This window comes from Lutzomyia longipalpis, chromosome 3 (assembly GCF_024334085.1).
Source record: "Lutzomyia longipalpis isolate SR_M1_2022 chromosome 3, ASM2433408v1".
Classification (NCBI taxonomy): domain Eukaryota; kingdom Metazoa; phylum Arthropoda; class Insecta; order Diptera; family Psychodidae; genus Lutzomyia; species Lutzomyia longipalpis.
In genome coordinates this window covers 6,271,879-6,416,057 of record NC_074709.1, presented here as the reverse complement: position 1 = coordinate 6,416,057, position 144,179 = coordinate 6,271,879, and the positions used below count along the sequence as shown (strand labels likewise).

General features: G+C 34.5%; 2 protein-coding genes across 5 annotated transcripts; one reads left to right on the top strand and one right to left on the bottom strand.

The window, feature by feature from the left end:
- Window positions 1-29,328: 29,328 nt before the first annotated feature.
- LOC129791656 (uncharacterized) lies at window positions 29,329-113,391 on the bottom strand. Of its 3 annotated transcripts, none has more exons than XM_055829915.1 (14): window positions 113,185-113,391; window positions 104,611-106,225; window positions 98,188-98,495; window positions 85,002-85,173; window positions 81,185-81,320; window positions 78,955-79,098; window positions 70,792-70,992; window positions 61,433-61,501; window positions 46,426-46,535; window positions 43,425-43,639; window positions 42,891-43,029; window positions 39,990-40,095; window positions 36,326-36,482; window positions 29,329-34,524 (listed from the first exon to the last, which is right to left on the bottom strand). In XM_055829915.1, exons 2-14 carry the CDS (start codon window positions 105,870-105,872, stop codon window positions 33,605-33,607), a joined length of 3,939 nt encoding a protein of 1,312 aa, XP_055685890.1. In that variant the 5' UTR covers window positions 105,873-106,225; window positions 113,185-113,391; the 3' UTR covers window positions 29,329-33,604. The 3 variants fall into 3 exon arrangements, with proteins under 3 accessions (XP_055685890.1, XP_055685892.1, XP_055685891.1); XM_055829917.1 differs by having other exon boundaries at window positions 29,329-34,521; XM_055829916.1 differs by having other exon boundaries at window positions 113,263-113,391.
- Window positions 49,256-57,247, top strand: LOC129791675 (sodium/potassium-transporting ATPase subunit beta-2-like). Of its 2 annotated transcripts, none has more exons than XM_055829957.1 (6): window positions 49,256-49,609; window positions 54,521-54,661; window positions 54,786-54,905; window positions 56,221-56,513; window positions 56,589-56,757; window positions 56,828-57,247. In XM_055829957.1, the coding sequence occupies exons 1-6, from the start codon at window positions 49,465-49,467 to the stop codon at window positions 56,929-56,931; spliced, it is 972 nt and encodes a 323-aa protein (XP_055685932.1). In that variant the 5' UTR covers window positions 49,256-49,464; the 3' UTR covers window positions 56,932-57,247. The 2 variants fall into 2 exon arrangements, with proteins under 2 accessions (XP_055685932.1, XP_055685931.1); XM_055829956.1 differs by lacking the exon at window positions 49,256-49,609 and adding an exon at window positions 52,324-52,931.
- Window positions 113,392-144,179: the final 30,788 nt, after the last annotated feature.

The window sequence follows — 144,179 nt, the reverse complement described above, 5'->3', positions numbered from 1 at the left end:
TATTCAGTAAATTTCCCTCTCTGGAACTTTGTGACAGGTGAAAATATGATTACACGGACTTTCACATGAGCCAATGTTGACCGGTGTGCAGTGTACGGGGTGAGAAGAGACATGGGAACAAATTGAACTCTATTATTTGTCCAATAAGTCCATGGAAATCCCCTCAAACTCACTACCTCAATTATCTTGTGGGATTTCCCACAGAGCTTTTCAAAAGCTCCTCAATGACAATGCATGTTTAAATAAATTTTCTCCAATGTTTTCATGATTTTTTTTGTTAAAAAATATTTCATCCCAACCAATCTCTCTCACATTGTCAGAAATTACAGAGAGCTTAAGGGCTTTCGACGTAAAACACAAAACTCCCAAACAAGGGGTGCATGTTGTTTTAATATTCCCAACATGATAATTTGTAATTTTCACATATGCACCAGCTAAAAAAAAAGAAGCATTTATGAGGATTTTTTATGAATCAACTACACATGTGTTGCATTAAAAATCAAATTGAATTTTTATTTTGTTCACAAAACGGAGTGGAGGAAATGCTGTGCAATAATTTACACCAACTCTTGCTTTCACCTTCTTTCAATTCAATTAGATTTGTGAATTTAATTTTATTCCGTTGAAATTGAACCATCAATTGAAACGAATTGAATATGAGAGCTTATCTTAGCTGAAAGCTCTCATATAATTACTTTTATCTCGACCCATCTCTCTCCATCTGGAATGAAAGTTTTACCTCTTTTTTTTCGGAGAGCCGGGAGAACAACTTCTCATTAATTTAGTCAAACTTTGCACACTGTGCTAAAGTTTTCAATTCTCCCGGAAATTCCATCGAAATTCGCACACGAGAAGTTTCTTGTTCTCTATAGCCAAATGCAGGTCTTCAAGATGATTGTATTGCACTTTTAATAAAACACTTTTCAATTGTTGGGGCACTTCTTTTAAAGTTCACAGTAGTAACGGGGTGGTATTTTAGTATACCTACTATCGCCATACTCTGATGATAATCTTCCCGTGCTGAGCATCGCCATGCCAAATGCAGGGGCGTAGTCTTTGAAATTAATTCAAAGAGGTGTTAAAAATAATACAAAAAGAAATTAAAAGGACGTAAAAATAGATTTAAGAAAAAGGACTAAAGAATTGAGCTCTATATTTCTTCTAATATTTGAGACATCTTTTCTATCTTTTGGCATTTTTTTCTAACAAATGAGACTTTAGGAGGACAGAACTCCTTCCGGAAGCGTCGGCAGGAAACTAGCGTCTTAATCCAGCCGAATTAAAAGAATTATCTCCGGAGCTTTCGACGCAGTTTGCGAGTCTTCCTCAGCGGCTGTGAAGGAAATTTATTCTATGAGGTTTTACATAGTTTTACAATTTTTCCTTATTCAGTAAAGTTTAATTTTACTGAGTAAGGCTAACGCTGACCTTTCAAATCTAAAAGAGCATCAATTAACTTATTAACAATACCCTAAACAGTTCACAAATTTTCACCTACTTTTCATCTACTTTCTTCACAGTTTCCCTTAAATTTCAACATTTACAACTTTTTACTGGACTTTTTTTCTCTCTATACTTTCTAACGTTTAATAGCAAGGAGTGTTTATCTGAATAAAAATATTCGGATTATTCGAATGATTCGCCAAAGAAAACAGAACATTTAGAAACGAACGTTTCTTTTTTAGTCTTAAATCGGTATAGAGACAGAGGAGCAAAAGACTAAAACGGGGAAATCATCTAAACGGATGGAACCCGTAATAAAATTAATAATAATAAAAGCCTAAAAACTGCTAAATTCTAGTGGAAGAGGTAAAATTCAATTTAGTACTTTAAAGCCTTTTTAGTACTTTTAATTATTGAAGTTAGTACATTTTCGATTTGAACTTACTATTGCTTCGGCTTGAATTTAGTACTTTTCAAAATTCAATCTTAATAAGCAAATTCAATAATTAAAAGTACTAATTTTAATCCTAAAAAGTACTAAAAAAGTAAATTCTAACCCAGAAAGTAGTAAATTCAAGCTGAAGAAGTACTAAATTCTAGCTGAAAATGAGAATTCAGATCCTCGGAAATATTTTGATTATTCTTTAATCTTCAAATTATTCGCCAAAATAGTCCAAATATTCGGCAGATAAAAACTCCTTGTTTAATAGTTTTTTACTAAATTCTTTTTTATGATTGATAGTTCTTTTTAGCTGTAATTCCTTTTCATTAATTTTTTAATATCATTTTTAAGATAAAATAATATCTCTTAACATCCAATGAAAAACTTTAACTGACTAAAGTTTAAAAGTGTTTAAGCACCCAAACATCCTTCCTGACTACGCCACTTGTCACTTTTACAAGGGTTGGAGGGTGCGATGCAGAAAAAAGGGTGATAGAAGAAGGAGAAATGTGTATACGATGAAAGTTTCCCCATAAAATTGTTCAAAAAGGTATGAGGGGAAGGGAGGAACATTTATTTGAAAGAAACCGATATTTTTTGCACCCCGACGCGTCAGATAAACACGAAGAAATCGTCGTGTGATGTTCAAAAGTTGTGTGAAGAGGTTCACCTGTGCGGGGGTGGTAGGATGGTGGAAAGGGTGGTTGTCGTGGGAAAAGCGCCGTACCGTAGTAAGGAGGAAAAAGTCTCGGGGAAAGTGTGGGATGAAATGAGGAAGAGCTGAGTCGCCGTGGGATAATCTAGCACAGATGATACACCTGATAATGCGTCTAAAATACTCGCTTAAGACGTGACCATCAAATCAAGATTGATGCTGAAGTGCGAGACACCTTCGTGCCATGCTGTTGCAGAGGAGAAGGAATTGTGGAAACATTTCTCAATTTTTCCCACCAACTGACGCCCTTCCAACCCTCCCAAAATGAACGTGAAGAAAGTGTAAAAGATGCCACAGAACTTTAAAGAAATACCCCGAGAGGGGGGAGCTAAGGGTGTTCTCTGAGGAATCTCATTATCTATTTTTTTTTCTTGAGAAATTTTCCTACAGCAGCTGCTTGAGTTGTGGATGGTGGGATGTGAGACAGAGTAAGTGACACACTTCACACAAAACAGCCCCAAAATGGCACTATGTGAATGCCATAAGTCTCTCTTGTTCCCCGCACAAGAAGCACCCCCGCAAAATGAGGACTCAACTGGGGAGAATTAACCCAGCAGTTCAATCTTCTCTCTTGTACACCATTCCCCCTCACCAGCGCCCAACTTGACGCATAAACACGCAATTTAATTTAAATTTATGCTAAACACTTTATCCCAATTACTTATCATTCCTTCGCCGGAAGTTTTTTCACCCACATCGCACACCCCCAACCCAAATTCGGGCAAAAAAAATTCTAATTCCAATCCGACAGAAGTAATTTCAAATTGGCTCGATTCTGCATGTTACAACTAATTTATTGGTGGCGAGGGAAATATTTTGGGTTCTTTTTTGTATATTACTTCTGTTCTTGTTTAATTAAAATCCACACTGATTCCCCATGCGGAGTGGGGTCACAATTTATTGTGAAGATATCGTTTTTGGAAGGACATGATTCCAAATTCCATTCGATTTGCATCCCTAAATAGGGAAAAGGGAGGATGGGAAAATTACGGGGAAGACCTATTTTGACAAAGAAATGCGAGAGATTTTATTGTCAAGCTTTTGGGAATTTTCTCTGGGAACAGATACATGCTGAAAATAATGAAAAAAAAAACTTTAATAAAAAAAAATATTTCAATTATCTGATATTGAGGAAATTGTTTTTCACTAAAAAATAATTTTTTTTAGCTCTTCTTGATCCTTAAAATCAGACACTTGGATGTTACTTTTGCTCATTATAATTTACAAATTTTCCGTTACAGTGGTGCTCCACATAACGTCTTCATATTAGAACTTTCTAAGACTGCATGAAAAGGACAAATTGAAACTTTCAGAAAATATTTCTCCCTCAGAACGATTTCTTTTGTCTAATTTACGTAAATTTAACACAATTCAATCTGTGTAAAAAAATATTCAATGAAAATCGAAGAAATAGAATGTTTTACGTTTCAATCAATATGATCCAAAGAACACGAAAGGGTTAAACTAACCTATAACTTTTTTTTAAATGATTTTTAAGAATTTCCTCATTTCTTCATTTTTAAAAGTTTTCCACATTAGGGTTGATTCTGTTGAAAATCTATTTTATTTTCTTATAGTTATAAAATTTTCAGTATTCTATGAAAATTCTTATAAGGCTTTTTCAGTTTATTTTTTTTTAATTGTGTTTCTTAACGAAAAATATTTTTCTGGGGCTCTTTAAAAATTCTTTGGCTGTTTTATGGAACAATATATTCTTTGTTTTTCTTCGTTTAGCTTTTACGAAACTAGGATAAAACAATTTAACCCTTTTATGTTCTTTGGGTCATACGCTGATGCAAACGTGAAACATATATTTTTTTTTTCAGAAATGCGTTGAATTTACGTAAATGAGATCGATTAGATCAGAGAAGAAGTTCTGACTGAAAAATGTTCCTAAAGAACATCCGTAAAGCAGATATCGTGATGGGAATTCAAATGTTTCATCAATGTTTCTATGTTTCACATGAACGTCAAAGGGTTAAAAACATTAACTGTCAAAATCTCCCACAAACTTTCAAGTTGTAAGTAAAGAAAAAAAAAGATTTTTGACAGAATCAACTCAATTGTCTTAAAGTGAAAATGAAGAAAAAGAAAGAAAACGTTATGCGGGACTCCACTGTATTTCATGCAGACCTTTTGTAATTCGCTCAGTCTTCTCACATGATTCGAGCTATTTAATTAGAAAATATATATATATATATAAATGTTAGAGGGAGAGCATCTTGAGAAAAAGGCAATTTGCTACGTCTTCAATATTTTATTTAGCAAATACAATTTCCATTGTGAATATTTCATTATATCTGCTTTGGCAAAAGTGAAAATACCCAATTTAGATTGAAAGTATATATCTTAAATTCTCACTCACTCTCTATCGTGAATAATTTAATAACATATTTCCTTTTCTGTAAGGGAGCACTTTGAAACATTTTCGCCATATTATTAATGACTATTTTCACTCTCTCCATACAATTCAATTTGGACTTGTATACATTTTAGATTTGGCACGTGCAAATAAATTCAATTGGAGAGACTTTTTTTTTGTCGTACATTTGCCGAGACAATGACACATTTTGCTTGGAAAATATATCTTTTTGTCTTGCTACGTGAGAATTTTCCACTCAGGAAAAGGTATAATTTTTCTTGGCACCTCTCTCGTGCCCAAAAGGAAACCCCTTTTGGTGTGGAATTTGCAATGAGCGAGACATTATTTCGGCAAAAGCATACCTACTTCCAAAATGAATACGGGAAACTTTTATGTGTGGAATTTTTATGTGTTTTCGCAGGAAGAAAATTTCCCCAAAACAACAACAGCATAAGAATGATCATTCAGTGCGATGGGAATGAAATGAATGTATAAGCAAACTCTATAGGAATGCTTCTTCCTGGGAGAAGAACACCCAATTTTCACGTGGAAAATCGCTCAAAAAAATGATTTTTCCGGAGCGAAGGCACAGGATTCTCCCATGAATCCCTCAACTATTGCTCACGCCGTACAATCTTGGCAGGAAAATTTCCGTATATGGCTCTTCCGTGAGGAAATGCACACAATTGCAGATTTTTTTAAGAGGTGCTTCCCGCACTATGGAAGGAAGACAGAAAAAAGTGAGAACGTATCAGCAGTTTTGTATCGATCGGAAAGTAAGAAGTACTGCATTTGCAACATGATTTTCTCATTTCACCCTTCAAATGGTTAATAAAAAGAACCATCAACTGGGAGATATGTAATTTTGTGTTATTTTACGATGCACATATGGGCAATGGGTGGGTTGGGTATATATAAAGCACATATTAAATTTGCATTTTCAACCCCACACCTCCCACGCAACTCACACCAATGCAAACACAGATGCACATTTAGTAAAGTTTATACGCAATTCTCATTGGATACTTCTCACTAAATTAATTTTATAGCATTTGCATGTTCTATGTGGATTCAAAGCATATTCTTTAAAGAGTTTTTATGCAAAAAAATATGCTAAAATCTACAAGTTGAGATGACCTCGTAAACAAATAAATGAGTACTCACTTTATGGATGATTTATGTAGACAGTAGAGCTTTCATGAAATATATAAAATTTAATTAATTCAACGTCTTTTTCAATTTTCACTTTGAGTAAATATTGAAATATTCTTAAAAGAAAGTCAGAAACAGGAAGAAAAAACCAAAAATCTCCATTTCCAACGTCTCAGGAAAGTTCTAAAAATAAAGAAAAAATTCTTTTTATATAAAACTAATAATTTTAAATTAATTTTCAGAGCAGAACCAAGAAAAACCGAAGCTTTAAATTCCAATTTAGATTGTTGATTTGAATATGATATCTCAGATGATTCTCTTTGAAGGATTCATCTGCAAATAACCCCAAATATAATTCGAATTCTGACCACATAAATGTGGCAAATCCCCAGCATTTGCACCAAGCCACCATGGTACGTGATGGGGATCTAATCTATCAAAGCATATCATCATATTTATTGCACTATGGCATATCTGAATTCGGTCGAGGGAAACATATATTTTAAATGCAATTATCGCACATTAATCATTTATTATAAATGGCATAGACAAGTTTGGGGCATATGCAACAGTATTGGCTAATCAATTATAATTTATTGACATGCCCCACTTTACTCCTTCGCATTTTGAAAATTATCCTTCTCCAAATAAATCATTCCCTTTTCAACTTTGCACTCTGTGTGCCCATTAAAATGGAAAATTTCTCTCTATATAGAGCATCTGACATGGACACAAACATCTTCCACCAACTTTTTGGGTGAAATTAAATGAAAAACAAAGCAGGGAGAAAGTTGGGAAAATTGATTTGTTTCCTTATTACTCACAACGAGGGAGCTTTGCTGCGAAGAATCAATGGCATGAGGGATGGGAGGGAGCTATCAAAAAAATGTTTCAAGAACCCCCTGGCTCCGCAAGAAAAGGAATTTATCGGAGAATCCAACGTCACAGAGTGTCACCATTGGATCAGACATAATTGAAATAACTTTGTCGGAATAAAATTCCTCGCATTGGCATCCTCATGGAGCCAATCCTCGTCTTATGGCTTAATTGCAAAAGTCAAAATGTCATAAAATTAAATAATACAATAAAAAAGCTCCGCATGGGGGGTGTTTAGAGTTGTTTTCACTGGAAAAATTTTAAAAGATTTCCGTTAAAAATGAGTTTTTAGTTTTTTCAGTTAGAAAAAGAAATATAATCGAAAGAATGTACAAGAAGATGAAAAAACCATTAAGGATGTCAATCAGAAAAGTTATTGCAAAAGGCAATTAAAAGTAAAATTCATTTCAAATATCCTTTCAAATGCATTTAGTGATTAGAGAGGGTAGAACAGCCTCGGGAGAAATGAAAATTTGCAAGAAAATCAGGTGAATGTGGGAAGAATTGCATAATTTTGTACGTTGGACGTTTTTTAACGGAATTTACGATATCAAAAGATTTATTTCATTATTTTAAGGGGATTTTAAATATTTTTTTTAACAGATTTCTAACAAAAAATCACTGAATAATTGGCTTGCCTAGGATTATCAGCTATTTGAATTAGATGGTAACTGTTGGAATCAAATCTTTTGAACAGAAAATTCTGCTTTTGATCAGAAAGAATAATTCGTTTTAGTCAGAAAAATATTCAAATTCGAAGTGGAATGCTCCATTTTGTCAGAAAAATCTGTTATTTTGATCAGAAAAAAAAGACATTCGATCAGGATAATAAGCTATAAATGTTCAATCGTTAATTATCCGTTAAGTATGGAACATACCTCTTCGAATTGGAACATTCTGACAGAAATGGAATATTCCTGATTCAAAGCAGAATTTTCTGATCAAAAGATGGAACCCTAACTATTGGTGGAAACTTTGGAACTAAAATTCTCCTTTTATTCCTGAGTTTTCATCCATTTTCGTAGAATCTTTTTAAGAGAGGAAATCCCCCCAAAAAAACATTCTAAGACTTTTCTATTTTTGTTAAGCTTTTTGAGCTTTTATCTCTGATGTATTTTTGTGCACAGATTGTGTTCAAAATTAAATTCCAAATCATTGAGAAATATAGAAGGAAAAATACACAACTGTCTATTTTTGTCAAAGCCAGAAAATATTGACAAGTGTGAGTTTAATTAAAAATCATATTGGGTAACAGAAGGCACCAACATTGCGTTGAAAAGGCAAATAAAATGTTGTCAATAAAAAAGAGCCACCTAAACAAATTTAATTTTGGAATATATACGCCAAGTATTGAGCTTTTTTTACATCATTTTCCTTATTTTTATGAAAAACTTTTTTATAAAAAAGTCCCTGCCTTGGTCACGCGGAATAAGGTAGAAAGAAGGAATGACTTTAATGTTAAGCTCTGTGTCTGTGCGAGAGTATCCTCGCGGGGTTTTGGGGTTTTTGATTTATTCCGAAAGGAGTAATTCATTCAATACCGCAGGCAATGAGGACGTCAATAAAATTTGTAATGAGTTACCGGGAATGAATACAAAGCCTTTCCCGGTATAGGCGCAGAGTTTAATCATTAAAGAGGTAATGAAACTCTATGAATATTTCCCATAAATTCGATGATTACCTATCTTAATGCCTATCAGTGCCTCTCCAATTTTCACTCAATAGATCACAATTCAATCCACAGATGAATCATCACATGCAATTTCTCCGGTACTTAATGATCAATTGAACTTGCAATGCAATTTGCAAGTTAATGTCCCTAATTCCAGTGATAGCCATCAACATGGAGCTTTACTTTGCATACAAGTCTTCTAAGAAACGTTATTCATGAAAGTGATTAAACACAATACTTGAGGAATTAGTTGCTAAGATTTTCTCAAGTATATAGGAACCTTATTGTTGATGGCTTTGAGTGGAAAATTAAATTAATCATTTGATGAAGATATACCTTCATCCTCTTTGTAGGGGTGCCAGGACTTCAATTACTCCCTCCCTTCCCTGAGAATCCTTCAGGAAATATTCATTTAAATTGTTTGTTGGCCAAATAAGCTCAATTCTCCGAACGAAATTTTACCACAAAGCCATTGAGCTTTCGGGGAGCTTTAAGCGCTCCGTGAGAAATGCATGGCAATGTGCTGTAAATTACATCTTGAATTTTATTGTGGTTTAATACACCAGGATTAGAGATAAACCATGGCGCCATTTCGAACTCATCTCTCGGGCTACCATTAAAAGAGCAGTTTTGTCAAGAGAGACAATAAATTAAAAGCCCCACAAAGCTTCACCCCAAGATTGCATACAGAGGGCTAGGTCAGTGATATATGTGCGACTGTATCCCTCCATATGCGCTGTGATGCAACACAAGAGATAACCGAGAGCTTTTCAATCGTCAAAAGCTCCCTCGGTATGAGCTCCAGCAAGAATAAATTCCCCAAACTGAAACCCAACTTGACTGATCAATCAATCACTTTTTGCAAAGCCACGCACTTTTTTTTTATTTTGCTACTCCTCCACGCTTCTGAGCATGAATTCTCCGAATGTTTGTTTTGCTGTGTACTCGCGATAAATAATAATAGATTTTGCATTACATAACCATGAAAACATATCAAATACAACATTTTTTCCACGATGTGGCTTAGCAGGGTTTCAAAGGCTTCCATATAAAGCGTTTTCCTGCTCTATGCAACATGATTAAAATGTCCTAATGGAATTTTTGTTTTATATGTTGTCGTATATTTTTCAACTTCCACTCGTGACTTTTTTCAAAAGCTTCTTTCGAAGCTTTAGACCAAGTTTTTGGTGATTTATTTAATCCAAAGCTCACGTAGAGTCATAGAGGAATTTTGCGCAAAAAAGAAGGTAAAATGAGGGAAGCTTAAGAATGTCCTATATTTTTTTCAAATTAAATAAAGTTAATTTTTTAGGGGTAGTTTCTTTAAAATAAATAATGAAATTATGCCAAATATTAGGTCTTATTCAGCGACCAGGAAATCCTTGAAACTCGCTTGAAATCTTGAAGTTTCAGTACAAAATTAAAAGATTTAAAGGGTTTCTTGATCGCTAAATAAGGCCCATTACATCAAGAGTTTCATAGAAATGTTATTAAATGAAGATTTATTTTAAAATTCTAATGAATTTATGTTAAAAATAAACCATTTAAATCAAATAGTAAAAAATAATTCCACCCTTAAAATCATCCCTTAAGTCTGTAGAAAATAGAATAAATATTAAATGGTGAGAGGGAAATGTTGTGCGCTTTTTATTTGCCCCCATTATTTGACATACAGAGATTTTCCAAGGGGATGCTTCAAAAGCAAATTCATATTATTTTCTTGCTTCGTTAATATTTTAAAAAGTTCCTGTGAATTCCCTCGGTGGTGTATTTATGTAGTTGGCAATGTGAGTATATCAAGATTAATAATTGATTAAAACCCCTCAAAATATAAACCGAAAAATGGTGCAGAAGTAGGTGAAAAGAGGATGGAAATTTAAGCTTAAATGGCGATGTTTGTCTCCTCCGTAAAAGCTCCAGGGGAATTTTTTGTGCGTAAATTATTCCCTCTAAAATTTCCCCAAGAGTACCAATCGAGTGGATAAAATCATTCCAGATGACTACCTCCCGTGGGGCATCCCCAACGCGACTAATAATGAAATGGGAAAGACATTGGGCCGCGCGGAAGTGTCATCATCGTCAATGAGATGAGTTTTTCGGGGGGTTGCAGGTACTTTGGTGAAAATGAACTTCAATGTGTGAGTACTTTTAGTGAATGGATTGACGCGCGGGGGTGGCGGGTGGGAGCTTTGGTGTTGTGATTGCAACGTAAACTGGGAAGTTAATAAATTAAAAGTCACTCTCCTGTCTCACCCATTTCCCACCCATGCCTCAATCTCCCACCAACAATCTTCCCGTACACACACAGAGTACTGCCGAAGCGTCACGCTGAGTCCTTTATGAGGGAACTTTCATGAAAGCTATCTCGTGTTTTCAATAAAGTTTCCCCCAGAGCGCCCGGTGGAAAACTTAAAGCACCTTCCCCACTCCCCAAGCCTCCTCTCACTCTCATAGGGGATGTTTTGTGTGCGGAAGAGATATTCAGGAAATGACTTACGAACATCCACACAGTGTAAAAGTGAACATCGCATTATTTACTTAACGACGACATGTAATGGAGAAATCCCGCTCTAAGCGGCCAAAGCCCTTTTTTGTGGGCATAAAGTGCCCGCGATGTTCTCTGACCTGCATTTTTGATGGGGTGGTGGGTTATTTGTCACACTCAACACTGCAGAGGCATGAAAGTGTATCGAAGTGCATGCAGAGCTATATATTGGGGAGCCAAAGTGAAAAGAGTGGAAAAAAAAACGAGAAGAGTTCCAACGAAAGAGTTTCTGCATGACTGAATTGACTTCCGGTATGGGAAATAGAAAAAAAAAAGCTCATGGAAGAAAGCTCATCATTTTTCTCCTTTTCCACACAGGACGGAATGAGGTAGACTGGAAAATATTTACACTTCCCTCAAATTGGTCTCTTTCGAATATTCAAGATACACTGAAAAATAGTCAGAGTTAATATTTTCTTTAAGGAAATATGTCCAAAGAAATCTCTTTAGGGAAAATATTCTTATGGTTACTGAAAGGAAAAATTCAGAAAAGTTTAGTGAAAATTCCCTACCGATGTAAAATGCCAAGAGAAGCAAAGGAGATTGTTGACAAGGGTTCGAATAATTGACAATCTTAATACTGAAGAAGGCGTGGTGAAATGCCGAAAGCTTTGGGAAAAGATTCATTTCTTTTAAACCCGCATCCCTTATTGACGCCCCCGGAAGGAGAGAAATACTCCTACAAAAACATTCTGCAAAGGTTCCATCAAGAATTTATCAATAAGGTAATAGTTTTCGTTGTAATAATTGTAATAGTAATTGTAATAGTTTTCTTATTTTATTAAATTTTTCTTTGCTTTGAATAATAAGTACCAGGTTGTTGAATAAACTTAATAATTGCAAGTTTAATTCCATCCAGCGACGTTTTGATTTATTATTTTTCTTCAAGAAAGCATAAATCTAAGAAAGAAAAATCATCTAAATTCATTCTCAGAATATTTCTATTGTAATAAAAATCATTGTGTCATGAAAGGGTTCAGAAAAGAATATTTAATGAATCCAGGTCTGATTTTTTATGGGTTTTCCGGCATTTTCCGCATTAAATAGCTCCCAAAAGACCTTTAATACATCCCCGACTTGTCTTTATTTCCATTTATTCACAGACTAGCATCGTAATATATACCCACAATAACATACATTGGCTGCATGTCGTCATCTCGGAAAAAGTTGGCAAAACGAACGAAAATCTGAAAGTCTGAAATTTCTCACATATTCCTCGGAAATTTGTGTGACTTTTTATGACCCTCCCCATCCCCCCGAGGGTTGGTGCGAAATACACATGACACCAAACGCCACCGGAGAATGCGCTCTGAGGGGCTGTTAAAGCTCACCCCCACTGCTGCCCATTGATCAGAATGATGATCATTTTACAGCTGGGAATCGACATGCATGTTTATGGCCCCACAAAAAACATACAAATACACTATAGGCCCGGAAATTCCTCGAGGGAGGCTCAACATTTTCCCTGTTTGAAGTATAAAAGTCGGTCGTTTTAATTTTTCACGACACCATTCGACAATGCCAAAAGGAATTACAACGAATTTCGGGCTTTCACTGCTGTGAGGAAGTGTGCCGAGCAGGAGGGAGGGCTGAGTAATTATTTCATGAGTGCAAATATTCTTTGCCGTCAATTGTCTAGCAGTAATTTGGAATTTTATGGGGTTAAGAATTAAATTTTTATGGAGAATTCTTTTCTTCTTTTAGCTTTCAATTCATTTCTAGAGCTTTGAAAGTATTACAAGGATTTTAGCTCTCAGGAGACGAAAATTAATGGCTAAAAGTCATGCATATAATAACAGTTTATTGGGTTTAATTATTTGAGGAGAAATGGTGGTTATTTGTAGGTTTATATTTTCTATTTTGGTGAAAATACTTAAAAACAAAAATACACACAAAAGAGATTTTTTTGAGTCTTCACTCTGAAAATTTAATGAAGATTTTGTCTTCTTCCTAATTTGAGACGGAATTGAAGTTTTTCTGAAATTTATCGAATTCTTTTAATGCGAAATTATCCTCAATAGAGTTTCCTTTAATATTTTTTTATAGAAAGGAAAGGGAAAATAATGTGGTTCAATTTTTTCGAATTGAAAATTATTATTTATTAATAATAATTAATAATAGCAAGGATATGCTCCTAAAGGATATCATGCAACTTATACTATAGTGATAAAGTTCTTAAAAGTCGAAAATTTGGAAGCAATAGAAGCTTTTTTAAACTTTGAGAGCTTTTCTTTTATTTCGCAAAAAATCTGTTAAAATGTTGTAGAATTTTTCACTTTTTTTTGCATATTTCCCTGATAAAGTATCAATAATTTCCTAATTAGTTCATAAACAATTTAATCATTTATATTCGAATTATTCAAAGCTATTCCAGCTGTTTCAAATTTAACGGATTTTCTCGCAAGAGCTATCCGTAAATGGAGCTACTTCCGTAGATTGAACAATCAATTTGACGAATTAAGTTGAGACAATGAATTTAATTAATTTAATCAGAATCACTCACAAAACTAATTCATGAATTGTATGAGAACATTCTTTCACAATTACGCTTATGTTTGAAACTTTTCTAATTGATTTGCGAACCGAAGACAATCCAATTAATTTCAACACTCGAGAATCAATTAAAACTGCTTCCAAGAATCATTTGATTTCACATTCCTTTCCCCTGGCAGCCAGCCTCCCTCCTGCTTCGTTACACGGAAAGTAAATTTATTTCATTTTATCAACACTTGCGTGGTGGGATTTGCAAGAAAATGGGGGATGTGTGACGACGTGGTGAACATTATTCCTGCTGTGGATGTGCGGAAGATGTGATAATCCCGAATGGTTCGAGGCGTGAAATTTATGACAGGATGCAAGGAGACTTTCATCTAACGTAGCTGACTGAGGAAGTTCGCTGACTCCTACTGGATCACGCGCAAAATCTCTTGTAATTATATCCAAACGCCTCCGGTGGGTAATTTGCCGGGGCGGCAGGAGGAAGCAACGAGGGATGCGGCAATCCGGAGATAATACACATTATCATCCATCTGTCCATCTTGCCTGGGCAATGTGTATGCCGCCCAGATGCTGTAATTAGCTTTGGCACACAAAATTCAGTTCCAACTTGGTTAAGGGAGGGGGGTGTCGTAACATCTTGCAATGTATGTTCCACCAGGAATTACACGAGAGAAAAGCTCATAATTTACTGGGCCGTGTTATTTGCAACAATGTCCAAAAGTTGGGGATCTCACTGAGATGGAGTTAAGAGTTAGTGCCTAACTGAGGGAAGGGGGTGGATTCTCACTTCCCCACACACATTTAACCAAATAAAACTTATTGCGATACTTTCTCTATTTGAGGTGTTTTCCTTGCCCATATTGGCATTTTCTTCCCGCATTGCAGCAGAGCTTTCTTCTGTGAATTATTTGCAAGAAAAAATTGAATCATTTCTCAACATGTAGTTGGTTAAAAAAAACAAATTTATGTGAGGGAAATTCATCGGAAAAGTGGTTCCGTAGAGGCAAAAAAGACGTAACTTTTTTGCAATCAGCGACGTTTAGAATAATTTAATAATAATTAATAATAAGATCTGTCTTCAACTTACAATAAATAGAAAAAATAAAAATTAATGAACAAAATATAATAACACAAATGAAGAGAAAATAATGAAAAAAAAACTCTTCCAAAATTGTTAAGAAGTTTAGAATAATTTATATTCATCCTCAGGATCTAGAAATTTTCAAATTTTACACAGTTTAATTAAAAGATTTTTAAAATATTTCTTTCAGAGTTTTTTTTTGCCCCTTCCCGACTGCTTTTCCGACGAATTTCCCTCTCATAAATCATCAAGATCGTTAAATAAACTTTATTAACAAATTGAGCAAAAGTTTACCAAAAAAAAACATTTTATTTTGCATTATTTAAAGTAAAAAAGACTTAGGGGAACGTGGCCCAATTCGGACCTCTTAATGCCTTATTTCAGTCAGCTACATATTACTTAAAGCTGATTAAACTTTAAATGTAGAAAGTTTTAGGAGTTATAAGAACATTTATTGAGCTTTAAAATGCTACCAAAGGAGTTCATGCAGTTGATATGGGCCAAGTATCTAATTCGAAAAAACAGAGAAAGCAATTTTGACCCACCCAGTCTTCTAGGAAATAAAAAAAGGATAAGGAATCGGTAAAAATATTCAACATTTTCAACTTGAATCATAAAGAAAAACAGCCAATAAATTTTCGTAAAAGAATCAAAAAAATTGGCGGCCATTTGCCATTCTGTCCTTTTTAATGCTGCAAACTTTGAAAAGGTTCATTTTGTCCCTTTCGATGCTTCATGCTTTGGAGCATATACTTAATGCATTGAAAGGGACAAACTGGCTAATTTTTTTGATTTTTTTTACAAAACTTTATTGGCTTTTTTTTCTTTTTCTTTGTGATCTCAGTGGAAAATGGTGAATATTTTTAGCGATTCTTTATCCTTTTTTGATTCCCTATAAGACTGGGTGGGTCAAAATTGTTTTCTCTGTTTTCTCGATTAAGGTACTTGACCCATATCAACTGCATGAACTCCTTTATGAATATTGCTATTTATTTTATACAATTTTTTTCTCATTCTGCGCGGACCTTTGGAGGTCCGAATTGGGCCACGTTTCTCTACCAAAAGTTGTTTTATTTTTAACAAACCCTTCATTATAACAATTTAATATTCAATTCAAACCACAAAATTTTGCAATTTGAATGCAGCAACGTGTGGTGGTGTGCTCTAAAATTAAAACTTTTCAGTGGTTTTCACATAATTTCCCGTGAATTTTATTTTATTGTAATTGAACATTATATAAAATTAATGCTCTAATGAACTTGAACTACCATTTGGGCTCGAAGCTGAATTTTCCCTTTTGTGGCTTCAGGTGTTGTTAAAATTTAATTAATTGTTCTATGATTTATAATGTGGTGATGCTCTTTTGTGTTTTGTCAAATATCCCTTTCATTTTTTCATCATTCACTCACTCTCTGCCGATGCCACATCAAAGAACAAACAATGTGGTATGATGGTGGTTTTTGGGAAATTGAATATAAATAAAGCCACAGAGTGCAAATTTGATATAAAAGAGTTGTTCCTACTATTAGAATATTGTTGATTAGATATGGGCACACACGTGTATAAATTTTTGGTAAAATATTAATTAATGTTGCGTGAATTTTCACTCTGTTACTCCATAAATTTTCCACCTTTCACCCCCCCAAATTGTACTCTGGGGCAATGTAAAGGGCTTTCAGGAAAAAAAAACTTAAACTTCTGGTTAATAGAGCTGAATGAATGAAAGTAATTTGATGATGTTGTGTATGAAAGGAAGATACTTACCTCGTCAACATAGTGGGAGTCAATGAAGAGGGGAAAGTTCAAAGCATCCATTAGGGATTCATTGAGGAAATTAATTGATTTTTCCATGGAAAACTTCAAAGACCATGATGCAGCCATTGGAGACTCATCAATGCACCTAATTATGTACATATCGGACGTCCTTTTGCTCTCTACAAAAGCTCCAAAGACAAGAAAAAAAAATAGTAAAAGGAATTTTCTCATAAATTTTGCATAAACTATTGCATTTTAAAATTAATTTCCACACACCAAAAACATCAACAATCAGGCGTTTTGTGTGTTGCACCCAGAAAACCTTTTATTTGCGTTTGCTGTGGCATAGCTAAATTAATGTGGGAAGTATACGTATCAGTGTTGAAGCTAAAGTGGCAAGCTCATCATATAAATCACATGGCAGTGATGGAAAATTTTCACATAAAAGCAAATGAGAAAGGTAAATTTGACGAATTTATATGCTACAAATATACCCGGGAGAATATTCAAATGAATTTCATTTGTGAGATCTACTTCTATAGATATTCATAATTTTCTGACATTCTCTATATAATATTAAACCTCCCCTTTACCACCCCCCTTGCACACAATGAAGTATTACTTGGTGAGACTTTCCTCGGTGTGTGGATATTGAATTAAAAGCAATTTCAGCACATGAGGAGAATTCATTTATGCTTGGATCTGACACATGAAGAGGAGAAAACTATTCAATTCATATATATTTGTGGAAATTCTCCTATATATTTATATGATGTAAAAGGGAACTTTTATAGCTCAACACTCATTGGCAGGATTTCCTTTAACGGGCAACATTATCAAATTGCTGCAATTAAAACTTTATGAGTTTGTTTGATATTCTCGCATGAAAAGGATTTTCCCTTTTGATAGGAATTTATCTTTGTTCAATAAATCCCGAATTTATACCTGGAATGCATTTTAAATGATGTGCAATAGATGACATTGCTGATGCATTCATGTCACACACAGAGCTTTCAAATGGAACGTTATAAAAGAAAAAGCATTATGGATAAAATTTATTCAATTGAAAGAAAATTTTTAATCTCTAACGTTCTATGGGGTTTAAAAAGGATTTTGTCTTCTTTTTTCAAATCAAAAAAACTGTTGAGATATAAAGTTTTGTTCATTGCATAGTGATTGGAAAAACGTTCAGAAAATTTTACTAATTTTCCTTCAAAAAAGAAGCTTTTTGAAAAATGAAGAAACTTTTCAAATTTAATTGGAAGTTTTCAAGGAAAACGTAACGTTTTTTTCCCAAAACTTGCAAAGTTTTATTTAACAAAAACAAAGCCAATGGATTTTCTATTAAATGAATTTAAATCAATAATTTAAATTTAGGTCAAACAGTAATTTCTAATCTATAAAATTCTCATTTAGTGAGAAGAAAATTAAAAATGAAACCCACTGCATTTTCTTTTCCTCCAAAGAAAAAAATCTTATCTTAATTAATTAAATTTGAATTTAAACTTAAATCCATCTAAATGTTGGTCTTCCCTTTAATTACATTAAATGCTTCCGCAATGCAAAAGGAAGTGTATAAGGAGGAAAATGTTGATATAATGGAGCTTTAAGAAAAAAGGATTTCCCAGGGATTTTTATCATTTTCTCCTCACGTTTCTCTCTTAAAATTTCTCCTTTATTTCCTTTGTCTTCGGAAAATCCCTCTTTTTCCTTCCATTTTTTTCTACCCAATTGTTCTATGCGGTGCTCTGTGACGATGGACCCGTGAAATGGTGAGACCGTGCAGCATTCTGTTGGGGTAAAAAAAAGTGAAATTAATTGCGTCCCTTTAGTGCGGGGGATGCCAATTTATTTTTCCGGGAAAAACCCCTCAATAATGCCTCAGTGAGCCACTTAATGATTTGCTAAATAATGAATATTGATTGAGTTTTGTATAAGCGCTGAAAGCACTTCTTGACGAAAAGAATAAAAAGTCTCTGTGAAAAATTAAGAAAAAGTATGCAAAAATCGAGAAGAAAAGTGGAGAATGGGGATGCCTAAAAAATGTTTTTATTATTTTTCATCCATTTCCCTGCAATTTTTTACCCCAAAGTGCTGCCACGTGAAAATCATCATCCATTTGAACTTCCTCACAGGTATTTCATCACAACCAACATAACTTCAAGCGTGTTATTTTTATGCTAATATAAGCCTTTTATTTCTCTGCAAAATGCATAATTACATTTTCCCCATTTCCACACTGAAAAACCCCCCGCGCGCGCCCACAGCTTTTCTAAATATAACTACATCACGTCCATCATTGTTGACTCCACACCACATACCCCACGCCCTGTAAAAGGGATGTTATATGAATAAATTTGACGAAAGGTGGAGAAAAAAAAACCAACAACAGAACTCACTGAAATATCCGCGCTGCAACAGTGCGGTTTGTTTTGCGAGTGTTGTTTGTAAATTGGCTAAAATTCTTGGGAAAATGGAATATGAATTTGATTGTGTTCGACAGGGGGTGCTCCATACGGGGGATGATGTGATGAGAAATGAAAGAGACTAGACGGATAAAAACTGTCTGACGAATGCTATCGGAAAATAAAGATATTCGTGATTGGATTGAAATTTTCAGCAGTTGGGATACTTTGGCAGATATAGAAAATCCAAGATTTTGTATGTTACTGAAGCTTAAGAAAACTTAATCTTAGACATCTTAGTCTAAACTTGGGCCTAGTCTAAAATATTGAATTTTAGCTTAGAAGCTTAAAGCTTGCATTAGAGAACTCAGGCTTAGCTTAATAAATTTAGATCCAATTTAAGAAACTAAGGCCTAGATTAAAAATACAAGTCTAGCTTAAAAAAAAGTAGTCTATGATCCTAAAGCCTGGATTAAAGAACTTAGGTCTAGATTAGAAAACTAGCCCAAGTCTAGCCTATTAAGTTAGATAATAACATTCTAGATGAAATAACTACGATCTAGTTTGATAAACTAATAGTGTAAAAAACTTAAGCCTAGATTTAAAAAAATTTGATCTTTTTTTAATAAACTTAAATCTAGATTAATAAAAAAAATTAAAAAGGTAAAGGAACTTTAAGCCAATTTGATAAACTAAAGTCTATTTTGAAAACCTTAACCCTAAATTAAATAACTTGGGCCTAATTTAATAAACTTAATTCTACCCTAAGAAACTAAAGCCTAGGTTAAGAAACTTAGGTAGGTATAGCTTATCGAGATACAATCTTGCTATAATTTCCATTGAAAAAAATTAAAAATGAAAACGAAAATAGACAATCATTTTATTAATCATTAAAGGATCGAATTCACTTAATTTTCTAAATTTATTAAAAACATTTTCTGACTTTAATAATTTAAATAATTTCGAGTAAAACATTTCTAGATTTAATTAATCCCATCAAAATCTCTCAACGGTCTCAAAAGAAATCACAAAAAGTACAAACCTTTCGAGTATAACTCCATCATTATCCTTTTTTTGATTTTTTCCCTTCATTGTGAATTTATTTCAACAGTTTTTTACATTTGAGAGAAGTTACTTTTCAAAATATTTTTCTTGTTCATCTACAAGTCGTTCATGACACGTGCACGAAAACATGAGAAATTTTCATCTCTTTTCATAAGGGAAGGGGGGGGGGGAAACCCAATAAAAAATTTTCCCTTTTTAAGGTATTTGTCTGTAAAGGTACGTGAAGCCACTTAAAGTTCTCAAACATTCGTCTCTGAAAGATTCTCGTAAAAAAAGGCATTGCATAACATTTCCCTTTCCCCTCCAGTTAAAGGTGGGAAAAAGAAAGAAATCTATTTTTGTGCAATTGTATCAGTTGCGCAATATATACAATTTTATACGGCGTGGTCTTCTCGGAGTCAAAATGCAACATTGAGGAGACATAACAATATTTTTGCAGAAATAACTCAAGAGACGATAATCCGTCGCGTCTGAGGAAGCACCTGCGTGGGAGATGTGCCAATTCCAGATTTTGCCGTCTGTCACTGTAGGAGCATGATATATCCATTCCGACGGAATCCATTTATGCACAATAACGCCGCAGAGATTCTTCCATTTGATGGAGCACCCCGCGTAAAGTTGGTTTGGGGGAGGGGGATGGATCTCCTTGCCACGGAAGGAGCAAAACGATGATGTATCGATTGCTGAGCAATCCTGTAAATTGCCGCCGCCAGCAAAATGCAAAGTGGTTGCGAAAATTTTCACTACGACAAGGCAATAGCATGAAATCAAATTTATACCCTCCTCGCGAAAAAGGAGCGCACACAATACACTTTATATTGTTGTGCAATTCAATTTATTACACTCGATAAATCCAAGCCTGTGCCTCTCATTCCATACTCCTTCCCTTATGGAGGCTGTTCTCCGTCACTACCGCGAAAGCTCTATAAGCTACACGCCCTTTGATCCTCGTTGACTTTTGGATTGTGCAAAAGGTATAATTTCATTTTATACCGCATTGCCCATGAAAAAAGGATTTTCTCAAAAGTTCGAGGAAGATGGGAAAAAAATTCATAAATACAATTTTAACCAATTCACCTCCAGCAGATGTTTATTTTCTTTATGCTACCAACCACCATATTGTGGCTCAATATTAAATTATATAATACACATTTAATTTATTGCAAAGCTCCCCCGAAAAATTTTCTCCCACATTTGCTACACTCATGTTTCCTGATTTTATCCTTCTCTGTGCGCCATCATTGCGATTTAATGCCATCATAATGTGGTTTATTTGTATGTGGAAACTCATATTGGGGTGGTGTGGAGCATTGGGTTGGAAAGTTTCCCACATAAAGTGGTGTTGGATGCTGAATTTTCTTTTTAAGTCATAAGAAATAAATATATTTCAAATTTATGCAAAGAATTTGTAGCTTTTTTGTGGAATTAATTTAACGAAAAAAAAGTAATTTTATGCTGAATCTTCATGGAATTAACAGTATCAGATTTAAGTTTATGGGCAGTTCAGATATTTTTAAAGAACTTTAAAAAAATCTGGGATAAAATAATAACACATTGCATGAATAACTAATTTTAGGAATGAGTTCAAAATTAAACTTGTAGACAAGATTTACAATTTTTTCCTTCAAAATTAAACGTTTGGAAAGAATCATAAAACGTCAGACAAAGAACGTTAGGACAGAAACGTCAAATTTTATAATAAATGTCAATTAACGAATAAAAAAATCAATCAATCAGATAAGTCAAAAAAAATTGTAATGCAGCCTAACGTTATAAAGGAAGTTTCAACTATTAGAAAATAGAGCTAGGAAAAAATCGTCCAGATTTTTAATAAGCATCAACTGTTAGAAAAAATTATTTGAAATAAAATTTCAGGAGCTAAAGGAAATGTTAAACGTTAGGAAAGGAACTTTAGAACATTAGCGTCAAATTTTATAATTAATGAGGAATGAGTAGGGAAGGGCGGGGCTAATAAAGTCACTTAAGGGTTTAGAAAAGTCTAAAATATCATATTTCCTAGCTAGATAGAACAAAATGATCTGAGAAAGAGTTATAGGGCAGTAAATCTCCTAAAGAAATGAGCTATACATTTCGCTTTATCTATTTGGGAAATATGATATTTTGAGCTTTTTCTAAACCCTTAAGTGACTTTTTTAACCCCGGTCTCCCCTATCTGCTAAATGTCTTGATTATTTTATCGAATCATCCAAATATTGACGAATATACTCAAAATCTTGACAAATAATTCAAATCTTGACGAATAATCCGAATTTTTTAAAAGAATAATCCAAAGGAAATTTAAGGAAAATTCCATAAAATAAATAACAAAATTCAAGAAGAGAAAATCACATTTGTGGACCATTCTCCCCTAAAATAGAAGAGAATTCCAACACAAACTGGCATATAGAGCTTCAGTTGGCCCTATCACCAATTCAATCTGTATACCTACAGATAGCAGGTGAGTAAGCACAAAAGCTCAATATAAGCACAAAAGCTCAGTAGTGTCCTTTTATTATAAAAATACAATAAATTTTTTTTATTAAAAATCCAAATGAAAATTTCCATTGCTCCACCAGCTATTCACACAAGCAGATGGTTCGGAATTTTTTTTATTGAAATTTTATAGTTTCGCATACACATAATTCCTTATGTTGCTTTTATAGTTTTCAGCAAATTCACCATGAGCGTCCACATTGAAAGTCCATGAATGGGAATTTATTGGAGGGGCCCAAAGCACCATCTGTTTGCTATTATTTCCTGGGCGATGGAACAACACCTGGATCAAAAGTCAGGACTATTCATGCAAACTATTCTGAAGAGCTGATGGAAGGAGGATGAGAGAAAAAAAAATATTTGCCCCGAAGCATGAATTGTATTTTATAACACAAAGTGGGTGGAATTATTTAGAGAATGTATTCACCTCAGGGGTGAGAAATCACCCCTCATCCACTGTTTTTGAACCCGGAGGAGATTTTTCCTTTATTTACGGACCATGAGATCCTCCATCTATTCAGCATTTGCAATCTCTAAAGCTCTCTTTCCTTATACCTCTGTTCCTGAGAAGTGCAGCTACCCACTCAAATAAGTCCTCCCGTCTGAGAAAGACAAATAAAATGCACTTTCTTCTGTTGAAGGAGACAAAGACCAATGCAGAGCTATATGAATGAATAATTCCTTTCTATTCTCGCACCTGTGAGATTCTCAATTAGCCCCAGCAAAGATTCCTTCGAAGAGGAGCTTCAAACAGTTTGGGTTGGAGGGTCTATTTGCAGTCTTGGTATTTCATTTATTGAAAGGACTTTTCCACTATCACCCAAACATCTCATGAATGCTTCACTTCAATTACAAACTCGGGAATTCCTCAAGGAACCATACCTCTTATTCTTGAAATTATTTATCATCTTCAGCACCTCCATGCCTATGTACAGAAGTTCTACAAATTAATTTTGCAATATCAAGGGAAAATTTATTCTTGGAATTCTAACTAAAATTGTCATGGCTCCTGGCGAGTAAAGTAAGATAGATTCTACTTTAAATTGTGACTCTATTATGGATTGGAAGAATCTATTAATCCTTTAAGTATTTAGGCATTAGAGCTTGACGTTCCTTCTTAGAAAATGAGGTAAAGGTGAAATTTTTTTAAACATAGAAATTATTCATAATTAATTAAATTATGAAATTAATCATTAAATCATAGAAATTAAAGAAGAGAAAAGTTCAAAAAAAAATTTCATTTTTACCTCATTGTCTAAGAAGTAACGTCAAGTTCTAATGCCTAAATACTTAAAGGATTAACAGATTCTTTACAATCCCTAATAGAATCATAATTTAAAGTAAAATTAGTTTATTTTACTTTATTCGTCAGGAGCTATGACAGTTTCAGTTAGAACTACAAGAATAAATTTTCCTTTATTCAATCAGATTTTCCTGAAATCTTAACGAATAATTCAAATCTTGACGATTAATCTGAATCTGGACAAAAAGTATTCGATTCTTGGCTAAGAATCTTTCGAAGATTTCAGTCTTGACGAATAATTCGAAATTTCTAGACGAATAATCCGAATTTTGACAAAAAAAATCTAAATCTCGACGAATAAATCGAAATTTTTTAGACGAAGAATTAGAATCTCGATGAAGAAAAATAAATAAAGCCCTTTTGAAGCTTTTTAAGTTCCTAAAATATCTATGAAAAAAACAAACTTGAATTAATCCCACCCCAGAGACAATTTTCTTAAACAATAAAAGAACCTTTGAACACCTTCCTTTGTCACACACAAACGGCGCTTTAATGTGAAACTCGGTACTTGAACGTTTTAGTATGCACGATATATAAGTACCTATCTTTAACTACAATCCTTTCGCTTCTTAAGCTCAATTCTTATGTCTTTCCCATCATTCCCTGTGTGCAATAACATAAAGCATGTCATGCACGAGATAGTTTTCCCCGCAGCATGTGAGTTTCATTTTATTGCATTCTGTCCATTAAATGGAAGGAAAATCTTCTTAAAGTTTTTTTTTCTTATCCAGTCCATCTCATGTTTTTAATAAATCCTCTTTTATTGCTTGTCTGCATGAAAAGTTCTGCAGTGCGCCGTAAATTGGTCTCTAATGTCATATCATATAGCACGCTGTCTTTTCATGAATACCCTCCGCCTTTGACATTATTTATGTCCAACATTTGGCAATTCTCATATAAGATCCTTCTCTTCGTTTCAATGAGATTTCTTTTGGCCACTTGTTGCACAGAAAGACGGTTTTTTGTTGTTGGTCCTCCATTGCATTGGGAAGGCATCAAAAGCAACAGCTTTCTGTTAAATATTTCAAAAAAAAAAAAAATAGTGGCTGGCGAATTCCCATTTGAATTTCCAAAAAAAGCTTAAAGCCTTTGTGCTGTAAATGCAAAGTGCTTTGACAATAGACGAATTTTCTGTTTACAATAAAAATTTAAATAAATTAATTTTCCATCAAATATTGAATTGATTTTTTTGAGTTGCCCAGTAAAAAAATTGCCCCATATTCAGTCAATTTATGTCCGCATTATTGATCAAATATTAATCAATCTGATAGATACACAAAAATTGTTCAATTACTGATCAAAATTGATTGGGAAAATTGTTTAATTGTTGATCAATATCATTGGTAGGCAATAATTTCGCATTTGCTGATTAATTTTATTGATTTTCAATAATTGCTCAATTATTAATCAATCATTAAAAATCACTTAAAAACCTTTTTTATTTTATGAGTGATCAGATATTAGGGTTTTATTTTTTAATTTTTTATTCTGCTACAGTTATTGAAAATATACGAAAAGGACAATAGATTGCTCGAAAATCAAATGATTGACTGAGTATTGTGGAAAGTAGAATGATTGATTAATTATTGAGCATTAATTGTTTGATTGATAAAGAATTGAGCATAAGTTGACTGATTGATTAAAAATTTAAGAACAATATCTGGTCAATAGTCAATCAATGATCTAAAAATGTTTGAATCAAAATTGACTCATAGACACAGTTTAAATTGATCAGTAATTGAGCATAAATTGTCCAACAGGTTGATTAAAAATTTTAACAGCAATATTTGATCAATAGAGGATCAATTCCTGATCAATAAATGAATGATTTAAAATTGTCACAATATCTATCAAATTAAAGAAATGTAGGCCCGCACAGAGAATCAATTATTGAGCAATAAAATTTGACTTGGGATGAATCAATAACTAATCAATGAACACCTGACTCATTTTATCTATCAATCATTAATCAATATTTTATCAATCTTATTGATTTAATCATATTTAAGCACTATGTTGACTCAATCAATTTGTTTACTTGGTCAATATGAAAAAAAATCCTTTAAAAAACTTTCTGTGTACCTCCACTCCGCCTTGCTTGATGTATAGCCACCAAAGAGAATTTGGTGTAGGCTGAGCATATATTCAGGGTATGGGGGTTTCGTTGTCATTCCATTTGAAAATTTTATTGTAAACACACAGTCAGAATAAATAACAATATTTTCGGGAGGAATATACACGGAGAATTATTTCAGTTTGTTCCACCCCCATTTCCCTGAAAGTCACAATAAAGTAGCGTGTGCGGCTGCTGTGCGAAGAATAGACAAAAAGTCCCCAATAATAATCACAAATTTGAATTTACACCGCGTGGAAAAAGCTCCCTTGTGGGAGGATTGGATGGGAGGCGTAGGAGGAAAGGATTATTAATTTCATGGCGTCGCTTCTGGAATTTCAAATCGGACACAATAATGCCCATGAGGTACAACAATATATACACACAGAGGTGGATTTACACAGAATGGATGGTTGGAGGGAATTTTTGAATTTAATTTCAGTGCACAAACCTCTGAGGAAATTCCTTTTCAGCAGTTTGCATTATTAGACTTTTTGTGTGTGTGTGCTTTTTCCAACCGGGGCGGAGGAATTTTAATCTTGTACACAATTATATGTGATGCCTTTGTGGGTGGATGCTGCCACAACAGATGGCCGGTGATATGCCAATGCATAAAAGGACGCAATGAAAAGAATTTCTAGGACACACACACACGTGGAAAATGGGAGATGCTTTTCCCAAATAAGGGTTGATGGTTGCTATAAAAGAAAAGGGCACGGGGTTGAAGGTAGAAATTGAAAAGTCTTCCTCTCGTGGTAAATTAGCTTCCTCCCCCCATCCATTCGTACAGATTGAAAGCATTTCTGAGTCAGAGATTGTGTCACATCCTTCCTCGTGCGGAACTCATCACGGAATCCCATTCACCTCAAATTTAGCTTTTAGAGCCACAACAAAGGGAAAACATGATTTGTTTGCATGAATTCATTTTCGTATGGGGCGAACTGTTTTCATTTCCAATCTCCACTTGTTTTGCAACAAGGCATAAAGGACGATGGGTTTGGGGAATAAACATTTTTTTCCTCCTCCGACGAAGGCAAATCTCCTTGTTCCTCCATCCCAACTCCCATGATTCGTGATTTTATCGACTTAATTCTATCGATGCTTCTGTGGGGGTGTGTTCAATCAATGTCACTCTCCACCACTCATCGTCTGGGATGTCCTGAGAGCCTTCAGAGCATGCTGCAAAAAAAAATCCTTTGGACGCAACAGGGAGGAATCCTGCCCATTGTAATTTGTTATCTCTCACCCCAACGAAACGATAGTCGGTTGTGCAAAAAGTCCAACGTCCCGCATGAATTTAAATTTGGGACAACTTTATCGCAGCAAAGTCTGTTTGAAAAGATTTGTTTGTACATGGAAGATATTACGATGTAACGACAAGATAAAGAAAATAAATGGAACTTTTGATTTTTCTCTCTCTCCTCTTCTTTAAAATTTATTTGTTAAAACTAAGGGATGAAGTTGTAAAGGAACTTTTTCTAGGATATTTTTTTTACATCTCTCTCATATTTTCTGACTGAAAAATGATCTTTCCTAATTAAAGTAATTGGGTCAAGATTAAAAAAATTAGGCTTGAAACTAACTTAGGCCTAGCTTAAGAAATTGAACTTGAAATAATACAACAGCATCCAAAATTTAAAAAAAAAAAAAAAACAAAAAAAAACAATGAAACCAATTTAAGCTTAAAATTGTGTTAACGTTATTTTAAAAAACAATTAAGATAAAAACTTCAGTTTAGCTTGAAAAATTTTTACGCCTTGTTTAAAGACCTAAAATGCCTGATTTTGGAAAATTTAAGACTAGAACAAAACATTGTAAAATTGCATTGTAAAACCGGCTAAGTCGACCGACTTAGCCGTTTTTACAATGTATCCCTCGAAAATAATCTAAAAAAACAAGGCCTAGCTTAAGATATAAAGCCAACTTTAAGAAAATAAAATCCAGTCCACAATAAAATACTCGGGGAAATCATCTGAATTGATGGAACCCGTATTAATAAAAAAAAAAATACTGAGGTTAAAAGTCGGACCTAGAAAGCTTAAGTCTGAGCTTAAAAACTTAAGCAAGCCTTAAAAACCAAATTATAGTTTTTTTTGCTTTAAAAAACTTAAAGTTCTCTTAATAAAACACCTTTAAGCTCGACCTAAGGCCTTGTTTAAAAAACAACTTCAGTTTAGCTTAAAAAAGATTTTAGGATAAGCTTGAAAACTTTAAGCCAGATTTAGGAAAACTTAAGCAAAGAAAGAATTTGGGCTTATATAAAAAAAAATTTCTGATCCAAAAAACTAATACTTTTGTAACTTAATGAGAAAAAAAGGCTGTCTTAAGAAACTTAAGCTGTACTTTGAAAGAATTTTATCTTATGGAAACTTTAGAAGAAATTGAGAAAATAAAAACTCCAAATTTATTTCCCATTACTCACCTGTCTTTTCTTTTCTCCTTAAATGAGTAGATATTTCTCTCGTTTCCTTTAATTCTTGACTTGTGTGTGTGTGTGTGTTAAATAAAGTATCAACCACAGAGTTTATAAAACAAGTTAAAGTCTTAGGGGTGCTTCATTAAATCGCTTATCAACCTTCAAAAACATTTAATGCCAAACCAAGATGAGTTGAAGCAGAATGAATCAATCAGGGGGTTGGGAATAACCCCCGAAAATTGCTGCTGATCGAAGGGTGGATGATTGTAAATGACTGTAATCATTCTTCACGATCCCCACGGAACTGTTAGCAGGGGACTTAGTGGGTGAGAGGGGTTGCAAAAGGCATGATTAATTGGTTGTAAATTAAATGAAGGATTTAATGAAATTCTCTCTGTCAATATTTGGGGGTACAGAGAGGGACCTTCTAAATACCATCATTGCCATCGATCTGCATCTTAGGGGTGGGTGGAGTGTTGACGAAATGTCAAAGTTTGACTCTTTTGTGAATTATAAATCACACTGGAGGAGGAATTTGGGAAAGAAGAAAAACTTGCGTGCTTTGGTGAATATTTTCTTTGGTCTTTACGAAACTTCTTCACCATTTCCGGGGGTACTTCAATGACGGATTGCGCGTGATTTCAGACTGAGAGAGAGATTTTATTATCCATCCCACCTTAATGTGATGACCGAGATTGGGAATTTCACTTCGTAGCACGTCAATTGATTTTTGATGGTGGAACGATTAACACGATTTCCTCCCGTTTATCCGAAACATCATTACCACGAGGCGTGTGTTGCCTTTTTTTTCTTCCTTTCTCCCTTCACAGGACCTTCCCATCTGCTGGCGATGTTTTTTCAACCATGAGTTTGCCCCGATATAATTACATTCCAATGAACTCCACGTCCGTGACCCTTTTATGCAATTTTCAACTCAAACACCACCATTTCCCTCGCAATGATCTTTTTGCGGAAAATCAAACACAAAATATTCAGCATATTTCATTTTCTTTTTATTCAATCACCTCCCACTACCCCCCACAGTAAAACTTTTCGTTTACACATAAAATCAAATGACTTTTGTATCGTTTTACACTCAATCGCTGAAAGTTTCTTTTCGTCCTTCACGAAAAACTATTACAATTCTACTTTTGTAGCAATTATCGTAAATTTCACAATAGTTTTTCCTTTGCACAAACATTTTCCATCTTTAACGCGAAAGTTTCCATTTTCCTTTTCTTTTTTTTTCAATGAGTGTTGTGTATTATCCTGTTCCACAATAAATGCTTCCAATAACCCATAATCGATAAGAAAATAGAAAGCAAAAAAAGGAAATGCACAGATGTGACCCAGAAGAAATCGGACTAGTAGGGAGCTTTTGTGAGCTTTTCTTTAGAGAATTTTATTTAACAAAAGAAAAACTTTACATCACTCCTAAAAATACTTCAGTTAAATTTTAAGAAAAAAAGGAACGTAGATTATATTCTGTTAAATAACTTTCATTTAAATACTTTAGTTAAAATGTAATTTTGAGAGATTTAATTGATTGATTAAATTCTATGAAAACTGCAAAAATCACATAGATTAAATACCTAAAAAATGATTGACAATTTCACAAATTGAAACTGTGAAAATGTATTAATTTCAATCAGTGAAAATATTGACAAGTTTTCGTAAATTAAATCATTGAAAGTGTCAACAAGCTTTCGCATATTTAATCTGTACAATTGATGATCCCAACTTTTGCGCATTTAGTTTGTCAAATAATATCTATCAATTCAATCAGTTTGAATTATTTTTCATATATTCAATTAGTGAAATATTATGTCCCTAATGCTTTCGCTGTTTGAAGTTTTAAACTGATTTTTTTATGTTATTTGACAGAAGTACTTACTTCAGTGAAATTTATCAAACAGAAGTACTTTATTAGTTTAACTGATTCTATTTCTTTCACTAATTCAATCAGTCAAACTGTTTCTTAAAGCTTCCGGTGTTTATCAGAGAAAATTCCCGGGATGAAAGCTCTGGCTTAAATTGCTGCCATTTCCCCTAACGAACACCGGAAGCTTTGAGAAATAAATCTTTAACGTCAGAAAAGAAAATAAAATAGTTCAAATAACCTTCATTCGCGAATTTTCACGTTTCAAACTACCCAATTGCTTTCACCAATTAAATCAGCAAAAAAAAACTTTCACAGATCGTACCCTGTTAAAGTAGCTTTCATCGAATGAATCTGTTAAAATTACATTTTGACTGAAGTAAATAAGCGAAAGTTATTGATAAAATACAATCAGTGTTTTTTCATGTATTTCTGCTGAAGTACTTTTAATTGTGAATTTTTAAGTTTTCTATAAGAATATTCAACAATTTACAATTTTACTACAAAAAATTTTTCTAAAGGACTTCCTCCTTTTCTTGCCTACATAGTCCGATTTCTTTTGACTCCCAAATGGCTGTTCCATTTCTATTTCAATGTCTCCAATGCCTTCGCAATCTCGCCGTCATAACACCCATCAGATATGTTAAGCTTTTTTTTCTCTTTATTGTACAACATAACCTTCCTCCTTTCCTTTCTCCTCGCTCTCTTTGCTAAATATTAACAATAACTTGGAACTACTCAATAAAGAGCTATTTTATTTGATTTCGTTTTCTTCGAATCCTTAATACTTTGTGTGTGTGTTGTGTGTTTCCCTTAATTGGTACAATTTTTTTTCTTTCTTAACTCCTATGAGAAAATCCCCACATATGGCCTTTGGGCCAATAAATTTACATTCTTCACCTAATTACCCCCGAAAATTTATGCGCTCTGCGAAGGGGTGACAAAGTATATTTCACTGACTTGTTTTGCCATTTAGATGGGGCTCGTAGTCAAGAGGCAAAAAAGGACAAGGCAATTCAATGAACTTTAATCACCACCCCCACCGTTGTTTTCATTCATTTGGAAAAAGAAATATTTACAATTTTATTTGTTATTGTTTTACCCTTAGAAACTAACCTCTTTCTTTAATCTTAAATCATTAAATCCTTATCTATGGCCTCAATTAATTTTTCTTTCTACTATTTACAAAATTTATTTATCAATTTTCTATACTATTAAATCTATAAAGAATTTTATTTATTTATTTTTATTAATAATATTTACATCTAGGAAAAACCATTTTTTACTATTTTTTGTGTATATTTCCATTTTTATCGTGGAAAATACAATCACAGGAATTATTTCTGAATAAATCGAATCTCATCCTCTTTCCTTGTTTCATTTTATTTCATTTTAAAGTTTTAATGATCGGAATTTTTTATTGGAAAATTTTAAGAAATTTTAAAGCGAAACTTTTGTAAAGATTTTCGGGAAAAGCCAAAATATCCCAAAGAATCAATTTTAATTTTCATCTTGCGGATGGAAAGTTTTCTTAACAATTTCCATTGGAGAGATGTACAAAGTCTGCCATCAAAACCAATAAATTTAACTTTCTGCAAAGTTATTCAATCATCATTCTGATTGAGAATGAATCTCGTACCGAAACTTGGTGCACGTATTTTGGGATACTTTAGCTCCACCCCCCAGTAAAATCTCATCCCCCTTCCTGGATCCAGTATGGATTTTGTTGTGAGTTTGTTTTTTTTTTATTTAAATTTTAATGCGAAGAAACCGAAAAATTTCTGTTTTCGACAATTTCGGAACAGTCCTGATTGCCATTTTGAAACTCTCCAACTTTAGCATTGCAATTCCGGGCAATTACCGCAGTGTGTGCAAGCCCAGCACGAGGTCCGAACCTATTATTACATCATTCCTAATGATGGTTACACTCTCAGAGAATGTGACACGACCTCCTACTTCCCGAGAGCCATTCAAACCATTTGAAATTTGCGTCATTTGCATGCTTTCCTATGCTTAAATTTTATTGATATGCACTCCGCATTATAATGCTGATGGTGCCAACAAAACACTCGTTTCTAATGTAAACATTTTACCACAGTGCCTGCCCGAGGAATAAGGACACTGCTTCATCTTTAAAGAAATTTATTTAATTTTAACTAATTCAAAAAAAAAATCAAAAAATTGATTTTTGAGATTCTTAGAGTGAAGATATTTGTTTAAATAATTTTCATTTTATTATTCTGTTTATTTTAACGTTTTCTTTTTTTCTTTTGAAGGAGTTTATTCTATCAGCTATGAGTCATGACTTGGTGGAAAGAAAATAAGACATAACCAAACAAATAAAAAAGGATATTAGCTTGGAAAAATTGAAAAATATTTGCCCAAAAATGCGCCATTGATGTTTTCTTTCTAACTCCATCAGCATATGACCCAATGAACGTAAAAAGGTTAAGACGATTACTTCCCTGAATAAGAGAAATAGCTCAAAGGAAAATACATAAACTCCTTTGTTAAAATAAAGGGAAAATTAGAGGGTAATAAAATAATTCTTCTTTGTGGAAAATTGCGGGAAATTGTTGTTAAAACTTCCTTTAACCAATACTAAATATCGTTGATTTCTCATATTGCTGAATAAGTTCTCAATAATTAAGTGAAATGTTTTGTGATTTAAAAAGGACTTTTTACACAAAATTTTGAAGAAACTTCTATTTTTGAAAGTTCTCTTTGAAATATTCATTAAAAAGCACGATTAAAAGCTCACAAGAAGCGGAAGATTCTCATGAAAAGTCCATTGAAAATGATTTTCAAAAGTTAAACATGAAAGTTTTACTGCTTTTCGTTGTTTTTCTATTCTTTTGTCATTTGAGATTACTTCAGAAAATTCACTTTGAAGAGCTTTTATCATACTTTTCAACTTATTCAAATGAAGTTTTATAATTTCAGAGAATTTTCATTAAATATTTTGCAAAAGATCTTTCCGTTGAAAGACTTTGTTGAATCATAAATATCTCAATTTTAGTTTGAAAAAGCTTTTAAAAGTTTCAGGAAAATCTCGATTTTTTTTCAAAACTTTTACGACAAATTATTAATCCTTAAAAAAGATATATCTAAAATGTTTTTGAAAATAATTTAAAAGAAAGGATAGAAATTGAAGAAACTTACCAAAAAGTTGAAAATTATTTTAACTATCGGTCACTTGAGCTTTAAGTATAGCCTAAGAAAATGTTGTAATATCCGTGTCAGGTACTGTTGTGCACACACTGTACGTCGTCAATGGTCTCCCAAGAGGCGATTTGCTTAACATTTCCTCGGTGATTGCCTGGCTCGTGCCCAAGAGAATGCCCATGTGGGGTGGTATGTCCACACAGCTTCCACATTTAAATTTGCCTCACACTGAAACTTCCTTTGTAAACTTGGACCTGTCGTTGAGATCGAGAATGAGCTTTGAGGAATCGTTGGATTTGGCGCGTTTGCCACCCCTTTCGGAGTCCGAGGACGCCACATCGTCCTCATTGTGTTGCGTTTCCGTCATGTCCTCATCACTGTTGTCCCCACGAACCTCGTTGGCTTCTTCGGTGCGACACACGGACTCCCCATCGCCACCCTCGGATGCGCTACGGCGGTGTTTGGCGCTGTTTGTCGAGCTCCCGGAACAATTACTCACGCCTTCGCGACACTTGCAGCAAGCTTCCACGCTCCTCTCACAGCCACAATTTTGTGCATCATCTGCCACGGGAACGTGCTCCGAATCCACCACATCGGCTACCCCCTGCCTGTCTGGAGCACCCTGCCGCAGTGTGGGTGATTCTGTGACACTATCAGAGCTGCACATGCACTCCAGATGCAGCTCTGCAAAGTCCAGATCACAGCTCTTTGTGTCCACGTCGATGCTGAGACTCTCCATGCCATTTATATTCGGCCTCTTGGGGGGTTTGGGATTGGGTGGACCAGATGCGAGAGTGTGGCACTTTTCCAGGCATTTCCGCAGCTTCTTCAGCGTCTCGCGGTTCTCATCGTCCGTTATGACAATCCTCGCCCCGCCATTGCTCTCGTGGTACCAATGACTCTCCTCCGTGCTCAGCGTATTGGTGGCCTTGTCCACGTGCGTGGCATCAGGGGTTTTTGGCGCATGGCCAGGTGGACGCAGTGTGGGTGGGTGGGTGCACCTCAGTGACTCCAGGAGGGTGGCTATTGTCGCTACAGCCACCCCCCGCGGTGGTGCTCGCTCCTGGACACGCTGAAGCTCACTACAGAGGTGCTTGATCTCCTCTATTGCCTCCTGCTCCGTCAATCGACCTTCATGCGCTGCTAAAAGGAAATTCGATACATTGTATACAAAGAAATCAACCCCCGCATCACAAATCCCCATCCACATTCCTCCCCCCACACACTAAATCCCGCCACGTGCTGGCAACGAAAGCTCAACAAAATGCAAATTTAACTCTATTTGGAACATGCGTGAAAGGAAATACAATCTTCCTTCGGGGATTATCATTTCCACCCATTCCCCATTGGGGTTGTTTCATTTTTTTTTGACGATAAAAAGGGTTGGGGATTGATTTGCAAATTTTTATTGTATAGAAAAGGGCAAAAAAATGTTTCAAAGATATCAGTTTTCTTTTTAAAAATGGCGAATTTGTGAGCTTTTCCGAGCTTTGATGATCTCATCTTTCTCGTGTTAAAAATCCGAATTAATCAGGAGGAGTAGCCAAGAAGAATGTTTAGGTGTATTAACACACAAAAAGTTCAGGAATTTCAGGGTTTTCACAAGATTAAATTCAGACTAAAATACTTTAAGAATAAATCAAAAAAGTATTTTCAAACGATTCAAAATATCAAAGATTAAAAAAAAACTGTCAAAGATAGACGAAAACGTTAAAAGATAAAAAAAATAAATTTTAATGATTACAAAAACATAAAACGTTAGAAATGTCAAACTTAACGAAAAAAAATGTTAGAAGAGAAATGTCAAACTTAACGAAAAAATTTCAAATGTTAGAAGAGAAATATCAAACTTAACGAAAAATTCAAACGTTAGAAGAGAAATGTCAAACTTAACTAAAAAAACTTAAAACTCAAACGGTAGAAGAGAAATGTCAAACGTAACGAAAAATGTCAAAAGGTAAGAAGAGAAATGTCAAACTTTACGAAAAAATCTAACGTTAAAAAGGAAATGTCAAACTTAACGAAAAAATGTCAAACGTCAGAAAAACTTTAACTGTTTGAAAAAAAGGTCGTGTCAATTGAAAGATATTTATTCGAATTAAGTCCATTTTCAACGTTATTAAAATATTTATTAAAAAAATGAAATCAGCCCTGACTACGCCCCTGGTACTAATATTTAGTCTTTTCAAAAATCAACAAAAATTTGCAATACAGATTCATTACAATCTCTTAAATCCAGGCTTAAGATTTAAACGAAAATTTTAAGCTTTACGCAAAGCTGTGTTTTAGAATATTTTTAACTGAAAAAAATCACGTCAAACTTCATTCATTCTTCATCATTTAAAATTGCAGTGGTACTGTGAACCAATGAAAGCTCTTTGGTTTATTCAAGTCACGTTTTTTGGCAAATTTTCATTATTTTCAAGTCCAAAAATTTAATTAGACCACCCCCTCTAGAATAAATATGAATAATTCCCCCTGAAACCATGAAAATTTTATTAATTTTTTTTGTACTCATATGAAATGCAGCAATAAATAAAAGAATTTCTGTTGCAAATAAAATTTTCCGGGTTATTGAGTAAAATGCTCGCATATTAACTCCCGCAGTTTAATTAATGCAATGGACTGTGCAATTTGCAAAATTATTTCGATGTGAATCACAAACCGCATTTTTTGTTGTTTTATTGACAATAATTTTTTTTAATGAATATTTCTGCCAATTGGGGTGTTGCAGAGCGATTTTAAATATAATTCGATTGAACCTCGAGATATGTTCTCTCGTGCAAAAAAAAAAGCTCAGTGATGTGTAATGAGAGGTCGAATGGCTTTTTATTTATTTTTTCGTGCAGCAATGTTGGGGTTAACGTGGGGTCAATGTGGGGAGGGGATTAATCAACGAGACTGTGCGAAGGAGGGGAGGGGGTGGTTGATTGTGTGAACTTACCACCGTGGAATGCTAGCTGGGCCGTTGATGACGTTGCTGTGCTGGCGTTGGCGAGGGTCCTCCCTTGGGAGCGACAAATAAATTTCGCACCTGACGGCTTTGCTCCCAGCCCAATTGAATCCTCGGGCTTGCCACCGCCACGGAACACGAGATACACCTGTCACGGAGATATTTATATACCATTAGTTGGGGATAGTGGGCAGGAAAACCTGGACTGTGTGTGTGTGTGTGTGGGTACTCGTGACATTAACACCCCAGCGCGAAAGGTTGGGCGGTATCTGGGGTGTGCTAATACACGTCAAGAAGCTTCCGCCCCTAATTATGCTGCTGTACCCACCCCCCTCCCACTCATGGCATATTTTTGGCGACGAGGCAATTTGTGGCACAACTGAGTGCCGTTGATGTCTTACTCGAAGGAAAGTTTTTGCACACTTTCCATCAACAACATGAAAAGTCTCCGCACACAATACCGTCTCGTGGAATTAATTCAACACAGTGTGTGACTAAAGTGGAAAGACATTTGCTCGCATGTTTCGTCTCATCGTGTTAACATTATTCCCAAAGAATGGCAAAAGGAACTTTTGCTCATAGAAAAGTGAATCTCCATTCAAGGATTTTTGTTGATTTCTACATGAGCAAGACTTGATGTGCAAAAGAGGCAGAAGATGAGATTGAATTGACGAAAACTTTGCTACCTACTTTCTAGTTTCTACACGACATGCTTTTTATGCTTAATATTCTTGATGAAGGTTTCATTTTAACAATGATTTCTCACAACAAAAGATATTTTATGTTGAAATATAATTGAGAATAAAATTACTAAAAGAATGAAAGTTTTCTATTCTACAATGGAAAATTTTTTCGTTTAAAACAAATTTTTTGCTGACATTTAGAATATGAAACCCCTTCATCAGACCTTCAAATCTTTTTGAAAAAATATCGTTACATTTTAGAAATTCAAAATCTTGATAAAACTAAACAAAGTTTCGACGAATTTTAGTTAGTTAACCCTTTCGTTATCTTTGAGTCATATGCAGACGCAAAAATGAAACATTTTATCTTCTTAAATTTTTATGAATTTTATTGTTTTTTTCAAATTATTGGGTAGATTCTGATAACAATCTTTTCTTTTCTAAAACCTTAAAAGTTTGTTGTAAGATTTCGGTAGATGCAGTTTTTAAATCATTTTATTGTCCTTCTATAAAAGAAAAACAAAGAATAAGTTGTTCCAGAAAACAGTCAAAAAGAACTTTAAAGAACGCTAGAAAAGTAATTTTCTTTCAGACACCCGTTTAAAAAAAGAAATAAAATGTCAAAATTTTAAAAGATTTTTTGTACTCTGGGAAAAATCTTATAACTGACGAATTGTAAGAAAAGAAAAGAAAATATTTGTAGATATCTAGAATCTACTCCTATAAATGCATTAAATTCACGCAGAAGAAGCCATAGAAAACTATATGCCTGAGAAATGTCCGATGAGAGCATCCATTGAATAAAATATTGTGATAAAAAAGCGCATGTTTCAGTAATTCTTTGATTCACGTAGACGCGAAAGTGTTAAACGTTGCAGAGAGCGTTAAAGAAACTTTACCCGGCTTTTTTTCTTTGTGAATCTTATGCTTTTTGAATCTCCAAAAGATACTTCAGATCAAAATTGTTCCACGAATGAGAAAAATTTTCATATACCGATGAATAAACTCCTTTTACAGTCATTAAAACGTTTAGAAAATTTTCTTTATTTTTCAACTATTTTTTTCCTTGTAATAAATTCTTAGAATTCTAGTTATTTACTAAACAATTTTCAGGTCACACTTGGCGAAAATTTGAGAAATTTCCCGGGAAAATATAGATACCTTAAAATGGGTTTAACCCTCCTGGCTATTCAATGCCTTAAAACTCAGCATAAAAACAAATAAATTTGAATTCTTTACAAGCTCCAAGAACGAATTTTTCCCAGAATTTTCCATACAATTGATTTTGTAAAAATTCTCAAAATATTTTGTCCAAGAAAATTTTTCCTTTTAGCATTTTTCTTTTTCAATTTCAAAATAATTTGCATTTAATTAAATTTTTCATGAGACACAACGCTCTAGTACATGAATTGAAATTTCCCTCTCGATGAATTTCTAAATATTTCATTGTAAAAAAATTTATTTAATAATGCAAGAGAGAAGAAATTAACAAAAAAAATTCACTATTGATGTTCATTTGAGTTATTTCTTTATGAAGCATTTTCCATGCTTTCCCTGCAGCTTTTTTTGCAGTGAAAATCTTTTCAATTCTGCAGAAGACTTTTATACGCATTTTCACTCAGATTGACTCTATCCTATATACTACACAGTGAATACATTAAATGGAAAATGACCATGGGAGGTGTGTAAGGGAATAAATGCTTTGCTAGTTCCCTTTAGAAAAAGAAAAAAAGAACTTTCCTCTGCAACTTTTCCATATGGACTTTGTCTTGAGTGTGCAGGGGGTTAAAAGTTGTTGGGTCTTTGTTACACAAAGCTTGGTAAATTGAAACTTGGGCGACAACACCAACATGAGCTTTGAATAATATGAAGCCAAATACGAAGCAATAAGGTCGATTTGGCATCTTTACTCCGATATCGATCAATGACCCTGTCTATACCTTTTTTTCTGCCGCCTTGAGCTGTGTAATTTGTGACCAAATATACCTCTGCAGCCGTCTGACGTGGGTGTAGTAGCCAAAAATAAAAGCTCCCCAACTGAAACGATGTGCTAATAAATATTGGCTGTGATTCATCTTCCGAGACTTTTCTAATTAATTCAATTCACTCCGCTCTGGGAGTGTTAGAAGTGAAACTTTTTCCCCTAAATTTGCACGAAATATACTCCCTCGTGACACTTTATTTCCTTCCAAAGGGTGTGTGTATCTATGTATATACAGCTAGAGAATCATGTCTCAATTTGAGGTGAATTTGCAAACTTCTCAACAATCTTTGATTCTGATTTATGATTTTGCATTTGTGCACACACTGGCTCAACATACTCAACATATCCTTCAGGATATAAAGAAATTTTTCCTTCAGGATATGTTGAGGAGAGGAAGCCACCTACACCCCCTGAATTCCCTGCAAGGACCTCCCAGGAAGGTTCTTCTGTGCGAAAAAAAAGAAATGTGAGTATTTGTTGGGGCGGACAGTGATTTATGCTTTGAAATCCAAAGACCCCATATCCGTAAAACTCACGATATCGTGAGAGAAACACTATTTTTGTACAATCTTCCGAAACTTCCCACCCACATTTCCAGCCGACAAATGAATTCGCGGCGCAAAGAGAAAATCCTCCCAGTTCACGATTAAAGGAATCAAACGACGTAGGTGGGATACCATGTGCGGCGTATTAGCCAGTCCACAGTATCCGATTTATAGGCTCCCACCACCCACATTTGCCCTCTTTTGGGCATTTCAGCAAAGAGAGAGAGAGGAGAAAAAAAAACGAAATATTTAATACAAAACGCCGGAAGTTGGTTGGCACGAGGGTGGTGCTCATTGGGGGGTACTCCAACGCTTAACTTGCGGCCTTTGTTCCCTCATCCACGGATACTTTTTTCTCCATTTTTACCCCACATAGGGAAGATTAGAGTGTGTGATTGTATTGATTTTACGATTTTAAGGAAGAAAATCTCCTTTGGACTTACCTTACTGCCAAATATTAGTGCCAACAGTAGCGTGACGGTAAGCTGAGTGTGACAGAAAAATATTATGAAGAGTAAATCAGGATTAGCTGGTGATTGTAGGAACAACCTGAAATAAATAAGCCAGATTCAGAAAAAAATAATAATACATATTGGGGCTGAAAAACATCAAGGGGTTCAGCATTAGGGGAAATGAGGGTGGTATTGGGATGAGAATTGGCTTGAGCAAGTTGCCCTTCATTGTGACATAATCCTTCTTTAATATGTTAAAAGGACTTGATAAATTCTTACAAATTTCTCTCAAATTGAAGAAATTGGATCGTCTTATAAAATGTTAAAATTTCTTTAAAAAATCAGTATCATAATAACATAGAAAATGAAAAATGTCAGTGAAATATTTTTAATTTACAATTTCTTTTTACATTTTCGAACCTAAAATTTCAACCACTGCACGAAAGACAGAACATTTTTATTGTATATGAACATAGATTCTAATTAATAAACAAAATTCAGCCTAATTCAGCGACCAAGAAACCCTCAAAATCTTTGAATTTTGTGCTGAAATTTCAAGATTTCAAGCGAATTTCAAGGGTTTCTTGGTCGCTGAATATATCTCATTACCTTATATTTCTATGTTTAAACTTTCTATGTAAAGTTATAGTATATTCGATGTCTTTATATGATAGAAATGTGAGTATGAAGAATACTTTAATCTATTACAAAAATTAAAATTAGAAAGTTTGTAAAAAATAGAAACATAAAACATAGATTGAAAACATAGAAAAGTATAAACATAGACAAAAAATAGAAAATTATTAAACAAAAATTACTTTAAATAATACTGTCAAAATTCCTAATTTTAGAGAAAAAAATTAATAGTTCATCGCTTCTATGTTTTTTTATATTTTTATAATGTACAATTTTCTACCAATACACAGCCCCTTGTGCAAAATAGCGATTTATGATGAAACTTTTTTTTTCTTCCAACATAGTATCTCCCAAATTTCCTCGTTGTGAGGCAAAAATAAGGGCAAAAAATCCCCTTTTCCCAAAAGCCCCCTTGAAAGCTGTTTTGTATTTTTTCCGTGATCAGAAAATCTAATTTGACGAGGCAAAGCTGGGCTTTATTAAATTTCCGTTTTTTTTTTGGGAAAAAGCTCACGCGGAAGGACTTTTCCTCATCAGCTTGGACAGTTTGGGTGGAAAGTCAATTAAAATGATCCCTCAAGTTGTCAATTGCGAGGCAAAGTATTATCTCACACTGAATATCTCTCCAGCACTTCCGAATGTTGTTCTTCCGGGTGGGAAAGAGGAACAGAGAGAGAGAGAGATTAGTGGATTGTTGATGGGAAAAGTTGCCCTTTCTTGCATCACCGAACAATATATGCCAAACTATTCTCTGGTAAGTTTGTGATAAACTTATGCGGTAGGAAGTTTGTGGGGGAAAGTCGTGAAATTTTCCACAAAAACCCCTTTTGGGGGCAAAGTCCTTTCCGGGGAGATGAGTCAATAAATAATTTGTTTCTAATGGGTGGGAAGGTTTTTTTTTCTTCATCAAGACAATGGATTAAAAATTTTCCTTTCTCGTGCGGGAGTTTTTTTTTTCAGCAGCAGCAGCGTAGAGAATTTAAGTGCTTCGTGCTAAATTTAGATTCTATGCATTCCGCACCCTTTGTGCAAAAAAGCTATTATATTCCCATTGAAAATTCCAAAGTCCTCGAGGCAGAGTCAACTCATTTAACTTCAACCACGAGTGTCGCATTATTTAAGTCAATAGACTCCTTCTTTCTTTGCTACGACACCTACGCCACTCACTAAAAATAAATGTACATTGCAGACTTCACACAGATTGCGACGTAGTCTACCACAAGTAGCAAAGTTTAATGACTTATTTTTGACTCAAAAGGATTTCTCGCTAAAAGTCCTCGAGCTCCGTGAAAATTGTCTATTTTCCAACCACTTAAGTGGACAGATGAGTGATCTAAAGTGCGACCAACAAGCCAAGAGCTTTAATAAAATTATAATTAACATTTTTTTTTCGTGATAAAAGCAATGAAAAATTGCATTGTTGCATTTTTGTCCCAATTTTCCTACATTAAAAAAAAAGTTGAACAGCTAAAATCCAAAAGCTCTGTCCTCTCGAAATTTTTAAATCAATTTACAAGCTGAGTTATGCTTTGCACGTTGAGATGAATAAAATGGAAATTGCACTAAATTGCACTCGATATGCTCAAATATTTTCATCCTCTAATTGCAAATGCACCATCCTGGCCCCAAAAAAAGCCCCATTTGCTTTCACCCAATTACCTAAAAAATACCCCGAAGAGTCCAATTCGTGCACTTCAATTAGAGTTATTGAGGGATATTTTTTCCCTGTGTGTGTTCAATTCTTTTATTCAATTTCCAAAGCAATATATTTTAGTATTTTGCAAAAAAACGAAAAACACAAAATATAAATTTTCCAAGAATGAAAAATGAATTTTTGATTTTTCTCCCAAATTTTTGTTTTAGTTTTAGCCAATTTACGAAAGAATATTAAATGGTGAATTTTTACGTGGAATTTATAATAATTTCAAGCACATAAATCTTCCAGGAAGCAAGCATATGGGTGTACGAAAACCTTCAAAGAAATACAAGTAAAACAATAAAAGTTTTATGAAAGCTCGCTTCCGGGAAACTTTTACCTATAAATGATAAAATATGCAATAAATTCCCGCTACAAAGAAATCCCCCCTGGAGGAATTTCCGGGAGAGATATTGTTTAGTAAAGTCATTGAGAAGATTTATTGGCTTTGTTGATTTAGTGAAAAAAATTCTTCGTGATGGAAAATAGAAGAAGCCGCGGGAGAGGGGCGGGGGGGGGGGAGACATAAAGAGGGAGAGAGTGAAAATTCATTTACTTACATGGAAACATTGAGAAAGCATGTGAGGAGGAATTCGTTGTAAATTGCCATCGAAATGAATCGGCTTTCATTAAATTCCGACGGGGCCTTCCTCACCATGATACACAGTCGAACACCCCAGGCGAGAAAGAGGACCTCCACTGTAACGAAAAAAAAAGGATCAAGCATGAAAAACTCCTGCAAAAAACATTCACAAGATGGAAATTCAAAAAAGGATTTTTGCTGCCTCCAAATTGGGAGCCTACCTGTGCTACATGGAAACTAGGTCATTAATAATTTCCTGTGGGGAAAATTGGAGAAAAAAAATCTCTGTGCCAGGAAGATACAAGGATGAAATGGAGTATCTTATAAGGCGGAGAAATGGTAAAGTAAGAGGGGATTATGCCATGAGAAAGCTCTATATAAATTCTCATAGGTATACGGCATACTACCAACAAGGAAAATCTCTCCATTTATGCTTAATTAACCCAGAAATCAGAATTAGAAAGCTTCACCGCGTGTTGAAATTGTAATTTTGTACAAAATATATACTTACTTGATGTGAATGTATGATCCCACCAGTCTGTCTTGCAGAGGAAGGCTTTCAAGTCATCAGTGGTGCGTCCCACAACTACCTTTGGTGGTGCCACAATCGTCCGGATGAGGAGGAAAGCTCCCACGGCACAACAAAGAATCCCAAGACGCTTCAGGAGGGATGCATCTGTGATTTTAACTGCTTTTGCTGACCTCACGCGAAAAATCACAGATATTCTGCAAGAAATAGGGAAGATTGCATTGGATCCATTAGAACATCATCCCCTAATCACGTTCCACGTGTAATTTCTCCCCCCATTTGTGGGTGGGAGCTTTCAAAAGCTCAGCAAATGTTGCAATTCTTCATGGTTCGCCAAGTCACGATGTGAGCATTTTATGTGACGGTACCATCTTAAAATAAACTTCCACCCAGAACGCTGGTATGAACAAACACAAAAAGGGAAGTCTTTCTTTTGCGAATATTGCAACAACATAGGAAAATCCTTAAGAAAATCTCTAGGAGAACGGAAGAAAAAATATCCCGAAATTAGTTTGTAAGAAATTTTAAATGCGCATTACAGTGAAGAATTAGTTGGTATACCACAATCGTGGCATACCAAGTATTGTAATCATCGGAAAAACCGACCCCCTCAGATCGGGCTCAAACTTGGTATGAGCACGTTTTAGACATCCCACATTACGAAAATGGTGGTGGAAAATTTTTGATCCGGCCGGCCTGCCGGCCGGCCTGCCGGCCTGGACTCCACATTTAGCCTTATAGCTCGAAAACGGTAAAAGATAGAGACTTCCGGTTTGAAGTTTTCTATAGAAATGTGGGTATAAAATTTCATTTTTTCGCATTTTCAAAATCCAAGATGGCCGCCGTCCACCATTTTGAAATAGTGTCAACCATTTCCCTTATAGCTAGAGATCTGAAATTTTAGTATGTTGTAGAACTCTGTGAGACGTTTTCATCGACAACTCATACTTGAAAATCGGTCAAGCGGTTTAGCAAATATGGCGGCCTAAAGCAAAAAGTGTTTTTTCGATATAACTCGAGAAAGGCTTGACCGATTTTGATCATCTTGGTATCAAATGAAAGGTTTCGAGAAGCTCTACAACTGACTAGAACATTCCAAGTTCCAAAAATGTCCGCAAGAGGCGCTAAATTCAAAAACAAAAATTGCCTAACTTTAAGAGGCTATATCTCCGAACATCTGTTATAGATTTCTTTTAAATTTTGATATGTTGTAGCCTGACTTAATATCTTTCACCAGTCCGAAAATGAAGAAAATCTATGTCGCCGTTTAGAAGATATGACCATTTGAAAATTTCTTGAATTTGAAAAGTTCTAAGAGCCATATCTCCTGTTTTGCTTGTCCAATTTTGCTCAATTTGGTATCAAATTAAAGGTTTTGCAAAACTCTACAACTTTCTAGAACATTGAAAACCTCAAGAACCATTCCTTGAGGACAAAAAGTGCAAAAAACTGTTTTGATCAAACAAATATCCGCCATTTTTGTTCTAGATGTTACCTTGAAAATTATTGAAATTTATGTCACTTTATAGCCTATTTTAATACCTTTCCAAAACTAGTCAATAAATTTCTGTAGGTCTTATAGAACTTCAGATATGAGCATTTTTAACTTTCATATTGATGAATTTCATAAAAAAATCAACTTTGCCTACTAATTCTGCTCACAAATTAAATTACAACACATAGACTGACCCATCCGCGTTGTGGTATACCAACTTTAATAACTGGACGCGTTATGATTGAATTTTTAAATTAAAACTTTCATGTAAAATGCTACAGAGGACAGGAGAAGAATAAAACCATTCTTAAAAATTCATAAATTATGCTTTCAAGAAGATTCTTAAAGTTGTGGGATGTTATGACATGGGTTGACCTTTTCTAGACAACAAAATTGACACTTTTAAAGGTCGTGCAGTTGATTATTAATTTTTTTATCGCATTTAGGTCTATGGGACGTCTTCATCCAAAACAATTTTATTTCTTTAACATTATTTATGGATAAAATTATTTCACAGTGATTCAAATAAAATCAAAGTAAGTGAAAATTGCGATTTCTTTTCCTTCAGAATTTATCTCAAAATGCAAATTTTTCTGCACTTTTGCAGCTATTTTAAATCCAAATTGAATCAGGAATGAAAATCAAATCAATAAGGGATGAAATTAATGATTAAAATTCAAATATTTGAGACAAACTTAATAAAAATAAAATAAATCAGAACAAAGGGATGGAAAATTTAAAATTCAGAGGCGTAGCTAGGGCCAGTGATTGAGTGTCTACACACTACCCAAAACTGCAGAAATTTTAAGTTTTTCAGCCACTGGGGAAGGCCCAGATGAGGATTGAAGGCTTTGGGAAGTAAGCGTTTTTTATTGGACGAAATATTCACTCCCTGGCGACGACCGGAAAATTGGAAAAATCACAAATTCACGACAGGAAAAAAACAGATAATTAGGGTTTTACTTCATAGGTTTAAAGAAATTATTTCGAAGCAAAAATTACTTGATGAATTTCAAGAGGAGGATTTTTAAACACAGAAATGAACGTTAATCGTTAAGCCAGGAATGTCAAAGGCTAAATATAAATTCAATTTTATGAATTTTTATTAACATCCCCCTTGAATTGATTTCTAACTACGTCCCTGTGAAAAATAAAGCTCCCTTTAGTGATATTTCCATTTGAATCCCTTTAAGATAGAAGCACGTGGTTGAGACATACTGTTCATTTAAGTGCTCCTGCTTCAATCTAAGGTTCTGTACAACATACCCAGCATAGCAGATGGCATAATAGGAAATGGTCATGAAAATTATTACATGGTTGCACAATCGTGAAAAGCTCCGAGTGCTTTTGTGTGATTTTATGGAGAGAAGAACACGAAGAATTGTCGCAATAAAATGATAAAAATCTCCCATGAGATGGTGGGTGAGATCATAAAAAAACGGCAGAAGAGAAAATTGCAAAATATCTGACCACGTTGCATGGACTTACCGCCACGTCTTGAGCATTAAAGCACCATACGTCAGGGAGAATCCAATCTCACGGAGCCAAACTCGCGCTGTGCATGTGTAGATTGATGGTGGTGGGTAGAGGACGATGGTCTGTAAATAATTCAACAACAAAAAATTCATGAAAGAGAAGAAAATGCATTTTTGATATATATTTTACATCCTATATGCTCTCTAAATAATTCCATCTGCAATTTTTCAGTCGCTATATATAATCGTCTATATATAGCGCAATGTATGTATGTAGCTGGTGAACCAATGTACGAAAAGTCTGGTAAACTTTCTCCCTATAACTCCTTTTGTTCCCACACTACTCCTCGTACGTACTGAATCTCCCCCAAACATCTCTAGCAATGTATCCGGGACAATACTTCCTGCCTGGCGTGGTGGGTGGAAGAAAGCTTGCAGTGAGAGTTGGTGGTGGCTTCGGCAGACTGGCAAAACGGATGGAGAGAATAAAAAAGCAGCATAATCTACCAAAGTGGAATACGACAGAAGTTTACAATATGCTCTGTGACCAAGTTCTCGAGCGAAGTCTCCAGGGTGACATTGTACAGACGAAGAGTTCTAAGAACCTCCAATGCTGTCGAAACACTCAAAACATATTTACAACATATGCCAAAGAGATACCCGCGCAGCAGAGACTCGCCAGAGATAGCGCATAGTCTGAGAACTTCCTCACTCAATCAATTTTCCCAGATTCTTATTTTATAAAAGATTAATTTGTCGCATTGTAACGGTCGGAAAATACATTTTCAGTGACTTTTCTCGTAATGTATAAATGCATTTCAAGGTCTCTTGCGGAGCTTTTATGTTTAAATGAAAATTCCATTTTCCATTTTTTTCTGCAAATGTATTTGTAATATAAATTTTGGGAAATTAACCAGCCTATTAATATTTATAGGGGAGGTTGTGGAGAAGTTGGGTCAATTAAATTGAATTAAAAAAAATAAGACAAGTTTCTATCAAAGCTTAAAGTTCTCGTAAATTCCTAAGGGGATATTATCTGAATGAAAATCATTGCATCTTCAGAAATATTCGGATGATTCTACAAAAACAAATCGACAGATAAACTTCTCATGGTTCTTAGTTCTAAGACGGCTCATATTGAGAAACAACATTGCCTAAAAAAGATTAAAAATTCAAACAAAAAAGTACTAAATTTTAGCTTAAACGGTGTTAAATTCAAGCAGAATAAAAAAATATTCTGGTCTTAGCTCGAGAGAAAAGCTCAGATTTAGGATGATAAGCCTTTATAGTAGGGGAACGTGACCCAATTTGGACCTCTTACGGCCTTTTTCAAACCGCTATGACATTTTTATTATTATTATTAAGATTATTTTTATTTAGATATTCGTTATTACTTAAAATTGATAAAACTTTAAATGTAAAGTTATGAAAGTAAAAAAAAACATTAACTTTGTCTCAGACATTTTTTCTCTGACTTAACGGGGAAATGCATTTTCAGGCCATTTTCGAAACCCTTGAATTTTCACCATTTTGCCACAGTTGCCCCTATTTTTTGCGCGGACTTTCTTGGGCCGAAATTGGGACAAGTTCCCCTACTGAATTTAGTTGTAAAAAGTACTAAAATTATGCGTAAACGGTATGTAATTCAAGCCCGAAAAATATAAAAATCAAGCCGAAAAAGTTATTTGGTGTGTAGCTTTAAATAGGCTCAGATTGAGAAGGAAAGCACTTAATTCATGCCTAAAAAAATACTAAATTAAAACTTATTTAGCTAATAATTTATTAAATTTAATCTAAACATCATTCGATTTTATTACCGAAAAAGCTCAGATTGAGGATCAAAAGCTTTAAAGCTGCTAAATTTAAAGCAAAATGTGCTAAATTTGAGCGAAATAAAGATTAAAGTCAAACCACAAACGTATGAAAATCAGCCAAAAATTTTCTTGTGAATGAAAATAATTTAATTTCTCATCAATATTCGGATAATTCACCTAAAAATCTCAACTAAATATTCGCCAGATAAACACCCCTTGGTCACATGTGATTGGGGCCTGGGTTTGACTAGTGAGTGGTTAGATATTTGCATAATGTCTGCGGAAGAAAATTCTTTGTCTCCTTCGCACTTGGGGGAATGTGTGTCAAGAAGCAAAATGACTAGCGCGAGATGCAGGATGTCATTCATAATGTGAGCTACATGCTTTCAATAGGTAATTTCCGTTCAACCTACGACCACGAAAAATTATACGCGACTGCCCGGCGAGTGTCTCTTATGTGCTTTATGGTCACCATTTATTCATCTAAATTGGATCACATGACGTACACCGCAGCAATCAATAGCTTTTGGAGACGTCTCGTCTCAATTGAATGGAAAGGTTGCACCCTGAAACAGGTGTTTTATGGGCAGGTATACAATAAAAGAAAATATATCAATGAATACCTATAAATACGGCCGGAAATTGCTTTTAGACGGACCCATTAGAACGATTGCAATGAAATTCAATCAGAAAACCGTCTCATTGCCATTGAGACCCTCAAAATGCAAAATTCACGTGTGTATGTGTATGTTTGGAATTAGAAGGAAAATCTTCTCTAAATTATGCGCCAAAGAGGAAAATTAGATATATATAAATTTTCCCAAGAAGGCTAAGAAAGTAATTATCTCATAATATATTCATCAGTTTATTTAACTCCGGAAAATATACTTGATTTCAGTGGAGAATTTTCAGCACAAGATGAGATGCCTCCATTGAAATCTTACACCACTAAATTGCTATTCATTAAGTCCCCCATTTACTGATTGTGCCCCACACGATCGCCACACAAGAGGGATTATGAGATCAGTCAATTGTGGCACTCCGTCGTGAACGGATTTATTTCCCGACCTTTGCTTTGCTTTCTTTTCCACTCACATTGATCCTCAACAGTGAATTCTATTTCATTCTCTTTTTCTTTGCCAAAGTGCAGTGAAGGAAAAGTTCAAAAAAAAATAAATAAAGAAAAATCTCAACAGACTGCTTTGTGTGGAAATTGTGTGCTAGAAGTTTGAGGAAAAATGCCTACGGATGCTGATGACTCAATTGATGCCTTTCAACAGTACTACCGTCGTCCTGTTCAGAAATCCAAGAAAGAGTCCTTTCTGAAATTCATTTATGATCCAAAGAAAAAATCTGTTTTTGGTCGAACAGGTCCTAGTTGGAGTAAGTATACAATCTTCATGTCTTTTTTCTTTTTAATTTTAAAATTATGATCATTTACAACGAAAAGAATCTACCTACTTATATGTAGAACAATTCATTCTGTCCCAATTTAAATGAATAAATTATTTCATTCATAATTTAAAAAAAAAACCAAAACAATTGACTTTTATGATTAATAGAACAAATTGGTATTTAATAATGTCTTGGAAGGAAATAAACTTTCTTCCGCTTATCAGTGAAATCCGCGACCTTGAACTGTTATCAAAAACTAGAGCATATCAATTTAAAACATTTGATTTGTTTGTGTAATATTTCCGTAATGCAAATGCGACAATGCCATAGATAAAGGCGAGATAAAGGTATTCATAGAGAAAAAAAATTGTTTATGCTTTATCGGAAAATTTTGAAGAAAATCTTCTCGAAATGAATGAAAGGAGCTGCATAAGTTCTGTTTGATTAAAATTCTACCAAAGAAGACATTTAAGCATAGAAAAAAAATTTCCAAGTTTTAACGAAAATATTTAAATTTAAATATTGTCAGTTGAAAAGGTATAAATGATTTATAACTCAATCTAAAGTCACGTAAATTTCAAGATCTCCTAAATGTATGCTAACCAATACATGGCGCGAAATAATCTTTTTTTCTTTGAAAATAATTTTTAAGCAAAAACAAATTTTGAGTAAGAGAAGATTAAATAAATATTAATAAAAAATTTAAGAAATTACAGCTTAAATTCCTTCTTTGTATTTTTTTTTAAGGGAAAAAGAAACTAAGGGGTTGCCAAATAGTTTTGGAAACTCGAGAGTTCTCAACGCTCAATTTTCGAGCCAATTTATAATAAAAAATAAATAAAAACTTTCTTCCATTCTCGTTATAATTGGCCAAATATTGATTTTTCATTTTGGGAAAAATTCAAATAAGAAATGAAAAATATTTGACCATCCCTTATGAAACTTTCCTTTGAGATTCATTAGAAAAATATATTTTTCAGATTCTTTTTTTCATAATGAATTATTCTAAAAATTTTTACGAAAATTTAAGGCTTAGTCGAAGCAATAGAAAAGTATTCTCTGTTGATTCATATTTTATATTTTATTCCTTTATATGCTTCAATCATGCGACTTAATTCTAATGCTCTCTGTACATTTGGTTTACAAAAAGAAAACAATAAATAGGGGAGACGGGGTTAGCTAAGTTAACCTTTTCAGGTCCGCGATCAATCTAGCAAGCTGATTGAACTAAAAATATTTTTTATGGGTTCCTTTGAGCTCAAATACGATATTTTTTAGCAAAAAATCTCAACTCAAAAATTTTCGGTCTTTCGTCCTTCCTGATCCTGTGAGCCCTTGGGGATGTCCTTTTGTGATCAGAAAATGATCAGGAATTGTAAAAACATAGTCTTGTACTAATTCGAACTCAATATTCATAAAATAACTATACAAAATGAAACATTTTCAAAATAGAGCCTTTGGGTCAGCGTATGACCCAATGGACCTGAAAGGGTAAATTTGCATAATCTTAATCTGGGGGATTCCCAAAAAGGATAGAAATTTCATCGATGTTATTCTTATAGGAATTTTCCTGCGTAATGACATTGTTTTTTTTTTTTAATTATTAAGCTTTATTTCATTGGGAAATATGACTGACATTGTTAGCCCTGGTCTCCCCTAATTATACATATTCACCCTTCCAAAAAATCTAACTTTTCACGTAAGTATATAAAAGGACACACCTTTTGTTGTATGTTCAATAGCAACCCCTATGTGGCTTCTAAATTTTTTTTTGAGGGTTAGGGAAAACTTTATAGGGTTCTTATTCTCTTCATTTTTTTTTACTATTTCTTCTTCATTTGTATGCGTAATTTTTCTTATGAATCATTCCCAAATTGCCATACACATAGAGAAAAAAAAACATTCCAGTTTGCACTACATATCTTTATGTCTTTTATGTTGCTCATCTTTGCAAATTTCGCTATGACGTTTATACTAATACAACCGCCAAAGTTTATGCTTCACTGGCTTTATGCTATAACACATTGTTCTGTTCTGAGAGATTGTTTAATTGGAGGGGAACTTGGTGAGAAGTGACCAAAGCGGAGTAGAAAGACGTAAAATGTATACTGTACAATACAAACAAATATATTAATATTATGTTTTGAAAAATCCATGAAATTCTGGAAGAAATTTTAAAGAATTTAAAATTATACTTTCTAGAATCTCTCAGTCCAAAAAGAATAACAATTTCAACGAATCAAGAAGAAAATGTAATAATGTTTAGAACCATAGAACTTAGAACACTTCTTATTGTAATTTCCACAACATTTATCTTTGAAATATTTCCTAATTTAGATATATTTCATGAAACCATACAGAGTGTGATGAATGTAGTGCAAGAAACTTTGAGGTGGGGATAGAGAGGTGAAAGTTCAAATTTTTTTCAGAGAATATTTTCATATGTATTCTCCTATGTACACGCAACGTTTATATCAGTGAGTCATTATGCTCGTGGGTGAGAATGAATGAAATTATTCCGGGCCTGTGTCAATGACTTTCTCCTCACGACATCACGGATTCGCACGTGATGACCCTTGCGTAGCGGTCAAAGGGGAGTGGGGATGGCGAAAAGGGGTAAGAGGTGTGTGTGGACCCTCTCCACGTTTGCCGTTGTGGTAGTAAAGCTTGGCGGCGTGGCATGAGGCACACATCTTCACATTCAATGGTGTTGTTTAAGCAAGTCTGGCTGAAACTATGCTTGAGAGTTGGGATTAGTGTCTCAATGATCGGCATTCAGTTTGGAATAGTTGCTCCTTTCACCGTGTTCTACCCCAAAAGTTATTATTAGACTTTTTACATAATCCCACCTGTTTGTTGGGTTTGTGATTTCGTGGAAAGAGGGAAATCACGGGGAGTAGGGCAGGTGGTTGGAAAATTCGGATCATTGCTTAAGAGTCATTCGTGCAGTGCTCAATGGACTATTTTACAATTCTCTAACAAGCACCACTTTTGGGTGGATCATCTACCTGAGGAATTTTTTTTTCAACACATTCAGTGTCTTCCTAAAGTAAAGAAAAAATATTTTTTCTTGTGAATTATTCGTGAGTGTATTAGGAAAAGAATCGTGATAGAGCGAGGAATCTCTTAATTTTTTTTTATTAACAATAAAGAAGTAAAGAAAAGATGTCCAAAGTACACGGTGGTTTCCCACAAATGGAGATGGATGAACCCTTCTACGTTCGAAGGCGTCCAGAACCCTTCAGTTTATGGCAATTTCTCTACAATTCCGATAAAGGAACCGTGATGGGACGTTCGGGAAAGTCTTGGGGTAAGTTTGAATTTCATGCGCAATCTTTGGGCGTCATGATGTTGTTGTTAGAGGTGCCCTGCCCATATCTTGAAACCAACGCGGAAAAAAAAACAATTCCAGTATTCATCTCACTCGCACTCACGCAATTCCGGGTGATTTGGGAAATTTTTAAAATTATCAATAATTTTCCCCTTTTAAAATTAAATTGAAAATTCTCTAATTTTTCCTCAGGCAAGGGCATTGTAAGGAGAAATTAAATTTATTTGTTACCATTCACCAAAGGAAATGCATTTGCTTGCAAATTTCTGTGTACGTTGGCATTATTTTGTCGACACATCGTGATGGTTTTTGTGCTAATTATAGGCCACACCATAAATTTCAAATGCAAAATATAACATGAGTCAAATCTTGGACTAAGCACATTTATATCGTGGGTATTTTTAGTGCACTTGCTTTAACCCATCTGCTGCAATTATTGCAGATCTTCTAATCTTCAGAGAATAATCAAATAGAACGCTTTTCATTCATTCGAAGAAACCTCTCTTTCTTTCCGATAGTTTTGGTCTCACACAGGTGTGTCATATATACCTGCAATAATCATCTCTGTCCCGTAGCTTACCCGACAAAGTACCTGACCCACGTTAGTCAGGTAGTATTGTCTCTCTTTGACGCCAACATTGATCGCCTCAACATTTTGTGTGCGTTCAATTTAGTTTCCAGCACGTTTCTGAACTTTGGGTTGACTCACAAAGGAGGTTATTCAGGTGTATATGGCATGAGGAAACAATTTTGCCCCACATAAACCTTTAGAGAATCAAAAATCACAGCTAAAAAGAGAATAAAAAATTGCCAAAGAAACTGATCCATTTTTCACTTGAATCACATAGAAAAGATCTGATAAAAGAAGCGCAATTTGCCTCTTTAAATGTTTCAAAACATTCAAAATAAGTTTTCTTTGCCGGTTTTTTTTCTTTTTTAATTCTCTGAAAGATAATGCTGGTCAAAGTTATTTCCTCGAATCAGGGCAACACCCATATGTACCTGAATAAACTCCTTAGAAAGATCTCATATCATCACATCAAATTCTCTCTTTCTCTGTAATATGACTCACTCAATAACAATTAATTAATGAAAGAGAGCGGCTTGAACTCGCTCCAATAAGACAGAGCATAATCTTATTACTTCCAAATTATATTAAATTGAAAATTAAATCATCTATAAAGATTTTTTTAATAATAATAATATTAAAAATACCAAACTGTTGAATTTTGCTGCAATAAATGGAAAAATGACAATTTTAAAATAAAAGTTAATTATTAATATTTTAGTCATTGTATGTACGTGCTTTTGAATAAACGAGCAGTGCTTAATGAAGCAATTAAAATGAAAATAAAATAAACTTGGCACAGATTGTGTACCATAAAATGAATACCTGCAACAATTTTTTAAAGAATGGAATTCCTCTAATCTCAAATATTGCCTTAATTAGAATTATTTTCCCGAAGTCTTTTTTTCAGATTTTCATCAAAAATCCAAAAAAAAATTCAATTTTATTGAAAAATTTTAAATTTTCTAATGAATGTGTTTTTTTTAAAATTATTTTTCAGTTAAAATTGGAATTTTCTACACTGTATTCTATGGCGTTCTGGCAGCTCTCGTGGCTATCTGCATGTGGGTCTTCTTCCAAACACTCGATCCTCGCATACCAAAATGGAAAATGAATAAATCTCTGATTGGAACAAATCCAGGTGAGAATAAATGTCTCGAGAATGACTTGCTCTGTGACATACATACATAATTGATTTACTTTCGAGTACGTTTGTTGGCCAATTGGGTCGTTGTTAATGCAAACATTTCTTTTTTCTCACACAGGACTGGGATTTAGACCACTACCACCAGAAGAGAATGTTGAGAGTACTTTAATTTGGTACAAAGGTACTGATTACGAGAACTATAACGTGTGGACGGAGGCTCTCAACGAATTCTTAGCAGGTAATTTTTTTTAATCGAAAGCTAATTAAATGTAGTTTCGATTGCAAGTGGAATTTTGTAAATTAATCCCAAGGGGGGTTTATCTGGACGAAATTATTCGGATCTTTGAAAATACTTGGATTTATTCGCTAATATTCAGATGATTTGCCAAGAAAATTCAAATATAATTCTAACACTAAAAATGTTAAATTCAAGCATAAAATTCTTAAATTAAACCGAAAAGTAGTAAATTCAAGCCGAAGAGTTATAAATTCAAGCTAAAAAGCAGTAAAATCAAGCCAAAAAGAGACTAAATTCAAGTCAATAAATATTTAGTTTTCAATCCAAAAACTGTAGGTACATATTGAAAAAAAAATCAATAAGCCTTAAAAAAGGACTAAATTCAACCGAAAGAAATAGTAAATTAATGCTAAAAATCAGTAAATTAAACCCAAAAAAAGACTTAATTCAAACTAAAAAGTTCTAAATACGTTTTTGGATTTTTTTTCGGTTTTGAGTTGTTCAGTTTTTAGCAAAAGATGTTAATGTGAAGCCAAATATTAAGATGATTCGTTTGAAAAGCCAAAATATTCGCCAGATAAACACCCCTTGATTAATCCCTTCGTCTGATCGGTATCGACGATTTCTTCACGAAAAGTATTGATTTCTCGGAGTTGAGTACCCCCCTGAAAATTAATTAATTAAATATCAAGAAGCGGAAATTAAAAATTAAAATAAAAGAAAATCTCAGTGGAAAATTCTGACAAATGTATGAAACGTTGAAAGAAGAGGATAATTCTCAAGCAACGACAAGGAAAACCACTGAAGAAATTAGGGTCGAAAGCTCTGGTTTGAACGGTCAAGCCGCTTAGAAATGTACAGCTGAATAAGCCTGACGACAACCAACTGATTAATACACGCATCGCTTTTCTTTATTTCTTTAGCTACATAGATAATGTAATTTATTAATGGATTAAGAAAGAAAATCAACAACAGCAAAATCTTATTAATCTTAACATGACCGCAAGAATAATTTCTTGTTATGCAATATATAATGCAAAATGTTTGTCTATTTATATTTTCGTTTTTGGTAGAATTGTCACAAGAATCGCTTAAAGAGTATTTGCACGATCGTGCCTAAAGAGCTTACTTGCAAATTACGTGATTTTCTCAAAATAGAAAATCCTTGTGGTGACTTAATAGCTCAATTTTATCACTCAATTATCACGATTTTGTTTTAAATTTTTCTCCTCCAATATAATTACAGCTAGAGGCTATTCTTTGGTGTGTTAATACCAAAGAATATTAAAGAAAAGACAATTTTTTTCTTTTAAAGTGTACAAAACACCTGGTTTGACACCGGGTCGTGGTCAAAATATTTACAATTGCGACTACCAACGACCACCCCCACCTGGTCAAGTGTGTGATGTGGAAATCAAGAGTTGGACTCCCTGTACACAGGAAAATAACTACAATTACCACAAAAGCTCCCCGTGTGTCTTCTTGAAGCTCAACAAAATTTACGGATGGATCCCTGAATACTACAATGATTCCCACTACCTGCCCGATGGGATGCCGCAGCAATTGAAGGATCTCGTTCGCGAGGAAGAAGTCAAAACTCCACATACAGTATGGAATTCTAACTGAGAATAATGTCTTTCTATAGAGAATTTCAAATATTTTCTTTTCTCTGTAACTCAACAGCTCAATACAATTTGGGTATCATGTGAGGGGGAGAATCCTGCCGATATTGAGAATGTGGGTCCTGTGCGGTATTATCCACGTCAGGGATTCCCAGGATACTTCTATCCGTATGAAAATTCAGAAGGATACCTAAGTCCCCTGGTTGCTGTCCACTTTGTGCGTCCAGTTCGTAAGTTCAAAAAATTCTTTTTCTTTTCTTTAAAAAAAACTTTTTCTAATAAAATATTTTTACCTTAAAGGTGGCATCATTATAAATATTGAATGCAAAGCATGGGCTAAGAATATTCACCATGATCGTAAGGAGAGAATAGGATCGGTTCATTTTGAATTGATGATCGACTAACACCCTCCGTGTTCTACAAAAAAAAAATTGAAATTTATAGTAAAAAGAAAATACTTTTTTTTTGAATCTCTTTCAGCACACCGTGACAACAAATTACACATTTTTAAAAAAAAAATTAAATAAAATGTAAACAAAATAATTTTATTTTGTAAAATAGATATCAATCGAGTTTGTAAGTTTTATTGTGGACAAAAAAGACAAAATTTAGGAAAAACTCAATAAATGTAATTTTAAGACAACTAGCCATATATTGTAATTATTTTTTTCTTTTAATGCAGATCTGTTTTAGATTTGAATAAAAAAATTTGACAGTGTATTTGTGACTAAAAGCTCTCGAGTGAAATCTCCGGGGTGACATTGCACAGACAAAGGAGCTCCAAGAACATTCTTCAATGCTGGTGAAACACTCAAAACATATTTTTATAATATGTCAAAGAGATACCCGCTCAGCAGAGACTCGCCAGAGATATCTAAGCATAGTCTGAGAACTTCTTCACTCAATCAACTTTTTCCGATTCTTGTTTTATAAAAAAAGATTAATTTTTCGCATTGTAACGGCCGGAAAATACATTTTCAGTGATTTTCCTCAAAATTTTGTTTTTCTTTTTGTCCCATAAATGCATTTGGAGGTCTCTTGTGGAGCTTTTGCGTTTAAATAAAAAGAGCTTTTTTCAGGAGAAGAAAAACTCTTTATAGTTGTCGGAAAACTTCTAAATTATAGCCAAAAAATTAGTTAAAGTAGAGCGGGGCAAAAAAAAGTCACTTCAGGGTTTGGAAAAAGCTCAAAATATCATATTTGCGAGTTAGATAGAACAAAATGATCTGAGAAAGAGTTGAGCTATTTCGCTTTATCTATTTGGAATATATGATATTTTAAGCTTTTTTTTTAAACCGTAAAGTGACTTTTTTTACCCCGCTAGCCACTACTTATAATTTTTTTTACCAAGAAATGAATGAAGATAATCAGATAATTCCACAATATCAAATGATTCGACGAAAAAATCAGAATATTCGGCAAATAAACATCTCTAGTAAGTTCCTGAATATTTGTACTGAAATTCTAAATGCTATTTAATAGCCCCAGTCTCTCCTATTCAATGGAATTTGAACTCTAATTTACTTTGCAGATATTTAAAAAGTAACTGGATGCCTAATAAGGAAGCCTCAGGGGAAACCTTCTAATCCACTCACGTCAACCCTATTGTGAGCTTTCACGTGATCTATGTGGGAAGAAAGCTCCGTAATCCTTCGTTAGACATTTTCAATAAAGCAAGCTCTTTTACCTAATTTACCTCTATAACACTATAAATTTCATTCAACTGCCTTTCCATATGTTGAGAAATTTTGGAAACTTCTTAGTATGTGTACACGTAAATACATATCTCATTGTACGTCCCTGGGTAAATTAACAATTCAATCAAGCTCCTAATGTTCACCCCATGTTCTACTGCAAAAGCTCTGCGAAAGTTTAATTATGGAAGTTTGCAAGCGTGGTACTTTCAGTGCAAATAGATGCATTCTCTCTGTGAGATTGTCTCCTTGCATAAACATTATCTCTCTGTTTGGATGCTCTAACAACATCATTTTGTGTTTGCAAATTAAAATGTGTTGCATAATTTTACGATAATTAGCTTTTCTATTGTTCACAAGCTCGACATTTGGCTTCAAAAAAGAAAATTCAATGTAAATGTATAATAATATTCTTTTGTAGGGAGAAAAAATAGAAGCAAGTGGTAGGACTAATTATTAAAATAAAAAAAAATAGAAAAGAAACATCCCTCTATATGCTTTCCAACGGGACAATTAGTGTATGCAAATTTGTGGGGTGGAGACTAAATTTATTTTCCGGGTCCATGAGTGCAGGGAAGCACAATTTTCTTCATAACTACCCCATAATGCCAACACTAAGTCGGGTTGGTTGTAAAAATTGCAACAAAAATATTAATAACAATGGGAATTTATGGGGGTGTTCCCGTGCCAAAGTAATTCCGTGCGAGGTGTGAGATGAATAATTAAGCTCAGGGTGGTGTAAAATTAATGATCACCTGCTCACCTTAACCCATTGAGTGCTTCATTAACGGCACTGAATTTGCAATTAAGTGGGAGGCAATTGTTTAAAGGGTACCCCCTCCCCTCACCGCCTATTCGGGGAACATGGCAAATCCTGTATAAGAATTCTCCGCATATAATAATCTTCTGGTCAATTGGGAACTATATAGACTCTCAAATGGCAAACCCATTATTGCATGCTTCGTGTACATTCAAGAAGGGGGTGCGTTTGTATACATAAATTCTTAACCAGAGGGTGGCAGCACAAACTTTCTGGGCAATATTGATAATTTATCGCTGTAAGAGATTTAACCCCGTGCCAAACCACCCCTTATGGAAGCCGCCTCATTTAGTATGAAGTGGAGTAAATGGAATATCGCGTGATTCACAAATCTATATACAGAAAACCTTTTTCCTTAAACACCAAACCTCAAGAGAGATTTTAATCAACAAATCATTACAAAAGCTCTTTTTCCCGATAGCGAATAATTGCAATTTTACCTGAACAAAATGAATGAAAGAATTCACGCAAAAATATCCACGCATTTGATATTTTTGTGTTGAGTTTTTTTTCCGTTGCTGTTAAATGAATTTTGAGAAGTTTAAAATAAAATATGTCACTAGCACTAAGGGGCTTATCATTTCGTTTTATTATGTTGGGAAAGGGAAGGAAAGAGAGGAAAGTTTTCCGTTTTTATGGGAAATTTAATTGAATTATTAAATAAAATTATTTTAACTTTTTAATTAAAATTAAATTCTTTGGCATAGTAAAAAAAAGCATAACGTTTTGAAGTCAAAATTCGCGAAATAAAAAGTGAGGTTATGTTGATACAAGAAAATGCGACACTAAAAAAAATCCCAATGGAGATGTTATTTAAAACGCTTCACAGTCTATTCTAAACTATACTCTGCCTAAAACAAAAAAATTGAGGTTAAGTTTTTTACGCTGCATCAAACCTAACCTCAAACTTTAATCTTAATTTTCTCTTGAAAGAACGTTTTTATTTTATCAAATTTTCTTCCAACGAACTTGCAATAATTTGAACTTCACGAGAATTTACCACAATAGGCTAAAAAATCACATTGTGACGATTCAAAAATCAAATTGGCCACAGTGGCCAGCAAAAGCGTCCAGAGGTTAAAATCATTTACTAAAGAACGTTCAAAAGAAAATAAAAAAAATTTTCACCTTAGAAAGAAATATTTTGATGATAAAAAAATAAGAAAATTAAAGAAATTTTACAATTTACGTTACAACGTTTAGTGAAATCACCTAGAAGTTTTTAAATTTAAGAACTTATTTGCCCCTTACTACCCTTGTTACATGGTAGTTTCCAAACACCAAAAAAAAGAGACGTGCATATTTTTTTTTCAACACAATTGTCAAACTACTCTTCTGTGAAATAAAATTCCCATATTCTGTGTCAATTATTTCGTGCAGCAATTAAAAATAATCCAGAATATGCATGAGCAAATGTATGGGAATTTTATTTAGAGAGAAAAAGTGTTTTTCCCCTCGTTGATTTCACACAAAAAATTTCATTGGATGTTCGCTTTTGAGAGTTATGTCAATTAAATTTTAAAAAAAATATCCATTAGCTAAAAATCTAATTACGATTTTTATAAAATTTTTAAAAGGATAAAATATAATATTAATAATTGGAGTGATTCGGTCAAAAATCTTTTCTTTTATTTTCTTATAACTAGAAAATTTGTTAAATTTTAAAAATTTTTGCTTTTAAATCGTTCTTTGTAATTTTATTAAAAAAGGATTCGTTGTTCTAAAAAACAGCCAGAAATATTTTAAAAGATTTCTTTTGTAAAAATCTTCTAATATTTTTCATAGAACACCAAAAATCTTAAAACTGACGCCTTGTAAGAGAGCAAAAGGAAAGATTTTTAACAGAATGGCCCCTTCTATCACTAATTAATCTTTCTAGAAATTGTTCTTCCTTTGGAGTTGATGAGAAATTTCATAATCCTACGAGGCAAATTGCGCTGTACCGCAGTCCTATTGCGAAAGAGACGGGGATGGGGACATCTAAATATTTTCCTGTGTCAGTTTTCATTCTTGGAAAATTTATTCACCCAACAAGAGACAGATAAAGAACCTTCGGCAAACAAAACATCTTTCTTGTGCAAATACAAAGCTGCGATGATCTTTGCTTAGGCCACGATAAACTTCTTAATTCTGCGGAAAAGAGGATATCTTCACGAGCAATTTCTCATAGGAACAGCAAAATCTCCCCGAGTAATCCATCATCTTGGATGTCATTCGTCAAAATTAATCAACTTTAAATCTTTTAGAAATACCCATCCCTCCCCGACCGAAATGGAAGTAACGTCTTTGCCTCCCTATAAAACATAGATTTTATGGCATGGAAAATATTCCTTCCATGTTGTGCAGATGGAATATATGGGTACTGACGAGGAATTTATTAAAATAACTTACCGTGCAATAGATGAAGAATGCTCCCAACGCTATTACTCTCAATAGAGCCGGACTAGCAGCTCGAACAACCTGCAATTGAAATAGAAGAAAAATGGAAAATCTTTATGAGATTTTATAGATTTTTTTTTTACAAAGATAAATTCATATTCGTTCAATGCTTTGGGAAGAAATCAAAGAATTTCTAATAGAATAAATTTAGTGAAGCTTTCATATAAAAGCTCATACATATGTATATAAATTAATAGATATGTATATTCAAACTTTTCAGTACTTCCATTAGTTTTTTTTTTGTTGGAGAGAAAAGTCTTCTAATGCATTTTCTCAAGTGAAAGCTCTTTCCGAAAAATTTTTAGAAAGTCTTTTCTTATGAAATAAGAACCTATACAATGAAATTATCTTTTATTCAAATAAAATAAAAGTTTTCCATTTAAAAAGAAATGCAAAAACGTATAAAAAATTATTCAGCATTTCCATTTTATGGAAAGCTTTCAATTCTTATGGATTTTTTTTCACATGAAAGCTTTTCTCTTTAATTTTTCTCACGTTTTCCATTAAATCTTTGGGCTATTTTGGGAAAATAAATTCCTCCAAGAATTGAATTTCATTGCCAAAAAAATGTAGAATGTGTTGTACTTGAAATACAAAGCCGTCTCAAGAGCACGAGAGAATTTATTTTTAGGAGAATTTAATAAAAAAAAAAGTATCACATTTGAAAATTCATTTTTGCCTTATTTATCTAATTAAGTAGAAGCTCTCAAAAGCTTTAACATTCAAGCAGTTTGAACAAGGAAAATATTTAAAAAAAAAAAAGTTAAATTACTTTAAATTCATTTAAAAACTTTTAATTTTCACATGACCCATTTTCTCAGAATTGTAAAAATTTTCCCATTAAAAGATCATCGTCGTCTGATCTCAATTAAAATGAAGTGATAAAACAATATTGCGGGAGAACTGTACAGACAGAAATTATGTAGGTCAGTAAGTTTTGTTGTTTGCCTGCAATTTTCGTAAACTATCACCCCTTTCACTTTGCCTCTCTATTGAATTTAAATGCAGTTTTCGCAGAAAATCCGCAGAAGGATTTCGAAGAATGTGCAATAAAGCAAAATGAATAATTCCCAAAAGCACTTCAAGTTCTGAGAATTTTCCAAACTAAACTATATACATACATAAATTGCTAAAGCTCTACGAAACTTTGTGTGATTGAATATTGAAATATAAAACCATTTTCTTTTGTCTTACGTTCGTGCTAAACGAGAACACTGAGGGGGTGTCAAATGGATTCTTTGAATCAACAAGAATCAAAGTTTTGTAGATTTATTGAGATGGGAAAACGCTTCTTAAACTTGTAAGCTTAATGACTTTCAACTTTCATCTTTAAATTGCAAGCTTGCAATGAAATTTAACTGAAGAATTTTATTTTGCTTTAATATTTCTGGAACATTATCTTCCTTAATTGAATTTTTTATACGAATTCTAAAAATTTCCATAAAATGGAATATTTTGGCATTATATTTTAAGAGCAATTTTAAGACTAAGTTTGTAAGAAACATTGATTAGATTCTTAGAGTAAAATTAGCTAAAATTTTTTCGGAAAGTTCAAAATTGACAACTACAATTTTCATCTCCGTTAATAACGTTTTTAAGATCATTGTATAATTTTATCAAATGATTGTTGAAAACATTTTTAGGGGCGAGCGTAATGGATTTATTTCAGTGAAGTTTTCCCTAAAAATCCAATTAATGTTTCTTACAAATAAGCCATAAAATTGCTCCTAAAATAAATCCCAGTTTACGATTTTAAAAATTTTCTGCTTAGAATTATGAAAAAAAAATCCTTTTTCAGAATTATGTAGGGGAACGTGGCTCAATTCCGATCCCTTTCAACATTTTTTTAACCCGCTATTACTTAAAACTGATAAAACTTTTTATGTAGTTAGTTATGAGAGTAAAAGAAGCATTAAATGGGCTTTAAAATGATACCAAATTTAAGAACAAAATCCTTTTTATTTTATACCATTTTTTTCTCATTCTGCGTGGTCCTTTGGAGGTAGTAATTGGGCCACGTTCTCCTATAGTTCCCGGTAATTCTATTTGTGTAAAATTCACTATTTTAATCCCAAAATAAACACCAAAAAACTGCTTGTTTGTTTTTATTTTAGATCCCCATCAATGTTAATTTAGGGGTGTTATTAAAAAGAAAATTCTCGTTAGCTAAATAAATCGCTCATTTTGTATCCTGACAGGGTAATCCTGATCAGGAGGGGGTTTTTGTGTGTTTATAAAATCTCCCAAACCAAATTTGCATGTTTTTTGTGCGCCATGATTGTGTCCACAGAAACCTTAATTTATGTTTACCCACGTCATGATTTTATTTAGCTTTTTTGTGGCGTCTCTCCTGGGTCCGTCTCAGGTTGTACCCATAAATTCTCGATATTTATTTACTTTTTTTATCGATTACTTTGCGATAATTTGTGGTGTTGCGTTAATTTTGCAATTAAATTCAGGCCATGAAGTTTCGCCTTTTTATCGCGATTCTTTCTTCGCGTGGTGTATAGGCAGGGAGAGGTTGCAGAGAGCAAGAAAAAAAGGTCATAAGAAGGAGTGCGAAGAGTTTGCAGAGCTTTTGGTGTGAAGCATGAAAAAAGAGAGAGAAGTGGAGGAAGAAGGAGGGCTGAGGGAGCTCCATTTCAGAAGTAAATACTCGGAGGCACTTGTGCGAGGGTGTCAGAAGAACAATTGATGGAGGGTTTGGCTATTTATTTTCTTTATGGGTGCATGTCCTGGAGGATGAAATTGCTGATGTTATGGTTCCATATTGATTGCTATATATCCTACAAGCTTGTCGCCAGCAACAAAAAGCAAGTGGGGATTTTTATGTAGAGAAGCCACAAAGAAGTCATTCAGCCTCAACAATTTCTTCTTATTCACTTTCAAACCCTCTGTCTGTAAGTACCACAAGCAATTTTCATTCTCAATTAACTCCAATTTCCACTTATGCATCGTCGCATTCAAATGGAGGCTGGGAAGGGGTGGAAGTAGTGGGAGTCTATGCATTTTAAATTGAAATGAAAGTAGCTGACAAAATTATACTTATCCACCCCCGAGAACTCAATGGGATTTGCATGCGAAACTTCTCGAGATAATCCCTTCGTTCTTCCACCGCAAATCTCAATGAAAGTTTTCCCTACAGGGGCGAAGGGAGTCGTTCGAAAAAGAAAAGCTTCCAGAACATGGAGATTATGATGTAACTTGTTACACATTTTCTCAACAGCCCCAGATTGCGTGTCAAGGGGATCGATTTATCATTACCTCCTCATTTTTGTTCCCACTCCCCATACCTCCCTTGTCACTTTCTTTTTTGTTTTATTAGTTAGAATGAAGTGAAAGAAAATTATTTATTGTTTGCAGAAATCGGACTCGATGCCATTTACATAAATTTACCCCTCGCGCAATGGAGAACTTAGGAAAGTGTTGTTGATTTATAGCTGACGGAGATTTTCTTTTTTTTCCTCTCTTTTTGCGTTCTGTCTTTGCACGAGCCTTAAGAATTATATACATACATAGCTGAGTGGAGAAAAAAAGCTTCTCAGTGGAGCAAATAAATGCTTAGGCTTAGCTGAGCTTTTTTTCTCTCTTAAATGCTCCAAGCAATAGATAAGGCGGAGAATATGGAATTTGACAATAAAACATCATAAAACCCACAGCAGACACTCTATTGAAATTCAATTCAACTTTTAAGCTTCAATACAAGATTATTTTGCATTGTCATGGCTTTTGAAGCTTTTTAGAATTGAGAAAGTCCATTTCTATGGCCAAAATTCATTCCAAGTGAAACAAATATGAAAATCAATTGCACCACATCGCACCATAAGCAATTTGCTTGAGGACTTGTTTGAATTTCCCCAAAATAATTGTATGTGGAAAACACCCTCAATATTTGTCATTGGAAAATTGATGCATCCCCGAATGCAATCTCACAATATTTATTAATGCTGATTTAGAGAATGGTTTAACGTATCACATAGGCGTGATATGGTAAACTTTGCATATGAAAATTTGAGCCAACAGCACGTGTGACAACCACACGATTTTCAAAGCAAGTGGAGTTTATTGTCAACAAGTAATTCTACTAATAATTTCAATTCTAACCCCGAAAGTTTTCACATAAAGTCACAGCGAAAATTCAATGATGATCCCATTGGAATTTCACTCCTAAAACACTTCCACATCCACCCTATATATGCTACAGATCAGGGGCGTAGTTGGGCAAGGATAGTTTGGTGTATAAATTTCAAGAAATCTTAAGTTTTTTCATTATAAGTTTTTCTCTAAATGTTAAAAAAATATTCTTTACATGCAAAAATACATTAAAAAGTCGTTAAAAGTAGAATTTTCAAATGATTAAAATATGTCAAACGTTAGAAAATTATGTAAAAATTAGAGAAAATTGTCTAACGTAAGAAAATAATCAGGAGTTAAAAAGAATGAAAATTAATAAATAAAACGTTAAGAAGTAGTAAGAAAATATTAAATCTAGAAACGATAATCATTAAAATAGAAATGTCAAACGTTAGGAGATACACCTTAAACATTAAAAGTGTTAAATAGACTATGAATTAAATTATTAAAACGACTCAAACGTTAATAAGAAATAGTCATTCGGTACCGGAGAAATAATAAAAGTTAAATAAAAACCATCAGACATAAAAAGAGAATTATCAAACGTTAGTAAAAGAAAACGTCAAACGTTGGAAAAGAAACATAAAACCCTAAAAGAGAAATGTCAAATGTTAGAAGAGAAATGTCCGGCGCTAGAAACGAAATCCCAACATTAGAAAAGAAACGTCAGAAAAAAACTTTTATTCATTTTCAACGTCTCTTTTACTTTAAAAAAAACTCCTAAAATCCTTCCCTTAAAAGAGAATTCTGACTACGCCCCTGTCGTATGGGAATAGTTGATTATGGGTGCTGCAGGTAAAATGAGCATGAGGGAAATGAATGGAGGATTTTAATTGAAATTCAATGATGCGTCAGTTGTGCGATTTTCCCTAAAAGTTCCACCTTGTTGAGTCCCCCATCACGGATAAACTATTTATTGTGATCTACCTGGGAGGCACAACAATAAGTGCCTACGCGAAAGTTTTCCTCCTCCAACCGCACCTTTCTCACATAATGAAAATTTCCTGTTCTCTGTTGTAGTTCAGGTTACAACAAACTTATGGAAAATTCCCAATTTAATCCACACAGAGCAGAAAGTAGTGCTAGTGCAACGAAACACTCACTTCAACTAATTTTCGCAAAATTATTCCCCTTCACACAATACCCTCTTTATACCTAACCTGGAAGTTACACCAACTAATTAAGCAAATTAACTAGGTTGTCAGTACTCATGCTAAGGATATTCAACTTAGAGAAATTATTTCCTGATACCCCAAAGGAATTTACCAGGAACATTCAGGTGAAAAGCACATTTTCGAGGACAATGTGGGAACTTCTCGACTTACATAATGAGCAACATAAAGCATAAATTCATCTGTGAGTCCAGTATATTAAATTCTTTTTAATGAATTTTTTAATAAAAAAATCTGACATTCCAGGAGTTTATTCATTTCTGCATGAGAAAGCTCTTCTTTTGAGAAATCAGTCGGAATACGCGTAATTTTGTAGAAAATAAAAGTAATACAGAAGAAATGATAAAGAGATTTTCTAAACTGAAATTTGTACCAAAAATACAATAAATGACGTCATTTTAGTATTTTTGTTCCTTTAAAATTACTTAAATATAAAAAGACGTAAGAATAGTGACGTCATTTTTCTTATTTTACTAACTGAATTAACAAGGGCACATTACATTTTATAAGACGAACTTGCGATAAATATTAAGAATTGAAGTTTTTATTATAAAATGTATGGAAATACATAATAGATCCTATGCTGCTACCAAGAAGTTTTTAAAATTTCAAGAATTTTTACTGAAATTTTAACAATTTTAGGGATTTCTTGGTGGCATAATACGACCCAATATTTAATTTTCACTTAAAAAATGCTTTTTTTTTGACATGGCCATGAATAACTAAAATAAATAACATTTGATTCCACTAAATTTTACATTATGTTGTTTTAATGTATTCCGAGTGAAACTCGGAACAATTACAATAGTTGGCACAAGCTCCAAGAAATTGTACTGAAAAAATTAAATCCTTCTGTTCTGGACACAATGTAACGAGCCCTTGAAGAATAAACCTCTTGTACATATACAAATATTTCATCAAATGCAAGTTCTTCTCTCAATTCTAAAAATCTCAGCATATCTCTAACAAAAAAATATATAATCTCCCAGAAAATAAAAAAAAAACTACAGAAAAACCAGATTTTTTTGTAAAAGCTACAGCACATAAGGTAAAAGTTTCGCACGTCAGCTTTTGAATAATGATTGTTTATCATTGCGCTGAAAATGTCACGTTCCTGAGGTTAAAGTGGAGCTTGCGATTTTTCTTTCCACATGGCAAATTTAGAGCAGAGAAGAAAATAGAAAGAACTTTTCCATTACAGGGGTGTGTGTTGGGTATATACTTAATCAGTCAGGAGGAAAATTGACTAAATATAAGGTTCGAAATGTTCAGAAAGATTTCTCAAAGTCAATCTGGGGAAAGCTCAGGGGTGTGTCATAAGAAAAATTCTAATGACCTCTTTTGCTGGAATTTTCTCTTGAATTTTCTTCATTTAATTGAAAGAAAATTCTTTAAAAAATGCTGATTAAATGAATTTAATCTGCTGAATTTTAAAATTTAATTTTTCGATTAAATTCTTCTCTTCTCATGTTTTTCTCAAAAAAAAAAGAACAACTGCTACACCCCCTTTGGCAGCTAAATCGCACAAAACGACGGGATTCTTCTTTCTCATCTAAACCAATATTGGTGGAGGTTACAAACTTGGTTACAAAGCTATATACATACATATATGTATCGCAATGTAGACGTAATCTTAATCTTATATACAATATTACGAAGAAACTGAATAGGTATTTTACTGGAAAATTGACTTATTTTCCACGGAATAAGTTTAATTAATGCGCCCCGTGATGTGAAGGGAGGATGTGAAATTAGTGGTGTCCCTCCTCGTCAAATCCTACCTTTTGTTACCAAAATAAACCGTTTACATCGCAATCTCTCTCCCTATGAAATGGAAGGATTGATGTGCGTAAGGGTATGGCTTCTCATTTCGTTCTCTTCTGAAGAATTTCCAGACGAATCACCTTACAAGCAGCCCAACCCCTACCTTGGGCCTTGCCACTACCAGCGAGACGTAAAATATGTTCACAGAACGAAGGTATAGAGAGAGCGTTGGGTTTAAGTGTTGCGAAGACACGTCGCTCCCCTGAGGGGGGGTAATGGTGGTAACAAGGATAATAAAATTGGGTTTGAGGGAGAATGTGTCTGTACTCAACTGCCACCACTTCATTGGTCGTACGTGAGACTTCCAAAGGTAACACAGGAGCTAAAGATTCTCAACTGCATCTCACTTTACCCGCGAGCGCAATTTTGGAGCCAGAGTGTACGGCAGCTCCCCTAAATAAACACATACCCTAAACATAATTTTATGCAAATGACTATGACGTGATTATGGACACCTGACTCTTGCCATCGTACAATTTACGGCACCTTCGAGACTCTTCGAAGGAGAGAAAAAGATGGAGTTTCGATATAGCTTCTCAGTGTTGTGATAGGTTTCGTGAGCTCTTCGTCTTCCACTTAACCCACTTAACTGCCACCCTTCGCCATTTGGGGCCATTTTGGGACTCTTACCTATACACATAGTCAGGGAGGTGGTGAAGGGGGTGGTAGGATGAAATTCCTGGTGGATTATTTTGGTAAATTTTATCCGAAATTCCTCTTCCAAAACTCCCATAAAATATACAAACTCGAAGGTACTTGAATCACTTCCTCACTCTGTATACGAATGCTTCATGGAAAAAGCTTTTCATGGATTCACAGCGAGATATGATTTTGTTATAAGTATTTAAGATTTTACTTTGGGTGAAATTTTCGAAAGTTTCGCAAGAGCTTTGAATGGAATCATTCTTTAATTGCAATCCTTAAAAAAAAGAATTTGAGAAAAAAGATTTGAGAATTTAAATGAAACTGAAAATAAATTCCAAAAGGTTTATTCGGGGAAATCATTTGAATTGATGGAACCTGTAATAAATAAAATAAAATAAAAAAAGGTTTATTCCATTTTAGATTCATAGGAATGAAGAGAATTCAAAAATTGAAAATTAAAAATTGAAAAAATTATAACCAAAAAATGGCTTGCGAAACAATTAACGGAACCAACAGAATTTTCTTTTAGAAGATTTTTGAATAAATTTTCTTGAAACTTCCGGTGTTCGTGATCAAAGTTCCTGCTTCCCCAAAGGAAACGCAGCAATTTAAGCATCTAGGTTTTTAATCTTAGAAGCCCTAAAGAGTTAATAAAAAAGTAAGTGGAACATAAATGATTTGAGAAACAATTTAACCCTTTCAGGTCTGCGATCAATCTAGTAAACTGATTGAACTTTTTTTGAACTAAAAATATTTTTTATGGGTTCCTTAGAAATCAAATAAAATATTTTTAGCATAAATCCCAACTCAAAAATTTTCGATTTTTCGTCCTTCCGATCCTGTGAGTCCTTGGGGATGTGCTTTTGTGGTCATAAGATGACCAGGGATTGTAAAAACATAGTCTTGTACTATAATTTGGACTCAATATTCATAAAATAACTATATAAAATAAAATATTTTCAAAATAGAGCCTTTGGGTCAGCGTATGACCCAATGGACCTGAATGAGTTAAGATAATCTCTATAAAATTTACAAAAGATTCGCAAAAAATACAAAAGGTTCGCAAAACTTTTAAATGGTTCATGAAACAATCTACACGAAAATGATTGTCTCAAAGATCTATAAAAAATTTTTTGAGAAACAATCTTCTACAAAAATCCTTATCTTTGTCTTAAAAATCCTTTAAGGGATCTAACCTAAAATTCACATGAGTTTCGCGCTATTCCTAATTCGTGCTTTTCGTGTGATTCAAACCAATCATTCCCACAAAATTTTCCTGTTGATGAAATCATCGAAATATTCCAATCTTTTATATCCTGAATATGACTAACAATGCCATCGAGGAGATGCTCGAATATATATCTCATAATCTGCTAGTATTTTGCACGACCAATTTTATTCTTTTTTTCTTCCTTTTTCATCTTCCTTCACTCACTGTAAGCAAGTCTATATCCTGGCGTGGGTGGGTGATCGTAAAAATCACCCAATATAGTGAATGAGCAAAAAAAAAAAGAGAAAAGAAAAGGAAATCCTTACCTTAACTTGCTGGTACTTGAATGTGAAAAAGGCAGCCGGAGGCAGGAATCCGATGATTGCGCAAGCCATTACCAGGATACTCGTTCTCATGGGCCAATTAAGTGCAGCCACACACGGTGAGGAATCCTTGCAGGAATCACAGCCTTCAGCACATGCCAGGCACTCAAATGCCACGCGATTTTTGTACATGGAGACCTCTCCCTGCGAAAATAAATCAGCTTAATTAAAATCCCTGTGAGCCGGTGGTGGAGCCTCATTATCATTATCCATCGGAGCATGAATTAATATGCCATTTATACATTCTTTCTGCCTTTTTTTCCCCGGGAATGCGAAATGGTATTAAGACTTCCAATTAGGATTGTGATGTGTACCCCCAATATTGCCCCAGATAGATACTTTTTGCGCGCCACAGGGCGACGGTTTGGGGGTTGAACCCACGAGAAAAGAAGATAAATGGAAGGACACCAATATTAAATGAAGCTCTTCGGGAAAAAAAAATCCAATTTTGACTTGGGGTTGCCTGCGGGATCTTAGGCCAAAGGACGGGTGGGTGTGGGAGAAAAATCTCGGTGGAAGGTAAAAATTTGCCACACAAGTCTAATTACCACCCCCCTCCTCCCCAAAATGGGAATAGCGTGATTGGAAAAGGGGATGGGAAAGCCATAATCTTCGAAGATGAATGTGAGAAGGAATTTTTCGCCAAGAACCCCAATGAGCGCCTTTCAGTCGTACGAAGAAAAGGTTAATCAAATGATCATAAATAAATGCGAGAGAAACTCATCACTCAGCCCAATATCCATTTGTCTTCCATGTATGTCAACGACTGCCGATGGCACTCTCAGCATCACATTTTGTGCCCCATCGAGAGGCTAATTCACCATGGCGTGCAATCCTCTGAAATGCTTCTATATGTGTAGCATTCAAAACACCCCCGTATCGACACTCTGACCATGCACACATAAATTTCCCAACACACTCGGAGAATTTTAATATCCACCCCCATCCACTTTTTTCCCCCGGAGAAGCCAATGATTTGTCGATGAGAAATATTGAGATGATTTTGCGTGTGTGCAACCCCCGTTTCCCACCCACTCAAGCCAGGAAAAAAGGGTATGAAATGCTTGTATTGATTTCACATTAAGGGGTGGTACAACACGCTTCAACCCAAAAACTTTCAAATTGACTTACTACTTCCGTATACTTTATGAGTGCTCAGATATTAAAGGCAGAAAAAAATGTCAGGAATCCCATAGTTAGAGGGGGTTTATGGATGAGAATTTGCATATAAAATGATCGTTAGCTTTTACTCAAGCACGAGAGAAAAATATTCAAACATAAATTACTGCAGAAATTTGTGAATTTTCCTACGGGTTTGAGGAGTTTTTAATATACTCTTTCCCCATCGTTTTTATGAGCCACATTTTCTTTCTGAAATATTTTACTGTTTGCAGATAAGAATTGCCACTATACTGTATTCTAGGGCTAAAGAATTTAGTTCTTATTGAGCTTTAAGAATAAAAGTTCCCGAAAGCTCAAGAAAATTTATATACAATTAATTTACAAATCTACGTTGAAATTTTTATGAGAAAAACTTTAGTTTTCCGTAAAATTTTCCATCAAATAACTTCCGTTTTCCTTGAATTTAATATTATGGGTGAAATTCACTCGTCAGACGGATTTCTATAAGTTTTCATAAAATATTTTAAAATATTCTTAAACATGTCAAAAGTTTTTCTTAAGAATTGATTTAGGTATTAAATTTTCAAAAGAACGCCCACAAGTTTCTAAGAAAAACTTGACATTTCTAAAAAATTCCTTAACCGAAACTTAAAATTTATTAATTTTACTCAAGTGAAAGTTAGCAGTTCTAAAGATTTTTTAAGATCTTTAAAAGTTTTATTAAAATTTTCTTAAGATTTATTAAATTTTCATAAGAAATACATATAATTTCCTGAGAAAAACTTTAAATTTCTTAAATTTCTCTAACCGAAACATAAAATTTATAAAGTTTTTTAAAGCGAAAATTAAGAGATCTCTAGGTTCTTAAAGATTTATTGAATTTTCTTAATAAAAACTCAAGATTTCTTAAATATTCTTAAGCAACAGCAAAGATTTCTTAATTCAAGCTAAATCGGACTAAATGCATATTTTTAAGAATTTCGATGCTCGAAGACTATTTAAGAAAAATCTTCGAAAAATACGTATTTAGCTCAATTCAGCATGATTTAAGAAATCTTAAATTTTGCTAAAAAAAAAACCTACGACGTGTTTAAGAAATTTTTAAAATTTTTTAAAGAAAACTCATTAAGACGTCTGACTAGTAAATTTCGCCCTATGATTATCAGAAGAAAGCTCTATTAAATTAATCCTCGATTTGTAAATTGTCCATAAAGTCCTCATAATTGAAAATATTAAAAGATTTATATTCAAGAAAAAAAGCGAATCATCGCTGGATTAAGTAGCAAATGGACTTTTAATTGCATTTCCATTAAAATGATTATCAGAAGCTTTCCTCACACATTTCCATTGCTATAATGTTCACAAAATGAAATGAAAATCCTTGCAAAAAATTGTATATTAAATCATAAAATTTCCACACGAAGCGAACTTCGCAAATGTGAATTTTCCAAGGAATTTCCGTTGCAAAAAAAAACGGAAAAACAAATTGAATATGAATAATGTAAATTTTTTTCGCAATGATGGTGAGTAAATTTGCAAAGAGAAAATGAAGAGGTCTTACCCGGCAAAACAGAGCACCGGGCTCGGGTAATAGATTTATGCAAAACAAATGCTGTAGGAGGTTTTGGTGGAGCATAAGAAAATTAGGTGTATCAAATATACGAAGGCGTATTGTTGCTAAAAATGAATATAACGTGCAAACAGTGAAATATTGTGAAGAGGAGCACACAATTTATCCACCCAAAATAAACATTACAAATTGCAAACATCCATTCTGCCATGCTAAACTTATGTGTATGTATCTCCTTTGAGAAGGAGGGTGTGTTTGCACCGTTATATACGTACTTTTGCCGTTGAAACCTCGGGCGGTGGATGAAGAAGGGAAAGTTTTAAGGGTACCCACAGCGAGTCCCTTAATTATGTTTCACCTCTCGCAACGTGCAGAGTTAATTGTTGGGAAAGGAAATTGAAGACCCGTGCATTCGTGGGATTTTCTCGCCCACTTTTCCCAAACAATGGGACAATAGATTTAATGCAGGAACTCAACCAAATTATACGGCGGGTGTGAGAAGTTTCCACGGAACTCTTTGTACTGATTTTTCCATGATAAAAAAAAACACGAAATTCGAGAAAGTTGCTATTTCGTAAACTAAAGAGTTAACTCTTTTGGCCAACTTTTCTCGTTTTGTGCAATTGATAAATGAACCACGGAAGGAATATATCTTGCAGATGTCTCAAAATGAGCTTTTCCGTCGCCGAAAGAGTTGTCTAGTATACACCATTAAGCCTCACAGAAGACAAGAAACTTTTCATAACACCACCAACCATTTATCCCATAACATGTGACTAAAACTTATGTAATATGCTTAATGTACACAAGATCATTGCGACATTAACTTGTAATATCATACTATAATTGTTACATAAATATGCTTCAAGTCTGAAATTTTCACATTTTACTGAAAAAGAGATCAGGGGGGGGGGGGCGTACAACAAGGGAGTTGACCTAATGGAAATTCCTCGTTTTTATTTTATACAACGTTTCGGAGACATTTGCCTCCTTCTTCAGGTATTTAGGAGTCTTTCAGTCAGAAGATTTTTTTTTAAAAACGTTTTTCTTGAAGTTTTTCGAAAAGCTCACATTTGTTTTGTACTAAAATTATCTTTTCCAATAACTTTTTAAAGAAAAAATATTTCTATTTCATAAATATTTACTTTTTCATAAACATAAATAATTATTGTACGATTGTACACAACATATTAAGTATTTGAGAAAGCTTTACGAAAACATATCACAGAGTCTCTAGAGCAGAAAACATCCAGGAAAACAACTTGGGTAAAAATGGATGTTTTTCCCAACAATAACAAGCCTGATATATTGAGGCATTCGCAAAAATATTATATGAGTTCTATCCCCTTAGAGTGGACACAAAAGTCCGAGATTAATATGCTTGAGATGGGAATTCAAAAAAAAATCCACAGAATCTCCATTAAAAGCCCCCGATGATGGTTTTTAGGCCGCCATCCATTAGCTATATCCTTTTTTTTTCAAGCTCTAATGCAATAAAAAGATTCAGATGGATGTTGAAGTACAAAAAAAAAGAGGAAACAAACGTGATGGAAGAGTATCATTTCTATGTTTTACGCGTTTTTCCCAACACATTACACGGCAATTCATGGAACGATATACTTTTTGGAGTTTACGCTTGTTTTGCGGGGGAGGATTTGTCTCAAAGTTCGTTTTTCTACCGACTTGTATATCAGCTATGTACGAATTTTTGGTGAGCTGAAAGCAATGGACCCATCCTGAGTTGTGTAGACTTTTTCTCGCCACCACATAAAAGCTCTAAAAGCTCCCTCGTTGGCAATACAGTTGCGAAAATTTTTTTTCCACTTCAAATTCAAACATGTGACATTGACAAACACGTCGGGGAAAAAAGTTCAAGTAATTTTTTCCATGACTGCACGTGAGCAAGATATCCCAGTCACGCACAATGTTTACCTTTCAAATTGCTATTTAAATTGGATATTGGGAAGATGGATGACGTCATTGTTGACATTTTTGAGCAAATCTTTGCAGACTTTTCCTGATCACAGTGAGAAATGAGAAGTCTAGTTAGGGATATTTTTTTTATTTTCTTGCTTCTGTTAAACGCGTATCCTTGATAGTTTCTTCAAATGAGGAGTTTTCCGACATAAAAACGGGTAAGCTCCTTCGTTTTCGATTTTTGCACTCCTTAAGAATTTTTTTTCAATGTTATTTGCAGATTTTATTGAAATATTTTTATGAGGTTAATTTAATCTAGATTAGGCAATTTGAACCGGAGATATAGGAATTTTTCGATTAAACGATTAAACCATTAACGGCTTAAGTTTTGCTGAAGTAAACTTAAGAAACTTAATTTTTTCTTGGAAATCTTAACTTTTTTTCTTAAGAATATTAAGAAAACTTGAAGAATCTTAATAAAACTAAAGTCTTTTTAAGGAATCTTAAGTCTGTCTGACTAGTGAAAAATGTATTTCAATTTTCACAAACTTCGATGCTCAAATTATTACAATAAACCATATTAAACGTCTTTCAGGATATTTTTTTACCTAAGACACCATCTTAAATAAATTTCTGACTACGCTCCTTACGACTTAAATGATCTTCAAGTATGAGCGATCATTGCTTTTAGTTCTAAATTCTATGAACTCTGTAATATATGGAAAACAACGTTTTTAAGATATTTAAAAAATATATATAAATTGAAAAATAATTAATAGAAAATTAATAAAAATTAAAATATCAACACAGTTCGAGACACCTTGAGATAGGAGGAACATTGAGATGGAAAAATTTCTATTTTGTATTTATTCAGCAGACTACCCCAATGTTCTATATTATTTTGCTATAACTGACATGCCTCCGGTGTTGAATATTTTCATTTGATTATTTCGCTGCACGGTATGTTTCTGAAAGGTGCCACAGAAAAAAAATGAACGACGTCCTTTTTTGCATTTCTCGTGTATGTATTAATTAATGTCAAGTAACGAACGCTGGGTGCTGCGGGAATGATAGGCAATTATTCGACATTAAAACCAGTCATAAAAAATGCGAAATTACCTCGAAAGGAGGGAAAAGCTTTGTACCGCCCCCCAACCCCGAAAAAAAAGGCCTGCGCGCTAGGGTAATTAATGGGATTTTATTTTAACTTTTCATCCGACTTCACAGTCAATTTGGGAAAAGGGTTCAGAATAATTCGCTACAAAAGCAAGGTGAGAACAACAATTTCAGAGTTTTTTTTTCTCCATGCTTCTTGAGTGAAGAATTAACATCGTTTTCGGGAGAATCGGCCTATTGTACGTGTTAACACTTCGTGTAAAATCTCACATAAAAGAAATCTAAAACTCGAGAAGAGAATTTTGTACCGAAGAATGTTCTATTTCCATGAGAGCTTGACACAGAATATTGCAATTTAAGTGATAGTCCCACAAGAGTTTGCAAATATTTACCTCTCTCATATTGCATGTGAGAATACACATGCGGATTTATCGTCCTCTCTATGTAGCTCGAGGTGAACTCTGGCACATTTTCCACAATCGAATAAAGAAACTTTCACCCCTTTCCCTTTTCCCTACTCTCCCTCTTTCATTCAACTCGTTGTATGCACCGCAATGCACCGCAAACGTTTCTCTTCTCAGCACAATTTTGGTGTCTTTAATGGAGAAATATGTACGGACTATGGAGGATTTGAAAGGTGGATAATGAGGCATCATTTGTCCTCCCACGCTATCACATACATTTTTCTTCTCCTCCATCCATACGGAAAAGTAAAATTCATCGTTTAACAATTTTTATCATTTTATGAAAAATTTCACCCAACTCACGATTCATTTAGCAGGGAAATTTCATCATTAATCTCACAGTTTAAAGTCAGTTGAAAAATTCAAGGAAAGTATCCGGAAAAAACTTTAAAAATATACCAAAAACATTCTAAATTTCCTTGAGAAATATTTACTCTATAAATCCTCTCGAGCAATTCATAAATCGCTTAAACTTTCGTCAAACTTTGCAATTTTAAATATAAAAACAAAAAAAATCATGAACTTTTTGCCCGACAATGACTAGAAAGTTCTTTCTTCAAATAACAAAATTGTCCCGCAGCAATGAAAAAATATTTAATTTTCGTAATTTATTCATGGAAAAAATGCCATTGTCTGCAAACTGTCTCGCGGAGAAAAAAGAAATTCAATGAGAATGTTCGACACCTGTTTAAATAGAAATACCTCCGCAAGACGTTCCAAATGCTAAAAGCTCAATTTGACTGAAACAGGGCTGTAGTCAGAAGTTTTCTTCAAGGGGGGTGTTTTTACACACTAAAATTGGATCAAAAAGAACAACCTAGAAGCTCGATTTATGAAAATTGAGACTACTATTAGAAGCTTTGACGATTTTCGAGGCAATTCTAATGCCTGACACTTATGTAGGTAATTTCTAACGTTTGACATATTTTCTGACGTTTGATGGCTTTAATGGTTAATTTTTAAAGTTTGACGTCTTCTCTGACATCTGAAGTTTCTTTTCTTGACATTTTTTTTAACATCGAGGTTTCTTTAATAACATTTTCCACTTTTTTTTTTACAACATTGGACGTTCATTTTCTTGCATTTGACGTTTCTCTTCTAACGTTTGACATTTATTATTATTCAAAAATCTCTTTTTTTATTAAATTTTTAAATATTATTAAGCCAATAAAACATTTTTTGACCACTAAAACAAAACCTTAACTGCCTGAATTTTAAAGCTGTTTTAGGCACCTAAAACTTCACCCTGACTACGCCACTGGACTGAAAGATTCATCGTGTAAAAAAAATCTTTCACGACTAAATGGGAACAAGAAGAGAACTTTTATTCAGATTCTTTCACTTGAATATAATTTGGTAGAAAGAATTGATGAATGTGGGGGTGATTTTGGTGTATTTTAGGGGTGCATTAGGGGAATGTTTAAAGTACAATTTGTGCAAAAAGGTTATTCCCCTTTATGGTATGATATTATGTGGTTTTAATGTACTTTACTTCCCCGCTTGTGTCACGTGAATAATTTATTATTATCACCTCTTCCACCTGGAGGCTCCGAAATTTTCGGAGCGATCTCATTTTCATGTTATACAGTGCTTAACATAAATTAATTGTTCTATATATTGCGACCGAAATGAGTAAGATTTAGAGCAAATAATCCTAATGCGTGTTTGATGGAATTTCATTGTTGAATATTTCAGGCAGACCCCACGGGAAGGTATACCCGATATACCCTTAAAATTCGTGGCTTGGGGTGTGGAATTTCCCCTTGGCATGGGGCAGGCTTTTCCCGCGAAAAATGTATGGGGGGGAGTGTGGAAAAAAGTTCAGGTGAAAGGTGAGAAATTTCCATTGAATTGGGAGTGATGATGAGTATAAGAAGAAGAAAAAAAACGAAGAAGAAAAGGCAAAGAGATCCTTACCAGCATCAATTTTTCATATTCCTCCTCGAGAGTGCTGCCATTGAAATATTTTTGGGATGAAGTGGTGTCTGGGAAATAAAAGCCTCGCCGGCAGACACATTTGTATGATCCACGACGGAATCCTAAGCCAGAAATCGCCTCGCACTGAAATACATACAGAAAAAGAGAGAGATTCATGAATTCTTGATGTGTACGTACAATTCGCCGGAGAAAAGGAGCAAAATCTCAGGGTGGATGTTGAGTGTTGAATACCCCCAAAATATGGCATACAAAATAAAGATCATCGTGAATTTATGATTTGTCTTTTTGCACAAAAAAAAAGAAAGTGATGCTCTCATCCTTCACAATCCCCCCGCATTATTGAGCCATGACGAAAAAAGTCGAGCAATTTGCATTTTGAATATTAAACATTTTACTAAATCTCACAACAACCCCCTTTTCCTTATTTTCCTCATGCAAAAAAATAAAAGAAAACTTTGAAGGAATCCTTTATAGAGAAGAAAAACAAATTTTCACGGAATATGAATAAAAAAGGGGGTAGAAAAAAATGACACAGGGATGATGGAGATGATGCTACTGCGGGGTGAGATAAATCGACTGATTTGCAATTTTCTACTCCCACACGGGGTAGTTCATCAATGGGAAAGGCGTGACACACAAACTATTCATGGCTGAGGAAATTTTGAAATCAATCTTGTGGCAGCAAAAGCAGGTGGGTTGGCTCACACAGAGAATTTCTGTGAACAGAGAAGAGCACCCAGAAATGATGAATGACGGGGATGTGGCATCATTCCATCAGATGTGACAAAATTCACCCCATCGCATTAAGTTTATTTGAGAAAATTCCAAAAAGAGGTCAACAATGGGACATAACAATGGTCCCTTCTTTCCGTGTTCCTACGCCAAAAGGCACAGAGGTGTGAGCTGATGTGGAAAAACGAGGCGTCAGGGGAAAATCCAAGGGGAGGGTGTTTAAAAAATTGATTATTTATTATAAATAAAAAATAAGAAATCAAATTTTTAAAAATTCTTCAATTTGATTGGAAGGTTGGCAAAAAGTTTATCATTCTGTTTGACGGTCTATATCTTTTGACTGGGTTGAGCTATCTCAATGCGCTAAAAAGCAAAATACAGGAAAACTCAAAAATTTTCTTTTGCCTTTGAGTTGAAGTCGATATCTCAAAAATTGTGGCAGCTAGACCGAAAAATCTGAAAACCGGGAAAACTAAATAAGTTTCTTCTTACGTTTTTGAGTCTAGCTGCCACAATTTTTGAGATATCGACGTCAACTCAAAGGTAAAAGAAAATTTTAGAGTTTTCCTACATTTTGCTTTTTAGCGCATTGAGATAGCTCAATCCAGTCAAAAGATATAGATCATCAAACACAAGCACTAACTTATGGACCACCTGGGGCTATATTCTCCATGAGTGAAAAACTCTCGTGATAAACTCCCGAAGTCTTTTTTTAGGGAAAGAGTGAGGAAAACTTCACGTGAGCTTGATTCTCTATGAAAAATAATACATCCGTGATAAACTCCCGTAAGATTTTCCCGGTTTTCACGTATCTTTCTAAGCGTTAAAGCCTTCAGGAGTTTATTACGGGAGTTTTTCACTCTTAGAGAATTCATGACCTGGTATTTTAGTATATTACCTTTTAACAAAGTTTAGTTAAACTTGTAAAGCTTTCTTAGCTTAAAAATCTTAACACGTAAAAATTTTAAATTCAATTTTTCTTTAAACTCAAAAATCTTTAAAGCTGTTTGCTTCAAAAGTATTCTGAAGGAATTTCTTTTTTAATTCTTGTATTATGAGAATGAATTCTACTAAAAATCTTTTATGAGTCCGTGCGCCAGAAAATCTAGAAAATATCTGACTATTGAACAAGGGCTGTTATTCAGTTTATAAATTAATTGTTTTTAGGGTTTAGAAAAGAAAAATTTCCCTTTCACAAAACTACCTTTAAAAATAGAAGAAAAAAAGATAAAAGAGAAAATCCCCATTGAGCGCCTCTTAAATTCCATTTGGCTCTCACTTTTGCCTTTTCTTACCCTTTTCAATTGTGAATAAGGAAAAGAATGATGACAGCATTGTGCAGAGCCATGACTTTTTTCCTTCACACACACAGTGTGTATATATTTCTTTTTATTTAATTATGCCATCCCTTTGAGCTTGTTGAAGCTCAAATTTCCCCCACAATGTCTAATAAAAATGGATCTTTCCTCGAACTCACCTCCGTTGTCCGAGGTTTGCATTTGTCCGTGCCAGCAAAGATGTTGAGGGGTAGTGAAACACCGGAACTGGATATCCTCTGTGGGCACTGGTCGATGTCAACTCGTCGCAAATCAATATCAATTCCCGATGTGCCCCTGAGGGTGGGAAAAAAACGGAGGAAATAAGAAAGAAATACAACATGTACACAATCCTTTCCCAAGTCCTCATGGAACTTGTATTTTTCCCATTTTCCTGGATTGGAGAAATAATAGAATCGATTGTGATCAATCCACTTCCTAACCCACTATTTACCTTCCACACACACACACACCCATTTTCGGTGAAGCAGAAAAGCCACATATATACACTCTCCCCTTGTTGCCTTTCGCTTTTCCGCGATTTTCCCGCAGCCAATGAAGTGAACCACCCTCCCGGCCCTAGTGAGAGTGTATTTGACATGGGGATGAAGGCAGTTCAATGGGAATTTGCTCAACTGATGCGTACATAAGCTGGTCGAGCCACAAGAAGTTCACCCCGACGCAGTGGGTGGGAAAATGATGTATTCTGTCATATCTCGCAAGAGTCATAAAATTTCCATGTCTCACACACCCGAAACTACCCCCATTCCCACGCGTGGGTGACTTTTTTCTTCTTCTTCACCTCACGTGGAGCCAAGTAAGCACATCATTGTTTACCAACGAAGCGAAACCCCAATCTACCACTCGAGAATGGAACTTCTTTTCAAATTCAATTTATTTTCCGCTCTTAAAGTCATGAACACTTTTCTTTTGCTCCCAAAGCTCCCACACACTCTCTCTGTCTCCAAAGAGAGGGAAAGGAGTTTTCTTGTGCATGGGTGGATTTTCCCATTGAGATATGTAAGTTTGAGAAATTCCAAGTACCACAGTGATAACTTGCAACCATCATTGACACAATGTGCGATGCAGCATATCTCTCTATGCAAAGTAATGTAAATTTCCCATTTAAAATGTTTATCTAAAAATACATTACCATTTGTATTATGCTAGAAATTTCCTTTTGATAACTTTATATGAAAAGGAATTTCATTTCATGCATGGATCATTATGTATTTTTGCAAATGAGATTATTTTAATAAACATTTTTTTGTGTTAAAAAGGAAATTGAGAGCACTCTGTGAGCTAGAGAGCTTTCAATTGAGGGCTTTAGTGGTACTTTGCAGGGCTAATTAATTGGCTTTTCGTTGATGGCACAAGAGGAATAAGCGAGGAGTGGTATTGTTGGTTTCTGAAAGCTCATATTGCATTCTAATTTCTCATAAATAACCCATTAATCCATGCAGAAAATGAGAATTTTCAATTATCCCACAAACTGTTCAATGCATTTCCTTTTTTAAATTCTAAAGAAAATTAAATTGGAAAGCTTTTTGATTGGCTCATAATAATATTTTGAGCTTTTCACAGGCTTTTTTGAAACGCTTTTTCTATTTTTTTATTCCAGTAAGGGGGTTTATCTGTCGAAAAAATTGATAATTTGACAAATCATCCGAATATTAGCAAATAATCAGTATCCTTGTAACTTTTTCAGCTCCTTTTTAGTTCTTTTTATGCTTGAATTAAGTACTTCTTGAGCTTTTTATTTTAAATTTGTCCATTTTTAGCACTAAAATCCGAATAACTTCTTCTCAGCTTGAATATTTTTGAGGCTTGAATTAAGTTTGGAGTTAAACTTAACTTTTGGACTTGAGTTTAGTATTTTTTTGAGCTTGAATTAAGTGACTTTTTAAACTTTTATTTCAAATTAAGCTTCTTTAGGACTAAAATTCAAAATACTTTTTCAGTCTGAATTTAGACCTTTTTAGGCACTAATTAAGGACATTTTAAGCTAAAATTTAGTAAATTTTTAGGCTTGAATTAAATTCTTTTCGGGCTTAAATTTGTATAGTATTATTTAGACCTGAATTATGTGATTTTTAGGCTAAAATTTAATACTTTTCTGACTTGAATTTACTACTTTTCAGGCTTCTGCTCTTCAATCTTAACTTGTTTAGGACTACAATTCAAAATAATTTTTTTCAGCCTGAATTTAGACATTTTTTAGGATAGAATTAAGTATCTTTTAAGCTAAAATTTAGTAATTTTAGGCTTGAATTAAATTAAAAGTTAATTAATTAAAGTTTTTAGACTTGAATTATGTTCTTTTCGGACTTAAATTTACGTAGTACCTACTATTTATACCTAAATTTAATACTTTTCTAACTTGAATTTACTACTTTTCCAGGCTTCTGCTCTTCAATCTGAGCCTCTTTAGGACATAAATACGAATAAATTCTCTATTTCAATTTAATACTTTTTGCTCCTTACTCTGTGTCTTTTTATCCGAATAATTGCGTTCATTTGAGTTCTTTTTTATCCAGATAAATACCCCCTGACTGTGCTCCAGTCTCCGCTAAATATTTATTTAAATTATATGTACAAATTAATTCGCTACAACGCCAGCACGTTTTAATTTACAAATTTATTAACTATTAATTGCAAATTTTAAAAAAATATTAGGTATAAATTTTGCATAATGTTAATGCGTGTTATTCCCTTTTAGTATTCTACATCATTGCCTCATAATTCATTTTGCTTAAAATGATATTTCCACATTATTTCCCTGTTTTATTTATCTAGATAAATAGCATAATCTGCAATATATATTTATTTATATGGAGACAAAGTGAATTATGTGTGTTGTATGTGTAAAATTACAAAAGCTCCCATTCAACATTTTGCGGAAACAATAAAAGTGATCATAATGCTTTTGTTAGATGATACCCAAAAGCGAGCTAATCATAATACAAAGGATATTTATTGGTTAAAATTTATTGAAGCGCTTGGGGTTGTTTAGCTGCATGTTTAATTAACTTTCTAGATGGAATTTGTGGAAAATCGGGGTTGATTGTTTGGGCCATTTACATGAAAGGGAGTCTTTTTTTTTCAGAATACCTTTTGTGGGTTTAGCTGTGAAGAGTATACATAAAATAGTTTAATATGTATCCAGAATTTTTGGGTAAAATGCGAAACCTCAACGAGCTTTTGGGGTGATGCTTTTGAATTGAATTTCGAGACATTTCCCCCAACTATTTGGGAGCTTTGTGCGCGGTGTGGGGTGTAAAGTGGGCTATAAATGGAATGAGGGTGAAGTGGAGCTCTTGAGGAAATGCGCGACAAACTCATGAAGAGTTTTGGGGGCTTCAATCTCAAGTGTGTGGTGTATATGTTTCAAATGGGTGTGTGTAGTGTACGCCATGAATATTATTTATGGTAATCTCTTTGGATTACGATGGGGAAATGGTGTTAATAAAATATACAGTCAACTATATTTAATGGGATCGTTTTGATTCTTTTATAGCATTGCTGTCTTGAGCTCTGTCATCATCCATTATAATGTTTTGCCCGCATGTAAGACTCTCCCGCATCAGCCCTCAAAGACGGGGGTGACTCCCTCGTGGGCGAGGGTGGCAAAAATGGCCCACAGAGGAGGTTGTGAGTCACACAAATAATAAATCGTGATATAAATAAACAATTTCACGGATTCAACCCTTATCCATGCTGAGCACGCATCATCTCAATGGACGAACAAAATTGTCGTCGACGCAGAAATTGACTGAAAAATTTCGTGTGCGTCTAAGCGATAAATTAAATTGCCTTCCTCGCGTGATAGTTTTCCAACATTAACCAAAAGCTCTTTTTTTCATGCTTCTACCTCTCGCAAATTGCTCAAAAATTATTCTTCAGTGAGCTTCTTTAAAATTCCCTGCAACAAAACATCCTGACAAAAAAAGCTTAAAATGTATACGAGGATGAACTTACTTGAAAAAGTACGTTCCATTTTCGTAGCCAAAAAATGGCACAGTGTACGTCAGCATCCAAATGTTTCCACCCCCACAGTCGTAGTATGGTTTAGACCAGCGGCCATCCTCATACTTCACCGACAGAATTTCGTCTGCCACGCGATCCGTGCTGTTTGAGTAGAGATGGTAAGCTGTGGGGAAGAGAATTTCGAACATGCTGTATTAAATTCAATCGATATTGTATTGTGGGAAAGTGAAAGCATTTTATGTTTCTTGAATTTCACGAGAAACGCTAAAAGCTCCTCTTCTTACTTTTTTTTTTAAACATTTTAGCGACAAGTTTTCTTAAGACAAAGAGTTTTCTTTTGGAAAAAAAAATCATTTTAAGACTCTATTAATGCGAAGAAATATTAACATAAACAAATTTTCGTGAAGATTGCAGATTCGAAGCTTATTTATCTGTCTGGAGGACTAGAAAATAGACTGGAGAATTGCAAGAGAAGCAATTTTGTATTGATTTGCATCTAATAACATTGAAATTATTCAGCATAACATCCCCCTTTCCTCGTGGAAGAATAAATGAATTGATCAGTAAGAAGGAGATCTAACATATTCATAGGATATTTTTGCATATCCTAACGTAAAATTTGTGTCTTATTGATCTGCTCTTCTGCTCCATACGTATATGTCGCGAAAAAGAACCTGAAGAACGTTTTAAAGAATGAAAATTTGCTTTAAAATTTTTTTTTTTGATTGGATTTTTTGATTGAGATTATTTGATAGCCTTGCTTGTACCCTATATGTGCGAATTAATTCCAAATTTCCGAAGAATGTAGAGAAACTTAATATTTTTTTCTATGACTAAAGATTGGCCTAAAGGGCCTAAAGAATAATCTGAACCGAAAATTCTATCTCAAAAACCAAATTAAAATACAAAAAATCGTTATTTTCCACGCTCCTTAAAAATTCTCAAAACTAAAAGTAAAATGAAAAATTCAAAATTCAAAAAAAAATTTTAAACTCAATATGAAAAATGTAAAATGAGAGATAGAAAATTAAAAAAAAAACTCTCAATTCAAAATGAAAGATTAAAAGTTAAAAAATCAAAGAAAAAAAGATAAATTGAAAATTTAAAGTTAAAAATGAAAATAAAACAAGTAGCTTCAATAAAATCTTTAAGGGGGGTCTCTTGTGAGAGCTCATGAAATTAAATGTTTCTATTTTTCTTAAGGTTTTTCTTAAATTTGGTCTTCATGTGTTGGCAACATTTAAAGACTTACTATTGAAGAGCAAGAAAACCACTTTCCGCCATCTTAGATGCGACGCCATCTTGAGATTTTCCTTAAAACACAAAGGTAAGTTTTTCTCAGGATCTACCGGATGGATTTTGATGGGGTAAAAAGCAAATGGAAGAGGAAATACCAATGCAGATTTTGTTGTACCAGAATTTTGAATTTCCACTCTGGGGCTGAGAAAAGTGGAAAAATGTGACATTTTTCAGAAATTTTTGACGTTTTTTCACTTTTCTCAGCCCCAGAATGGAAATTCAAAATTCTGCTACATCAAAATCTGCATTGGTATTTCCTCTTTCATTTGCTTTTTACCCCATCAAAATCCATCCAGTAGATCCTGAGAAAAACCTACCTTTGTGTTTTAGGGCAGTTCTGTGGAAAAGTCGTAAAATCACAAGATGGCGTCGCACCTAAGATGGCGGAAAGTGATTTTCTTACACTTCAATAGTTAGGCTACAAATGTTACCAACATCGGAAAACCAAGTTTAAGAAGAACCCAAAAAATGACAACATTAAAAATGTGTAAATTCTAACAGATTTCCCAAGAGACCCCCCTTAATTAAAATACAAACTAACTGGTTTTGCTAAATACTTCTTAAGAAATTTCGTGAACAAATTCAATAAAGACCTTTTTCAAATTTTCACGGCCAAATTTTCAACTTATATTCTTAAAATTTCGACTAACTTTCGTTCATTCATTACCTCAAATTAAGCCAAACTTTCGCTAATTTCATTAAATTAAACAAAATAAATTTCATTAAATTTAAAAATAAATAATTAAATACAAAACTTTTATGACATTGCTCATTTTTCGTAATTTTCTTCCAACCTAAAATTGGGATAATACCCACAAATTCTCTAAAAAGCTTCGTATTCTATATACATATGTATACATAGGTATATGTATGTACGTACATATTACAAAAGGTGCCAATCGATTTTCCGTATTGTCACGTCTTAAATTGGTTTAGTGCGATAACACCACCAGGCGCCTCCACTGTTAATGGTGTTGCCTTGTGCTTTAGTTCTATTTGCACTATTTGAGTGAATGTAGAGTGAATTTCAGCCAATATTTTGATGCTATCAACTACATTTTCACATTAAAATTTTGAATTACATTTTAATTAAATTAATTTATATAATTAATTAATTTTCCGAGCATCATTTTAGCATAAATATTGCGAATTTTAATTGATTACAATATTTAGGGGAGACCGGGGTTAAAAAAGTCACTTAAGGGTTTAGAAAAAGCTCAAAATATTATATTTCCCAAACAGATAAAGCGAAATGTATAGCTCATTTCTTTAGGAAATTTACTGCCCTACAACTCTTTCTCAGACCATTTTGTTCTATCTAGCTAGGAAATATGATATTTTAGGCATTTTCCAAACCCTTAAGTGACTTTATTAGCCCCGGTCTCCCCTAATTATATAATGAAATATTCTTTTGAAATTTTGACATAATTTAATATATATTTCAACGAAAAACAAAAATTTCTTTCAAAATTGCGCCGTATAGAAAATATCTCTGTGGACAAGTGGACATGACCCATGGAAATTCATTTCCCTGTGTGGATCTAATATATAATCCCGCAATTGAAGATTGAGAAAAGCAACTTGTAAATTTCCAAGAAAACATCATTCTCAACCCTGACGCCTCCTATCGTCGCAATCTTATCCCTTTTCTTCGTCCTGATGTGCGAGGCATGTGTTGAAAATGGGACCTTAAAGAGAATTGGTTCTCATCAAATTGCGGGAAAAACCAAAAAAGGAATGATCACGTATCGAGAGATATCTCATTTATTTTCACAAATATAAATAACAGTGTGGACAATAAAGAAAATGATGGCTCCGCAGTGATAAAAGTGCCGCCATTGAGTGGGAAAAGAAAGGAAAAAGGGCTTCCTTTTATCCATCCGCCCCCACCCACAGAGTATACCGCACCAAAGATAAAATAAATCAAAATAAATTCGACAAAAGGATGTGAAATTTCTGCACGCAAAGCAAAGCTGATTTAGCGTGGCAAATTCCTCTTTGTCCCTTTTTCACGTTAAAATTGAAATTTCCTTAATGGCGTAAATGTTTGTTTTTTTTTTCAGAGAATATGCTAAATAAATAAAAATCTCTATATCGGAGATTTAATCACTCAAAATTCGGAGAAATTTTTTTTCCATTGATTTTTTATAAGAGGATTTAGGGACTTTTCACAAAGAGAAAAGCTCATCAGTTGCGATATTGCGTAAATTGTATTAAAGAACAAAAAATAGAAAATCTTTCATCAAAACATCTTCTGTTCCCATTTCCTTGTAACTTTCCCGGAAAAGTCCCCATGGCATCATACCTTTTTGCAGGTATATGTCTAAGGTTGTTTACATGAAAGATGACTCGAAAGTTTTTCTTCCGATACATCAGGACGAGAAAATAATAAAAAAAGATTTTCTTCTCAGATTCGCATCATAAACAGATAGGACACGATGTTCTATTAGTTTCCCTTTTACCTCACATTCCGTGTAAATCATATTGGACGTTACTCGAATTTCAAATTCAACTTTCATACAGAAGTCGAATGATTTTTCAACTTTCATCCAACTGAAACTGTATTGCAAATCACACAAACATTATGCAATTTTGCAACTTGCCACAGTATTTGCAAACTTGTAAAAAACTTCCCAAGAATTACATTAATCTTGGCAAGGAAGTTATACGTTTTTTTTCCTCCCTCATCCACCACGGAAGACGTGGTGTGTCTTAAAAAGTACACATAGCAAAAAAACCAACATATTTTCTCATGCACAAATTTATGTTCATTCAAAGTGATTTTCAAATTTCCCCGGGAAATCTTGTGAAATGTTCTGTGTAGCGGAAAATGGCATGCTTAACTGCTTTTTAGCACAAACTTCATTGGCAAAATCAATAAATGCTTTCGACAGATGGGATTCACGCGAAATAAATTACAGAGAGCATGAAATAGTCATTAAAAGCCACACCATTTATATGACTCCACGTGGCGGGTCCTTTGCAATGAAATTCGATATGTTTCTATTTTATTTAAACTATATACTCATTTATTATTCCTCTTGTCAACGTTAATTTTCAAATATACACCCCCACCCCAGAACTTATTTGTATATTCTCTTATTTTTTTATCCAGAGGTGTATTCAGAAATATCTATTCAAGGGGGAATTGAACTTAATAAAAAAGAACGACTTTGCATTGAGAATTTATGGAGACTGAGGTAAATAAATCCATATTAACGGCCGTTGCACTTGAATTAGCAACTTTTGACAATTATTTTCAAACGTTTGACGTTCTTTTGTAAACTTTGACACCGCTTTTCTAACATTTGACGTTTAACAAACCGTTAGCCGTTGCATTTAAAGTAGCTACTTTTGACTACTATTTTTATTTTAAAGTTTGACATTGTTTTCTAAACTTTGACGTCAAAAGTTGCAAATTCAAATGCAACGGCTAACGGGTTGTTAAACGTCAAATGTTAGAAAATCGGTGTCAAAGTTTACAAAACAACGTCAAACGTTTGAAAATCATTGTCAAAAGTTTCTAATTCGAATGCAACGGCCGTTAATATGGATTATTTACCTCAATCTTCATAAATTCTTACTGCCACGTCATTCATTTTGATTAGAATAAAAAAAAGTTATGGAAATTATTTTTAAAATTCAAAGGCTTGACTTTTTTTTTTAAATATGTTTCTATCAAACGTTTGATGTTTCTTTTTTAACGATTAACGTCTCCTTTCAAGTCTTTGGCTGTTTTTTAAAAGATTTGACGTTCCATTTAATAAGCAATTGGAATTTAAATAACAATTGACATATCTTTTCCAACGTTAGGTCATTTAGTATTAATGTTTGACGTAACTTTTCTAACCTTTGACGTCTATTTTCTAACGTTGAATTTTTTTAACGTTTTCATGCAACTTCTAGCCCAGAAAAAAAGTTGTTTACCAAAATAGAAAACATAACCTACCTGAACTTTATATTTAAACACCCAAACAGTCTTCCTGACTACGCCTCTGGTCTTTCCCTCAACAAATTTATTTTCAGAGTCGGGAAAATTCTACATTAATTTAATGAAAGTGTAAAATATGATTTTTTATATATTCCTGTTTATAGGGAAATTCTAGAGAAGAAAAACTATCTAGATAACAAATAGAGTAACGTTAAGTATACTATCCCAATTTATATGCAATTTTCCATAATTCTATTATTATTTTCTGCACTTAGAACTCACTGTAAGTGGAAACTAATACATTAATGCATTTTATATCCCATCTATAAATGTTATTCTTCAACAGAAAAGTATTATATACGAATGTTTTTCCCAGAGGCTCCTCAAGTATTTATAAAGCAGGTCACTTGCTGAAGCTTTTGCGGGATGATGTTCCATTAGAAAAAATTACATCAGGTTTACATGGAAACTTTTCAAATATTCATGTGAAAAATTCCACAGAGATGTGCCGGAGAGGAAGAAGAAAAAATCCACTTTGGGTTTTTTCTTGAATCTTTTGTTCTTGCGAAAGTTAGCCAAAGGAAGCTTGGGATACTCTTGCCAAGGATTCCGGTGTGGTAATTCATCTTGGGGATAAATAGCAATTAGCAGAATTCCGCCACATTCCTCTCCTCATTTTTCCCCATTAATCCTATTTATTCTCACCAGCTGTGATGTATGCTAATGGCATGAAAATTGTGCACAAAGTACGATGTAGCACCTCATACTCTATACTGCAAAAGTATATATAGCAAGCAAACCACCCCCCAATTCATGTTGAACTAAAAGTCTCAGGGAATTGGTAAAAGGTGTGCGTGCATTAGCACCCGTGTGGGGTGTGAAGTAATGGGAAAATTTACCTGTTGATATTCGCATGTTTAATCTGGCATTTATGCAAATTTCATAAAACACTGCCACCCCCTCCCCCGTCCTCACCATGCACCCACCAACCCCATTCGTGTTAACCATATATCTCGGAGACTTGAGAGACAGTTTGCACAGAGACTTTAGCTGCAAAGGGGGGAGCAAGCTAAGAGGCTTTCAGTGTGGAAAATTTTTCGCTCTAGGTTGCCATTTGCCACCCACTACAACCTTCCCCCCTTTTTGACAATTTTTTTTCCGGGAAATTTGTGCAAGGAGAAAATGTTTAGGGAATTCACAATTTGTACCACGATGGGTTATATAAAAATGTTCACGACTCGGCACTTCTTTTCATCGACTAAATTGGTGTTGTTTATTCAGTTTTTTTTTCAGCGCTCTTGAACAAATTGAAATAAATTGGTCAGGGTATGTCATAAAGAATGTGCGGTGAGTTTATTTCTGTTCCCCAACAATGTGGGTGGAGGAGAGTACAAAATGTTTGGGGTGAAAATTTAAATTTAGGGTACTTTTTGTTTGTTTATTCAGGAAAAGTTGTTCATTTTTTTTTAATTCATTCAGCGTTAACTCTCTACGTTTTATTCTGCTATCTGATACTTAATAAAAAGTATTTTAGGGTGGATTTATATGCTCCTACTCTGCTTTGTTTCACTGCTATTTACGTAATATTTAAACACCGTGGTCGGTGATTCATTTTACCCCACAGAACATTGTTATTCTTTTTTTCAACAAATATTTTATGAATTCAGTTTCGATAGTTGATTAAAAATTTTTTTATGGGGAAATTCTGGTGATTTATGTGTTTTTCTATATATTTATTTTTTGCATAGAAAAGCTTTTCCGCTCTATGCTTTGTGATTCATTTTGCCCCATATGTCTTTTTTAAACAAAATACTGAAAAGTTGACATATTTTTGTTTATTGACTTAAAAAAATTAATCTTATTATTTTATTAATTAGAAGTGTAAATAAAGTGTAAGAAAAAAAATCAGTAGTAGCTTTACAAAAAATTGCATTAGGGGAGTGTGTAATAAGTATCATATTTCCTAGAACAAAATGATCTGAGAAAGAGTTGTAGAGTAAAAAATATTCTAAAGAAATGAGCTATATTTTACGCTTTATCTGTTTACGAAATTTGATATTTTGAGCTGATATTTGAGATTTCTAAACGCTTAAGTGACTTTTTTTTACCCCTTTCTCCGCTATTTTATTACATTTTTTATGCTATGTTACTGACCATTTCATTTCTTTATTAAATTAATCAATCTATGGCAAAAATTTCAATCATTTTCATTAAATAGAAATTCCTAGAGATTTAAATCAATATTTCAGGGGAATCATCAGCAATGATGGCAACCCCTCTATCAATTAAATAAATAATAAATAAATAAATATTTACTTTCGTTTTGAAAAACACTTCATTTGTTTTATCAAGCAACCATGACTCATATTTTTAATTATTGTAAAGATTTTATAAAACCGATTTTGATGAAAATTTCTTGAAATCATCTTTAGAAAACAAAGAAAATTCAGAACTTAGTTTTGGTGGAATCGGATTAATTTTGTTGGACTTATTCAGCAGTCTTGAAACAATCCTATTTTCGCTATAATTCAGAAACTGATAAGACTTATAAATTCTTGGTTGATCCTTAAACATTTCGTAGGTTATATCAGTACTAGAACTTGACAGAAATGGGTTAAAATGAAATTCCCTTACACGTGATTGGGTTAACTGGTAAACTTTAAAGAAGTAATAAATAGTTTTGAGGTGAACAAGAGATTATTTAGTTAACTTAGCCTCATTTTCTCATAACAAATAAATGTTTTATATTAATATTATTCATTAATTGACTAATTTATTCAACAATAGGCCTGTTGCTCGCCAATGTGTTCTAAATTTGATTTATTCAACAATATTCCAAATATAGCCCATATATGGGGTATTAGTGCGCAAAATTCATTTGTGGCAGTCAATGGTGCGGAATTCCAAGTAAATATATTCCGCAGCCACAATTTGTGTAATATGTTGTGAAATTAAATATTTGCATAATAAGTGAAATGCTCGTAGGCTTTACATGCATATAGGAGAATCTCCTGGCAAACGATTCAGTGGTCAGATGGAGGATGAACCCGGTGGTCTCGTGTCCACTGTAATTTGCTCCATTACAGCTGAATTGAATTGCCCCATATTGATTGAAATCTCAACATAATACGCACCCCATGTGCGAATTTCAGTTGTATGGCAATAAAGGGGTTTTTGGGTTTGTTGTATTGTAGAATATTCCAGTGAATTACTTATACAAAATGTACCTTAACACCATTTGCCAGCCAAAACCACATTTTGGAGCATTGCTTGCACCTAACTTGCCCGGGAATTTATTTAATAAATAATAAAATGAAGCCTCTTTACTCACACGAGAAGCTTTCATCATCAACGAGCTTTTCAGGTACATACATATATGTATGTATATATATTTACAGAGGACCAAGGAGCAAAAACAAAACTATCCTGTGAAGCCACTGTATTTTCATTACACATATTTGCATATTTTATTATTTGCATGAATGGACATTTAATTGAATTTGCAAAGCTCCCTGTACATCCCATCTGATATTTTTTGTTTATTTTCTCACGCGCTGCCAAAAAATACGTGATTAAAATTTTACAATATACATTACAAATTGATGTAATTGTCCAACGATATATAGCAAAAAACATGGAAAACTAATTTTTAATAAATATTAATGGCCTAGTTAATTTTTTTTAACAGTGTTTAAAGAAATAATTGGATCGATTCTGTCAGAAATCTTTCCTTTTTTTTCAACTAGAAAATTGTAAGAAGATTTTAACACTTTAACACTTGGAGAAAAGAAAATAATTTTCCAAGTTTTCTTTCGACGATCTTGAAGTAATAAACCTTCCCTACACACAGATGTAGAATTTATCATGAAATGTTTGATAAATTTTAATTCTGAGGCGATCAAAAAGTGTCTAATTGACCACTTTGGCCAGCAAAATCCTGCAATGGTTAATCAAAACGTTTTTAAAAAATAATATTCCCCAAAAAGTTCAAAATATTTGACAGGTAAACAGTCAGGTTTCAATGCTACAAAAATTATAATTAATTAATTAGCAAATCATCTCTTTCAAACCCTCTCCTACCCCTTTCTCTAATTTACTTGTTTTAACAGAAATGATTGATATGAAAATTAATTTGCTGATAGCATAATTTGGTGCATTTCAAAAAACATTGAAATTGATTTTTACAAATTACATTAAACAAATCATAATTAATCTACATTATATTTTATGATTTATTACAATCAATCCCACAAATCCATTAAAATTAACCTGATAAACGGAGATCAAAGTTCTATAATAATAATTGAAATGATTAAAATTGATTTTTTATTGTAGATTTAGCTTGAAGTTTATTATTATGTAAAATTTGTTATATATAATTTCCTCCACCACATAAATCATTTTATATAGCAAATGTGGAAATTTTTATTTTTTGCATTTTCAGGAATAAAAAATTCATTTGGTTCCCTTTCAAAAGCCCATTGGTTTTGCAAAATGATATTGATATTTTGCTATTTTAATTTATTTTCATTGCAGCGTAAATTAATACCAGCTTATACGTGTGTTCTACCTTATCCGGACCCTCATTAAATAATTCAGCAATTTTAATCCTTTTTAATCAATACGCTGGAACTTTTTAATATTCCACCACAGCGTACGGGCCGGGGGGGGGGGGGGTGGCGTGGGCTATGTTGGGGGGTTTGTGTTGTAAATGAGTTTATGGGTTCTTTTGCATTTTTCTATCTCCCACGCTGCCACGGGGGAATGGGGGGGGGGGGGTGAATTAAGTGAATATTGTGGCAAATTATTAATTTTGCACAGGATGGTGGGAAGAAAATGTTGCCGTGAAGCAATTCTGCATAATTGAAAAAGTTTGAATCAATTTTCCAAAAAGACTAATTAATTTAACTTGCATCGGAGGTGCTTGACTTTCATCTCATATTCATGGGCGCCCATCCCACATCTTCCGTGCAACCTTTCCCACACTGTGCAGTAGAATAACCTTCTCCCCGAGTTGTTTTGAGCACACTTTTCCATGTATTTCCCAAGCAGATTGGTAAACGATTTAATAACAATCCCCATCCGAAGAAGTTTCAAGCTCACACAGATTATATCCCCTTTACTTCATCCTCCTCCTGGCAAACTCACCCCCATCGTCTCCTGCTTCTTCCTTCTGTTTTGCATTCACTCCCTTCCCAACGTTGTGTTTTCATTGAATTTTCATTGTGAACCCAGATAGAAGATGCAAAACATATAAACTGGAGGAGGGTTGAAAAAATACCAACAAAAAAAAACGAGCATGAAAAAAAGCTGCAAGAGAGGAAGTTGGATGAAATTTTGTTGGCAAGTTTGTATGATATGGGGGGGTCTTATGTGAATATGCTACACTATAAAAAAAACTTTTAGGTATCCATTTGACTTAATTGAAAGCCCTTGAGGATTTTACAAAACTCTGTCTCTCTTTGTTAAAACTCTACTTAACAGGTCAGTCTAAATTAATGGACCTACCCTTGAGAAAGTTCCCAAAGTTGGCCAGAGTGTCGTCTCATATGTAATACTACGTGAGCTTTTTCGCATGCTAAAAGTTACATTTTGCATGGAGAAACTATAAATTATCTCTGAAGAATTATAAAGCTTTTTGAGAATTTATAAAATTACATTTTTACATTTAAAAAATGATTTATTTATTTTTTACTTTCCCGAAGATAAAATTAGGGAAATTCTTTCTTTTCTTGCTGTATTAGAATTTTAAAAGCTCATAAACATTTACAATTCCCCTTGAGCTTTCATAGCTTTTCTTTCTTGCTTATTGACCCTAAAACTTTATATCTATGTCGTCTTTTTTTTAACGAGAAAATATTTAATTTGGTTAAAAAAGCTTTCCAAAAGCACTTCCTTTTTGCTCTCAATAAAAAGATCATTTTATTAATAGTTATCAAGTTGTAAAAATATATATTTCTCTTGAATGCAAATTCAAACAAAATTTTAATAAGGAAATACTTGATAAAATATTTAAAAAAAAAAACTTTTCCAAAGAATTTTATCACGTAGGTTTGTTCTGAATGTTTTTAAACTTTAATCAAAGAAATTCAATTTCTCATAAAGAACAAAACATAGAAATTATGCGATTTTTTTTACATTGTATACAACAACAACAAAAAGTAACCTTAGGCCAAATATTCAATAAGATGTGGGTGGTTGTGGAAGTGGCGAAAGAAAAAAAAAGTTATATGTGAAAAGGGAAGGAAGAAAACAAAGAAAAAAGACCCAAACAATAAACTTTCTGTGTGCATTAGAATACAATTTCGAGTATATTTTTGTATATGAATTCATTTTCTGCTCAAAGAGAGCCGGAAAATCTTTTCCCCGCGGGAGGCACGAAGGAAAAGAAAATTTTTTTCTTAGCAAATAATATATCCAATTACTGGACACGAATGTCTTTTGTATTTCTCATGGGACAAACAGAAAGACATGAGAGGTCATGGCTTTTTGTCGACTCTTCCGAGAACTTGGTCTAATCGTATAAAATCCAAATTGTCATTTTGATATTTTGTTTTTATGATATACAAAATGAGTTTTCATTTTAAGAAAAAAAAATAAATAAATAGGAAAATTTGCTGTGGGAAAATTCTCTGTGGAGTTTTAAAATCTTTGATGGAAATAATGGAATAATAGCATTTTCAAACTTTGAGCTTTCAACCAGGATTAACGTGAGAAACTTCAATTGAAACATGATACATTCGCGTTAATGTTTCATTGGTGGATGATTTACAATCTGTAAAATTCATTTAGAAACTTTTTCAAAAGATTTTTGATTTAAAATAAATTTTTCTCTTAGAACACTTTCCATGAATAGATTTCTGGCTACATCCCTGATGAGAAAATATCTCAGAAAAATGAAAATTTGGGAAATTAGCCATACCTTCCTCAACGTATACTCCCGAAGTTTAAAGACAAAAATTTGCCTTTGAAATAAATTAGTTTAAATTCTATAAAATTTAATTTTATTTAAAAAGTTCTCTAAACTATCATCCACATAAAAGCGATCTTGCACATTCCTTTGAAATTATTTAATCTCTGGTGAACTCTAGAGTCTATATTCTCTTTAAGAGTAAAATGTGATTACTCATTTCTCCGAATTATTCATGAGTTATGCGAGAGTGTACTATAAAGTGAGTTATCTAACATTGGAAGGAAGAGTTCTAAGAAAACTCTCAAGAATTCTGAGAAAATTAAATTGGCCATTCTCAACACAGACCTCATTTCCTCATTAATAAATTAATTTTTAAAAATATAAAAAAATGCCCATATTCGGGTTAATTCTTCTGTATTTTGTTATAATTAATTGCACAAATTAATTATATATAATGGAAAAGCTAATTAAATGAAAGTTTAAAGCTTCCACTCTCCATTTGGATACTGGTTGCGTATCAAAGCAATATTGATGATTTTCATTTGGGGGGAAAATGAGTAAATATAACCACTAAAGTGAGCCTTAATGCAATTTAAATGAAATTATCAACTAATAGACAATTCCCAGCAACTTTGTATGTGCAGGGTGAAATGAAATGCATTCAAAATTAGGGGAAAATTGACTAAAACCAATTTGGCAGGAATTTCCCATTGAAAATTTATGACTAAAGTTAATTAATTCTATCTCAGTTCATACCTATATACATAACCCATGCAGACGATATTGCAAAATTAAATTACTTTTTAAAGTGATTTTTGCACGAAGAGCGAAGAATTTGGGGTGAAAATTGTAGTTGTTTTTTTAAAAAAAAAGCTTAAAGCTCTCTTGAAAAATATGTTCTAAATATTTTTAAAACTCTTCTTTCTTCTCTCTTTTGGTAAAAATAATTTCCTTACAATAGAATCTAACTTAAGGGTTCAAGAAAACATGAAAATTTCACATATTTTAAGATAAATTTTAAAGGAAAAACTCACATTTAATGTACTGCTCATTGCGTGCGATGACCTTCTCAGCATTCTTGCGCGCAAGAAAGAACCATTCGGACGTATTGCCGAGGTAGTGATATTCAGCTGCTAGATCCTTCGCCAGGGAGGCACCCTGATCTGGGGGTGGAAGGCGGTATGCAAAGGGGCAGAAAAGTCCCTTCTTGGCCGGATGCTGATTCCAATCGAAGCAATTTCCCGCCGCAAAGATATCATCGTCGAACTCCACCATTGAGAGCACAGATGCGTGTAGCAGGTGCTCAGACTCCTGAACGGCGGGGGAGGTTAATTTGAAAATTCTAAAAAAGAAAAACGAAAAGAAAAGAGAGAAAATCTCAGGCTTACTATCTTATATTGGCATTAACAAAAAATAGAGGATGTGTGTGCGTATTTTCTGGGTGAATTCTCCGTAAATAAAATTCATTTTGGGACATAGAGGGGATTTTGTGGGTGCGTGGTGATAATTCTTAACGACATCATTCAACCCCATTATTCTAGGAATTTTCATCATATTAGACACCCTCGGTTGGCATCTACATCGTAAACATCCTCAAAAATATCTCTTTCTCTATGCAAAAACCCCCGTCATATACATCGTTGATGGTTCCTGGAGAAAGAACTCCATGAGATGCGAAGGCTCGGAAACATCAATTCTGTGAATTACAGCAGAAAGCTTATCGCCCATGGAAGTGTTTCTATTTTATAATACAACCTACTCTTCCTTCATACAGTAGGTACATGTTTACAACAAAAGCTCCAACCTCATGGAGCTTTTCAATTCATCACTTGAGGGTAACAATTCAGGGGGAAGTGCAATAAATAAAATAGCCGCCCTCTGCATAAATATATCCTCTCTCTCACTCTGTCTCTAATTACTATTTCCGGGAATTTTAACGTTTATTGAGCTACCCCCTGGAGGGGGATTCTTTCAAACCCCTTTTTTTGCAGAGCATTTGTGAGAGAATTCATTTCTGTATTTACCTCGATGAGTTTTAAAATTAAAATTTTTCATAATTTTATATTAAATTTCCATGAAAAAATTATTTTCTTTTAATTCCAGTAACGCTTCAATATCTAACTAAGGAAAATTTAGAGCTTATATAAGTAATTTAAACCTTAATAGACCCCTTTTAGTTGCTTAACAAATTTAATTAAAAATGTTTTTTATTGATTTTTAAAAAATCAATGACAATTATAATTAATGAAATTCAAAAAAAATACGAGAAGTAATTAATTAAATTATTTTAATTTATCATAAAATGTGACTTTGAGCTTGAAAAATAAAATAATTAAAAAATAAACAAAAATATTGCTAAATTTCGCGTGAAATTGTCGTGTGTAAAATATTTCGCAAAAATTTTAATTAATACAGTCAAAATAATAAAATAAATAACTGACACATTTAACCTGAATTGCGTCATAAAAAATATGATTTTACTTTTAACCATAAGAGTATTCATTTGTGGGATTGGTAGCATTAAACTTAAGTTTCAATTTAGGTCTGAAAAGTATCTTAAAACAACTTTTTTACAAATATTTTTACCAATTTTTCGTCCTTAAAAGTATTCCAAGAACTCTTTTAAAACTTTTTATTTTGTTGAAATTTTTCCATTTAATTTTTATGAGTCTGATTTGAAAAAAAAATTTGTTGTCGCATTTGAATAACTTCTAGTTATTTTTATTAGAAGAGTGATGATAACTTCTCATGGGAGTTTATTAAAATTGCTCAGCAATTTATTATTCTGAGGAGCAGCATGGCGCATGCAAAATGATACCAAATCCATGTTAATTGATGCTCAAATCTCGTGAGGAAAATTATATGTAAAAATATTATTATTGATGACTGAATTTCAATTATGATAATGTGAAATATGCAAATGAGGCAGATAAAAAATTTCACATGCAAAATAAATATTAATTAATACGTTATCAACTATTCAAATTTATCATTTTGCACGAAATATTACGAAATTCATGATATTTGTTTATTTTTCTGAAATATTTCATTACATTCTAATTAAATTTGTATGCCCTGTGTTAAATTAAAATTCCACGTCTCTCTGAGCTTTAAGGAGCTTTCGCTCTATATATATAGGTATTATTTACAAATCAATATAGCAAAAAATTAGCTCTAGCAAATGGAAAAAAAATCAATGACATGGCGTGTTGTTGTGAAGCTCTATCCCGTAGAAAAAAGCTTTTATGGGTGAGAGGGTGGAGCTTTTTTTTTTCCTCCCAACCGATGCGATGATAGATATCATATTTTGAAATGGATTTGAGAAGTTCTTCTTCAACATGACATTCGAGCAGGTTTTGTACTTTATTTATGGATTTTGTGAGTCTTCAGAAGAATTTTTGTGAAATGCAATAAATTCCATACCGAAAAGCCCGCACATAGCTTCTCCCCACAGTTCCCGTCAATTCGTTCCAGATGAATGAAAATTCCTCGAAATAAGCCCACTGAGAACTTCATGAAAAGCCCCCCTCTTTCTCTCTGGCATGCGGGTTTTCCAGAGAGGGGACGGGGGTAATTTTTCCACACGGCCGAATGAATAAAACACCCAAAAAGTTTCCCTTAAATCCACATTTGATTTAATGCCATTAGGTGGGTGAGGAAAAGAGCTGCTTAATTGGATTTCAACACAAGGGCGGGAGGGGGGGTGCAGGAGAGGAGCTCTGTTGAGCGCTTCCATGTGAAATTTCAAAAAAATCCTAGAGCAACTTTTGATTAATGTGTGACGTGGGGAAAAAATTAAGTGTCGAAAATTTATACCTCCCCCGACACCTGAAAATCAACCATGATGGTGTTTTTTTGCACACGCACAGGCCCTAAATTTTTTATTAAGGAACTCTGTGAGTAGGGAAAATTTATTAGCAATGTATTTTAATAATAATAAAATTAAGAAAAAAACTTTTATCTCAAAATAAGTTCATTTGATTAATTTATTGAAAGAATCTCAATATGAAAATTAATAGTTTGTTAAAGTTTGCTAGAAGTTTGTAAAATTACTGAGAAATATTTTGAATGTTGCATCATAATTTATAAAATTTCCACGAAGTTTCATTTAGAATAGTCCAGAAAAATCAAGTCTTATCCCAAATTATTAAAATTACGTGTGAAAAGTTTGAAAACTCTTCTTTTTTACGGTTATTCGTACGTTCAATGTTTGTTCTAACGTTCGATGGTCATTGTAACATTTTTTTGGATTCTTTATTAACGTTTCACGTTCATTTGACATTTATTCTAACAATTAAATTTGTTTTTATATTTAACGATTCTTTTTTTATCGTTTGACATATTTTTCAAACATGACTTTTCTTTTCTAACGTTTGGCATTTCTATTTTAACGTTCAAAATTATCCTTTTAAATAATATTTAAAGCAATTTTTAAACTAGAATTGTTTTATTAGAATCTGGAGAAAATCTTAAAATTTTAAGATGTTTAGGCATCCCCTCCTTGACTACGCCACTGCTCTTTAATCGAATTCACTAAACTTTTCAATAAATAAACAACATTTAATCCTTTTTTATGTCCTTAAAGTATACAAAGAGAATTTTACAAGCGTACTGGAAAATCTGGATTAAAATCTTCCTCAAAATTGATTTAATTTATCATTTTTCTACATTTCCAAAAAAAAACTTTTAGACTTTTATGACTGATTTCTACTAAAAATACACGAAGCTTAATACTTCAGTGCAGAAAAAAACTTTAAATTAAATAAAGAACTTTACTTTTTTGCAAATAACCAACATTCAAGTAAATTCAAATACTCTGCTGTGCTAAAGGAAAAGAAAACATCCCCGTGAATGATCTCAATAAACGCTTAAGAAATAAGAAGAAGTTTCCCTTTGAAGGAGTCCCAGGGAAGAAGTTAAACAGTGCATGAGCGAATCGGGCTCTCATGGTTCCATTCGCTAATTCATTTAACATTCTCGGAATACTCGTCCCATCGCCTTGGCATTATCTCACCCAGCGCAGACGGTTAAGTATGTTTGCATTTGCCGGGTGTATTCTAGGTCATTGCGGGGTGGGGGTGTTTTTTAATCAAGAAAGCACATCTCTAATCTCACGAGAAGAATTTCGTGATTGTGTCTCTGTTTACTTTCCCGGCAGCATCGGAATAATTAAATGAGAAGAATATTTCTTCTTTTTTTGCGTGAAGGGAAGAAGAAAAAAAATCTTCCTGAGCTTTGTGGAATATTTTTCCCATTTTCGCGCCACTTCCGGCACACAACTCCGGTGAACGATAAAGTGATTAACCCATTAAAGGCAAACATTTTGCCGCGGCTATCTTGTACGTTTAAAGAAAGTTCCTCTCTCTTTTGGATGTTTATACAGAGTCGTCGTTAAGTTTCTTGAGAAAATATAAAAATTTTCCTTCAGCCCATCTGCAGGGTATTATCACCCAGGATCTCCGGGGGTGATTACAATGGGATTTATCTTGTACTTTAAGTAAACTTTTTTCCATTTGGAGATTGTCAATATTTTCTTGGCGGTGCGTACGGTAAATGGAAAGGAAATGAAGGAGCATGAATGTTGGCTATAAAAAGAATCTCTCAGCTCCATGCCAAAAATGAAGCAACGAAAGCCAGGAAAGGATAGTAAACTTTTACTTATATAGTCTCACCAACTTTATGGAGATGGGTTCTAATCTAGAGAAATGAGAAATGTGGTGCAGGATATTTGAGAGAAATGCTTTTGTGTAGCATCTTTAAAATAACAAATTAAATCTTTTGTTTTATGTCTGCAAAATGGGCAAAATGTCCAATAATATTCTAATTCAATTTCCACCCAGAAACTTGAATTTAATACAAAATGAATCTGGAATTGTTTCCAATTTTGTTTAGAGTTTCATCACTTTTCCCATCTACGGAATTTAATTACGTGGCATGGACAATTCCTAAATATGCTCTCCCCCATTCATTTATGCTAAAACACTGCCCACAGCATTATAGGATGTTGTTTGAGCTCAAACGTATTCACTTTTTAACCCCACTCCACCCCCAATTGAAGCTGTGACTTGGATGTGAAATCAGTGGAAAAGCGCTTTTCTATAGCGATGGAAAGTCAATGAAATGACCCAAAGGGAGGGAAATACTGAAGAAGAGGGGGATGGTGGTGAGTGTGTAGAAAGCCCAACGGGGAGATGTGACCTGATCCTGGACAAAGGGTAGATGTGTGACAATGAGAAGGTGAAAATCCATTTCAATCCGGAAAGGTATATCAAATGGATTTCCCTCGCGGCAAGGATCAACAACCAAGGGATGCATTTTTGCTAAATTAGGTGTACCACCCTCTTGAAGGATATTTGCAGTTTTTTCTGCTTTATTTTTTTGGGATTTCATGACTTTGTTTTATTAACAATTAGAGAATATTTAAAAAAAAATATTCATATGAGAGATAAATAATTTGTGAAAGTTTGTAGAATATTATGATATTTTTTATGGAAAATTGAACCCATTTTTACCTAATATTAGCTCTTATATTTAGTAAATTTAGTAAAATTTAGTAACTAAATTCTAGCCAAAGACGTAAAATTCAATTTAGTACTTTATAGGTACAAATTTAGTACTTTTTCCGATTGAATCCAGAACTTTTTCACCTTTAGAATTTACTATGTTTTTGGCTAAAACTTCGTATGTTGTCTGCTTGAATTTAGTACTCTTAACTATTGAATTTATTACTTCGGTTAGAACTTTAGTACTTTTTAAAATTCAATCTTAAGAAGTAAATTCAATAATTAGAAGTACTAAATTCTAGTCGAAAACATACTATTAATTAAAGCCAAAATGATAGTAAATTCTAATTGAAAAAGTTCTGAATTCGATTGGAAAAAGTACTAAATTTCGACGAATAAGTACTAAATTAAATCCTGAAAAATACTTTAAAAAAACAGTTAATTTAAGCTAATGTGAATATTCAGATCTTTGGAAATATTGTGATTATTCCCTAATCTTTGGATTATTCGCGTAAACAGTCAAAATATTCGGCAGATAAGCACCCCTTCATAAAAATCACAGCAAAGGGTGTGCTTTTTTAAGGACTTTAAATTCTTTGTTCATTTTTTTTAAGGACGCTAAGAATGAATTAAAAAGTAGTACTTTATAGCCCTGGCCATAGATTTTCCTTAGAAAAGTTTATATGAACATATCTTTGAAAACTCACCGTATTTTAAGAAAAATTTTAACGTCAGCTCTATAAGAAAAATATTAAAATTAAAAGAAAATTTTTCGAAGAAGTCTTTCAAGCTTCTAATTTTCAAATCTTTATCTGATCTGTCTAGATGAATTCTCCCTGAATTTTAATAATCAATTAAACTGACCATAATGTGGTGTACAGTGTTGATTTCATGACAATCCCACCCTTGGAAAAGCATAGAAGATACATATATAGCGAAAGGGGCGCTACTCACCTGGTCAGCATGTTTGCTCTATTGACGGCAACTTCCGCCTCAATCCGGAATCTATCCTGGGCGTAGCGGTCCACAACCCCCTCACCGAGATTCAGTGCTGTGCCTGCAGTGCAATTGGCACCGAGAAGGTGTTGACTCTCAACAATTTGCAGGAAACGCGTAACCACATCGCGTCCCTTCATGAGGTTTAGCCTATTGTTGCGGCTCGTCTCGTCAAATTGCATCTGCTCATCGTCGAGCTCATGGCCCCAATCGAGGACGCTGGACTCATCCTTTGGGTCCGCGATATCCACAACGGTGTGCTCATCCTCCACCACCTCATCAGGGGGGTCGTCGTCGGAATAGAGGCCACTGGGGCTGAACATACTGGGTGCATCCGCTTCCCCGGCGAGCTCGTCGTATTGTCTAAAATCTGCTGATGATGAGTTGACAAGTCGATTGTTACGCTGTGCACTCGAGGTCCTATTTGCACCCTCCGCCCGCCTTTTATCGCCACTTATCGACGTAGATGGGGTTGACTCCGTGGAGGGTGTTGTCTCAGGCATGATGGTGGTTGTGTTGAGGGGCAAAATTGCACCACTCGAAGCATCATTCCGTGCCTCAGCCCGGAGTCGTTCGCCGTCATTGTCCCAGGAAGATGTGTCTGATTGATAGAACATGGCATAGCTGGAGGATGCTTCGAGGGCCAAATTGCTGATTGTTCGCCGGTGGTGGTGGGTTTGATTGCGTGGCACATCCCCGTGCTCACGTTTGCGCTTAGAGCCACCCCCATGGGTGGTGTGATTGCTCTTCCAAAATCCAGATTCCAACAGCTTCCCGGGGAGATGGTGGTTGGACCGATGATTCTTTGACACAGTAAAAACGGGGGAATTGGGGAGATTTTTGTGGGAGAATTTCAGCAATTTCGCCTGATGCTTGTTGTCGGACTTGTGATGCCTCCGCCGAAGCTCTTCGCCATTGTTCTGATGATGCTTGTGCTGGATGAAGATGTCCGTATCATTCATTACTTGGGCACTCCATTGTCCACTCTCCCCACTTAGGACTTCGGGATACTGCTGCCCAGCCGTAGCCTCCAGCTCGGCACTCACATTCTGCTGCGGTGGTAGCTTCCGCAGCATCACGGAACGTCGGTTGTGGGTGGATTTGAGGGTTGAATGCCTAGCACGGGAGCGCCCATGATGTCCCAATTGGTCAGACGCCAGAGCGAGCGTGAGGATGGCAAGAGAGTGCAGGAACCACCACAGATGGTGATTCCTCAGCATGATTTGCCCCACACACGGAACAACAAACCACGTCACACCCTCTGCCCGCGTGAACACATATCGCGGGAAAAAATTTTCTTGTCTCCCTTAGTTTTCTTCAGTCGCTACACGAATTTACTTTTTATTCGCACTTTCTTGACATAAAAGCACATTATTCACCATAGGATTTTGTAGGTCACTACTGAACACAACTTTTCCCATACATCGTTCCTAATGTTCGTCAGTGTGCCACCCTCTTCTTGCCACCCACGTGGGAGTTGCCGCACACCAGCAATCATTTCACCCGCGCTCACCTCTTAGCTCCTGGCGACGCGCCGAGGGTTCCTAACACACAGCTTCCACGTGCTATATACCTACAAAAATGTTGATTTACATTGTGGAAAATTTTATAGGGTCGCTTGAAAGGGGGTGAATTTGAATTTTACGATTTCCAGTTCATTTTACACAATAAAGATAATATTTCAGCCAAGGCAACAAGATTAGGAGAGTCAGCAGGAATGGAGTGCAAATAAAAACTTTACAGCTCCTTCGGCAAAGATGGGGGGGTGGTGAGTCTACTAGAGCTTTTCTTCTGAGCCCCATCGATTGACTTCGTTTATCCTCCCTCCTAGAGCTAGAAGGAAGAACTGTGCAATTTGTCGGTGACACCAATTGAGAACAGAAACCCACCCCTATGCGGGGCAAACACCGAAGCGGGATAATGGTTAACAAAGTACCATGATTTGCTTTGTTGCATGCATGCGATGTTAAAATTCACACCAAGAAATTCCATCATAGGACGACAAGAGAAATTTTCAAACCCTTAGCTTTAATTTGAAATATGAGAAGTTTTAGTTCTTACAGTTGGGAAAACTTTGTTCTTATCTCTCTCTCGCAACAAAGTAAGACGAAAAAATGTTGTTTGGAAAGTTATAAACCTTCTTTTAATCCCTTGAGAGACTCCCTACGAAGGAGCTTTCGCATAGCTTTTTGTAAACATACGTGAAGTCAAGCTTCGAAAGTCTCACAGAGTATACGCGGAGATCATTAAAAAGAATGGGATGTAAAATAAATTAAATTGCCTCCAGGCTGTTGTTTATTCTTATATTCTCAAGGTAAGTTTTGGAAGGATTTTTTTTTATCTATATTTATTCTTGAAAGCTCAGCTTTTTACATTACATACATAGCTATTAACCCATTTTCCTAGAATCTCTTATAAGAAAGTATTTTTCATGTATTAAGTTTCTTTTCTTTTCAATTCTAAGAAGCTATTTTTATAATTTTTTACTATGAAATAATCTAACTTAAAAAAAAATAACGAATTTAACCCTTTGAGGTTTAATTCATGTGGTTTAAAGCACTGAAAATCCTTTAATGAAAGCTTCTATAGGAAAAGAAATTGAAAGAGTTTTCCAATCCCGAATGTATAAGAATATTTTTAAATAGGTACCAAAATTGTAAATTAAAAAAAAATGGATGAAATTTAATAGGTCAGAAATAAATTTCTTAAGTTAGCCATAAGTTTTCTTAAAACAGACTTTAGTTTTTCAAGTCAAGTTTAAGTTCTTTGAGCTAATATTGAGTTTTTCAATTCAGAATTAAGATTTTTATGCTAAATTTATATTTTTGAGCTAAGTCTAAGTATTTTAGCTTAAACTTAAATTTTTTAAGACAAACTGAAAGAGGGCTAAATTTTTAGATGATTTGATTAATATCAATGCTTGAAGATAGCCCAGAGAAAATTTGGTCGTTTTAGGGCAGCAAAATTAGCAAAAAATTTTCAAAGATACATACAGTCCCGATTCGACTAAATCTGCCCTTAAAACTTTAAAAAAAACTGACCTTAATAACTTAAGCCCGGTTCTTAAAATAAATTTTGGCTTATAAAACTTTAAACTTAAGTTGAACTTTGTAATAAAACAACTCCAGCGATTTTTAAGAAGTTCGGAATTTTAATAAATATTGTAAATTGAAAAATTAGTAATGTTAAAAATAAAATCATTGGGATTGAATGCCCTGGAGCCTTGGCTTGAGAAGTGGCAGATCAGGATCTCCGAACAAAAGTCAGCACATATTACGTTCACCACTAGGCACCAGGTATGCCCGCCGGTGTCTCTCCATGGTGTCGATATCCCCAGCCATAACTCTGTGCGGTATCTAGGCATTCACCTTGATCAACGCTTGACATGGCAGAAGCACATAATGGCAAAGCGTTGTCAGATGGGACTGAAGCTGCGCAAACTTTATTGGATGATTGGCAGATCATCCTCACTCTCACTGGAAAGCAAAGTGATGTTGTACAAGGTCATGCTGAAGCCTATGTGGACGTATGGCATACAACTCTGGGGTTCTGCGTCTCATTCTAATATAGAGATATTGCAGCGGTTCCAAAACAAGGTCCTGAGGATCATGGTCGATGCGCCACGCTACGTCCCCAATGATTTAATTCATCATGATCTGCAGATTCCGTCGGTGGAGGAGGAGATTTCGGAATGGGCACAGCGATATAAGGGCAGAATTGCTGATCACCCCAACCCATTAGCGAGAAGGCTTGTTGATGTTCAGGCTGTGAGCAGATTTAAACGTCCTAAAGTGCTTAAATTCTAAGCTTATTGTTATATTGTTTTTTTTGTTTGTTTTTCTATTTTCTTGACTTGACTAATGTCGATTTTTGCCTTTTTGAAGTAAGTCATTGGACTTAACTTCCCTCTCGTCCTTAATGTCACTGTCATAACAATTGCTGAATATATGTATTAAATATAGTTGCAAATAAAATTCTCACAACAAAAAAAAAAAAAAATATTTTTTAAAAATGTTATTAGCAGATAGGAATTGAAAACTATGTTATTCCAAAAGGATTTTTTATAAATAAGAAAAATTGATAGTTTAAGGTTAGATTAATTCGGACCTATTGAAATTTTCTATTTTTAGCCAAAAATGGATTAACTAACAAGGAAAAACTATTTCTAATTTTTCTCATTCACAAAATATCCTAAAATTAGGTAATATTTAGTGTTAGAATAATTTCTTTTTATGCTTTCAAGCAAAATAAAAGGACTTCATGTATTTTAATAAGCTCAAAAAACATTTTTGTAAATTACAAAGAACAAGAGATAATAAAACAATATAGAAAATCTAGAAATGATTTTCAATTTTCTTCTCGGATCAGCTGGGAAAACCTCGTAAAAGACAATCCCAAAGTGAGCAAAAACAAATTATCTAATCTCCCTCAAAAGACCGCATAGACTTTGATGGAAGATCTCCAAGACTTTCCAACTTTTGCTTCAACTTTGTAATAGATAGAGGAGTGGTGTTCGATTTATAAACTTTAAATTAGATTGATTCTTCGGGGTTGAAGTGCGATTTATTGAAAGCTTAATTTCACATGAAAAAGGGAACGTATAGTCCTCAATGTTAGGGACGATGCTCGTTAAGTTGTGTGGAAACTTTGAGAAACATGAAGAGCTCACGTTTCAGTTCACCTTCTCCCCCGCATCTTTGCCTTGCAACTTTTTACTCTTCTTCAAGGAATGTGATGCATCTCTCGCGGGAATGTGGGATGAATTTTAATTGAATTTTTCATTTGAAACTTATGGAAATTTCGTCCGCAACTCTGTCCCCTTTTGTCATGCTGCGGAGGTTCGGGCAATTAGTTAGTGTCGCGATTAGATGCGTGGGAAGAATTTAAGCGGATTTCCGTGCATTTTCGTGTCATTCTAATCACAAACTGTGCAGTGTCCTCGAAGAGGGTGGGAAAGTTATGTGGCATTTCCTGAAGGGAGCATGTTGTAGAAGATCCTCTTTAGCCCACTCAATGGGAAGTTCTTCATGGTGGTGGCTCAGTGTGGAAATTGGGTTAACGAAGAGGAATATCTAAATGGGAAGAACATCAAGCATTAGATGCATAAAGGGGAGGAAATTAGATTTCTCGCAACTCATCATGCAATATTAAATTGCAACACTGTAATTGACTTTGTTTTCTCTCTCCCTCTTCAAGCTTACAAGGAAGGGAGTCATTAAATATGCACGAAATCTCTTTGGCTCATTAATCTATTGTTATTGTTGCATAATTTCTCCACACAGTGGGGAACTTCATTGGGTCATTGGGGAACTTTTTTTGTGTAAATTAATTCTTTTTATTTACACAATATTAACCCTTTAGGATCATACACTGACCACAACATAAAACATAAATTAATAATTAATTAATAGATATTTTTTAATGTGAAAATTCATCAAATAATTATCGGAAAAGCCAATGAGTAAATATAGTAATTACAAAAATCAATGATTCAGTGTCAACAGGTCACGTTTGGATTAAATTAAAACCATTAGATTAAATAGATGAGCTAATTGAATTATTAAAATCATTTTTAGTCTCTCGGATAATTATGTTTTATAATGATTTATAATGATTTTAATGCGCCTTATCAATTTTCCAGATTAGCATGGATTTCCATAAATTAATACGAATGTACTAGGAGCAAAATAGCAAATAAACAATATTCCATTTTGCTCATTAATATCCACACAGAAGGATTTTCAATAAACTGAACACCTCATAAATTCTCAATGAGAAGCAAAGCTTTTAAATTTTTTTAAAGAAAAAATTTAAAAAAATCGAATTATTCACTTTTCTGGGAATAAAATTAATTAAAAATGTATAAATTTGAACTTTTTTCTTCTCGATATTTCGCTTTAATTTCATTTTGTGGGATATACAACTTCCACAAGAATTTCTTCCCTTAAAAGAAAATATTTCGTCTGAGGAATTTCTCAAGGAGATAGCCCTTCAGTACCTCAAAAAGGAATTCGACCTCGTGCAAAAAAAAATCCTCCTACCCTTATAAGTCCGTGGAAAAGTATGTGAGAAAGTATTTGATAAAATATGCTGTGATTTTTTTTCACCCAACAAAGATTTCTCTCGCTCGAGGCGAAAGAAATTGCTGAAATTGGCAAATTTCCGGGAAATTGAATACTTTGCACACACACAGAGATTGCTGATGGAGATAGTTTTCCATGGGAGTGAAGTCATTTACAAATTTTCAGAGCAATGAACTCGATGGATTTATTTGAAATTGACCACTATTCACTCCCACTGAAATGCAAATAAAATGAAGAGAAAGTTTATTCATAAATAACGTAAAGAATTGAGAATTTTGAACTCTTTGCGAGGGTAAAGAAAAGGAAGGAATAAGATGAGTTTGCTTAGGGGTAATAGTGTAGAACTTTAGGGAAGAAATGAAAAATTAATAATCCGAATATTTCCGAAAATCAGAACCGAATATTTTAACTCAAATAAATTCTCCTTGGTTGAAATTCTCTTTGAGGTTGATAAAGAGTTGATTTTTCCCAGAAAACTTTATTTTTCTTACAAATAAAATGTTTTTTATATAAGATTTAGTCATTTTCTAATTTTTTAATCAAGCAAAGTTATTTTTCCAAAAATCTTTTAGAAAATTCACAAATAGATTCTGGAAAGAATTTTAACGTTAAATCACGACTAAACAAAGAAACGAACTCTTAAAATCTTAAATCTTGGAATTTTTTTTTTGACAGAATCAATACATCAATCTATGTATTTAAATAAAAAAAACATTAATTTCAATAAGAAAAACATTTCCACAAAATTCTGACATTATTTAAAAAAAAAAACAAATATTTTAATCTTTTTTCTTCCACTCTATAAATCCCGAACAGATTTAGATTAATCAGCAATAAACTTCTGTCTTAATTTTATTTATTTGTGTAATAGAGAAGCAAGAGTTTTGATAAAGAAAATCGTTTAAATTTAAACTCCTTCTCACGTCTTCAATTAACTTTTTAATTTTCTTCTCGTTTTAATTGACTTTTAACTCCCCACAGCATCTCTCACTTTATTTTAATTAGAATTGTTTGATAAGATTCTTGTTGCTAAATCAAAATACTTTTTTATGATTCACTTTCCTTTAACCATTTAATAGTCAGATTTTCACGAGAAAAGTTTATTTTAATAACTCGTTTTAACCAGACATGCACAGAAGTTTATTTTTAAATTTTTCACCTTTAAAATTATCAGAAAAAGTTAGTTTTAACCGAAATTCTTGAAATTATGCATAAGAAGTTCCAAAACTCTTTCATTAATTGAATTTATGATATTTATTAAACTAAAACATTTTTTTATTCACTGAAATTGGCTAATCTATTAATAATAACTTAGAACTTTTCTTTAAAAGAGCAGCAGGTTTTCAAAAACTTTCCTTAAGGATCAGAAAATATTCAAAGACTCACAAGACATCCCTGCATGGATTGTAATGAGATATAAAAAATATTAACATCGATAAATGAAGCAATCTCCGTAAATGGTTTCACATATCACGCATAACCAATTTTTTGTCACGAAAGGGTTAACTCTATTACTAAATAAATTTTATGCACGAGAAATCCCGTCAACCCCAACATTCAACCACTTACGCCATCCTCTTAAAATACTTCTGGGGCCAAGGGGAGATAAGAGAAAAAAAATGCATCCACCACAAAAATGCCGGATGTGAATCACCAAAAAGCTTTCCGGAGGACTGCCCCGGAAAACCCTTGAGCATTGTCTTCTCTTCACATTTTATGGGAATATTTGCCATGGTATGAACATGATATCAACCCCCCTTGAAGAAAGGGGGTGTGTACTCAAAGTTCCTTTTTTTAACGCTTCCTTCCTCATTGTTTGCCCCCGAGGCGACGAAAGGCACCAACACTCTTTTCTTTCCCAACAGACGGGGTACGAAAGGGGTTTGGCTGAGAGCCCGAATGATGACAAGAAAATAAGTACCGATCGGCTGTGGTTTTATGAGGGGGTTGGGTGGAAAATTCAACAACGCCCTGATTAACCTTTTGTGTCCACTTTCATCCAGATGATGCCTCATCCCTCCCCCCACCCGACACACCATATTCGTTGTGAGGGAAATTTTCTTCTACGAAGCTCCCATCAATCCCCTTTGGGGAAATTGCCGGATAACTAGGATTATGATTATTGGGATTTGCTCTCATGAAGAGAAAGAAGAAAAAAATCCTCCATCATGGTAAATTCAATGCCAAACGAAGATATATAGAAAGGGAAATGTGGAGGAATACATATAGGTAGCTTTTTGTGGTATAAATTAGCTTTAAGACAAAGCCAGCAGCAGAAGAAGCTTCAGGTTGTGAAAGAAATCTTCATCATACAATTTGCACAGTTCTTTCGGGTTTTCCTTCACGAAGCTCAATCACTCTGGAATTTTCGCGGAAAATCACATTTTGGAGGAAATTTTCCTTCCTTTGGGGGTGAATTTGGGGGGAAATTAAAATAAATCCAATTTACTTTTTTTATGAAAAGTTGGGGAAAGCAGAAGGGATCACAAACACTAAATAGCACTCGCACGCATTTAAATCCACATACGGTGAGGCAGTTGGAATAGCAGAGGGTACAACCTCACCGGTCTGAATTCCACGAAAGACTGCCGAGCATTTGGCACTGCACTGGAAGAATCGTCCACCGCTGGAAAGTGGAGTTGAACGCGCCAAAAAGAACGTCCGTTCGTCGCACAGAATCAGCGGCAACTGATAACTCACAGCTCGAACATTTTCCAATTTTCCCACACAGAGAGTCAGCTTTCCAGAGCTTTCGCTCTCTGTGAGCTTTTCGTGCCTCTTCTGCACACTTTGTGAAAAGAGGGGAAATCTCCCAGCACTGGAATGTATTTCACACCGTAAATTGGGGCATCGCACCTTCGGTACTTTATGAATGAGCGTGTGAATACACTGAGAACATTAATTACACATTATTTCCGCCCCCAGTGGACCACACACAGTTGCAACCCACCAAACGGAAGCACCCCCTCGTTAAATTTTTTTTTGCAAAAGGATTTTTTTTGCTCATACCGAATGATTGGGAAATGGAGAAGAAATAATTGCAAAGATTTTTCCTCCTACAAATGCGGAAGGTTGAAGCATTTTTTCTCCCTTTTACGTAAAGGACTCTTTTTATTGCTAAATGCGTACGACACGTGCCACGCAAAATAAGATGCGGATGTTTGTGAAAAAGATCACAAATATAAATAATTTATGTATAAACGAAAGGTTAAAAAATAATTTAAATTTTTATTATGTATTTCGGTTGATTGAAGGTATTCATCGCGTGGTAGGAGTATTACGGAGGAAGGAAAGGCTGAAAAAAGCCTCTGAGATATTTTATTTATTACCTACATTATCAAAAAATCATAAATTATCAAATATGCAAAACGAAATTCAATAGAAAAGAAACACACAAAATTGAAATGAAGGACGTTATGCACAATATATGGAAAATATAGAAAACTTAATGAATCTTAAAAAAAAATTAATTAAAAATTTTCCTTTAGTTGTAAGAGAAAAAGGTTTCTTTTTACATTCTGAAGTTTCGCAGAAAAAAATTAAAGGAGTTTATTCATTGCCTTTTTAAAATTATTTTTGTTTAAGAAAACATGGGGCTTGCATAATTCTGTAGAGCATAAAAATTGAATAAAAAATTATCAATAAGACTAGGTAACAATTTTTGCAGGGATGAGCTTAAAAAATCCAGCAAAGTTTTGTCATTAAAATACAAATAATGACGTCAGAATTGTTATTTTTTGTAGTTTTCTACAAAAAAATTTTACTAATGCTTCGTTATTGATTTTAATAAACGTGTATTTGTATTTTTAACATTTTGAGGACATTTCTAGACATCTTGGCCAATTCAATTTTAAAATCTTCACAAAGTAAAATCTATTTAATTTATCGTGACATTTTCTATTTTTTATGCCAGAGAATTTGAATTACTTCAGGTACGTTGAAAGAAACTTAGAAAATCATTTACTTTTTGAAAGAAAATTGACATCAAAACTGGTTAAAACTATTGATCCTCAAAGTGTTAACAACTGTGGTCATCTGAGGGAAAAATGACGTCATTGTTGGAATTTTTGACCAGCCCTTCCCAGCTGATCCTAGTCTATACAATAATACGCGGTGTTCTGATTATTTTCTCGAATTAGAGGTTTTCCTATACGAAGAGGGTAAACTCCTTTTTACTCATTTTTTTGAATATTTGAATGGGAGCTTTTCTACCCCTTCTTACCATTTACTTTCTGCAGAAGTTTTAATAAGTTCACCGACAAAAATGTCTCAAAGTAAGTTTCCAAAGTTGCCCCAACGAACGTTATACGTGAATTCACGTTAAAGAAGTATGTATTTAAATATTTCATGAAAACCATGTGCAATTTGTTAAACTAATTTAAAAGTTTTCATAGAAAATCCCAAAGGGATCTTTTTGACGTAATCTCCATTTTGACTTTTCCAATAATTCACAGAACAAGTAAAATGTGTGCAGGTGAAAATGTAGAATTTTACTGAATTTTGTAGAATATTTTGCAGAATTTCTGTGCTAATTTATTGATGTGGAAGAATATTCTCTCTATGTAGTGCTGCTACATCTTTTGATGTGGTAAAGTATATGTAGCATATGGTTGAGAAAACTCTCGGAGAATTAACTCCCAAAACAGGGTATAACTCCTCGAGAAGAACTAACATGTTTTGGGGCTAAAGACAGGAGTTAGTTTGGTGAGAAATTTACCAATACGGGGTGGTTTGGGAGGGGTGGTGTGGAGAATTAGAGCTTTTGGGAATTTGGACAAGTTCCAAAATTCAAATTACTGTCACCCAGTTCAAACTGACACAGAAGAGAGTCCTCGACATCCATTCAAGAACTTCCGGAGAAAAGCCATATCCGTTTGCTTCGGGTATACCAAATAATTTCTCAAGTGCAATTAAAATTTTAACGTGAATATGCTCCATCATTCGATGAAAGGGATTCCACAGGCAAAATGGAACCACCACATTGCTAAATTCACCGAGAATGGAATTTTTATCTTTGTATATAGCACGGATGGGTATATAGCAACTGCGTGGCAATACTTCAAATTTATATTTAGTTGTTGTGTGTCATCAGGATCAAATTATCGCTCTCTCTCTCTCGTTCAACTTCCTCATAGTCCATTAAATCCATCGTGTACAATACCATCGTGCTAGACACTTTAATTTCCGGCCCTCCTACCTATCATAAATGGCAAGATATGCGCTGTAATTTTTTTCATCATCTCACCCCCCAATGCGGAGCCCCGATTGTCCCTCCACCATCCCCAATGGGACGCGGCGGATGGTGATGAGCAAACATTTAAGACGAAAGCACCCCCACGAGGGTATCCCCAACCACCCCCCACCCCCCGGAGGAATTGTGCATCGACAGTCACTTCAATCTGAAAAATTACCCATCGTGTCGTTTCCTCCGAGACAGCGAGGAAAACGGGGGTGAGGGCGCTTCCTTTCAGCCCAACATTAATATTCATGAGGGATGTATAATATTTGTTGAAATTCCACCATTCGCAAATATGGCCCATAAATCGAAAACAATATTGAATTGAGTCTTGCACACTTGCGGTTGAATCCCATCCGCATTTTCACACGGAAAAGCAACTGCAATAAACTTGCAAGGAAATTTAATTAGAAGCTCATTCTGTCTGTATTTCAAGCCACACATATCTCCTCGGGAGAACTAATATACAAGCACCGGGGTCTCCCTCTGCCCCCATATCACTCACATTTGTGAACATTGCAATGCATTTTCTTTCCATCTGCACCCTCTGCACCATCCCCATGCACCTCCCCTCTGTGAAGCTGAGAAAATCGAGGAATGATGAATTTTGTGAGAAAATTTAAAATATACATGATTATGTGGCAAGATTCTCTTTCAAGATATTTCAATAGGGGTGGAAAGTAATTTTCTTTTCTTGGAATTTTCTTCTTTAGTTGCCTTACTTGTCTATAAGTAGGAAAATTTTAATAATGTCATCTTGCTAGAGAGTTTGAGAACGAAAGAAAACATTTTAAAATGCATTTGAATACTTATTAAGGAGACAAAAGTTTTTAGGAAACAATTAGTTGAAAAAGGAGTTTATTCATTTCAATCACAAATTAAATGATTGAATTATTCGAGAAAATAATCAGCTTAATCTTGTAAAAGATTGTGGTAGGGTCAGAAATCTTCTGACTTCTCATTTTTTTCACTGAGAGATAAGCAGGGAGATAAGCAAGAAAAAAACAAAAGATTTGCCAAAAAATGCAAACAGTGACGTAATCATTGTTTATTTGTCCTTTTAAATGTATGAAACATTCACGCTGATGTTTCATCTGTTAGTTTTGAAAAGATATTTTTGAAACATTTGATAATTCCTTAAAATCAAATTGATTGAACCAACAAGTGCTCAAACATAATTGAATCAATCAGATTCATTAAATATTGATCAATAATTAATAAATCAATTGACTTAATTAATTGATCAATTATTGACTAAGAATTAATCAATTTTTGGTCAATTCTGACTATGTACTTAATAAGTGATACCCTATGCGAAACTACAATGACCCAATATTGATGCCAACAGTATTGAGACAATTATAAATGAAACATTAATTAATCATGGATTGATCAACTATTGACCAAATATTGTTCTTCAAAATTTTAGTCAATCAGTTGGTCAATTTATGCACAATTACTAAACAAACAAACAATTTATACTCAATTATTGGTTATTCATTTTATTTTCGCGTGGCAAGAAATTTTATTCTATCCTTGTCTTACTATTTATAAAAGAAAATAATTTTATTGTGATTTTATGTGTTTGATCAATAATTGATCAATAATTGATCAATAATTGAGCAATTGTGGTCTAATTCATCACAAATTATTGTTTTCACAAAGAAAATGAAAATACAACACAAATGGAAAAAGAAAATTTTTAAAAGAAAAGTAAGAAAAGCCCACAATCAAACCCCCTGTTAAGTATGAAGAAAGTTAACAATCCAATGGACGCGAATGGGTTAATTTTAAACACCTTCCCAGTGAAACATGTGCGTGTTTGTAGCCACGATCGGAATGACAGTGCAGTAATATAAATCTTTTGGAAAATGTCCGGAAAACATCACGTGTCTGTCATCTGAAATATCTTGTGATCATGCAACATATTGAACCATGTGTGAGTTTTCTCAACTTTGTAGAGTACAATTTTCCATCTTAAATTACATCATTTGTAGCAAAAGAACCTCCAACGATTGCTTACACGCGATTCCTCTTTGATACCGCGCTGTATCTCCATGGAAGGATTGAAAGTCTAACAAGATGTGTATACGGAGAAAAATATTATTTTCCCATTCTTCAGATGTTGCAACATGGAGTGAAATTCAGATGGAATTTCAATTAAATTGATACAGCGTGATTATATGGAAAATATTTTCGCGTGGAGAAAAATTGCACAAGAAGATGAGATTTGATTTGATTGAATATGAAATATTTCTTGAATCTCTGCAATTTTTGTGATTATTTTTTAGCTGTGATTTTTAATGGGAGAGAGAGGATTGATTTTAGAATTTTCCTCTAGCAGTAAGATATAAGAGAGTATGATGGTTTGTCTCCATTATTATGATTATGATCCGGAAAATAAAAGAAAATTCCACTAACCGTCTCAAGAGAAAATTTTCTTATGCAAATTAGAAAATATAAACAGAAATTTATGCGAATGAGTGGCAATTTTGAAATCTATCCCAAAAATCATTCTGCAGAAAAATTACCTCCACTGTGGGGTTGGGGGATGAGGAATGAAAAATGACATTGTGTATCTTCCCCATCGTTGTGAAGTAAAAATTCAAACATGTATGAATTTCCTTCCGCATTAAAATATGTGTCAGAAATAGCTGATATTTCTGGCATTATTTATGACAACTTACCCCAGACACATTTACGCTTATTTTATGTTTATAAATTGTCTTGCAGGAGCATCACATATTTCTCAAATATACACATATCTCTTGCTTGCCATTTCGGTGCTTTAAGTTCTCCCTGTATGCATGAGCTTTAAAGTTGTGTGTACATAGTTTCCATGGGAGTGGGCGTCACGCTACACCGCTCAATGGAAACTACTTATTTTGAAATTCAATGCCTTTTTGGGGGGGGGAGGGGGCTGAAAAATCAAAATGTAGGATATATTTGAAATTCCTCAATAAATCCTCTTTATGCCATTTCATTCCTTCTTTTCTTTCTTCCCGCAATGTAAACACGTGATTGCAGTAAAACATTTTTGGATGGGTAGACAAGAAAAGTGGGGCCAATTGAGGGGACTTTTTGCCCATATTGCAGAGAGAAAGAGAGGCAAAAAAAGCCATTTTTGATGAAAGATATCAATTTTCTCATTCATACCCATTTTGTACAGAGAGAACCCCCACAGAGATCCACCCCTTTGCGAAATGAAGAAAAATGATCTTATCTAAATAGCACGCAATAATACTTTTGAGAGCTTTTTCGCCCCATCTCAACCCCCAATCCCATCCTTGTGGCCCATTTGCAAATAACGAGCATCAGGGTAATTGCGCTCAATGTTTTGTGGGGAGCATTGGAAAAATATTTACCTATCCCTCTCTTTTTGGATCCAATTAATTTGTCTGATTTATTCTTAATTTCCATCAATGAATGGCATTCTTCCGGAATTCTCGCGAAAGCGGCAAAAAAGCTCTCCTCGAGTATACTGATTGATTGCTCTTCTTCTTCATCCAGCAACAGAAATCTCCACTCCACATTCTACTTGGTTTTTTTTTCCTTCACAGAAACCCGCCCTTTTACACACAAAATAAAATGCAATCAATAAGTGGAACATGAGAAATCCATTCAGCCACAGTGATGGTATTTATAAGATTTCCTGTCAGCGGAAGTGAAAAGTGCATCGGAAGGGCGATGATGAGAATCTCACAGGGAGATTTTCCCAGAACTTCTTGGCCCCAATTCATTCACCCACCACCCACGCAACCAAAGGGGTGCGTGACTTGAATGAAAATTCCCAGGCAAATGAACTCCATCCAGGAGATTTTCTTTCCTCTTCAGAGACGTTGAACGGTGGAATCACAAAAGTGCCCTCGCGCATTCAATGGGCGGAAGTAATTAGGGCGAAGGGAGTTAGTGGAAAAGGGTTTGAAATATCAATTTAACTACCCCCAATGACTTTTTGCCTTTTGTCCGTCTTCGTGGAAACTCACAGGAAATCCACCAAAGTCAATTGAGGATTTAATTTGTTAAGAACAAATGGACGACAGAGGAACAGAGGACAGTGGAAAATTACATTCGAATCGATTCAAATTGATTTTTACATTAAATGATAAAAAAATCAATTCTATTGACTTTCATTTAATTAATTAATTTTTTTTTAATTAACACGTTGTATCCTGCTGGACGTCTAAATGTGTGCTCGGCGAGCACTGAAAGTTTTTATTCTTATGCCGTAAGAAATTGTCGAGATATATTCAAAAGGCTAATTTTCTTTTTTTTTAAAGCATTACTTAAACTTAAGGGGGGTGTCTCTTGGTTTTCAGTTTTTGGTTTTTTTTTAAACTTAGTCTTTCGATGTTGGTTACATTTGTAGCCTAATTATTGAAGTGTTAGGTGCGACGCCATCTTGTGATTTTCCGACTTTTCCAGAGAACTACCATAAAACACAAAAATATGTTTTTCTCAGGATCTACTGGATGGATTTTGATGGGGTAAAAAGCAAATGGAAGAGGAAATACCAATGCAGATTTTGATGTAGCGGAATTTTGAATTTACATTCTGGGGCTGAGAAAAATGAAAAAATGTGATTTTCTTCACGATTTCTTGATGTTTTTCCACTTTTCTCAGCTCCAGAATGAAAATTCAAAATTCTGTTCCGGTACATTTACCACTGACATGTCTTCTTTCATATGCCTTTTACTTCATCAAAATCCATCCAGTAGATCCTGAGAAAAACTTACCTTTGTGTTTTGAGGAAAATCACAAAATGGCGCCGCCCACAAAATGGCGGAAAGTGATTTTCTTACTCTTTAATAATAAATCTTTAAATGTGGCCAACACTTGAAAACCAAGTTTTAGAAAAACCCCTAAAAAATAAAAACATTTAATTTCACCAGTTCCCAAAAGAGACCCCCCTTAAATTGAAAAAATAACTTTAAAAAAAATAATACAAAAAATTTACAAAATAACAACAGCAAATAAAAGTTATTTTAGTGATTCTTGTTACCCCATATTCCCATACACCCAGTTAAATTTAATGAGAGCTTTGATGAAAGTTTATTTTTGGAAAATCTCCGGAGATTCTCATGCCTTTTTTGCCCTCTTTTGCGGTGAAATTTCTCATGCATATGGAATTTGGAATTCTCTAAAATTGGCATGAAGATTGAGTATTAACCCATGTTGAGCCTTTTTACTTGTTAAGACCCCGCTAAATGGGATTAATTACAGAAGGTATTTTTTTTCTGCGGTGACGAAAGCTTCATCCCCAATGGGGTCTCCGTCACGTAATCCATTTCTCTTTGGTTTTTCTTTTTGTTTGGATCATCTTGGAGAAGACGATTCATGTTGGCACTAACTCTTCCCATAAGGCCAACCATTATACGGAGGTATATGCGGAATAGAGAAATAAAATATTTATGAAGTGTCTGAGTGCCGTAAAAATCGGAATAAAATCTCTGTGTAAGCGGGTCGCAATTGCCATTTTCACAGAGTGTAGGGCAGGAAGTTACGGCGATTTTTCACATGTCCTATCTCATGGTTGCAGAAAAGTCACATAAAACAATGTAGACTCTCGTGACACATTAAATATTTCATGTTTATAAGTCTACATCGAGTGGCATAGTTCGGTATGTGTGGAGTACCGCGTTGCAAAAATGGAGATTTAATGAATGCCACCCGGGCAGGACTTTCTCCACTTTTGCTAATGTAATAAATTTCTCCACAGAGTTGTTTGCAATAAAAAATGATCCATCAGTAGCATTGTTAGTAACGGTCATTTTCAGTTATTTCAAAAGTTTTTGAGGTTATGTTCACATTGTAACATCTGTCATAAACAAACAACTGTCATAAAAATGACACATCAAAAGACATCGCGGGCAAAAGAGCGCGAAATTGAAACACTTTGTGATATACAAAAGTTTCAAAAGGAGATACTTCCTGTCTATGTAGACCCCGTGTATTTTCTACCTCAAGCCCAAGTATGTATGTTCATTGTTTGAGTAAACTCGCATGACAAAACAAGTACATTAAACCACATAATGAGCGACCCAAGTTGTACAAAACTAATTGTTCATAAATCCACCCACAGAGTAAGTTTCACCCTCACAGCCGTCAAAAACACAAAATTCTATGTTAGAGGAGGAAATTTTCAGCAGATTTATACATTGTCGTAACAACCCCCAAAAACAACACCAAATTTATCTCATCCAGGCAATAATAGAAATTATTTAATAAAATGGTGTAAAGTGCAAATGTGCATAATCTCGCTGTCGTGACAAGCCAAATTGTACTTTATCACACATCCAAATGACTTTCTCGGTTGGGTTTTGTTATGTACATATATTGTTGGTGTATGTGGAATATTTTATCGAGCTGACATGCTACGGGATGTCTGTTTTGCATAAAATTTTAACATAATACTTCTGGAATGATTTTGTAAAAAGAATTTTATTATGTGGGAATTATTACTTCTTGCAGTGAGATCATTTATGCAAAAGCTCCCCACACTGAGCTTATTTTTTATGAAGGTTTTGTTTTAAGACGCGGTAGTCATTAAAATGATTAATTTTCTTGGTAGTCTCTGAGATTTTTAGCTTTTCCTCTATGGAAAATTCAGCAACACAAAAATTTAGAAAATAAGGAAAATTGAGAGAAATAAAAAGATATAATTTCCTTCAGAGGAAAATATTTTTTTAAGAAAAATTCAAAAATAATTTTTCATTTGAATGAATACAATTTTACTTTGAATAATCATTTATTTCAAAGGAAAATTGCAATTGGAAATTAAAAATTCAAGCCCAAGAAAAATTAGGGCGCCAGATAATCTTACACTCATAAATTAATTAATAAGAAAAATTACTTACAATATTTTCCCACGTAGGATAATTGATCTATCTAAAATTTCTAGCTCTCAAATTTTTCTTGAATTCTTAATTAGTTGGTATACCACAATCGTGGCATACCAAGTATTTTCATGATGATCACAAAATTATTTTTCACAAATAAAAATACTAAATTTTTTTTTCAATTCAAAGACTATTTTTCCCGCAAAAATACATTCTAGAAAATTATCCGTTTGTTTATAGGAAAAATTAATATTTTATCACTCCCACAACATCTTTCTGTGTATAATGCATTTTTCCCCAAAGCACATGGGCATAAATTACTTTTTTTATATTCATACAACAAACCCCATCAATAAACATCCCTTCAATTTTAATTATATATAGTATTTTATTTATTAAGCAGAGACCATAATGGATCATGTTACGCTTTTGAATTCAATTTACAAATCGATCCATTTCTGTTTCAATTGTTGTATTTTATTCATGTGGCGCACATCTGGAATTGCTGCTAATGTGTAGGTACAACTTTATTGCATTAATTGAATGTTTTTAATACATTCATTGTAACATTTTTTATAACAAACATTTATCGTGCTTTTCCTTAATTGTTTTGTTTGGAATTGAAAGCTTTTTGTTTTTTTTTATTACTCAATCATATTTTTTTAATGTCGAATATCAGATTAATGTCGAATATCAGATTTAAATTGCAATTGTTTGCTATATCAATTGGAATATGAAAAAAAAACGTGGAAAATTTTTTTTTTTAATAAATGTCCTGAAACGTTGATGGAATATTTAACCCTTGGAGGATTTTGCTGGACAAAGTGGCCAATTCGACTTATTTTAACCGCCACAGAATTAAAATCTACTTAATATTTCGTGATATATGATACATCTTTATGTAGAGAAGTTCAATTACTTCAAGTTCGCCGAAAGAAAACTTAGAGAAACATTTTCTTTTAAGAGAAAATCAAGGTCAAAGTTTTGAGGTTAGAAACCTCGATCCTCCAAGTGTTAATAGAAGAGTATCGAAATATCCATGGTAGTTACATTAATATTATAGTAAATGAAAAAACTGCAGGAAAATCTATCGAATAGGGGTTTAAGTAATAAATCATTAATTGCAATAAATCTGCATTGAAACTCAAGTGAATCTATTTAAATTTCGGTCACTATACTTCATACAGGGTGGCCAGGAAATAAGGGCATGATTTTAACCGCGAATAACTCTTGATTGGATTGAGATATCAGAAAATTTCTGCCGCCAAAAGGTGCGAAAACTCAAAAAGTTTTATTTGCTTTTTATTTCAAATTGATATCTTAAAAATTGTATGTAAAAGTTATCATTTGTATGGAAAACAATGAAATATACTGGATTTAATGACTATTGATTTTCTCAAAACTCATTAAAATGATCCAATTTACTGTCAAAATGTTAAATATCAGTTTACTGCACAAAAACTCCATGATGGCTTTATGATTACTGCAAAAAAAATCTTTAAGACAAATTATGCAAAAGAAGAGTGAAAGTAGCCTGAATACTGCACGAATACTGAATAATTACTGCCAGGTTACTACAGAAAAACTGCAAAAATAAAGCAAAAAATTGCATAAATAAAATTCCCAATCATTCTTCTGCAACACAACATACACAGTACGAATTTAAGCATATTCTCCATGATGTTACAGCAGAATTCTGAATTCATCATACCGCCAGTTTCAAGATTAATTACACAACAACGTTGTCAAGTGGTTTGGGGGATGCTCGTGGTCAATTGCCCATATCGAATTGCATGAGGTAGATAATTTTCCCTGAAGGTTACGGCATTCGTGGAAATTAATTGGCAATACGGGATGAGTCTTGAAGCGCGACCGCGTATGTCACTGCAACGAACCAAATAATATTTCGAGGTAGATTGAATTGAGTTCTGTAAATACGGAAAAGCATGATTGAGGTGCATTGTAGCTCAACTATATGTTGAGGGGGAATGCATAATTGCGTTTTCACGTTAAATTTGACGCATGTGGGCTGCAAAGCTCTTTTGCTAAAAGCTTCCTTACACAGAAAGCTTTTTCCTATATCCGGTTGAAGGTTTTTGGGGTATATTTTGGAAGAGAATATCGTGTCTTTCCCCTTTTGCTTCTCACAAAATTGATATCATTTTCAAGGGAGCTTCCGTGTGCGCCTCTAAATTCGGTGTAATATGTAAATCCCCGAGAATGGATGGCGAGAAGATGCCTCCAAGTTTAGGGGAGGCGGGGGCATGGTGGTGGTAGTAGATTTAGCACAACGGGGTTGCCTCGATATCGATGGTTATAAAATTCTGTTTGTTAAATTGTTTATTTGCTACCCATGGGTCTCCCATTCGCATCCCAACCATTGACTCCCGCGCGCGCGCCAGCATTGACTTTCCACTTTGCATTTATATTGCTAAATTCAATTGAAGCTCTGCATGCGGGGATTATCTCAATGGAGAGACCAAACATACGGAGCCTGTGTGTCTCTCTGGTGCGCACACAAGCCCCCCATCTAGAGGTCCTAAATGCAAAATGTGTCATTTAGCGAGAATATTGTCGCAAGATTACATTTTATGGAAATCGCACAATCTTAAATCTCAATACTTGCTCAATTCACACCATTGAGGGAGCTTTTCACCCCTCCCACTCACTACTATAGGGCTCTATGGGACTTGTAGCTACGGCCTAGGGGACTATGGTGAACAATATTGAAAAAGTTTCTCCATTCCTATGCTAAATATGAACATTTATGCTCCCACCGAAAATGTTTGTATTGGGTGTAAATCATTTTCTTTCATTAATACAAGGCAATTTTCAAACCAAAAGCATGTCCATTGTGGGTGGGGGTTTGATGTTTTATTAAAACAGAGAGGAAATGCAAAGAGAATTCAAAGAAAAATATTTGCAGATTGAAGATTGTAAAATACCTGACAATGAGATACCAATTGTCATAGCCAGGTACTACGATTCAGACTTATGGGGTGGGTCCGTCCGTACGACCCCATGGCCCACGAGCAACTGAGCCAACCGTACTAGGGTGGTTGGGAGAGAGAGTCACCTAAAGACTCCCGCCAACCCCACACTCATAAGCCAATCTGTCCTATACCATGACAGTTAGTACCAGCGGTACTACATTCGGCCATTCCTGACTTTTGTGACGTCCTCGGCACAAGCTAGGAAAAGCAAGACAGATTGACCGAATTTTCCCGTGATCTTCGACCAGTATACTTCGCAATGAATGCGATAACAACTGCGGTCCTGTGTATAGAGTACAAGTCTGTATTAGACAACAACTCTATTCACAAACTAAAGATCATATCAAATTGTTCCTAATGGAACCGTACCTGGTAGCCCAAGTACCCAAGGGTTCTGTTTGATTTAGTACGCCAGTGCACGTGACACAAAATCATCACACCCATGAACCTACAGAAGGTTCTCTCAACACAGCTTTCGCCATGTTACTTGTTTCTCATGGAACAAATGTCTAGACTTAGCTTACCCAGTTCCAGGAACCGTAAGCTCGTTCCATAGAGACTAGTGTCTCCGAGAAACCATTCGTCGTATGACTAACTATCAAGAACCTTGGACCTTAACCTTGGATTGATGTTAATCAATACGACATTTCAGGTTTTCAACGTAACAGGCCCACCATGCAAGCATGATGCCTCTCCGCGAAAACCTCGTCATGATTTATCTACACCAGTATCATTTACTCACAGACTCATGATTTGTCTCTCTATACCATCCGATCAACGAAGACTCATGAATGTTGTCTTTAGTATTAACTGGTTACCTAGATACATGACCTGAATGTCTTGTCTAGCTTACAATGCGTCCATTGATCGCCAAGACCTACATTCCAATTCATCCATTCTACCATATCTATTGAGACATCAGATTGATACCTTGCCTCATTATAATGGTTCTATGGAAGCTTGAAGAGCCAGTTTATTACAGTACTTCTACTGATCGCATAAACAGAATGAATCGCTCTTCCATGTGCAGAAATGCACCTCTCTTCTTTAATACCTCACTATACGAAACAATAATTCCCGAAAACTTCCCTTCGCCCAGGTATCCTCGAATGCTATGGAAAGCATCGCTCAGAAGAGAATCTATACTTAAGACAGAATACTATCAATCGGTTTCACCCACATTTTCCAGCACTAATTCTATGCTTCACCGTGAAACCACTCCTCCATGTATTTAAGCACCTCTCATTTTCTTGCCGATACCCAATTGTGATCTAAAGCAGTAGAACAGAAGAGTTCTTTCTTCTCTTCTCAGGTATCTAGTGCTTCTGTACATCGATCCGAGGAGAATCACTTTACACTACGCCACTCATCAGCCTTTTCCACTTCTCACATTCTAACTTTATATGCTTCAGAGCATACCTTGACTTGTGGAACCGCTGACTCTTGTAGACGTATCCGGGAATTCCAGTTGATCCCTCCTAGAACTTCGTTGAATCTGGCCACCCTTCCGCTCTTATACATTCCAGTGCATCTTAACGGATTGTGTCAAATTCCTAATTACTGGAGTGAAATCATCCTTCTTTTCCATGGCGACCGTTTCTTTCTATAGCACTCTCTAGCTCATACACTAGCTCATACTCCACAATCATCCAATCTGTTGATGGATTCTTAGTGCTAACTTCCTGTCCCTATTCAGAAGGATCTTAACATTTTCTTTGGCTGTGCTTTCTGTCTTCAAGAACTTCCTCTTCAGTTCTACAGCCTTATTCCAGTCATTTCGTCATAGGATCACAAATCACTGACACAATTCCTTGAATTATTCCCCGGAGGATATTCCTTGAACTGCTTCTGTGCGATTAATCTTTCTAGAAGACCTTGATCCTTCGCAGATCCTTTTCCTTCTTGATTACTTGCAGTTCACCATCTCCCTTGTCCTATTGTCTATTCTGCAATCTTCAAGTACACTTTTGGTCTTTTCATACAATCTTAGACTTCTGCTTGGTCTTGCCCAGAATTCTAGGACAACTTCTGAGCCTGTCTAGCTCACTCTTCCAGGGCGCTCTCTAATGTAGCCTGAACCACCATGCGGTTGTAGGCTGCATTCTAATTCTCCCTCCATTCATTGACGAATTTTCCTTTCCTAAACATCAAATGTCTACCTTTCCTCCTTGATTCTTCGACCTTTAACATGTTTCCTTTGTCTCGGACTACACTGTCAACAAACTATCCGATTCTCTTCGTTTCACAGAATCTATAGAATTCCTTCTCTCTCGGCTTGTTCAATCATCCTGACCCGAGACGCGAATCCTTAACGAGGAAACATGAAGATTCTGAAATCCTCATTCGTCAACATCTTTTCACAAAACAGCCTTAAACTGTCCTGAATTTCCTTCCAGGAGTCTATCCTTTTGACAGGAGACTACTTTTCCATCCGTACTTCTCATCGTTGTTTTAGTGCATATTCAGCAGCTTTCAGGGTTCAACAATTCAAATGAACGTTCTACCTTAATCACACTGCCATTAAACAAGAGGTATGCCGTTTCTCCATTGATCCTTAAAAGGATTTTTCCAAATGGTCCCTCCATATGCTCTCTTCCAGAGCACAAACAAAAAGTCTCACCACATCCTCAAGAAGTACCTTCGGAATATTATCTTACAGGACTCCTGGGAAACGTAGAATCAGAGAACTGTATTCCTTCTTTTCCAATCTTTTGAAAAGCTCGTTGTTCTCCAACAACCAACCTATTCCGCTTCAGACGTCATCCAGAGTTACTCTCTCAGCCGATTAGGAGTAGTCTTCCAACCCAACGTCCAAGGCAACAGCTCTGGGTAGTTTTTCCAACACTTCACTGTATCAATCATCTTCCGATTGAATCCTCATCACTAGGATTTCCACGACAGAAGATAAAGCCTCCTTCTTGTAAGCAAGACTTCCAATTGGTCACCTGACGAACATTTAGGGTCCGTCAGCTTTTTCCCGACTTCTCCTATCCAAACAATCCATATTTATCATTTGCTTACCATTGGCATTTGCGTCATGATGAACATTTTCTGTGGAAGCCTTCTTAATATTTCAAGACTCCTGCTTTTCTTGCTGCTGGACGTCTCGCTTAAATCCTTCTTGAAAGATCCTTCCACGACATAGCCTTTTACGGTCTTAATTCCCCTTCTAAGAATTAATCCTTAGACAGAACATTCAAACACGTCTCTATCTACTCCTTCTCATTGCCGTTCAGCTTCAGTAGTATTCAGGGTCATGTACTTTTTACACAATTGTTCAACTTCAGCTCCTTTTGCCCTTGAATGAGCTTCCTTTCAAGCAGAAGATAAGAGCTCCTTGAACTTAACCTGCTCACTACTCCAACTGTTGTTTTATATGATTCTTTATTTTCTGTTTTCTAGTTTTCCAGAGACCATCCTTGGTTAGTTTGAGTACTGTGCCATGATCTGTGCACTCTGTCTGATCCACTCCTCAAATGACCTGTTCTGACTTATTTAATCAGAATGTAGACGTTCTTTTCAGAATTAATTATGTCCATCCATTCTGAAATTCTCCCTGTCACAGATTGTCTTTCTCCTTCTTAATTGTAGGAGAACAATCTCATAACAAGTTTATTTACTTCAATTTCAGCACATAATTAACTCTTACGTCTCATTTCTAACGGCCAAATTCCTCAGCTCTTCCCCTTTTTCCAAGAAGAGTCCCAGTTGGTCTCTTGAATAATTGCCTAGAATCCGTTTAAGTTGTTCCATTCCTTCTTTGAGCAATCCATTACTCTTGTTTGAGTCTCTATCGGTATTGCCTTACGTGATGCACATTTCCGGTGTAAATCCATAGTGACTCCTACTGCTGGACTCCTCCATTAAAATCCTCACTCTTGCAGTAGTTTCTTGTCCCAATGTCATCACATTTCTTCACAATTCTCAGTTTTTCACGTTTGAACTACTTATTCAACTTATTTGTGACTGTTTGGCAATAGTAAACTGACATACGAAACCCCAAATCAAAATGGATATTTCTTTCCGCAAACAAATCAAAATTTCCAATATTTATAAGCGGACTTACTTCCCAATAATTGCAATCAATTTTGCTTCTAGTTCCTTACACAAGAATTGCGCTATCTCTTTTTGATTCATTCCTTCTCCCTTGAAATTTTCAACCTTATCTATTTTTTTTTTATCTCTATCTTTAAAAATTTAATTTTTATTGAAATTTGCATTATTTTTAATTCTATTAATGAGTTCTTTCAATTTCTTCAGGAGAAATCACTTGTTTTTACTTTAATGATAATTTTCATCCACTTCTTGAAAATTTCATTTAACCTTCGCTTTAATGAATTTTCCCTTTTATTTCAACTTCATGAACAATTAATTCCGTTTTCGTTTCCTATTTGAAAAAATTTCAATGAATTCTCAATGCCACGAAAACTTCATTCATTAATTTTTATTTTTCTTACTTGAAAATTTCAATTCCAATGAATCTTGCGCATTAATTCTTATGTAATTCTTCAACCTTTCAACTCAATCTAAATACGATTTACAATAAAGAATAAAACAAATATAATTTTTCATTCATAACTCTTCTTTTTTTTTTGTCAAATCGCTGAAAGGAAACTTGCAAATAAGGGTTTCAATTATTATTTTTTTTTTTTGCCTTGCATAAGAATTACCTTTTGAAATTTCATGAAAATCTCAACCTCGTGATTTCATACTTCTTATGCAACTCAAGGCTTTGATTTAATCAGATTGGTTTTCATCTGAAAGATGATATTCCTACACAAAGCCAACAGCTATAAATACATTACAAAAGGAATAACTTTTCATTTTTATTCCTTAAATCAGTCATAATTCTCTTAACCTTCACATGTTTACATATAAACATAAAAATTCAACATTAAGAGAATATCAGGGGATTGAAAAGAAATTTGCAATTAATTGTTCCATTTTTATTTAATTTTCCGTTGCATAAGAAACCAAGAATTGGAATCCTCCAACTTTTCTAAATTTTCATTACTTCTTTTTTTTATGAATTTTTATGCAACCTAATAATCAATAATCATTCATTCCTTAATGCTGTAAAGGAATCTTGCATTAACATTCTCTTAAATACAACATGTTACCCATAAACATAAAATTCATCAAGAGAATGACAAAGGGTTGAAAAGCGCTTTTCAGGGTTAACCACAAAAATAATTTCAATAACATCAGAATAACCAATTTGGAGAATACCACTCTCCAATCCAAGAAAATACTTGCGATTTTCCCCTTTTTTTTTTCCTCGCATGCTTGTGCATGCACTCCTTTTGCTGCATCCTGTGCTCACGCACACCGCAGCCAAATTCAGCTTCCCTGCTGCATGTGTGAGACGCTGCCGCCAGTTGACACCGTTGACACGATGACTTCATTGGTGTGTGTGTGTGTATTGCTGGTGTCCTCGATGACATTGCCGCTCCGCTGCCTCCACTCACACACACACACTTGTCGTGCCTACGCGCCGCTTCAGCACACACACCTTTTGCGCAAGAAAATTCCGCATGAAAATGTCACAATTTTTCACACGCGGTCAGCTTCTCCAGCTGTAAAACCGTTTTTCGCAGCTCAGGGAAACATTACGCGGATTCCCATGCCACGGAAAAGCCCCACGAAGGACTTTTTTCCCCCTCCGTTTCGCGACGAACACGTCACGACATGTCAAAATGGTGTAAAATACCTGACAATGAGATACCAATTGTCATAGCCAGGTACTACGATTCAGACTTATGGGGTGGGTCCGTCCGTACGACCCCATGGCCCACGAGCAACTGAGCCAACCGTACTACGGTGGTTGGGAGAGAGAGTCACCTTAAGACTCCCGCCAACCCCACACTCATAAGCCAATCTGTCCTATACCATGACAGTTAGTACCAGCGGTACTACATTCGGCCATTCCTGACTTTTGTGACGTCCTCGGCACAAGCTAGGAAAAGCAAGACAGATTGACCGAATTTTCCCGTAATCTTCGACCAGTATACTTCGCAATGAATGCGATAACAACTGCGGTCCTTTGTATAGAGTACAAGTCTGTTTTAGACAACAACTCTTTGCACAAACTGAAGATCATATCAAATTGTTCCTAATGGAACCGTACCTGGTAGCCCAAGTACTCAAGGGTTCTGTTTGATTTAGTACGCCAGTGCACATGACACAAAATCATCACACCCATGAACCTACAGAAGGTTCTCTCAACACAGCTTTCGCCATGTTACTTGTTTCTCATGGAACATATGTCTAGACTTAGCTTACCCAGTTCCAGGAACCGTAAGCTCGTTCCATAGAGACTAGTGTCTCCGAGAAACCATTCGCCGTATGACTAACTATCAAGAACCTTGGACCTTAACCTTGGATTGATGTTAATCAATACGACATTTAAGGTTTTCAACGTAACAGGCCCACCATGCAAGCATGATGCCTCTCCGCGAAAACCTATTCGTCATGCCTTATCTATACCAGTAGCATTTACTCACAGACTCATGAATTTGTCCATCCGATCAACGACAACTCATGATTGTTGTCTTTAGTATTAACTGGTTGCATAGATACATGACCTGAATGTCTTGTCTAGCTTACAATGCGTCCATTGATCGCCCAGACCTACATTCCTATTCATCCATTCTACCATATCTATTGAGGCGTCAGATTGATAACCTTGCCTCATCATAATGGTTCTATGGATGCTTGAAGAGCCAGTTTATCACAGTATTTCTACTGATCACATAAACAGAGTGAATCGCTCTTCCATGTGCACAAATGCACCTCTCTTCCTTGTTACCTCACTATGCGAAACAACCATTTCAGAGAACTTCCCTTCGCCCAGGTATCAAATGCTGTGAAAAGCATCGCTCAGAAGAGAAACTATTTTTACGACATAATGCCACTTATCCGTTTCACTAACATTACGAGCACTAATTCTATGCTTCCCAGTGAAACAAGTTCTCCATGCACACTAGCACATCTATTTTCCTCTCCGATACCCTATTGTGACCGAAACAATAGAAACAGATTTCTTTCTTCTTGAGTATCCAGTGCTTCTGTACATCGATCCGAGGAGATCACTTCACGCTACACTATTCATTAGCCTTTGCCACTTGTCACTCTCTAACTACCTATGCTTCACAGCATACTTTGACTTGTGGAACCGCTGACTCCCGTAGACGTATCCAGAAATTCCAAATTATCACTCCCACGACTACATTGAATCTAACCACATTTCCGAACTTATACATTCCGGTGTCAATTCATAATTACTGAAGTGGACTTATTTCCTATTGGACTTTCCCTTGTGACTCTTCCTACGCACAAAACCCTCAATTCTTTCCCCTCCTTTTTCAAAGAATCTCAGAGAGTCTCCTGACGATTGTTTGAGATCTGTGCACTCTTTTGAAGTTTCCAACCTTGATAGAATTTAACCTTCAATTAATGTTACGTTGCATCAGAATTCAACCCTTTGAAATTTTCATCAAAATATTTTCTCTATTATTTCAAATTTCCTGAAATTTCCATGAAAATTTCAACCTTTTCCTACATAATTCTTATGCAACACGAGACTCTTTTTTTTTTTTATTCTTTATTATTTTTTTTTCCTAACTCGCTGAAAGAAAAACTTGCCAATTATTTCATTTTTTTTTCCACATTGCACCAGAATTGTTTTTTTGTCGGTTTTATCGGGTTCCATCTGAGATGACTTTCCCGGCCTAAAACTTTACAAACCAGGAATAATTTCTACTATTTTATTCCTCAACAACTGTAAAGCAATCTTGCAATTAAATTCTCTTAAAATAACATGTTCATTTCATACATAAACACAAACAACACATTAAGAGAATATCAGAGGGTTGAAAAGCGCTTTTCAGGGTTAAACATTGAAATAATTTCAATAATATCAGAATAACCAATTTGGAGAATACCACTCTCCAATCTAAGAAAATACTTGCGATTTTCCATTTTATTTTTTTTTCCTCGCATGTTTGTGCATGCACTCCTTTTGCTGCATCCTGTGCTCACGCACCCCGCAGCCAAACTCAGCTTCTCTGCTGTCGCTGACTTCGCTAGTGTGTGTGTGTGTGTGTTGCTGGAGGCCTCGATGACGTTGCCACTCACGCTGCTGCTCACACACACACGCTCTCGCCGTGCCTGCGCACGCCGCTTCAGCACACACACGACACACACACACTTTTGCGCATGAAAAATCCCGCATGAAAATGTCATTTTTTTTTTTCACTCGCGGCGATTTTTCCTTTGCGAAAACGTTTTTTCGCATCAAAGGAAACCACGACGGAACTTCCTATGCCCCGAAAAAGCCCCACGAAGGACTTTTTTCCGCACACATTTCGCGTCTGGCAAACACAAAAATTGCCCAAATGTCACTTTTTCGACACGATTTTCACGGCTTTTGCGACGTGTTTTTCCCGCATTTCGCTACTTTTCACAACGGGGAAACTATTACTTAGCACTCACGGGTGCTACAACGCGATTTTCTACGTCGCGAAAGTCCCAAAACGGAGGACTTTTTCCGCGAATTTCACCACGTGACGTCAAGGTGACGCCATGAAATTTTCACTCGCGATTCTTGCACAAATCACTTACTTTTTGACGCGTTCCACTTCCGCGAACGTTATTTGGACTAATCCCACTTCTGAATTGTAAAATACCTGACAATGAGATACCAATTGTCATAGCCAGGTACTACGATTCAGACTTATGGGGTGGGTCCGTCCGTACGACCCCATGGCCCACGAGCAACTGAGCCAACCGTACTACGGTGGTTGGGAGAGAGAGTCACCTTAAGACTCCCGCCAACCCCACACTCATAAGCCAATCTGTCCTATACCATGACAGTTAGTACCAGCGGTACTACAATGGCATGTATTTTCTCGCGATTTTCACGACATTTCGACGCGTTTTCACACAAAACTGCACTTTTCCCGCCGAGGAAAACTATGAAAGGCACACACGCGTGCCACAACGCGATTCTCTACGCCGCGAAAGTCCCAAAACGGTGGACTTTTTCCGCGAATTTTACCACGTGACGTCAAAGTGACGCCATGGAATTTTTCCACTCGCGTTTCTCACGAATTTTACGTACACGCACTTTTTCCACTTCCGCGAACGAGTTTTGGGCTTATCCCACTTCTGAATTGTAAAATACCTGACAATGAGATACCAATTGTCATAGCCAGGTACTACGATTCAGACTTATGGGGTGGGTCCGTCCGTACGACCCCATGGCCCACGAGCAACTGAGCCAACCGTACTAGGGTGGTTGGGAGAGAGAGTCACCTAAAGACTCCCGCCAACCCCACACTCATAAGCCAATCTGTCCTATACCATGACAGTTAGTACCAGCGGTACTACAAGATGGAGAAATTAAATAAAGATGAATAAGGAAATCAATTTCGAGAAGCTTACGGAAGAACTTTTATTAATGAAACTTTTATAATCAGTTTAAATAATGTAGAAAATGAAAAGCCAGTAAGGCATGTTCGAGATAATATTTCTGTGAATATTGAGGAGATATATTGAAACAAAATTCTTTAAATTTTTTTAAATAAAATATTAATTCAAGAAAATTTAAACAAACTTTCCATTTTACACTGGGATAAGCTGGGAAAAGTCAGTAAAGATTTACCTTTAAAATGCAAACAATGACGTCAGTATATTGGATTTTTAGTCTCTTTTTTATGCATGAAGGCAGATGAACACCTTCTTAAAACGAAAAAGCTCAGATTAAGGAGCAAAAGCATATTAAAGAGTATTAAATTCAAACCGAAAAACGTTATACGTATTTTAATCGTAAAGAGGATTAAATTGAGAAGAAAAAGCTCAAAATAATGACTTTGTTCTCAGCCTGAAAAGTACTAAATTTAAGCTTTAAATGTGCTTAATTTAATCCTGAAAAGTATATTAAATTAAAGCTTCAAATATATTAAATTTTAGACTAAAACATATTAAAAATATGTATGAAAATAAAGTTATTTGATTTTAGCACCTAAAAAGCTCAGATTGAAAAGCAAAAGCCCAAAAAGTTTTTAATTCAAAATAAACTTCTTTGGCTTTTCTTATTCTATTTTAATTTAATTATTTATCTGCAACATTAAGTCCGTCCTGATTGTTTAATAGAATGTGTGAATTTTCATATAAAATCAGGTAAACAATCCTTAAAGGGTTAATCATCACGCCTCGTATCTATAACTTAAAAATCATTTTTCTTTTCATTACAAAAAAAGAAAATTTATATAAAACATCTTGTTATGAAAGAAAAACAACAATATTTCAGAAAGAAAATTCAATAAGTTTCCCACGGAAGCTTTTCCAATGTAATATTCAGTTATGTAGTTACAGTTTACATTGTTTGTGTGCAAATATTGATAAACTTTACCCGCGAGATTGAATATTCAATTTCAGATTTATTGTTACACTACATCCGCCAAGAAAAAAACCATCTGCAACGTTTTTTTTTTGTTGAATTTTCCTCAAAAAGCATCATCGACCTAGAAATTGTGATTCAACTGAAAAGATTTTATACATATTTCTCTTTTCACCAACTGGCTTTTCTTCCTTGTCCTACTTATTTATTTGCCGAGAGACTTGCGGGGAGTTTGTGAATCTTTCCACTGTGCTATATACTTTCCGACATTAAGCTGAATATAATTGGCTCTCAATTTGTATACAAGTTGCAAGGAGTCTGCTCAATCAATTACTTCCTTTCTATATATATTTTATACTCTGTCAGGGTTGGGTGGGAGGTAAAAGTTGATGCCTGAAAGCAACCCCGCCAGTTCTATAATCTTTCTCAATTACTATCGTTGGAGTTGAGTTGTGAATTAAAGTTGAATTCCCGCAGCTTTTAGCCATTCATTTCAATTTCTCTCGTGCACTTGGTTGAAGAAAAAATTGCACTATATTAATTTGTATAAAGTATCTCCTTCATTTTATTTCAAGTGCTTTAATTGACTCTCTCATTGAGAATAACTTTTCACTCTGATTTTCTTTCAATTAAACTCATATTTTTCAAGGAAAATCCATGATGAACTTCAACGGAAGACGTTATAGAATTTCAAGGAAAATCTCCTTTTTTACTCAAAATTAAAAGAAAAATATTTTATTTGTTCAAACATCCTTTTCATCTGGGACGGTCTTTATGTCCTTTTCCGCTACAACAATGTATTTCCAAGTCAGCAAAATTGTTGCAAATGGGACTGATGATAAAATTACGCTTCATCCTGCTTTGATTGCAGCGAACATTCTTTTGACCAAAAAGTATTTTCCACTCTCATCGTCTGAAAACTGTGTCAATTGTATTGCATCCGATTGCTAAACCAAAATCATCGTATATACGAGAGAAATTGAGCCACAAAATGCATTCAATACACGAAAAATCCCTTCACGTTCTGCAACTTCTCAAAATGTAGATTGGAAAATGTGCTGAGAATCTTTTCGATTCACTTTGAGCTGGAGGAGGAAATTGTGTTTTGAAAAGAAAATTCCTGGACCGGAATTATATATGGCCACACACACACAGCTTGGAAGATACAACTGAGAGACAATTTGGAGGAAATCCAGAAGACAATGCAACACACACTGTTTGTTGTACGACACATATAGCAAAAGCTCACAAAGCTCTTCTGCTCTGTCTCCATGTTAACAAGAAAACCTCATGCTAAATACATTAATAATTTAAATACTTTGTTTTTGCCATTTGTTGGCAGACTCTCGGTTGCGTGCATAAATGATGATTTCAGTCCCTTTTCCCCCCTGTTGTGTGAGAAGTCCAAGAGAAGAAAAATATAATGAATTATTCGGTGCTGACGAAGCGGCGGCGGAGGGTGCCACAATGAAGTGCCCAAATGGGTGTGTATTCAATAAATTGCAAAAGTTATAGTGGAATACTCGCCTTGTCGTGCGCAGATATATGAATAAATTCGATTTAGGAATTTTGCCTTAGCTTGGTTGGAGCTTTTCTCTCTCCTATGTCAGATGCACAGCGTGGGGCATTTATATGGTATGTATCGTATAACAACTCAATGTTACTCAAATACAACATCTCCCCCGAGAATTCTATTAACAAATTTATGATCCGAATGTTTTATGGGAAATACACATTTTCACACATATACTATGTACATATGTGCCTTTCATGCTCTAGGAAGACACAACATCATTGCCTCACAATTGTGCGGTCAAACAATCATTGGCAGAGTGTCTTCTGTCCACGATGATGACTTGAATGGTAAACCATAAGAGATGAATGAAAGATGGCTCAAAGTGGCTTTAATTTCATTTGATATAAGGGTGGAATTGCATGCAATTATTTGGATAAAATTGATAAAATAATTTCATTAGCCTCCCTGAACTACAAGATTGTTCTCTATGACTGTCAAATAAACATTTACCCGCACTAATACTTTTGAAATATGCAAAATCATTAGCCAAGGAAATCGCAATTTAAATCTTCTGTTTAAACATAGGGGAGACCGGGACAAAAAAAATCATTCTTATAGAAAGTCAATCATAACGCGTCCAGTTATTAGAGTTGGTATACCACAACGCGGATGGGTCAGTCTATGCGTTGAAATTTAATTTGTGAGCAGAATTAGTAGGCAAAGTTGATTTTTTTTATGAAATTCATCAATATGAAAGATAAAAATGCTCATATCTGAAGTTCTATAAGACCTACAGAAATTTCTTGACTAGTTTTAGAAAGGTATTAAAATAGGCTATAAATTGACATAAATTTCAATAATTTTCAAGGTCACATCTAGAACAAAAATGGCGGATATTTGTCTGATCAAAACAGTTTTTGGCATTTTTTGATATCAAGGAATGATTCTAGAGGTTTCTGATGTTTTAGAAAGTTGTAGAGTTTTGCAAAACCTTTAATTTGATACCAAGTTGAGCCGAATCGGACAAGCCGTTCAAGAGATATGGCTCTTAGAAATTTTCAAATTCAAGAATTTTTCAAATGGGTATATCTTCTAAACGGCGACATAGATTTTCTTCATTTTCGGGCTGGTAAAAGATATTGAGTCAGACTACAACATATCAAAAATTCAAGGAAATCTATGATCGGGATTCGGAGATATTGCCCCTTAAAGTTAGGCAATTTTTGTTTTTGTTTTTAGCGCCTCTTGCGGATGTTTTTTAACTTGAAATGTTCTAGACAGTTGCAGGGCTTCTCAATACCTTTCATTTGATACCAAGATGATCAAAATCGGTCAAGCCGTTCTCGAGATATATCGAAAAAACACTTTTTGCTTTAGGCCGCCATATTTGCTAAACGGCTTGATCGATTTTCAAGTATGAGTTGTCGATGAAAACGTCTCACTGAGCTCTACAACATGCTAAAATTTCAGACCTCTAACTATAAGGGAAGTGGTTGACGGTATTTCAAAATGGCGGATGGCGGCCATCTTGAATTTTGAAAATGCGAAAAAATGAAAATTTACACCCACATTTCTATAGAAAACTTCAAACCGGAAATCTCTATCTGTTACCGTTCTTGACATATAAGGCAAAGTTTGGGCCGGATCAAAAATTTTCCACCACCATTTTCGTAATGTGGGAAGTCTAAAACGTGCTCGTACCAAGTTTGAGCCCGATCTGAGGTGGTCGGTTTTTCCGACGATTACAATACTTGGTATGCCACGATTGTGGTATACCAACTAATTTTCCTGACCTACAACTTTGTCTCAGACCACTTTTATCTATCTCTACGGGAAATATGAGTTTTCGAGATTTTCCTGAACCCTTCCGCTTCTGACTTTTTTTAAAACTCGCCGGGTAAATATATAGTTACCAGTGGGGTAAATAAAATCGGTGGAATTTTCCGATATTTCCAATGATTTTCCATCTGAAAGATTGGTAGTAGTTGATAGTAAAACTTCTCACCTTTTGATCTGCAACAAGGAATTTCACTTTTAGACACACTAAACAGAGAATTTTGTGATTTTCTGAATCATTTTTTTCGACAAAAAGGTTAGAAAATATTTCAAAAGTTCGAAGCTCCATATGATTTACATTGTTGACACTATTTACCCCTAGGGACATATTTTGATTCAAATAATTGTACAGAAAAATCATTAAAAGTTAGTGAAAAATACACCTTAGCAACGTTTTCTACATTAACCCAGCTAATGAGAAAAATTGTCAGATTGGAAAATCGCTAAAAAAAAAAAGTATTGGAACACGATTTTCCTTAATACACAAAAATTTGGGAAATGAGTCGAAAATTTTGTTTGCTTTTTAACTCCTAAAGTATTATTCGGATAACATCCAAATTGAAGTCAAGTATTAAAAGTTTCAAGGGATTTCCACCATATTTTTTTAAGTTTAAGAATTTTCCGATTTATAACTTGGGAGAAATTGGCATTTGAAAATTTCAAATTAACTATTTTTTACCCCGATCTCCCCTAATAACAATAATTAGATATTCTTACTGAATTCTTGGGAAAAGGACGTGTCCTAGAATATTAATTTATTATAAATATTTTCACGGAAAATCTAAGCTGATCAGTAGCTGGTTTTCCACTTCGTGGTTTACACCAAGTATTTTCGAATTGAATCAACCGAATTAATTAAACTGTCAATTAATCCTGAGAGTAATGCAAATAAATTGTTTAAAATTCGAATATTCGATTTTTTAAACCTATAATTCGTTTTTTTTTTGTAATTCATATAATTTCAGAGGTGGGAGAATAAACTACATCCTGTACAACAACAATCCATTATACATCCTGCCCAGGGAAAAATAAACTACTTCCGGTAGAATATTTTTTTGTTTATTTATCAATATTCCGATTATTCTCTTGCACTGATTTCCCTTCAATTTGAAGCTCAAAATAAGCTCAGATTAAAAAATTCCCATCGTCACAGGAATTTCCCGTATAGAAATTCATCTTGGTGGGATAAAAATTTCATAATACTCACAATGACAGCGAGAATGTTCCAAGTAGAAAAACCACCTCTTGAGGAAAAATAGATTACTGTGGGAAATGCTCACGAGGGATGCTTTTTTTCTCCGTGACATACGGGTCAAGTGTATGCTGGTGAATCCAGGAAATGAGATAAGAGAGCTGGAAATTGCATTTCTCATTATGGTTGCTCCATCATCCGTGTCATTATTGTGCACAACATGAGAAGTGGCCGGAATTTTCATGATAACTTTCCACCATCCTCCCCCTTCCCCCCGCCGACCCATGTTGCGCCCCCGCGGAGTGAATGAAATTCCTCCGGGGACTACACTTTCAATTTGATTACTCTCACGAAACGCAGCAAGACCCCCGGAGATGCTGGAGAGGACGCATAAAGTAGTAAAAGGGCGAAAGGAATGTCCCTAATTTGGGAGGTGGATGTTTGTGCGAAAGCTCCGAGGGTTTAAAAGCATTATCATGATAAAATCATCGGGCCCACGTGGGTGTGGGTAAAGGGGAAATTAGAGGTGACTTTTGGTGCTTTGTTGAGTACTTTGAAATTTTGCAATTTCCCCCCATTTGCTTTTTATTCAATTAATTCACCCCTATTTAGTAATGATACATCCATTAATCAAAAGCCCCCACAGCTTCCTTATTGAGTGGCTAAAACATAATAATGAATCTCAAAACTGAATTATTAATTACTCTGATGCCTTAGTGTTTGTGAATTGTGGAAGTTCCGCCTAAAATCACACCGCACGTGCCCTCAGCAGAACGTGGGGTGGTGCGACGTGGGGGGCAGTTCAAAGGGAAAATTATTGAACTTTTTGGAAATTGCTGCGGCAGGGGTGGGTGGTGCAGAAGTTCAATTTGCAATATACCGCAGAATTTCAATGAATGCAGGTTCATGTAGTTTCATGTTTGTGGCCCCAAACATACCACATGGCCGATCAAACTTTCATTTTACCCAAAACGCTCCATAACTTTTAGGCAAATTGCTTCGGCATGAGAATACGGAATCGTTGAGATATTTCAATGTATAATTAATGATTCCCAATGGAGAATCATGATGGAGAAATTGCGGACAACATTTGGGGTATGTTGGGAGTTCATTCTACAGCTATTTAGAGATTGTGAAGCTCTAGGTGAATTCCTTCCGTTGGGTGGTTGAATAAATTGCTTCCATTGACAGGTTAAATGCATCTTTCCGAGAAGGAGTGTATTCATTTTAACACATTCATTAACTTTTGTGTTGTATTAGATATCGATACAAATCAGTTACAAAAAATTTTGAAAATAATCTAAAAAGATTTTCTAAATGTTCCTAAGTCAGGTAGAAGAAATAGAATATTAGAGGTATTTCTATTTATTTATGTTAATATTAAAATCGTTTAAAAAGTTTTAAAAAACGATTTGATATTTTTATTACTAACGTTTCATATTACTTTTCTAATTTTCTAACGTTGAATGTTTCTTTTCAAATATTGGACCTTTTATTTCTATTATCTGACGTTTGATTTCCGGTTTTACACGTCTGACGCTTTTTTCTAATGTTTGATATTCTTTTCTAACTTAGACGTTCATTTAAACGTTTAACGGTTTTTTTTTCTAAAGTTAAACATTTTTAGAAACTTTAAGACGTTTTTTTAGCTGTGATTCTTTCTTAAAAGAAGCACAGCTTCTGTGTACACTCTAAAATGCAAAGTCGTCAGATCGGGCTCAAACTTGGGATGAGCACGAATTAGGGTCCCCACATTCCAAAAAACGTATGCGCCAAAAATGTGTCCGTCCGTCCGTCCGTCCGTCCGGCCGTCCGGCCGGAACCTTTTGCTAAATTACAAGAGAACGGTGATAGATAGAGACTTGCGGTCAACGGCAAAGTTCATATATCGACTGACCTCGGCCGTAGCATGGTGGTAGAGTCGATGCATTTTTCGGTGCATTTGCTCTACCTCCGCCGAGGTTGTGGGTTCAAAGCTCGACACTGCACGGCAATTTTTCATATTGTCGGATGGCTGTCCCGCTCATGCCCACGGACAATATTAGTGATAAGAGCTGATATTGACCATGCTACAAAAACTTGTAATTTCGAGATCAAAACCATATGAAAGATACGATAGTATATGTTACATCTCGAATTGCAAAAGAACAAAGGGGGCACGGAGGAAACATTCCCACACATACTCAATATGTGTGGTGGTGCTCCCCACAACTGCCGATTTGGGAGTTGACAATTTCTCCACCACGAGGAGAAGCGCCTCGACACGAAAAAAAAAAAAAAAAAATATATCGACTGGAAGACATCCGATTATGAAGTCAAATCCCACCCCCCACCCCCCCGTCCGCCATTTTGAATAACCACCAAATTTTGTTTTCGTTATATCTCAGCCCCTGTAATAGGTAAAAATCTGAAATTTTGATATGTTGTAGGGGCCATCAAGACCTTTCCAACGATACCTCATTTTCGAAAATCGGCCAAACCGTTTAGCCAATATGGCCGTCACAAATTATCATCGAAAATCGGCCATAACTCGAGAACGGCTTGACCGATTTTGATCAACTCGGGCTCAAATGAAAGATATTAATGAGCCCTATAACTGCTCGGAACATTGCAAGTTCAAAAAATGACCGCAAGTGGCGCTAAAATCGAAAACAAAATTTTCGATGAGTTTTCGATGAATATCTCGAGCACCGCTTTATAGAATTGCTTCAAATTTTGATATGTTATTGCTGGCTATAATATCTTTCATCATGCCAAAAATGAAGAAAATCTATGTAGCCGTTCCGGAGATATCGCGTTTTAAAGTTAACATGTCATATCTTGAGTTGCATAAGACCAACGCCCCGCGAAGCGGGGCGTTTATATACATATATAAAAGTAAAGTAAAATATATATAAATGCATAGATATATACATTATATGTACATATAAAAATGCAAAGATAAATATTAAATATAGCATGGATGGAACAGTATAAAGCGAAAGAACGGTAAGTAAAACTTACGGGCTGTGATTCTTTCTTTGTCAGTGAAATGTGAAGATGGCTGAAAATTGAAGATGGGCAAATTTTGAGGAGAGACTTACTCGTGAGCCGAATCACAGCCAACGCCCGCCACGATTAAGGCTTTCTTCAAATTTCTGCGCGTTGGCTGTGATTCGGCTCGCGAGTAAGTCTCTCCTCAAAATTTGCCCATCTTCAATTTTCAGCCATCTTCACATTTCACTGACAAAGAAAGAATCACAGCCCGTAAGTTTTACTTACCGTTCTTTCGCTTTATACTGTTCCATCCATGCTATATTTAATATTTATCTTTGCATTTTTATATGTACATATAATGTATATATCTATGCATTTATATTTAATATTTGACGTGTGTTTTCTAACGTATAATATTTAACGTCTAACGTATAACGTTGGAAAATACCCTTCT

What these genes read in the sequence shown, in the direction of transcription:
- LOC129791675 (XM_055829957.1), top strand. Translation starts at nt 49,465, where the DNA reads ATGCCTACGGATGCTGATGACTCAATTGATGCCTTTCAACAGTACTAC. An exon ending in TCGAACAGGTCCTAGTTGGA is followed by an intron (nt 49,610 to 54,520) that starts GTAAGTATACAA and finishes ATTATTTTTCAG; the next exon opens with TTAAAATTGGAATTTTCTAC. An exon ending in AAGTCAAAACTCCACATACA is followed by an intron (nt 56,514 to 56,588) that starts GTATGGAATTCT and finishes GTAACTCAACAG; the next exon opens with CTCAATACAATTTGGGTATC.
- LOC129791656 (XM_055829915.1), bottom strand. Translation starts at nt 105,872, where the DNA reads ATGCTGAGGAATCACCATCTGTGGTGGTTCCTGCACTCTCTTGCCATC. An exon ending in TCAAGTACCAGCAAGTTAAG is followed by an intron (nt 61,502 to 70,791) that starts GTAAGGATTTCC and finishes TTTCAATTGCAG; the next exon opens with GTTGTTCGAGCTGCTAGTCC. An exon ending in TTAATGCTCAAGACGTGGCG is followed by an intron (nt 43,640 to 46,425) that starts GTAAGTCCATGC and finishes TATTTCTTGCAG; the next exon opens with AATATCTGTGATTTTTCGCG.